The sequence below is a fragment of the Dromiciops gliroides genome, chromosome 2, assembly GCF_019393635.1.
Source record: "Dromiciops gliroides isolate mDroGli1 chromosome 2, mDroGli1.pri, whole genome shotgun sequence".
NCBI classification, from domain to species: Eukaryota; Metazoa; Chordata; class Mammalia; order Microbiotheria; family Microbiotheriidae; genus Dromiciops; species Dromiciops gliroides.
The window spans coordinates 684,751,386-684,895,564 of NC_057862.1; positions in this window are offsets into that span (position 1 = coordinate 684,751,386).

Here is a 144,179-nt window from a genome sequence, read left to right on the forward strand (position 1 = left end):
ATTGGCACCCAGGGAATTTCAGGAGAGTATTGGCAGGTCCCCACTATTTTGTGTCAACCTCCTGGGGTAAATTCATAGGATGACTTGAGCGAGAGTCATACAAAATGGCTAGACATATATGGGCTGTGATCTCCAGTGTTAGATCATTGAGATAATAGATCACTTGGGATATTGGAGTAATGGTAAAGTATTCTCACTTCAGATGAACCAAAATAGAAAAAATAAAAAGGTAATAAGGAACAGGAACTAGAGACATAGATCAGAATAATAAAAAGAGATCATGCTCAATGCAGAACTACAAGAATGAAAATACAAGAGGAAATGGATTATATTTATAAGTAGGTACAACTTTAAAGGCCAAATAATCCAACTCCATTGGATGAAAGATGAGAAAATTGAGACTCAGAGAAGTTAAATTATTTGGCCAGGGTCACAAGGGTAGCTAAGTGTTGGAGCTTGGATTCAAGACCAGGTCATATGATTCAAAATCTGGTCTTTTTTCCACATACCCTCCTTCTTCCCACTAGCACATATAGAGTAAATCAATCACTAAATGAACATTATTAAGCCCCTACTGTGTATTAGACACTATGGGAAATTAGGGACAGAGGTGATAGAAGAAATGGGTTGGGAATGAAAGATTGCAGTGGTGGTGGCATCCCACATTCAATGCCCAATTTTATGGGTGCATATTTGTCATTTGTCTTGGCACTTACTTGCAAAATAATGCCCTTATCAGAAAGTTACTAACTTGATACAGTCATATAACCAATAACAAAATTGCCCCTAAAAAGAAATATATGGTTTTGTTATGACCTAACCATTCTTGGGAATTTAATTCTTGCACTATCATTCCAAACTCATGGAAGATAATGATGGCAGGGTTTAATTTTTGAGATAGTTGGGAAGGAAGTATTTAATCTGCCCACTACTCATTCCCTGTATGCAACAAAATAAATATTTCCTCTCTATTTCATGACATTAAGATCAGGATCCCTAAATAAACATTTCAGAAAGCACCATTATGCTTTCTCCAATTGAAAAACAGGTCATATTCTCCTATTCCATGGCAGTTTTTTGTTCCTCCTATATCCTTTCCTTCTCTCCTATCATTGCAACACTCAAAATGTTATTAATATAGGAGTACAATGCTGGTTGTGAAAAGGTTCAATAGTGGGCTACTAGGTGGCACAGTGGATAAAACACCAGCCCTGGATTCAGGAGGACCCAAGTTAAAAGCCAGCCTCAGACACTTGACACTTACTAGCTGTGTGACCCTGGGCAAGTCACTTAAACTTTTGCCCCAGCAAAATATATGTGTGTGTGTGTGTGTGTGTGTGTGTGTATGTATGTAAAGTACAATAGATTTTCAACCAAGTATTGAATAAACGTGGTATAAAGTATATATCTTCAAATGCATCATGGAAAAAACAAACACACACCAAGAGATCTGACCACCTACTAAAGAAAAGCCAATGGAACTTTCCCATTTTCTGTTGTTATCTTCTCATTGCCAACAGCTACAGAAGAAGAAAAAAAAAACATTGTGTTGGGTTTACCCCACTGAAGGTTTCAGGGAAAGGCATTTATGAATGTCAATCAGGTAGAGAAGGTATGGTGAGTTTCATAATGTTGTAGGGGGTGCTCATGTAGATAAGACCTCAGATCTGTCAGAGTATACCAAGTCAAGAGAGGCAGTGTGGCACAGTGGCTAGAGCACTGGATTGGGGTTTAGAAAAATGTGTTAGAATAAGTTCTCAGGAATTTCCTAGCTTTATGAACTTGGACACTTCCTTTAAACTCTCTATGTTTCAGTTTAGTCCTTTGTCAAATAATAATGACCTTTAAGTTCACCTCGACTTTGAAAAGGATGCTTCTGTGTTGATGTTGAGGCACTTGAACCCTTGTTAAAAATTAAGACAAGCAAAGAGAAACAGACTGGCCAACCTTTGCCCTTTGGAGTATGCTTTCTTTTACTAGGATTAAAATGCTTCCATAGAGTGCTTTAGATTTCAATAATCTGGCCTGCTATTCTTGAACTGTTTTTAAATGGAACCATTATCCATACAATCTTAGAGGAAATTATGATTGAATTGAAATTCATAATTTTAGCAATGGTGAAGATGAGGGCATGGGAATTTCTTTGGAAAGTATTTTTCAATTCAGCTGAAAGGGACCTGTGGTATGGGAATGACTTGTCTGTTTCTGGCTGTAGTAACCAGTGAATTAGTGGCAATGCCTGGATGAAGTGCGCTGTCCTATCTGGAGACAGAACATGATAATCACTGCCAGGTAGGAAGCTGTCCTTTATACTTGCTCTGTCTCCCTACTCACCTTATTGTTATCTGTACTTATTCACAAATACCTGCCTAATGCTTCTTAATAAACAAAACAGTTAATCTTCTTACTCCCATTGTTTATAGAAAACAATAGGGGGCAGCTAGGTGGCAGTGGATAAAGCACTGGCCTTGGATTCAGGAGGAACTGAGTTAAAATCCAGCCTCAGACACTTGACATTTAACTAGCTGTGTGACCCTGGGCAAGTCACTTAACCCTCATTGCCCTGCAAAAAAAAAAAAATTAATAAAAAATAAAAAGAAAACAACGATGCTACATTTGATGTTAGGGATGGAGATCAAACAGTTCTTGGTCTCCAATTAGTTCCCACAACATCAGGTGATTGAAGAGAAGAGGTATTAGGACCAAATTTGTATCTTTATCAGAAGTCCAAAATACTTTAAGGAGCTGATCTTGTCTCATTACAGAGATCAAAGAATAAAATCATACTGCATGACATTCAGAGAGACTTATGGAAGGCAAGGCAAACATAGTTTAATGAAGGCCCAGGACAGCCTCTCTAGCCCAGCATCAATACTCTTTTCCTTCTTGAATTATCTGGAGATGATTACATCTGAAGATTTAGCAACTGTACAGACTGGTGATTGAGATCCAGCTGTCTGCCCCCCAGTGACCTAGTTGTATAGTCACTCACTGCTTCTGCTGACTGAAATTGAATGACATTCGTTACATACCATGTCTTCCCCTGTTTCTATTCCTTCATTCTCTTGCCACTGGATGTCTCATTTTTAGGCCAGATGGTTCTTTTGTGTGAATTAAAACATACCATAATAACTTGCTATTGCTTTATGCATAACTGGACTGTTTTGTTGTTGTTGTTTGTTTTTTGTAAAACCCTCTTAGCCCTTAAGAAAACTAGGACATTGCATTAGAAACCTTGGTTACTACCTCTTAATGTAATTTTCAAGCCACCATAGCACACTGCTTCAAATTAAAGAGACTCTGTGCTCTTACTATCACCTTTTCTATGGGAAGCTTTAATTCTATTTTAACAGTGCTCTACCCTTTCTAATTTTGAGATCCTTCATTCTGTGTAATGGCCTGCTGAGAAACACTAGGAAAGTCCTTTCCCTGAGGGCATTTCCAATTCAATCAAGGGGAACATGATTAGATATGTGTTGGGCTGGGAAGTGGCCTTGTGAGATCACACTGTATTTTCCTCACTTCCAGGTCATTCCCATTAGGAAGGTAGATGCTCAAGTAGGGACATCATTTTTTTTTCTTCTGTCACAGGTTACTGATTACAGCATACATCTCAAGAGATATAAGGAGGGAATAATTTTGAGAGCACAAAATAAGTGACTGACATAGCTGTAACCAGAAACCAGCTGCCATGTCAATGCATCCTCCCCAAACTCCATATGGTTTTGCTAACTGAATTCTATTGTTGCTTTTGAAGTGAGGTAACTAATATATTCTGAACATATAGGCTAGCATTCTGAATCAAATCAGTCTGAGAAACTTATGAAGCATATATGTAAAGGTACCATAGTCTTAGAAGCTACTACTTGAACTCCTACTATTACTGTGGAGGTGGGTTTCAGAACTTGGCCACAAGGTCTCATAAGAACTATAGGGTTAACTCAGAGAAGTAGGGGTGGTATTTGAATGTAATATAACTTACAAACCTCCCCCCTGTGTTACTCCTTCCATGAGTTGATGTAAATCAGAAGGTCAAAAATTTGCATTTGCAAAGGGGCATTTATGAAGGTGATTTAGTCAGACAATTGTTACAAAATACCTCACTTCCTCAAGTCTGTAATATTCCTACAAGTACACACTGAATTCAAGGACAGTAGGATGACTCTTAGAGCACACATGGCAAAGGCAATAACTCACACATCCTGAGAGTCCATTTGATGGATTCCTCATGATGTTCCCCTTGGGTAGGGTTTAACTTTCCTTAGGTGGGTCTCTTTTTAATGATTTTATCCAGAGCCCAGAGGGAATGGCAAAGTCCCTCACTAAATCTGAATAGATTTCTTATCATTCCAGAGGGGAATCCATGGCTTAGTCAGATCTAGGATAATATTTCCTTAAATTTGTCAGGGTATAGCATCTTATCACTTATATTAGTTGGTGGTGGAGGTGGTGTGTTTGATTTATTCAGTTGATTACCATCTTTTTACATAAGGCATCTATTGTTTTTGTATATCATCATGCTTCCCTAAGTTGATTTGCATTTATTTTGTATTGAGTGGACTCAAGTCTAGCCTCTGACACAAACTTGCTGTGACTGTGGATAAGTCACTTAACCTCTCAGTAACTTAAGTGGCTCTCTAAAACTATAAGTAGTAAAAACATATGCCATCTGAATTCCTAGAGGGAACTTTCTCACCAGGAGTCTCCTTTACTCATGAAGACATAGGTCTGCCTTACTAACCCTCCAAAGTGTGTGTGTGTGTGTGTGTGTGTGTGTGTGTGTGTGTGTGTGTGTGTGAAGAGGTTATTCCAAAAGTCTTAGCTCAGTTTTAAGGTATTATGATTTAAAAGTGCACTAACATTTTTGGAACAACTAATATGTTTATGTGTATATAAATATACCTAATTATATAAATATACCACCTAAACATGGTAAAATCATCTCAATAGTTGAGATTAAAAGCAACAGATTGAGGGTAACCAAGATGGGCAATATCTACCCTACTCATGTCAAGGATTCCTACAGTGGAATGGGTGGATGAGAACTATTTGTTCCAAAGTCCATAGTCAACTGAAGCAGGTTCTATGGATCAATTAGACCTTGGTTAGATGTCAAAGATGCCAAGATCATCCACGGCATCCCAGGTCCTTGCTGGTCATTCTGACTTTTCTGTTGCCACTGAACTTTGAGGACTCTAGGAGAAAGAGGAAGACTTGAATTTGTGCAACTCTGCCTCACTTAAATCCAATTTACACTGAATGTCATTGGTCCTCTTCAAAATGAAGGTCAAATTATGATAAAATATAACACATTACAATATAATAGTGTTGAAATAACTTTCTGAATGCAACTTTGCATTCATATATAAATATGTTAAAAATGTGTATGCACATATATAATGCACAATACATTAGATGTACAAACTCACATGGATATGCAGTGAGTGCATTCATATGTGTGCATATGTGTACATACCTATGTACACATATATGTATGCATATAAATATGTATATATGCATATAGGAATGAATTTAATTTTTTTAAGGTAGAAGGTATCACACTTGCTTGTATCTATATTCTTAATACAACAGTGTCTGGCACACAGCAGGTGCCTAAAAAATGCTTTTTCTCTCATTCATCTAAACAAATCTCCTTATTTTTAAAGCAGAAACTGAAGTCCAGAACTTTGCAGAAACAATCAATCTAAAGCATGTAGTGGATGCAAATAAAACTCTACCATTGGGCCCACAGATCCTTTCCCCTGTGGCTACATTCTGATTCTTTCTTCTGCCACCACAGTGTTTGAACTGCCATTCTTTCTCTCTTGCCGGCTGATCTTGCTGTCAGCCAAACCCAGGAAAGAGGGGCCGGCAACTATAATCTGATCAGACAGAAACGGGGGAGGAGAAGCCAGACAGCCAACAGAGTGGAGTGCAGGGAGGGGAAAACCAGGACATGAGGACTTCAGCACATTTTTTTCCTCCAAGACACGGGAATAGTCTATTATCAGGACTTCTGGTGATGTTATTCATCTGGCACTGGATGTGTCTGATTTAGAGAGAAAAGACAATAGGAGGGAAGAAAAAAAAATACAGAGCACTAACTCTTACTAACAGGTAATCAATAATTCAAGGAGTACAGGAGAGATGTGAGCTGGGAAAGGTTATATAAAACATCTATGAGGTGCATTCATGGAGACACTATGTGTGGGGGAGGGGGAGGTGGGGTGAGTATGGCTGTTTTTAAACATATGGACTCCTTCCTAGAGACCAAGCATATCTTGGTACTTAATAACTGTTTATGTTTATGTGTGTTTGTGTGTGCATGGGTCTGAAAGAGACAGACACAGACACAGACACAGAAAGACAGAGTCACAGATATACAAGGAGAGACAGAGAAACAGAGACAAACATACAGAGACAGAAACAAAACAGAGAGAGAGAACTAGACATAGAGGCAGAGGCACACACAGAGACAGAGATAGAGAGAGACAGAGACTATGACAGAGAGACAGAAACACAGAAATAGAGAAAAAGACAGACAGAGGACAGATAGACTGAGGCAGATACATATATATCTGTATGTATGTATGTGTGTACATACATATACGTATACATGCATACATATATACATACATGTATGTGTGTATATACATATACACACACACACACACAGAGAAAGAGAGAGAAATGAGAAGACTCGCTTGTCCATCTCAATCAAACCAACATTATTTAAGCTTCTATGAGGCCTATTATTAGAACTTTGGGCATGACATTCAATTCCTCTTTTCCTCTCAATCCTTATAGGTAAACTGAAGGGTTTGTCCTAGGTGACATCTGAGCTGTTTTCTAGCTCAAAATTCATTTCCACATACTTAGGTTGTGTCTTCTCAACAAGATTATAACACCTGATGGAGACAGGATAGTCCCTTGAACAGAGCAGATGCTTTGGAGCCAGAACTTCTAGGTTCAAGGACTAATTCTGCTTTTTTTTTTTTTTTTAGTGAGGCAATTGGGGTTAAGTGACTTGCCCAGGGTCACACAGCTAGTAAGTGTTAAGTGTCTGAGGTCGGCTTTGAACTCAGGTACTCCTGACTTCAGGGCCGGTGCTCTATCCACTGAGCCACCTAGCTGCCCCTAATTCTGCTTTTTAAATCAAATGACTAAGGAGAAGTCACCTACTGTCCTTTGACCTCAGTTGTTGCTGTGGTTGTTGTTGTTGTTGTTTTAATCTAAAAAAATAATTAAGCTGAGGAGTATATACCAAATCATTTTCAGCTTTACATACATGACCTTGATCAAGATGCTTGATGTCCCTGGGTTTCAGTTTTTTCATATGTAAAATGATGGGGTTGGCTGATGTGGCTTCTGAACTTGCTTTTTTCTTATAGAGCTTTATACCTATCAGAATAAAGGTACTATGTTACCTTTATAATATTTTCATCAAGCTATCAGTGTGGGTCAGGCCAGTTTACCTTCACCTTTGTCCTAAATGGCCCTTTTTTTCTTCCATTTCCTCCATCTAAAGTTGTATTAACTTAGATTCTGAAATTTGCCATTACTCATAGAATGTTATAGAAATAATGGTCCTAGTGATAATCAAATGGTCAATTCAATCCTCTTATTTTGTAGAGATGGTAACAGGCTGAAAAAAGTTAGAGAACTTGTCTAAAATCACACAGGTAAAAAAAAATGGCAGGGATGAGAATGAAACTGAGTTTTCTGAGTCATGTCACAAGCTCTCTGCAGTAGGTAGGCCATACCCGGAGATCATATTTACTGTATTGCAAAGATAAAGCCAAATGTGGTCACAAGCATTTGAAATGGCAAATCACTCCAGTATCTTTGCCAGGAAACCCACAAAGGGGTCCTGAAAGGTTGGAAAATACTGAAACAACTCAACAACAACAGCAGCAGCAGCAGCACTTAATAATGTTAAATACATTTTATTAAGTCCTTTAAATTAAAACTGAAGTAAAGGAGTAGCAGGCAAGGTGGCATAAGGGAAACTCTTTAATTTTTCTGGGTTCTTGTTTTTGCTCAGCCATGAACTGGTCATGTCAGCTTTGGCAATCAATTCACCACAGGTTTCAGTTTTCCTTATTTGTAAAGAGAAAGGATTAGCCTAGAAGGTCCTTGTCACTACATCTTGTTCAATCAAATGAACATGAGGGTAAATCTAAACAACAGGATCAGAATAGGGTTTCCAAAATAACCATTTGAAAGCATATGTTTGTCCTTTGGTTTCAAGCAGTGAATGCAAGGGTTTTCTAAAGTGATTCTTAACTTGCCTTGGTGTGTGTCGGGGGAAGGGGGAGCAGTGTTCTCATCCATCTTTTCCTTGAATGTTCTCCTTTCCTTTATGTACATCTTGTCTTTGAGACTGTCAAATTGAGTTGGCCAGTAATAATTCAGTTTGCTACTTATAAAGGAGTGTTCTGCCCACTTCTCACCAGGTGCTTACCATCTCAAATGGGAGACTAGGTAGATAGAGGCAATAAGATGAATGTGTAACAATAAAAATATGAATCAAAAATAGGCACATTCATCAACAATCTTTCTGAAAATCTCTGCCAAAAATGCCATCAGATTTCTTTGGATAGAGATATGGTCTGGGAGAGAAGATACTTGGATTCAAGTCTTGTTACTTACCCATGTTCCTTTTGTAACCTTGAAAAAGATACAACCATTCTGTTTCACAGCTTCCTAAGACATATTCTTTGCTGTATTAATTCGAATGATTTCCTTCCATTGATTATTTCTTATCCTCAACATACATTGTTTATACATTTTGTTGCATATTGTCCCCACCACTAGATAGTTAGATTCTCAAGGGCAGATTGCCTTTCATTATTTCCCTAGAGATTAGCATTCTGCCTGGTACATAATAAGTGGGTACTTAAAAATGCTTATTGACTAAGTGACTATTGACTAAGGACAGAATAAATATGAAGGTGCCTTTCAGCTCCTAAACTTGAGATCCTGTGATAGTAGGACAAATAATCTCAGGGTTCATAGACAGCACTAGACAGGAAATGGATGACCCTTTTCTCTTCCTTCTACCAATTCTGCATGTAATGAAGCAGCATGACATAGTAATTCTCAAGGTTAGAAAGACCAGAATTCAAATATCATCTGTGGCACAAATTGTCTGTGTGACCTTTGGCAAATCTTATTTATTTATTTGTTTGTTTGTTTATTTGTTTATTTATTCATTCATTCTTTCATTCATTCATTTGTTTGTTTATTTATTTGTTCATTTATTTATCTATTTATTTATTTATTTAATCCTTTCTTTCTTTCTTTCTTTCTGTCAGGGCAGTGAGGTTTAAATGACTTCCCCAGGATCACACAGCTAGTTAGTGTCAAGTGTCTGAGGCTGGATTTGAGTTCAGTCCTTCCTGAATCCACTTGTACTTTATCCACTGTACTATCTTTATCCACTGTACTATCTGCCCCAAAATCATTTAATTTTTAAGAGTTTTAGGAACATATCTCAGAATATAACTGTAAGAGAAGGTGTTGAATTGGAAAAATGTTCCTTCATCTAGGAGTTCACTATACTGATAAAATCACAGATCCAGGCCATATTTCATTTTTATGTTTACCTTTATATGCACTTGTTATTTCACTGATTCACTGGAAGCACCTTCAGGGCAGGGACTACTTTTGTGTTTTGTTTTTGCACCCCTATTTATTATCATTATTATTGTTAATTCTAATGTTGTTATTATGAATTCCTGTTCCTAGCACAATATCTGGCACATAATTATTGCTTCATGTATCATTTTTTATTGTTTGTATATTGAAGAATATTTGCAGATTTTCACTGGGAGAGATACTTTTCTCATTAGGAGGTCTCCATACCTGTAAAGTCTTTGATTCCGTTCAAATAACAATAGAAAAAAAAAAGAACATATGATCAAGTCTAGGGAAGACACAGTAATACATAACATGGTTTTGTGTCCCAAGGGGCTTATGGTCTAGAAAGCAGAAATGACATGCACAAATCTATCATGTAATGTAGAAAATTAGTAGAGAGCCCAATTCTGTGATCTTAATAGTGTAGCGAACTATGTCCATCAACAAACATTACCAACTCTTCCATGATATAGGCTTAGAAAATCACATAGGAAGGACACTGGGAGGTTAAGTAATATAGTTTAGGTTACCCAAATGGTAGTGCCTTTATCAGAATTTTCCTGACTTTTTATTCAGCTCTTTATCCATAACCATAACTCTGATTTTCTTTGCTAAACAAGTAATAATTATATATTTATTAGACTAATACTTATATATGCCTATTCTATAAATAACACAATGCTTTATAGTGGAGACAGTTGAAAAATGATACTATTCTTCTCTTTAGGGAGCCTTGGCTCTAACAAGAAAGTGATTACAGATAAAAGGTGTAATATAATAAATGCAAGAATAAGCCACAACAGGGTGCCTAGAAAAATGTGAGAAGAGTTAGGTGATTTTCAGTTGGGAAAATCAGGGAAACCTTCATGGAAGTTTTCCCTTGGGAGGGAAACTGAAATGCATGGGGTGTAACAAGCATGAATGAAGATGGAGTATATATCAGGACAGAATAACCAACCCAACAAATGAATAAATGAATGCAAATGCTTAATAGTGGCAGGTAATATAAATTAGTGTCTTTTCATTAGACATGATATTTATGAATATAAAAAAAAGAATATAAAATTGGATCAGTACAGTGGAGACAGATCCTTCATGAATTTATTTTGGGGTGGGGCATGGTAGTGACATGGTGATGCCTCTCCATTAAATAAAACAAGGCCTTGAATTTAAGACAAAACAGAGTTAGTAAGAACCTGAAAAAGTAGTAAATTTAGAGAAGGAAAATTAAAGAGAGAAGGGGCTTGAGTCTATATCATATGAGGATTGATTGAATGAACTGGGGCTGTTTTGTCTGGAAAAGAAAAGACTTGGGAAGGGGAGCATGATAGCTATCTTCAACTACTTGGGGGTCATCATGTGGAGAAGGGATTAGACATTCCTTTTGGCATCAAAGGACAGAACAAGGATCAATGTGTATAAGTGACAAAGGGTTAGCAAAGGGTGAAATAGACATTTAGGCTTAATGTAATAAAAAAATAAGAAGGATTGAAAGACTTTTCTTCATGGTAGAACAATTACTTAGATAAAGTTTCAGAAGAAAGAAAACAGAGTCTGAGAACAAAATGGAAGGAGACCAGAGAGGTTCTAAGAAAAAAAAAAAACATTGATGAAAAATGAGAAAAAAATTTACATTTTTTATTGTGATCCAATGCACTTAGAAGGCTTGGCCTGGACTCTGACCACACCCATACTCCAAAGTAACTGAGATCCTTTTTTAGCAAGGAGGATTGTAGTCCATCTGTGACTGTGCATCTTCTGAGACTCTGCCCCATAACCTCCCCTAAGTATTTAAATTATTATTTTTGGGGGGCTGGGGCAATGAGGGTTAAATGACTTGCCCAGGGTCACACAGCTTGTGTCAAGTTTCTGAGGCTGGATTTTAACTCAGGTCCTCCTGAATACAGGACCAGTGCTTTATCCACTGCGACACCTAGTTGCCTCTACCCTAAGTTTTTAAGACGTTTCCACACAATGTACACCAGTGGAACAGAGAAGCTGTTTATTGGCTATCCATTAGCACCTCATCTTCTTTTTCCCGTCAGGAATATCTTTCAATAAAATTGGCCAAAAAATTGGCCAAAAAATTTGCAAACATTTATTAAGGCCCTACCATGTGCCAGGAATTAGGCATACAAAACCAAAACTTAAACAGTCAATGAACTCAAAGAGTTTATGTTTATTTCATTAGAAATATGTATCTATCTATATACACACATATAAATGATTGGAAATATACATCTACATGCATATGTATGTATATACATGAGTCACTGTAAGTAGATATATAGATATTTTATGTGTATGTATATGTATAAAATTCTATATTTGATGGGTGATTTCCTTTATTGCAGTCATTCAGATTTCAAATTGCTTTACTGAAGCCTTCTCAAATGAACCCTATGTACATCCCCATTGCTCTCCAAGTGATACTCAAATTTACTTCTCTGGGAACTATAGGGTCCCATGATGCCCACACATATAACATCTCATAGAATATCAACATTAAAGAGATGGGTCTCTAGTGAATGGAAAAGTTTTGGGGTCACTAAAATAGTTTTGATATTCATCAAAGAACATCCAGCCTATTCTACTTTGGTGTAGTTCTGGTCCCGGCAAGTTGTCCATTTGTGATTTCTCTCCAAGTTTAATATGGAACAGGACCTGCTACTTACAAACCTAAAAATAATTAACTGCAGCCACCCCCAAAGTTCTTTCTGATCACCTTTGCTGTTCCCAGACTCTGCTTCCACTGTCCAGACAGCACATTTATGAAATTAGCAAACAAATTGGGAAAGCTTTTGTTTTTGACAAGAAACATTTAATTAGCACTAGCCAGATCTCATGTCTCTGGGACTCCTCAGCCTAATCTTCACTTTTGATGGAAATTTGGTGCTGATTTCACGGTGACTGCCTGGAAAAAGTTGACATGTTTTGTGGGCATTTCATGGATTAGAGAAAAGTGCAGAGAACAATGATTTAATTATCATTTCATAATAAAATCTCCATTTGCAAAAGGCAGCCTCTGTGTGTCAGGGCTGAAAGGTGGCCCCATTTGTTACTCTGTTGTAATTGCTCTTTTCCTGCAAACATTTCTCAATAGAACAGATAGGCCTAATGGATCCTTCCAAGACACAATGTGGAAACCATACAAGGAATAGCTCATGATAGCTCCCACTTAGAACCCTTGGAAACAAATCAGTTACTTAAATCTTTATTATCTCATCTAAAAAATGAAGGTATTTGGATTATTAATTTCTATGCTTCCTTTTAGCTGTGGCATTGAGATCTCATGAGATTGAAACACTTCATCTCTAATGTAAGGAGTCAATGCTAAAATGTTGGGAAGAGACGTACTTAGTGATTGATACACTGTAGTATCTCCTGTGGGAGGTGACTAAAATAAGGATGAATTCAAAATTAAGCAACATGGGGCAGAGGACCTGCTTCATTGTGGTTTGGGCCAAGCCACTTAGCCACTCTGCTTCTCAGTATTCACATCTGTAAAGTGAATGGCTTGGACTAGATGACCTCTAACTTTCAGCTCTACAATAATCCTGGCTGAAGGAACTGGGCAAATTTAGATGAGAAAAGAGAAGCTTTAGGTGAAGATATGATCTCTTTCTTCATTTGAAGGACTTTTAAAGAAAAGGGATTGACTCAGGGCATATCTTGGAACAATGAGGTAACATTGCAAGGTGTTTAAGTTTCATGTCCACAAACAAATAAACAACAAAAACATTTTAACCATTAGAAGTCTAAAAGTTTAGTGAGCTGTCTTAAGAGTTATTGGGGGGCAGCTAGGTGGCACAGTGGATAAAGCACCGGCCCTGGATTCAGAAGGACCTGAGTTCAAATCCGGCCTCAGACACTTGACACTTACTAGCTGTGTAACCCTGTGCAAGTCACTTAATCCTCATTGCCTCGCAAAAAAACAAAAACAAAAAACAAAAAGAGTTATTGGGGCCTTCATCAACTGAGATATTCAAGAGTAAATTGGATAACTGATTTTCATTTATAAAGTAAATGCCATTCTTGTTGACGTATAAGTTGCACTCAATGGCATCACACACCTCTTTCAACAGTGAAAACTAATTTTGCAGATAGACAATGTGAGTTCATATCCCAGTTTGATCACTAGAGTGTAATATGTCAAGGAAACTACTTAAACCCTAAAACTTTCAGCTTTCTCATCAGTAACATGGCAATACCTATATTTGCATTCTCTATTCACTTACCCATTAGCACTTCTGTGAGGAACACAGACTGCAATCCTCTGGAGAATAGTTTGATCATAGCAAAAGCTATTTACAGGTACTTCACATCTCTGTTTTCCATAACCCTCCCAAGCAAGATCTGTACTTAAACAAAAAACAAACAAAATGTGGTTGCCAGTATTATCCATCCAGTAAAAGTAGAATATCCCCTACTTGAGTGGTGTGTCCAGTGCTTTGGACTTAGCTCTCTACCCACTCCATTGTCAGAAACTTCTTAGGTCTGTCTTTTTTGAAAGAAACCAGTAAACCTGAAAGTCCATCCCTTCCTAGTAATTTCCACTGAAATCACTAAGTATAATTGGGACTTTTAAGCCTTCTTTCTAAGACTCTTTAAGATTTTCTTCTCTTTAATTCCTTCTCAAACCCTTAGGCTGATGAAATTTAAAGGCAAAAGACTTGAATTTGAATGTCAGCATGTAATAATGTGACCTTGTGTAAATCACTTAACCTTTAACCTCACCAGGCCTGAGTTTCCTCATATATAGAATAAGAGTTTTGGACTCACTTCAAGATGCCTTCGATCTCTACATATGGAATTATATGATCCAATGTGTTCTATCTCTGGATATTATTTCCTTCATATACAAATGCCAGAGGTTAGATAAAAATCTTTCTAAGGGCTCTTTGAGCTCCAAACCCTGCAATCTTCTAACTCTTCATGAACCTCATGAAGGGAGTTGGTATCAGGGTATTGGGGGCCAGGAGTTGGGATGGCCTGACACGAAAACTGGTTTTAAACACCAGATTTGTGACCCTGGGTAAGTCACCTAATCTGTTTGCTTCAGTTACTTCAACTGTCAAACAGGTTTTAAAAATTCAAAAAGGTTGCTGTTAGGAACAAAAGAGATAATATTTGTAAAAGAAGTAGTTAGCATTGGGGCAACTAGATGGTGCAATGGATAAAAGCACCAGCCCTGGATTCAGGAGGACCCGAGTTCAAATCCGACCTCAGACACTTGACACCTACTAGCTGTGTGACCCTTGGCAAGTCACTTAACTGTCATTGCTATGCTGAAAAAAAAAAAAGAACATAGTAGGCATCATATAAATGTTTTTCCTTCTGATTTCCAAGTGAATAGAAACAAAAATCCTGAGTCTTGAACCAGAGATTTGCTACAGTCAACTCCCAATATTTTCTTTTCTGTTCTTACCTTAAACATCTCCTGAATTTTAAGATCAATTTGGATTTAGTCAATAGAGACTATTTTCATTCTCCAAACATCCATTTAATTTTCCTATATTTTGCTTCTGTACCATCATGTAACCCTCCCCCACCATTATTTCAATTCCTACCTAGCAGAATACATCCTATTTTTCAAGGCTCAGCTGAACTGCTATCCCTTGTATGATCTCTTCCTTTGTCATTTGTATGAATCTTGGCCTGAGGATGTATATTGCTGAGCCCAACCTTGAACTTTATTAATTAGCACACATTTTGATAGCCTTGGAGCATCCTCTTCAGGTGGCTTTGCTTTTTAATATTTTCTTATGTTTTAGGCTCACATACTATACTTCAGCTCCTAAAGTATGTCCAGGGGTAAGATCCATAATTGACTATGTTTATAAATCGTATGTATAGAACTTGTACACCTTTTCTCATTGAAGCAATAGTGTGTGTGTGTGTGTGTGTGTTTGCCAATAGTGTGGTTTTTTAAAAATTATTGGTGCTAGACTAAGTTATAAGCGGTGTGACTAATGGCAAGTCATAAACCAAACATCAATTCCCTTATATGTAAAATAGGTATAATGATTTAGGTAGTATTTGTTTCATTGCAATATGTGGAGATTAAAGGATATGATGTATATAAAGCACTTGAAAAGCCCTAAAGCACTGTATACATGATAGGTGATATTTTACCCACATCCTACCTAGCATGTCAAGGTCTGAGTGAATTATGATAATCTTATCCAGTCTATTCCAACCAGGATTTGTTAAACTACCCATTTATGCAAGACTCTAGAGGTACAAAGGTCAAGAAGAAAGTCAGTCAAGAAGCATTCATTAAGTATTTACTAAGTTCCAGGCACTGCTCTGGAAGAGTTTACATTGTACTTGGAGATATAATGAGTATATATATATTAGGTATACTTCATAGGTAGACAGAGACAATTAGTACAGCAACTAGAGTGTCAATCCCGGAGTCAGGAAGTTTTATCTTCATGAGTTCAAATCTGGCCTCAGGTACTTACTAACTCTGTGACCCTGGGCAAGTCATTTAACCCTATTTGCCTTAGTTCCTCACTGGTAAAATGATATGGAGAAGGAAATGGCAAACCACTTCAGTATCTTTGACAAGAAAATCCCAAATAGAGTCACAAAGTATCCAACGCAAACTGAAATGACTGAACAACAACAACCATGAGAGACAAACAAGGCAGACATGATAATATGAAAGAGAAAAAAAAGATAATATAGAAACGTAAAGGGATGCAGACAGTTTCCCCATAAAAGATGGCACCCAAGTGAAACTTGTGGAAAAAAAAAAAGTTACGTATTCTAAGAGGCCAAGGGAGCACATTCCAGCTGGATGAGATAGCCTGAGCAATTCTTTCTAACTGTATCACCAACAAATTTGATTAACTTGCCATTGAGTCTTCTATTCAAGTCCTTAAAAATTGGGGAGCCATTAGAATAGTAAACTGCAAGTTATCCCACTATCTTTGGCAAGAAAACCCCAAATGGGGTTGTGAAGAATCAGGCATGATGGAAAGGGTTGAACAACAGCTCTCTTTATGAACTACAACCTTGGCATGTGTCTTTCAAGTAATAGTTATTTTTAAAATTATAGGATGAAAAACACCACAAAAGAGAATGCTGAAATGTTTGTAATGTATGGCATCTGGCAGTCAGTTTAAAAGAGGACTAAAATAAGGTCAGAAAACCAGCTTAATCCTGTCTCTCTGGTCAAGGTTGGACATTATGAGTCATCACTGAGCCTGCAGAGGTATACATGTAAGGACAATTGTCTCAACATGAAATCATTTCAAAATGATGCTTATTCAAAATTTTTCTCACACAACTAAAATCTTCCAATCCTATGAACATCTCAGAGCATCAGTTTCCTTATCTACAAAATGCAAATTATTGATTAGAAACCTAATACTACATACCTCAAAGAACTGTGAGAAAAGAATTTGGCAGACATTAAAGGGCTATTGAAAGAGGAACTGCAATTTTTATAGCTGGCAGGCAAATGTCACTCGAGCTCTGTGGCTTTCCCAAAGCTTCAACAGATGTCTCCGTTATAATGGTCTTCAGCCCTTTGTACTCTCATTGCCAAATAATTATGAGATTTAAAATAAACAGTGCATAGGGCCCAATGAAAGCTGATGGAATGACAGCTTACAAAAGGACTGGGGCCATGTGAGTGTTTGCCTCCACCCCCAACCTCCAAGTGCCTCTGACAGGGCTAAGGCTTTTCTGACATGAACAATACTAACAAGAACAATACTTACATGAACAATAATATGGCTTACGAGTTTTATTTACAAATGAGAACAACTAATTCTGAGCTCACTATTTAGTGGCCACATTCTACCTCTGTATGAAGTATTCTGGGTCCTCTCTAAACCTCTTTTACATAATATTTTCAAACCATACCATACTGAGAATGCAGGCCTTCCCCTTACCATCTTCCTTTGCTAGCTTCAACTCATGTGTTTTCTTCCAGCATGCTAATGTAAGGTCCTTGGCATCAGGGGCCATCTTGTATTCTCACATCTCTATCCCCAGTGCTTAGTACCTTGTGAGACATATAGATTGGTTCATAAATGTTTCATTCATTCATTCACTCTAAGTGAATGTTACCATTGGTGTCACACAATGGAAATGATGCTTGTCTGAAGTAATTCTCCAACCACGATAAATCTGTGACACGGAGTGTCCCACAGTTTCTGATTTCTTATCTAAAAATAGTACTATGAATTCACTGACTTCAACAATATATAAGATGACAAAGTTAGAGTAGAAAAGGATCACATAAGTTATTGAGTTCAAGATCCTCATTTTACAAATGGGGAAACTGAGGTCCAGATATATGAAATGACTTGACTGGGGTCCCATGGGAAGCAAGTAGTATGGTTGGTGTTTGAGATAAGGTCCTCTGCCTGGGAATCCAGGTAAATGTACCTAGAGATGAATGATGTTTCCTTTTCATTTCTTATTCATGCTATTTTTAATTTTTTCTTCTAAATATGGTCTCCTCTGAACGAGTTGCTGTTGTTGCTCTCCCAGAGGACTAGTGAGATCAAGAGGGTGATGTCTTGAATTGCAAGTGAATTGATTTTAAGTGAGGCAGGGCTGTGCAAAGTCATCAGCCTCACTCTTTCTTCCTGAGTCATAGGAGTTCAGTGGCAAGACTTAAGTCAGGAAGACTGCCTATGGCCTCCATATGCAGTGGGAAACCTTGGCCTTTCTAAATTAAGGTATTTCCCAGGTATCAGTTTGTCTAAGGGAATACCCATTCAGTAATTAGAGGTTACATAAGAATATAATCTCCTTAAGGGAAGAACCTCTTCCCTTTTTGTCTTTATATTTCCAATTTCTATCACACTCCTTGATTCATAGGACATTTAATAGGTGCTTGTAGATTGATTGATGTTTTGAGCATCAAATATGACAACACATGTAAAATTCCTTGGTGGATTGTACATCAGTATGAATATGTGACATATAATAAAGGCAATGAACTAAAGTACAGGCATTTACTAGCTCTTTAACTTTGGCAAGTCACTTAAACTGTGTCCCAGTTTCCTCATCTACATGGTGGGGGCAGGGCTAGAGATTGTACTGAATAGTCTTTGAATTTCAGTTCTAAATATTTCATCATAATATTCTATGAGTATGAGACCAATGATTAACTCCATAAAAGGAACAACCTAGATCCCTTTGGATATTCTCTAAATAAAAAAGTTGGTAACTGGGTGATGAAATCTTTAGCGAAAGAGACACACAGAGACACACATATACACACCCAATCAAATAGGGTGTAACATAGCTGTCTTCTGGATTAGGGAGATGTAGCATGAATTAAAAGGTATATCCCAGAAATAGAGAAGAATGATAAGTAAGGTGGATTCTTTCTGAGGAAAATTAATATTAACCTATATTTGTGATCCATTCTTTTTCCTTATATTTTTATGATGACCCCACTCCCAAAGGAAAAGAAGTCTCTATGATCACTTGCAACCCCTAAGGCATATGCTCCTTAAACAGTTTGGATTATTCACCACCAAAATAGAACTGTGGCTTTTGTTTACCCTATAAACAGAAGGCTGCCAGAGTTTGGTTTTTCATAAGGAAAATGACCCTTTGTCCTTGCTTTTGCCCTCATCAAAGTTGGAGGTGACCTGGTCTATAGAGGAGAGGCTAAGCCAGAGAGATCCTTATTAGGTTGATGAAATAATAAAGAGAAATTGAAAACACTTGGGCCCCTCCCCACCCCAGCCTTTTCATTATCCCTAAATGTCCATCAATTGGAATTTCTTTGCCTTTGTCAAGGGAGGTCTGAATGATACACTGTCTGACCAATCAGAAGGAAGAATCACCTGGACTGAAAGGGCACTGTAATCTTCATTTGGGATATTTGGTAACCAATAGAGAAGGATGTTCTCAATTTCTTAGAAATTGCTCGCCTAATACATTGATTAATCATGCTTCTATTGATAACATTATCCTTTAAGGAATGACTAAATACATTGTATTCATGCTATAACAAAAAATGTACATCAACAAGTTATCAATCATCTCTCAATGACCACATCTAATGGACTTTTCTCAATTCTCATCATTCTTTTTTTGTTTGTTTTTTGTTTTTTTTGGTGAGGCAATTGGGGTTAAGTGACTTGCCCAGGGTCACACAGCTGGTAAGTGTTAAGTGTCTGAGGCCAGATTTGAACTCAGGTACTCCTGAATCCAGGGCTGGTGCTCTATCCACTTCACCATCTAGCTGCCCCTCTCATCATTCTTGAACTCTATGAAGACTTTGATATTGTCAAACACCATGTTCTCCTATGCACTCTCCCCTGTCTTTTTTTTTTTTTAGCACTTACACCTCCTGGCTCAATTCCATCTCTGATCTTTTTTTTCTTTTTATTCTTTTTCTCGATTTTCTTTGCTAGATCTTTATCCAAGTCATTCTCAGTACCCATGGGTGCCCCCCAAATATCTGTTGTGCACCTATTTTTTTTTACTCCATATGCTCTTAGATGATGATTTGAAAAGCACACAGGGATTCAATTATTTCCATGCAGATGATTCCCAGTTTTATACATCCCTAATTTCCTTCCTCATCTCTGAACTCACTTCTCTAACTATTTCCTCAATATCTTGATTTGAGTATCCTATTGGTATCCTGAACACAGAACTCATTATCCTCCGAAACACCACTTGCTTACAAACTTCCCTATTACTGTTGAGGACATTGCCACCCTCACACTCACCCAGGCTACCAATCTCAGTGTCATCTTGTGCTTCTGACTTAGAGTCATCCCCCATGCTCAATCTGTTTTCAAATATTGCCATAAATGTACCTTCCTAATATGTCTCCAATACATGATTGCTTTTTCTCCATTCACACAGATGCAGCCCTAGTTTAATTCTTCATCACTTCAAACCTGGCCTATTATAATAGTCTCGTTTTGGACTCCCTGTCTTCAGTTGCTTCCCATTATCTCTTCTGCTTATTTGCCAAATTATTTTCTAACATTCATGACTTGTCCATGTCTCCCCCTATTATTGAAAAAGCTTTAGTGGTTCCCTGTTAGATCCACGATCATATAGAAAACTTTTTTCATTTTTAAAATCATTCATGCCATAGATATTTCCTACTTTTCTAGCCTTTTATTTTAATCTCCTCCATATATTCTTTAATATAACTACATTGGCTTCCCTGTTGTCTCTCACACAACACACTCTATCTCCTGACTACAGGCATTTTCACTGACTATGCCCCTTGTCTGGAATGATCTTTATCTTTATTTCTGCCTTCTGTATTTTCTCATTTCCTTTAATGCACAACTTGCATTTCTCCTTTTACAGGATTTATTTGTTTGTTTGTTTTTTGATCTCCTTATATTTCCCCATTTCTGTGCATTTAGGTCTGAGAGTACCCTTTTGTGTGTAGATATCTACAGTTGTATCATCTATATCTCTAGCTACTTCTCTATTTATCTATATCATATTAGAATGTGATCTCTTTGAGGGAGGGGGCTAAACATTTCCCTCCTTTTATTTTTATCCCAAACTCTTAGTCAAGTATTTGGCACATAGTAAGTTCTTAATAAACACTTCTGAACTGGCATGGAATTGAAATAACTTTTCACTGACAAAATCATTCAACTAGAATATTAGGATGATGGAAAAGAAGAGGAAGAGGAGGAGGAGGGAGAGACAGACAGAGAGACAGAGAAACAGAGACAGAGAGAGAGGCAGAGAGACAGAGACAAAAACAGAGACACAGAGAGACTTCCTGGGAATTGTAAACCATTTCTAATTGCATTGTACTTTCTCTCTTAGCAATTTTGTACCATTCGGTTTGGCTCAGTGAGTTTTTCAAGTGATACCAGACTGATTATATTAGAGAATACTACAAATTGGATAACCAAAAATCTCCTAGAGAGGACTCATAAAATGACATGGTTGGATGGAAACCTGAACAGATGGGCTAACTCTACCAAGTGTTATATTAACCCTGCTGTTCTCAGACTCATGGCCAATAACACACTAAAAAAAGTACAAATCTAAAAATAAGACTCTGAAATGTAAGATGTTCATGCCTTTTAATATATGATGAGGGATTTAGTGGACAAAAACTTGTTGACATGCTGTGTTCTTATTAAGACACAATTTTCCATGAATATTATAGTGCTTTCTCTTCTCCAGTGTTCTGGACAGATAAACTATAATGGAGGGTGGGCAGAATGGTGGGAGAGAACAGAGAGGGCTCTCAGCATGTTACAAAGCATATTGACAATCACTACATCCCCGAATTGAATGTACAATCTGTACAATGAATGTACTACCTAATGGCTGCCATATAACTTATATGATAATGATAAGCAACATGAACACTAGAGGGAAATTTACCACATTTAAAAAAAAATAAACACACAATTTTACAAAATCTCAAAGGCTTTGACTGATAAAAAATTTGAAAATAAATCTTATTATTAAATATTGATACAAACATTGTCCTTATGAAAGTAATAATTGTCCTCATGGAGAAGTTAAAAATGAAAGTGGCTTATATTTCAAATTCTCAAATGGAGAGAGAGAGGAAGGGAGGGGGAGAGGGAAAGAGAGGAGGAGAAGAAGAAGGAGGGAAAGGAGGATGAGCAGGAGGAGGAATAGGAGAGGAGGAGGAGGAGGAGAAGAAAGGAAAGTGAAGACAGGATAGGGAACTGCATAGATATTAACCCTAGTTGGTAATGGTAAAGAGAAGACACTCAGCATACACAGTATGAAACACTCAGATTGAAAAACAGGAAAGAATATCATTCATTGGGGAGTTAAGTTTAGGCATAAAGGTATGTCACTATCATCAGAAGATTTTGGTATCCTTTTGATATTTTAAGAATGAGGTAGGTCTTATGTGTATATGTTTTGTAGGGATGTGTCCCCATTGTTCATCATGCAAAGGAGCCACCCTTCCCAATTATGGTATATACATTTTTTTTACAAAGTATCATCCATTTTATTTAATTATTGTTATTTTTTCTTTTTATGCTTTTTCAGTAAATGATTTTATTTTTTAACTAATTGTGACTTCTCTATGAATAATAAAAATAGCTATAACAATGCAAAATCATGAGGTATGGTTTGAAGTGAATATCTAGACTCAAAATCTTTTGTGCTTGTGCTGGCTTTTCTGGGAGCTCCACATGTGCTTAGGCAAGGAGGCGGTACATGAAGTGTTACAGTTTCCAAATTCAATAATTCTGTCTGAGCTTCAACCATATACTGAAGAGCTTGGACTACCTGGTCCCTGACATTTACACATTTCTATAATAAACAGATTGTTTACAAAGGGCTTATTTCTAATGGAAAGTGTTTTGAAAGGGCATCCTATGAGAAAAGCTCAAAATAGCATTGTGTTTTACTGCTCCTGATCTGAGCAGCAGTATATGTCTTGATAAAATGTCCACTGTCCTGTCTCAATACTCAGAGCATGATTGAAATTGTGGCAAGGGTTATGAGAAGTCAACTTAAACAGTTTCTTTCTACAAATAAGATTAAGCCCTCATTTTGTCTCATTGACTTGGGGAAGTGATCGTCTTGATATACTCAGCCCTGGAGAGACCACTTTTGTATTATCTTATGGAAGAGATATTGGTGAAGAGGAGAATATCCAGAGAAGGCCAGCCAGAAAGGTGAAAGAATTAATTTATCTCCTATGAAGATATGATAAAAGATATGGGTATGTTTAGCATGGCTGTAGGGGGGGCTTTTTTCTGTCTTCAAATTTTTAAGGGTGGTCGCTCCAAAGAAAGAATGGTTTATACTGCTTAGCCTCAGAAGTCAGTACTAGGAACATGAATGGAAATTTCACTTAGACTTGATTTCTTGAAAACAAAACAAATAAATTTACAACAGCAACAAATAAAAAGGGGGGAGAAACTTTGTTACAGAGCTACTCCAAAGTGGAATATCTGGAGATTTCAGGGTTTTTTTTCCCCTCTTTGGAGAACCTCAAGGAAAAATCTGGATGGTCACACCTCAGGGATGCTGCACAGGTGATTTTTATTAAAGTAGGGAGTGGACTAGGTAACATCTGTTGTTGTTCCCTCATATCTGACCCCTTGTGACCCCATTGGTCATATTGTCCATGAGGTTTTCTTGGCAAAGTTACTGGAATAGATTGCCATTTCCTCCTCCAGTGGATAAAGTTAAACAGAGGTTAAGTGACTTGCCCAAGATTACATAGCTAGTAATTTCTGAGGCCACATTTCATCTCAGTCCAAGACTTTATCACGGAGCCATCCAGCTGCCCCAGGTGACATTTAAGATTTCTAATTGAGATCATGTGTAAACTGACCCAAAGGCAGGTAGGTATTTCAGTTTCAAATGCATACTTAAGTCTATATACTATGTATACGCCTATACTTATGCCTATGCCTATGCCTATGCCTAGCTGGAGATCCATACATAATATAGATATAGGGAGAGAGAGACCGAGACAGACAGAGGCAAAGAAAAATTTGAAGTTCAGGCTCCAGGATGGTAGTTGGGAAAGCACTTTGGCACTCAACTCAAATCTGATCGCTCTTCCCCAAAATAAGTTTCTACAAAAGAAAGCAAAAACAAACAAACAAACTTGGATGAGTATTGTCTTCAAAGAAACACTTTTGAATCCCTCTCAGTTTTCATGATAATTCATGAGTAAATTATTAGATTGGTTTAGGGAAAAAATTTACACATGATATGAAAATACCAATCAAGCATGTCTGTGGTCCACAAGGAGGACCCTGTGATGTCTCAGTTGTTCTGAGTCCATAATCAGTAACTTAAATTTATTTTGTTTCACCAAAAAAAAAAGGTCTTAAACTCTCCTGTTGAGAAATCTTCTGGGGAGATGAAGCCCCAGAAATTTCTTTTCCTTGGAGGTCTTAGGTCAGCCTTTGATAATCATTGAATAAGGTGATTTTCCCCAAGGAATCAAATGTACATCCTACACACATCAAGGTTTTTTACATAAAGGGGTGAGAGAGTGTGCTGTGCAATATAAAATACCCAATTTTTCATCCCAGTTCTGACTTTTTGGAGCAATATAATGCTACATATGTCCCTTCCTCTTTCCAAATCCATGGTTCCACATCCATTTAATAGGAATAATAAGACTTGTGTCATCTCACTTACAAGATATTGGTGAGAAAATGGATTTACATTATATAATGCTTTAATAAATGCAAATAATTATTGTATAAGAAGATATATATATGTATTTATACATACACATATACAGAAAGAAAGAGAAAAAGATACAAGGTTATTTTGTTGGATGAAAGGCATTAATTTTTGTAAGGTGTTTTTATATCTTTAATGTGTTATATATGTGTCAGTCATTACTAACACAATATCTAAATTCCTGTCTTCAATCTGTCATTATTTGTTCTCCTATTCAGGTGCTCTTAACATTGATGAAAACTGATGAGAGAACTTCCTCATGCTGTTTAAAGCAGTACCTGTTCATTCCCCCTTCTACTTGTTCTCTGTCTCTGTCTCTCTGTCTCTGTCTCTGTCTCTCTGTATCTGTCTGTGTGTGTGTGTGTGTTTGTGTGTGTGTGTGTGTGTGTGTGTATGTGTAGCAAGGCCTGTATCCAGGATATGGTGAAGCATTCAAGTTGCCTTGATCCTAGAATGTGTAGAAGAGCACATGATAGATCACAAATGAAAAGTTAGTGAAGCTAGCTGGCGAATGTTTTAAATGACTGACTAAACAATAAGAAATTTGTTAACAATACCTGGCATTGGCAGGATTGGAGAGCTGGCACAGACTGTGACATTAAGCCTTCCCTCTCCTCCCAGTTTTTCACTCCCAAATTATCTTGTATCAAAGTCTTTCACAGTTATTTTATTAGTTTTCTTTCAGTACATCCTCTGTCAACTATAATGAAGGAGATGCAGAGCAAAATATAGATTGATGAAAATTTCCCTCTGCATGATGATGCTTTCTAGGATCTCCTATTTGCAGATGATGTTGTGCTCATTGAATCAAGCTTCAGTATTTCTGAGTCTCCTGGGAAATACTATCAAGTGAAAGAATTTGGCCTGTCTCCCCACAAGTAAAGACTAAATGGATTAAGAATGTATATTGAACAGATGTCAACAGCCATCTAAACTGACACTCTATAGCATTTGTCAAACATTATGATAATCTGGGATAGACAAAAACAGGCAGTGATCTGGGTGCAGAATTGAAAAGGAAAGAGTTGATATGGGCTGGTTTTAGGAAATTTCAAATCATTTTATTGACCCCAAGCATTGCATAATGAGAAAGGTCTATCTTTCAATACAATGATATCATAGTTGTCTAGAAGCAGTGTTTCTAATATCAATCAGTCTCTTTTAAAAAGATAACCATCGGGGCAGCTAGGTGGTGCAGTGGATAAAGCACCGGCCCTGGATTCAGGAGTACCTGAGTTCAAATCCGGCCTCAGACACTTGACACTTACTAGCTGTGTGACCCTGGGCAAGTCACTTAACCCCCATTGCCCAGCAAAAACAAACAAACAAACAAAAAGATAACGATCACATATAACGTAATAGAAAGGTGCCTTTTGGGTGGGAGGAGGTTGTATCATATAAACAATGAAAATTTCTAAAGAGAAATGGAAGCAAAGAATGTCATTGATGAGTTGCATGATAGAAAGAGATAGACAGGTCATATGACAAGAGTGAGGGATGAGAAGTGTCCAGCCATAGTGTTCCATTGGTATCCTTAAAATGTTGGAAGAAAATCTCACCAATTTTGGTAGACTCCCTGTGGGAAATAATGGGAGAATGTGGGTGAGATTATGCAGGGTGAGATAGACATATATTTGTTGCCATCTGTCTCATTAGAGGTGCCTCACAACCCAATGAGCTTATACATTCATTGGAATGTTTTACTATATTTGTATATGTATTTGTCATATATCAGGTCAGAATATAAATTCCATGGAATAGGGATTGCTTAACTATTTATTTGTTTGCTCTTTAATGCCTGTGACTAGCAAAAGTAGGTGCCTAAAATTCTTCTTGGTTTATGTTTGAACCTATGCACACTTCATCTACATTTTAAGGGTCCCTTATTTTATGAGCTTGAAGACTACCTGAAAGAAAAACAAACAAACAAAAAGGTGAAGTGCTGATGGATTCATACATACATAGATGTATACACAAACCCATAAGCTCCCAGGTATACAGCATACCTCCACCATATTCCAATATTGCTTTTGAAAATGATGTGGCTAAAATAATAAATCACCTTCTATTTAGCCATCACATAACTAGTCTTTCGGAACTTGCCGTGGTGAAGACTTAGTTGCTAGATGTCTAGCATGATATATAAATTTGATAGAACCTGCAAAAACATTTTAAATTGTCCATTGTCTAGTGGTTGCAACAAAACATCTAGAAGTTTGGTCAGGTGCTTATATGAATGATGGTTTAGAAAAGGCCCACAACAGAGCCTAAAAGAGCAGGGTTTTCCTTGATAAATGTTACTGGTATCTATGGAGTTGCAGGGTAGGTGAAATAATTAAAAAAAAAGATTTTTAGGAAGTAGAAATGTCTTGGTTTATCAACATATTGGTTATAGGAAGTGAGGGAAATAGAAAAATAGCAAATAGCTGGCTGTTTTTTTCTTCAATATAACAACTATTTACCTCTTGTCTTCCTCCTTCTAACAATATCTAATGGAAATCTGTTTATTACTCTTGCTTTGGATTTTGGTAAATCAATCTCTATTTCCTTGTTGAAGGTATTTTCAAGTACTGTAGGGTAGTGGCTCAACGGAGGTGATGGAAGTCTTTTAGGTTCTACTTCAAGGGAAGTTAAGGGAAATATAACTGTTTCTGACAAGACAATTTCTTTGCTGGATGCTGGTCCCTTAACAATGAAATCAAGGCCAAAACTATCCACATTTTAATAACATTTGATTTTTTCCAATTGCATGTAAGATAGCATTCATTTTTTTCAATTGAATTCCAAATTTTCTCCCTTCCTCCCTGTACTTCCACTTCAGAGATTTAATATAGGTTATGGATGGGAAATCATGTAAAACATATTTTCATATTAGTCATTTTGTAGAAGAAAATTCAAACAAAATAGTGAAAATAGTATGCTTCATTCTGCCTGCAGATTCCATCAGTTCATTCTCTGGAGGTTGTTAGCATTTTTTATTAAGAGTACTTTGGGCACTAAGAGTATTAAGAGTACTAGGGGCAGCTAGCTGGCGCAGTGGATAGAGCACTGGCCCTGGATTCAGGACTATCTGAGTTCAAATCCAGCCTCAGACACTTAACACTTCCTAGCTGTGTGATACTGGGCAGGTCACAACCCCAATTGCCTCACTAAAAAAAAAAAAAAAAGTACTTTGGAATTATCATTGATCATACTATTGCTGAGAATAGCTGAGACAGTCACCGTTCATCTATTCCACTGGTCTACCACTCTATTTCTTAGCCACTACCAGATTGTATTTTTTTTAAATGATTGTCACTTTATAATACAGTTCTTGCGATCAGTACAGCTAGGACACCTTCCTTCACATTTTTTTTTCATTAATTGCCTTGATATTCTTGACCTTTTGTTCTTCCAGATGAATTGTTTTATAACTTTTTCTACCTCTATTCTTTTGGTATTTTCATTGGTATGGCATTGAGTAAGTAAATTAATTTAGGTAGAAGTATATTTTTTTATATTGGGGTGATCACTCAGGAGCAATTCATATTATTTTTCAATTGTTTAGATGACTGTGCAAAACTATTCACATTTTAAGTAAAAATTGCTAACTTTCTTCCAAATTTCTTTCCACTAAGACTTAAATTCTTATAACTTTCAAATCCCTGGTTAAAAAAAAAACAAATAAAAACACTAGGATAATCCATATAAAAATGAAAGAAAGAAAACAAAGTTACTGAAGCAATTAAATGGATCAACTTATAAAGTCATAAGCTTTCTGAGTTCAAAGGGACCTCACTCTAGTCTAACCCATACAGAAATACCAAAAAAAAAAGGATCACTGTTTCAATATAATGTGCTTAACCAACAGTCTTTGCTTGAATAATTCCAGTGAAGCTGGAACCCATTACCACCAGATATAGCTCATTCCTCTATGGAAAAGTTCTCATTATTAGGAAGACCTTGGGTTTTCTTGTCATCATTTTATTGTGTTTACTTTTAAGCAATGGAATCAAGCCTATTGTTACTGCCTTTTTTGCTACTCCTAGCCAAGGCCCATTATTGTGTCCTCTGAGGCAAAACAATCCCTGGTCCCTTTCCAGGAGAGCCCCAAATCTTAAAGGCAGCTGCCATATAGCTATTGAGTTTTTTTTTTTAATTTTCAAGGCTAAATTTATTCTCCCACTCATATATTCTTCTAAATAATAGATACTTCACTCTGCTTCCAAATTGAGTGATTACCTTTAAGTCAGAGAATATTAAGCATTTAAGCAAATTTCAGAATCATGGGATTTCCAGGTTTTTAGGGATCACTATGCTATTTATTATTGGAAATTATGGAGATATGTTGTTGAATCCTTCCCCCCCCAACCCTCTCACCTCTCCACTTCTGTCCCATCTAGTTACTTTATTTAAACTCAATTGCTTCCATCCATGTAATCACCATTATATCTTTTCTTGATTTTTCCTCCTGGAATTCCCAGGTGGTGCATATTAGCATCCTAGTAAACGCGTATCAAAAGAATGAATGAATGCATTGCAGTGTCTTGTTGAGACTTTGCAAGAACCAGGACAGACCCACATGACAATGGAGAGAAAGTCAGCATTAAATGATTGAAGGGAATTTTCCACATCTCTGGGGGGGGGGGTGTCCTTCATATAGAGATATAAGGAATGGGTGAATGAATGAAAAATAATTTGCTAAGCACCTGCAAAGTACTATCAATACAAATAGAAATAGTGAGAAAAAATCTGATCTCAAAGAACTCTTATTATGATTAGGGAAACAATATATGAAAGTAATTTTACCTGTAGAACATCTATAAAAGTCCTTAAGTGCTGAGGAAATAGTTTTCAAATTTCTGCCAAGGTCTAAAGGCTCTCAGATTACATCAGTAGTTGAAATGAGTGACAATTTTCTATAGGGCATAGAGAAAAGACATATAGTAAGGTCTGGGGGAATTTAAAATTCAAATTGCAGGGAAGATAATAAATCCTAGTTGTCCTCCATTCCCCTCGAAGTAATAGAACTGTTTTTTTGTTTGTTTGTTTGTTTTTAAATTTCAATCAGTCCATATGATTGATTGTCAAACTGGTTGAATTGGTTGTTCTGGACATCTCCAGATAGGGCACCAGGAAATGGGAAAGGTAAGGAGGAAGTGTGTTATAGGTGAGGACAGGTCTTTCCATCACCTTAAGTGGTGGACTTCTGGAACTCATAAATTAACTTTTCACTTAGACTTTCCTTGTGTATCCTTGCATTAATGAGAACCTGGATATTGTGAGATTTAAAATTGAATTGGTGTGACCTCTGACTAAACAGTAGCCTCCCTATTATTTCTGATTCCTTCTATGTAACAGTGAAGGGGTGGCCCAAATATATTCTGAATCTTCTAGATTTTGACTTTTCATCTTGGTATCTTATGAATAGATATCTGGGTGTACCTGTCGGCTAGTCAAGAAGCAATTTTTTAAACACTTACTATGTGCCAGGTTCTATGCTAAGCAATTTCTAGGCAGATTTGGACCTGTGGTGTTTGGTGCCATTTTGGGAGTGCCTCCAGTCTTATGCACTGCCCTGCCTGACCATGGCCAGCCCAGTCTGCTTGCATTGGCTCAGCATCATGCCCCATTATGTGCTACACTGCACTTTATTTTCTCTATTTGGCATTCTCGGTGATAATTCCTCCAAACAGACCCAGGGAGCCCTACTTGGTCTTCTTTACGGGGGGATGGATAGATGGGCTAATTGTTTCAAATGACTGTTTCCAATGTCTCCAATGAGATACATGGCAGGATGCTGGAATCAATCTTCTAATTACCTATTTGCCATTCAGCGAAAGACAGGCATTGGGGGAGAAGGGGATGGAATTCAACATTGATAACTATTTAGGAAATGAAAAGAGTTGTCATCTTAAATCAAGGTAAAATATCACAATCCCATTTAGTGCTTATTTCAGCAAAATGCAACAGCTTGCTAAATGCTGGGGATTTGGATGCTTATTTATTATTCTAATCGAGTGCTGGCACCTCCTGTGTATGCTACCACTAAAGAGTTAGGGGAGAATTGAATTCTGTTTTGTAATGGCTTCATTTGTGAGGATCTGGATGGTGTCTGTCTTCTTGCTTGGGGTACAGTGGTTATAGAGAGTCGAGCCTTGGACAAGTAGTTCCTGCATGAAATACATAACTCTCTAGGTAAAATAATTCTGGATCCATGGAAATCTAAAAAGGATGTATGACTAGGTTGTGTCATGGGACATGAAGCAGGATACAAGTTGTAGTTCTAAAACTAGAAGTGCAGCAGTCCCATTCACCAAAATGCATACCTTTAAATTCACAGACCAATCACAAGGACAAGGAATGTCCATATAATGGTTTTACGAATACTTTTTCATTCTGATTAAAAATAGGCATTAGATAAATAGTTGACATATCAGTAACCCTTTTAAATTTGCAAAGCTAGCATAGATTGTCTTATTCAATTCTGATATGAGCTAGCTATGTAGGGCAAATACAGTTAACTGCATCCCCATGTTAGAGAAACAGTTCAATTGAATAAGCACCTGATATGTTTGAAGGGATACGAGAAAATATTTAATAAGTTGTTCAAAGGAGTCAAGCACTTTGCTAAGTCCTGGAAATGAAAATCCAGAAGTGAAGATATTCTCAGCCTTCAAGGGGAATTCATATGAATTGGAGGCATATTTGAGAGAGTCAAGGAAGGGGGCACTTCAGATTGAATGTTAAAAGCAATAATGAATGGGTTCAAAGGTTAGGAGATTGATTGACATGTGTCAGAGGTTGATTATAGGACAACTTTTATGGTAGGCACTGTAGATACAAAGAAAAATAATGAAACCTCAGTTTGCCCTCAAGAGGCTTCTGTTCTTCTGGAGGAAAATGTTATAGATATAATTAGTCAATTAAAAATCATTAATTATTTGTGTACTGAATTGAGGGAATTTAATTAAGGGTGATATGAGGACAAAAAGGAAACAGTTATTATCTGTAAGAAATTTATATTTGGTAGCAAGAAATCAGATGAAATATTTTTCTATATATGCTGTGTCATTTGAAAATATATTGGGAGTAGGGGCAGCTAGGTAGTGCAGTGGAAAGAGCACTGGCCCTGGATTCAGGAGGATCTGAGTTCAAATCTGACCTCGGACACTTGAAACTTACTGGCTATGTGACCTAAGCAAGTCACTTAACCCCAATCACCTTACCAAAAAACAAAAAATACACACATACACACACACACACATCTATATATACATCTATACATACATATATAAATATATATAAACATGTATGTATTGTGAGATTTAAAATTGGATATAAGAGCATTAAACTCCCCTTTAACTCTTCCCTTATATATATATCTCCCAGACCAGTAAGAGAAAGAAACCTCTGAGCTTTAGTTAGAAAAGGATTACCTAGCTTTTATTGTTTGGGAATTAATTAGCCAACAAACAAGGTGATGCTGATTAGAAAATAGGAAAGTAGAAATACAAATAAATAGTCTTAGATCTAAGCTTAGTCTATATTCCATATAGAACTCACCAAATCCCAAGGCCACCTCTGAGGCTGAGAACCACGTCAAGCACGTGCTATTACAGAGGACCAAGCTGCTCACCAAGGACCACACGTCAAAGCTGAGTCAGTGTGTGTGTGCAGAGAGAGATGTGCAGAGCAAGCGAGAGAGAAAAAGGCCCCACTTCCATTCTCTCCTTGCCTTTAAGCTCGTACCCGGAAGTGGAATGCTTGGTATCAGCAGGCACACGGCTGTTCCTCACGGTCTCCTCCCCGAATGGGAGGTCCTTCAAAAACTGGCATCCTTCAGTTGTAGCTAACCTACTCTTAGATCTTAGTTAAAAGCTTTCACTTTTTACCACAGTATATATGTATATATCTGTGCATATGTGTGTGTATCTATGTGTATACACACACACACTGACACACGCATATATATATATAGGGGGTGCCTATCCCTGTCCTATGATATTGGAAAATTTGCCTGGGGATTCCTAACATAGTGCCACTTATAAATTAGAGACTACTGTACCAGTTTGGGGCATTAAGAATTTATTAAATCACATTAAATGTTAGTATATAGAGAGAGCACATTGCTCAGAATTAGAATCCCTATATACCTAGTTAGAGAAAGAAGAGAGAGGGCCCACATGGCTTCCCCCCTCGAACATTCCAGCCAAGAGAGCACCTCAGAGAGCCTACGCTTCCTGAAGTCCAGACTAGAGACAGCTGTTATATACTGCTCAAAGCTAATTGGCTAGCATCATTTAAATCTATAGATTTATTGGACTTGACAGTGGTCCATATTAAAATGAGCAGTATGTGCTGAGGTCAGAGTCTGGAGGGCAGACCCTCTAGAGGGATGGCTTTTAGGTAGGTGTGGTTTTAATCTCTATTGTCTCTACATGGTTAATCTTATTTACATTTCTAAGGACTCTGGGCTGGCCTTAACAGAGGTCAGGCAAAGCTCTCTTGATGTGGGGCTCTTGAGTGGGGGGCCTCTGGTTCCCCCAAAAACTCATTATTTTTCTCACTATATATATATATATATATACACACACACACACACACACACACACACACACACACACACACACACAGAGTGTAGAGTGTATATATAGAGAGAATATATGAATACAGAAGTATAAATAAAAATAAAACAATTATATATGTATATATAATATATCTGTATATTTTATATATGATGCAATATAGAATAAATACAATATATCATATATAGTCTAGTATCTATAGCAAGTAAAAATTTTTATAAAATACAATAAATGTGCATATATGGTAAATACAAAATTATAAAGTTTGTGGTTGTAGGTATTGTCTTTTCTTGTGTTTCATTTTCAAAATGCACAAAACCTACAGCTGTAGGTGGTCAGGAAATGCCTCTTGTAAGACAGAGCATGTGCACTATACCTTAAAGGGATCTGGGGATCTAAAACATGAAAGTAATGTGGGAGAACATTTTGTGCATAAGATATGGCCAGAAAAGTAAGATTCTAGAAAAGAGAATGTTGTGGGGAGGAAATTGGGCCTTAACAAAGGTGAATGACTTGCCCATTGTCACTCAGCTAGTATTAATGATGATATTTGGACAAATGTCTTTCCTGACTCCCAGTCCAGAACTCAGCACTCAACCAAAACATGTGAACGTAAGAGCCAAATTTAAGAGAGCAGTTTATTTCTGAATGATGTCTAAAGGTTCCTGGCAGATGTGGAGAATCTGACATGGTATAATGCAGACAAAGCAGCTGTTGTTACAGTCCTGCTGGGAAATAATCACTAGTCCTGCACAATCTGATTTTATAATAGCCTGAGAAAAGGAAACATTGATGGGCAGGGATATTCTCAAGACAGGGAAACAGTATTTATGTAGCCATGTCTTTGGAAGGCAAAAGGTACTCATCAGGATACTTCACAAACTTTTAATGTGATTCATAAAAAAAGTGGTAAAATCTCTTTTCTTATCTGAGATGGTGGGCCTTTTCAGGAAAATGATTAGTAGCAATTTGACAGATATGTCAGACACAAAAAGAGTTGAGAGTAGGCCCTTCCTTATCACATACATTCAAAGTATGTTGAGATCAATTACACCCTAAACACTGTACCATATGACTATACATCTATAATGATGACAATTCTTTCTGAAATTACTTGTGGCATTAATAGGCAAGTGTGTAGTAGAATTCTCATCAATGATATTCTGCAGTTTCAAGGAATACATCTCATGCTGAGAAAATTAAGAGAATAGCTCCAATAAGCAATTCTATTTAGAAAATATTTTTAATGTCATTCAGATTTAATGGTAAAATTATATGAACAGGCAGTTTCCAGATGAAGAAATTGAAGCAATCTATAATAATATGAAAAATGCTTTAAATCACTATTGATTAGAGAAATGCAAATTAAAACTAATATGTCTCAAATTGGCTTATGTGACAAAAAGGAAAATGATAAATGTTGGAAAAGATGTGGGAAAATTCTAACACTAATATATTGTTGGTGGAGTTAGGAACTGATCCAACCCTTCAGGAGAGCAATTTGGAACTATGCCCTAAGGGCTACAAAACTGTGTATACTCTTTGACCCAGAAATTCCACTACTAGGTCTATATCCCAAAAAGGGATAAGGACCCACATGTTCAAAAATATTTATACCAGTTCTTTTTGTGGTGGCAAAGAATTGAAATTGAGGGAATGACATCAATTGGGGAATGACTGAAGAATTTGTGGCATATGGTTGTGAGGAATATCATTGTGCTATATAAGATATGATGAGTAGGCAGATTTCAGAACAACCTGGATTTATATGAAGTGATGCTGAGTGAAGTGAGCAGGACCAGGAGAATTTTGTACACAGTAACAGCATCATTGTGTGATGATCAACTGAGAAAGACTTAGCTCTTTTCAGCAATACAATAATTCCAGATAATTCTAAAAGACTTAGGATGAAAAATGCTCTGTACATCCAGAAAAAGAACTATGGTGTCTGATTTCACTTTATTATTTGTTGTTATATTTTTTCTTTCTTGTGGTTTTCCCCTTTTGTTCTTATTTTTCTTCTACAACATGACAAAAATGGAAATGTGAATAACATGATTATATGTATATAATCTATATCGGCTTCCTTTCTTGGGGAGGGAAAGGAGGAAAAGAGAAACATTTGGAACTCAAAATCTTACAAAAATGAATGTTGAAAACAATCTTTCCATGTAATTAGAAAATATATTTTTTTAAAAGGTTAGACCAGTAAAAAATAAATAAATAATTTTGGAAGTGGTTTCTGAAGTCTCAAAATCTTTCTGTTATTATGAAAACATAGCATTCTAGAAAAAAAAAAGTCAATGAGACACACTGGAAATATCACTGGTTTTCAAGTCACAAAATGCCATAGAACTTATGAGTTTGGAGGGAACTCAATGGCTATAAAATCCAACTCATATGTAACAAAGCATTCCTTTTAGTACAATAGATTTAGAAATAAAGGGGCTCCCAAGGTTATGCAGTTGAACCCCTTAATTTTATATTCGAGGAAGCCATGGCCCAGAGCAATTGAAGTTGCTTACACAACATCAAGGAAATAGTAAATGGCAAACCAAGGTCTTCTGACTCGAAATTCAGTGCTCTTTTTCCTGTACCATTTGGCCATTCCAATATGTCCTTGACATAATCCAATGGAGGAGACTACCCCATCTCCCATGGCTACTCATTCCATTTTGTTATTACTCACTGAAACTGTTCAAGTTTTTCCTGACTTTAAAGTGAAGTCTTTTGGGAAATTCTATCTATTGCTCCTGTGTCTGTCCTGTGTGGCCAAATAGAACTAGCCTCGCCCCTTTTCCAATTAGTGGACCTTCATATGCCTGAAAAGTTATCATGTTCTCATTTCTCTTCTCAAGTTTAAACATCTCAAATTCTTTTAGCCATTTTTAACACACAATAGTCCATTACCCATCACTCCACTTTTGCAAGGCTGTCCTATATATGAGGAATGCATCCACTCCTCACATCTGCCACTCAGAATCCCTAATTTCTGTCTAGGATCTGCTCGTGTCAACTTCTATATGAGATCTTTTCCTCTTCTACCCAGATGCAAATGCTAGCCCAACCTAGTCTTATGTAGATATTATATATTCATATCGTATATATGTATATATATACACATACATACATATATACATACCCAAACATATTAATATACATTGTCTTATACACATATTATCTTACACACAGACACATACATACACATATGTGCGTTTATACTCAGAGACTTATATGTTTGTTGTCTTTCCACATTACATAAATTAGTTGATATAAAAAAAGTACTTCTTGTTTGTCTATGTATCTTGAATTTCTAGCCCAGCACATAGTAGGAGGATTAACAAATATTTCTTGATAGAATGATAATATGTCATGATCTCCAAATCCTTCCCATCTTGGATGCTTTACTCAGGGTACCCTCCAGATGATCGACTGTAGTGCCTTAGCCTTTTACAAAGTAATTTAGATGTGGTCTTATGAGGTAAGAAGGGAGTAGCTTCCATTTTCATAGTTTCTTATTCCATTCATTCCTCTCTGCCTGGTTCCTTTCCTCTCTCCCACTCAAAGCTGATTTGACATTTCATCAGGGTGGGCAGTTTCTGGTGAAAAGCTTTTTTCTATTTAAGAAGATTAAAATAAGCTTTGGAATGCAGAGTCCTGAGGAGTTGCCTGGAGGCTATGCAAATTGTGACTTGCCCCAGATTATATATTCAGAATGTATCCTAAGTAAGACTTGAACTCAGGTCTTCCTGACTTTGAAGCCACTTTTGTATGTACTATACACACTTCCCTCATATAAATGATAGTAGGTGGTGGTGGTGTTTTGAGTAGTAGTAGTAGTAGTAGTAGTAGTAGTAGTAGTAGTAGTAGTAGTAGTAGTAGTAGTAGTGGTGGTGGTGGTGGTGATGGTGGTGGTGGTAGTGGTGGTGATGTTTTCACTAATGGGACATAATGACAGTGCCTAATGCCCTGGGTTCAAATTCTAGCTTAATAATGTACTCCCATGTGATTTTTAGGCACATTACAAACTTTTTTGCTAACTTGCTAATTCATCCTGAAGTATGATTCCAAATGGAAAGAAAGCAAAGGGGAATTGGGAATCATGCCATAGAGTTGCCTAGAAAGGATGATTTATATTCTACACATACACATACTAATTGTGCCTCAATTTTCTCTCCTATAAAATAAGCTTAAATCATTGAGACCTCTTTAATACCTCTCTCAATAATAAATTTGGAATTAAACCTTTCTGAAAGAAACTAAGAACAGTGACTATACACACCTCAAAACTCTGGTTACATTTTGAATGAATATTTTTTCTATTGTTATGAGTTGATTGTTTTTTTTTTAAATTATTCATAAAACATACTAATTTTCACTATTACTGCCCTAATTGCAGTGTGATTGAGATTTTTCTTCCCAGAATACGAGCTATGTCAATAACTTGAGAGACAATGAATGATTGAATCTTCTTGATAGAGCAGATCATTTCCAGTATTTTATAATTAATGATATATGTATATATATATATATAATATATATAATATATGCACATATATGTATTATATATGTGTATATGGAGAGAGATGTACAGATTTATACATTACAAAGCAGTAATTCAAGAGATATTCTAGGCATTACAGGTTGGCAACTCAATGAGACAATGTACCCAACAAGTTCATTGCAACTGGAAAATGTCATTGAGAAAGGGGCAGCTAGGTGGTGCAGTGGATAGAGCACCGGCCCTGGAGTCAGGAGTACCTGAGTTCAAATCCGGCCTCAGACACTTAACACTTACTAGCTGTGTGACCCTGGGCAAGTCACTTAACCCCAATTGCCTCACTAAAAAAAAAAAAAAATGTCATTGAGTGAGAGACAAAGACAGATAGGAAGAGAGAGAAAGAAGGGCATATATAGACATGAATAGGTAGATAGAGACAGAGACAAGGATCATGGATTGAATTGGCTTTGGCTTAGGAAGGAGGAAACTGTGGACCCTGCAGTATATACTGGATTTAAAGAAATGAAGATAATAAATAGACTTTGCAAGTGTGTGGCCCCAGGTTTTCAATGATTCTCCATTATGATCATCAGAATTTAGATTTCCTAGCCTCTTTCAAGACTCAGGTCAGGTGATTTCACCTCTGCTTGAAGCCTTCTTTCATCTTGCATCATAGAGCTCTGTTTCCTGAAATTTTCTTGTATTGACTTATCTGTTCATTTTGTTGTATCTTTCTGTAGAAGGTAAGCTCCTTGAAGGCAGGGACTCTTTTTTTCTCATTATTTTCTTTGAATTAACAACCTGAAAACAATCCACTGCATGTAGTATGTACTTATGAATTTTTTTTTGAATTGCACTAAAGTGAGCACTGACAGAATTAGTCTATAAGTTGGAAGGGACTTCAGTTCAGAAAATGGAAGTAATGTGTCCATGGTGATAATATTAATAGATGGAAGACAGAATTAAGACCTCTACTGCTTTGCTCTTACCTGACTCCATGTGGCCATTCTCGAAACAGAGAGATTAAATTCCAAACTTTCTGGGCTTTAATAATTAAATATTTAATCCATTAACTATTTTCCCCTCTCTAGTCCTTGTTTATCAGAGTTTCATTGTTTTAGGCTAGAAAGGATCTAAAAATTGTTGGTGTTCATCTGTGCCCTACTCTTTATAACTCCATTTGTTGTTTTCTTGCCAAAGACACTGGAGTGATTTGTCATTTCCTTCTCCAGCTCATTTTACAAGTGAGGAAGTGAGGTAAACAGGATTAAGTGACTTGCACAGGGTCACTTAGGTAGTAAGTTGAGTCCAAATTTGAACTTATGAACATAAGTCTTTCTGACTCCAGGCTCAGAACTCTTTCCACTGTATCACCTAACTGCCCAAGAGACTCACAACTCTGTAGACACCCAATAGTAGATATCTAATAGAAAATGTCTCTCTCATTATATTGATTACGAAACTGAGACCAAGAGTTTGAAACTAGGAAATGATAAAACCAGCATTATAAATTAGTTCCCCTGACTCTGAAAGAAGTACTTGATATATACTCACCTCCTTTCCCCTTTGTAACACTTTGGGATTTGAAAAGAATTGACTCTCAATTTGGACTGTTCCAGTTCAAAAGCAAGGCAAATGATTCATTAATAAAATGTCTTGATTAAAAATGACCCACTTCTCACTTGTGTGAATGTCCCACAAAGGTGAAACATCTCTTTTCAATATAAAGTTGGCAATGTGCTTTGACCATTGACTTTTTTTTGTATTTCTCATTCCCTAAGAGTAGAAGTGTTCCTCATTGACTGGGCAGCACAGTGGAAAATTGCCTTCATCTCTATGCATGTATTATGCACATTACAATGATGAACTATTCAGTATTTGTCCAAACCTCCCCATCTGAGACTATCATCAGCACATGCAGGTGCCTTCCAATTACCGACAGTGTTTCCATTTTAGTATGATTCTTATACTATGTCACAGATGGCTACAGGTTTTAGATGACCAGTGACAGGTGGGTACGTGTTGGATAATATTTCACCCCTCTTTTCTTTTCTCATTTTACCCTCACAATTATTATGTCTCACCAGAACAAATTATGATATTCTGAGCTTGGAAAATTTTAAGAACCATAATAAAAATCCCTTCACAACCTTAAACTGAAATGTCGATATTCTCAACCATAGATCTGACCATGTCACTTACATGACCAAAAAGCTCCAATGACTCCCTATTACCTAGGGATACAATAAAAATGCCTCTCTTCATTCCTCAAAGCCATTACTAATCTACCTCCAGCTGATCTTTTCAGATTAATTGTCTATTATTGCTGCCCATTTACTCCACATTCCAGCCACAGTGTCCTATTTATTTTATATTCTATGTACCTTTACATACTCTGTTCCCATGCCTGCAAACATTTTCTTACATTCCTTCTAAACATAGCTCAAATGCTACCTTCTGCCCTCTTCCTAATCTCCTCAGAGTCTAGAAATTACAATTCATTCCAAATTATTTTAGCTCTTTTCTCCATATATTCTGTATATACTTGTATATGTATATATTATAGAACGTAAGCCCCTTGAAGGAAGGTACTGGATTTTTTTTGCCTTTTTATCTCTGTGACAGTATGCCTGATCACATAGTGGGAGCTCTGTAAATGATTGTCCAATGGTGAATAGAAAGGGGAAGCTTTGTGTAACATTTGCATTCAAGTACATTTTCCTGTACATAATATCTCATTTTCAACCTCCCTGCCATTTCTTTGGACATCATCCATGTCTAGAATGCTTTCTTTCCTTAGCTCTACATCCTAAAACCCATAGAATCTTTTGACATACAACTTAGGTGTCAAATTCTACAAGAAATTTTTCATGATTTCCCACAATTATTTATGTTCAGTCTGCCTTGAAAATACTGTGTACTTCTTTGTATTTAATTACTTGTAGACATTCTGTGTATCCCCTTAGGATTTACAGTATTGTGTGGATTTCATGGGACAGACAATAATTGTGATGTGGCTATATTTTGAAGAGTCAGTGCTCACGAATATGAGCATTAACTGGCACTCAGATGACTAAGAACACCTGACCTTTTCTAGATAAAACTAGATTGAGCTGTTTGCCTACCTTTAGTTATTTTTCTCTCCATTAACTGCAGGATTTCCTGCAATCTGAATGTTTTTCTTTGTTCTTTTGTTTTTGTACATTTCTCCAAGGAAACTCTGAAAAGTTGTGGCTCTTGAAGAATACAGTTCAGAGACAGTTAGGGATATGGTAATGACTGTTGGTATATGGAAGGCAAAAGTTCCAAAGACACCTCAAGCCTGCCATGAAACAAGATCAGTTATTCTAAAGGACAAAATAAATTTTGGTCAAATTTGAATCACGCTTATAGGCAAGAAGATGTGGGTTCAAATATTGACTCTGATACATACTTACTATTATGGTACCTGGGGCACAATACTGTAACCTGTCAGTGTCCCCAGGAAACTCCCTGAGACAATAACTTGCACCATGTTTACATCACTTGAAAGACATCCCACTGTAGGATTTACCTACAACTTAGAAAATTAGAGGTTTAGACACATATATCAGGTATAGACACATATAACTAGGTAGCACAATGGATAGATTATTGCGCCTGGACTCATGAAGACCTGAGTACAAATCTGGCCTCAAAAAGTTAATAGCTATATGACCCTGGGCAAGTTACTTAACCCTGTTTGCCTCAGTTTCTTCACCTGTAAAATGATCTTAAAAAGGAAATAGAAAACCACTCCATTATCTTTGTCAAAAAAAAACCAAATGGAGCCATAAAGAGTCAGACATGACTGAACAACAGCACAGCAAACACACATAAGATTTAGAATGGAGATTCTTAACTTTGGGTCTAAGAAATTTAAATATACCCACATGAATATATGTCTACATATACATGTATGTTTCTATTACCATATTTCAGTGTTTTGTTTCTTTTGCAATCCTATGTATATTAAATTATGTTTTTAAAAGCATGATTCAGATGAAAGGGGTGTATAGGATTCACCAGGTAGACACAGAGATCGAAATCACAAAGTATGTTAAGAACAGTTGTGTTTAAAGGTTTACTTACACTTCATTAGGAATTAGCACCCAGACATACAGTCCCCATAATCACCTTCTCTAGACTCTCTGGTAATCAAATAAAAGGAGAAAACTTTCTAACTCCTACCTCTCTTGGTCTTACCCATATCATTTTCTTTTCCTCTGATTCACAGAATAAGCCTACCTAATCATGATTACCATGCATACATTTTCTAATTGTCTGGTAATTTTCAAATAACATATTGATTTTCCATTCAATACATTAAAATCCTATAGCCAGGGAAAGGTGAAAATGCTACCTGGAGTGGTATACCTTCTCTCAGCAACATTACTGTCACTGATTACGGTACTCGAGATCCATTAAGGTAAATAGCTTTCAGCTACTTGAGTTGGGGTGAATGAGAATTTAAAAAAAAAAGTCTTTCTTCACTTTATCTGCTTCTTAATAATTAACTTGAACAACTGTTAGAGGCCAATAAATGTATAGCCATTTTGCCCTTCCAATAAACCTCCTGACATGGGTTTTTTGTTTTCATTTTGGAGAAATCAGTTGAGCTGGGGTGATGTTGAAGAGGAGAAGTGAATAGTTAGAGAGTGGCTGAAAAATTCATTAAGCAAAGAGTCATAATTATGCCTTTGTCAGAGTTAATTCTAGGGGAAAATAAATGCTATCAGGATTGTCAGGATAATCAATATTTTCCCTGGACTTGAGATCAATAAAAAAGTGAAAAGAATAGGGGAAAAACAGATAGCCATGGAATGTGGTCTGAAACTTCTCCATCTTCCTATTATTTTATCCTCAGATATTGAATGGACTTTATTATCCCAACACCAAGGAAGATACTAAGCCAGATAAAGCATCCAACCGTTCTTATTCTTTTACTGATGCTACCACTCTTCAACTAAAGATTTCATCAAGACCATCACAAAATGATGTTGATCAAGGACTGTTCCATATTAAAATGGGCACCTTCATAGACAAATCATTTGGAATGTCTCTCTTTGCTCCCAATTCTGTCCTATAATGTCCATTCTATAAATACTCATTGTGGACCCAACTTCATGTGAAATGTAGCTCTGAGGTCTGTTTCATACTTCCCTTTAAAAGGAAATGGTGGGGCAGCTAGATGGCACAGTGGATAGAGCACTGGTCTTGGAGTCAGGAGCACCAGAGTTCAAATCCGACCTCAGACACTTAACACTTACTAGCTGTGTGACCCTGGGCAAGTCACTTAACCCTAATTGCCTCACTAAAAAAAAAAAAAAAAGGAAATGGCAATTCATAATTACAATTCACACTTTTACTTCTTCCTCATATTTTCTTATAATATCATGAAGGAAACATATTCTTAGAGTTCATTGAGGTAAGGTTGAAAGGTATATAGTTGCCCCTTCCTTGAACGTGGGCCAGTTCCATTTTTTCCAGGGTGGTGCACATGTTTACCACATTTATGTAGTCACATATCACTTGTGGAGAGAATGGATGGGAAATTTTCTTTTGTTCTTAAAGTAGGCAATGACTTTCTTTCTACATATCTCATTTGCTCTACCCTCAGTCAGGTTATGTCCACTAACATTGGGTATTCACCAAGGCTCTTTCTTTGGCTCTTTTTTCTTCTCTCTATATACTGTTTTCACTTGATGATCATATCAACATCTATACATTCAATTATTATCATTATTCAAATATCGAATAAAGGGGACTTTATCTGTAGTGAACTCTGGATCCACTTTGTCCAGTACTACCCTCTTTCCTGACCTCCAATCTCACATTTCCAACTTCCTATTGGACATCTTGATCTGAATGTCTCATAGACATCTTAAATTCAATGTTACAGATAAACTATTTTCTCCCTCTACTCCCCCCCAAAAAAAACTTTCCCGTCTTCTTAACTTTCCTATTACTACAAAGGGTACCATTATAATCCCAGACACTCAACCTCATAAATTAGGTAGTGACTTTGATTCCCCACTGTCTCTCATCCTCCCCAATATCAAGGATATTGTCAAGTTTTCATTACTGTACCTTTGAAATATTTATTGTACGTTCTTCCTCATCTCCATTGACATTGCTACCACTCAGGTGCAGGTATTCATTACCCCATGGCTAGAAAACTGCAATAATCAAGTAGTTTGTGTTCTTGAATCAAGTCAATCTCCACTCCAGTCTTCCCTCCACTAAGCTGTCAAATTAATCTTTCTGAAGTGCAAGGCCACTTAAATCTCTCACACACACACACACACACACACACCTCCATTCAGGCAATTCTAATTGGTTCCCATCAAGTCAATGATGAAATAGAATATATTTGGTCATTCAAAGGCCCTCACAAGTTCCCAAACCCATTTCTAAGTCTTTCTACACCTTGCTCCTTTCTATCTAATGTGAGCTCCATTAACACAGGCAGCTTTGTTACTCAAAAATACACTCCATACTCTGGTACTGGGCATTTCCATTGTCTTTTCTCCACCATTCCTGGAACTCAATCCTTTCTCATCTTTATCTCTTGCCTTCTAGTCTCCAGTAAAGTCCTACCTTCCTCCGAAAGAGGTCTTTCCTCACTCACTTTAACATTTCCTCAGAGATTATCATGAATATCATCTGTTCATATCTTTCTTGTCCATTATTATTTAAATTTTTGCCACTCCCTTTAGATAGGGAATCCATAAAATTAGCAACTGTTTTTATTTGTTTGTTATTGCTTCTACTTTATCTTGAGTTCTCAATGTAGACCCTGCCACATATTAGTTTCTGTAAAAAATTCCCTTAGCCCAGTCAGTGCAATACTCTTTCCAAAAAAAAAAAAAAAAAAAGACACATGCTAGGCTTGGCAGAAGCTTCTCTAGTTCTTCTCTGTTATGCTTTGGGATTCTGCTCTACACCTCAAACATAGTGAGAATTGTAAGAAGTATTTATTATTTTCCACCTCTTCAGCAACAGGCTTTCATCTTCTGCTCCACCTTCTTGGCAAAAGGTGAGTACCAACAAAGATAGAACCCTTCTTTTGACAATCTTTCTTGGAAATAGATGATAGTACAGAAAACTCTAGGCTTGCCTTCACACATATGTTCTTTTCTTTGAACAGAGGGCAAAAAAGCTGTAGATTTGAGGTTTATCCTTCTGACATTTTTGTTCTGCTTGATTCAAGCATGGTTCCTTGCCTTGAAAAATATTAATCTAGCTTGTGATGAGTAATGAATATCTTATATATGTCCAGTAAAGGGCATAATCAGGCAATATACATTTATCCAATATTCCTAAAATAGCACTAGGCAGCAAAGATCCCCAAATATTAAAACCAAAGTTCTTGTATCAATGATAACACAAATGAACAACTTAGAAAACTGAAAACTGAAACTGACATTTTACTGGGTAAATAAATTACTTCTGTTGTTGTCATAAACAGCAATAACAATTCACTATGTCTCTAGTTGTACCAATAGTTTTAAATCTCACTATAGACCATTACAGAAGAAGATTCTGTGAAACAATGTATTCTTGGTTAAACTGTGCTCTTATTTCCTGATCACTGAATCCTTTTTAAAATCTTCACAATCTCTCAAATTTGAAAAAAAAAATAATTCTCACATTTTACCAGGAATAGAAATCAAGCTGAGGGCCTGAATGGCTAAAGGAAAACAGTTGTGAATAAAGGGCTAATATTAAATTGTATAGGCAAGAAGGAGGTACTGGAATTCTTATTTTTACATTAAATCATTTCAGGAGTCTCAAATACATGATTGCAATGCATGCATTTTGAGATATGCAAATTGTTCCTGTTCCCAAGCATTTCCAGTGTTGACTTGGTAATGCAAAATGGCACTTAGGTTTTCATTCCCTAAGCAAAATAATGTGCAGACTAATTGTTGTATTTGAAGCCTATAACCTATCAAGATAATGCTGAGCATTGCAAATAGCATGGGATTAAGAAACATTCCCTTTTCTTTTATCTTACCTTTGAATTTTAGAAAAAGTGGACAGAAACAAAGAGAAAACATTGAAATACATCCTGAGCAAAGTAATTAGCAATGAGTAATAGAATGATATGTAATCATACAAGAAATATATGTGGTAATTAAAAGGAAAGAGTGTTAAGGAGGAAAGAATAAAATACATTGAGGATAAGACATTATGGTCATCTTTAAAATACACAGCTTTCATTTTCAACATCTGTATAATTGCTAGTGTATATACCAAATACACAACTGTATGTGTATTTGTGCATACACAAATGCTAAAGAGGCTGCTTTTACTGGATTGTGCACGTATAATTTTGTTAACAGCCACATTGTCTTTCTTTCCCACCATATATTTCTCTCTTCACTGTCACTAAGCACATTTGGCTAAACCTCTTTGTGAATGAAATAAATGAACCATTTTATTGAGGCTATAGTTCTTAAATATCACATTGGTATCATCAAAGAATGGGCAGAATGTAAGAACCAAGACACAAATTACTGACTTTTATTTTACCAGATAATGGGAGCAGTTGTAGGCTGTTGAGCCAAGTAGAAACTGATGCAAAGGCTCAGCAATGAACCTTATTAGTATCATCACTTCTTCATCCTTATTTATTCCATGCCTGCAACACTTTCTTCAATGCCCCTTGTATTCCTTTATTTCTAACTAAAAACAAATTTCTTACTGGAAATATTCCATAATACCTCTAAATTCCAGTGACCTATCTCTCAATTATTTCTTCCTCATCCTGTTTATATCTTTTTGTGGATATCTGTCTGTTGTCTCTCCCAATAGATTGTGATTTCTTTGAGGGAAGAGACTGTCTCTTCCTTTTTTATGTTCACAGGTGAATAATAAATGTTCATTGTTTTAGTTATATCACTAAGAGATATGGAAAATCCATTATCCAAAGTGATTCCCAATTACTTTTTAAAAGAAAGGAATAAAGACAAAGGTAAGCAATTCTATATTTACTGGAATGGTAACTCCTTGAAGGCAGACTTCTTTTTTTTTTCTTTTGTATATTTCATTCCCTGGCAATAATCCCTCATCATTCAAAAACTCTTAATAAAATGTTACTGAACTGTATGGAATAAAATTCAAGGAGAAGTTAGATATGGTTGAAGGATTAATTGTCAGATAAGTTAAATATAAACATTCAATATAATCCACAATCAAAGTACAAGTTCCTCCCTTAAAACCTATTTTGATAGCATGAGGATTAATTTCTAAAGGCTATGAAGATTTTTAATTGATATTTATATAGTATAATAGGATTTTTAATTTTCTCTACATACATGTTTACATTTGAGTCTTTAATGCCCCCATTTTGCAGATTAAGACAGTAAAGCTCAGAAAGCTTAAGTAACTTGCTTTAGTGTCCATAGATCAAAGCTTCTTTAACTGTGGGTAGTGACCCCATATAGGGTTGTGTAACTGAATGTGGGGGTCAAGAAACATTTGACAATAAATGTTCCATTTTTATACCTATTTTATGTACCTATATAGTAGGGGCAACATAAAAATTTCTCAGACAAAAAGGGGTTGTGAGTGGAAAAAGTCTATGAAGCCCTGACACAGATAGTAAAAGTTTAGAGCTAGGATTTGGATGTAAACCTTCCTGATTCCAAGCCAGCACTGTAGTCACTATGGCACACAATCTCTCAGGCAATGTCAGGGATAATCAATATCCCGCAGGTCCCTCAACACACACACACAAACACACACATACACAGTGCAATGGAAAGCCATCAAGATTTTATACAGAAATGAATTACATAGCAGTTGTGTCAAGGTCAGTAAAGTTTAAGTATGGTGGGACTTGTTGCCAGATGGTTCATGAACAGTCTCTGAGTTTCCCAACCATGGAGTCTTCCTATTTTTTTTTCTCTTTTTTAAAAACATATATTTTTAATTTATGGAACAAAACAAGTATTTACATAACATATTATAATAAAAAAGATGATTGCACATGAACTACAAATTACCATGGACAACTTGTTATTCCTTTCAAATATACAACATAATTATCTGGCAAATTTCCTTTTCCCACTTTTTCTCCTTCCCAAAACTGCCCCCCACACCCTAGAGATGTGTACCATTATCCACAAATAGGTACAAAACATATATTTAAAATTATTTTATACATACTTCTATCCATCAGTTCTTTCTCTGGATGCAGATAGCATCTTTCCTCATATGTTCTTTATAGTTTGTTCACGTATTTATAATAGTCAAAATAACTTATTGACTCAAATTCTTTTGTGTTTTTTTGTTTGTTTTTTAGTGGTGTATGATTTATTTTTTTAATTAATAAAAGTATTTTGTTATTTTCCAGTGACATATAAGGATAGTTTTAAACATTTGTTTTCATAGGATTTTTAGTTCCAAATTTTTCTCCCACTCTCCTTTCCCTCCCTCCTCCCCAAGACAAAAAGCAATTTGCTACATGTTATACATGGGCCATCACATTAAACATATTTCTGCATTAGTCATATTGTGAAAGATTCAGAGCACAAGGAGAAAAACCTCAAAAAGAGAAGGAAAAAAAAAACATCCCAAAAGCAGAAAGAGTATGGTTCAAACTGTATTCATAATTCTATTCTTTTTTCTGGATGTTGAGAATATTTTCTATCATGAAGGTCTTTGAAATTGTTATGGATCATTGCATTGCTAAAAAGAATCAAGTCTATCACCATTGTTCATCACACAATGTTGCTATTACTGTGTACAATATTCTCCTGGTTTTCTCAGTCAGCATCAGTTCATATAAGTCCTTCCAGGTTTCTCTGAACTTCTCCTGCTTATAATTCATTTTCACATTGATTTTTTAAAAGTTTTTGTTTTAAAGTTTCTTTCTCCCTCCCTCCTTCCCCCTCCCTATGAAATCAAACAATTCAATATAAGTCATACATGTGCAGTTATGCAAAACATCTTCACATAAGTCAGGTTGTGAAAGAAAATAGACAAAATAGATTTAGAAAGACAAGCTAACAAATAAAATTACACTTCAATCTGTATTCAGATACCATCAGTTCTTTCTCTGTTGATGGTTTGCATTTTTCATACATCCTTCTGATATCCTGCTCATCATTTCTTTCACAGTTACTATTGCTAACTGTATTACCCTCCATCTTATACCCTCCCCTTGATATTTACTCTATTTTCTATCTTCCTTCACCCTATTCCTCCTTCAAGGTATTTTGCTTTTTACTGCCAACATCCCCAATCAGCTCTTCCTTCCTCCCCACCCCCCCCCCCCCGCCATCTCCTTCCCCTCCCACTTTCCCCCAGGGCAAAATATATTACTACACCCACTTGAGTGTGTATATTTTTCCCTCTTTGAGATAATTCTTATGAGAGTAAGGTTACTTTACTTCCCCACTCCTTCCCTATCTTCCTCTCCACTCCATAAGATTTTTCTTGTTTCTTTTATGTGAGCTATTTTTCCCCAGTACACCTCTCTCTCTCCCTTTCCCTTTCTGCCAGTGTATTCCTCTTACCCCCTAACTTTATTTTAAAGATGTCATCATGGGTTAGCTAGTTGACACAATGGAAAAACACCAGCCTTGGACCCAGAAGGCCACAAGCCTAAATTTGGCCCCAGACATAAGCCACCCAACCCTGTCTGCTCCACAAAAATCAAGGATAAACAAAAAATAAATGCTTTACAAATATCATCCCTTCATTATTCAATTCAAATCTGTGCCCTCTGTCTAAGTATATTCCTTTCAGTTGCCCTAATACTGAGAAAGTTCTTATGAGTTAGAAGTATTAGCTTCCCATGTAGGAATGTAAACAGTTTAATCTTTTTAATATCCCTCATGATTTATTTTTCATGTTTACCTTTTTTATGCTTCTCTAGGGTCTTGTATTTGAAAGTCAAATTTTCTATTCAGTTCAGGTCTTTTCATCACAAATGTCTGAAAGTCCTCTTTTTCTTTGAAGTCCCATTTTTCCCCTGAAAGATTATACTCAGTTTTGCTGGGTAGGTGATTTTTGGCTATAGTCCCAATTCCTTTGCCCTCTGGAATATCATATTCCATTCCCTCTGGTCCTCCAATGTAGATGCTGCTAGATCTTTTTTTATCCTTACTGTAGCTACACAGTATTTGAATTCCTTTTTTTTTTTCCTAGATGCTTGCAATATTTTTTCCTTGACCTGTGATCTCTTGGATTTGGCTATAACTTTCCTGGAGATTTTCATTTTGGAATCTCTTTCAGGAGGTAATTGGCGGATTATTTCAATTTCTATTTTACCTCCTGCTTCTAGAATAGCAGGGCAATTTTCTCTGACAATTTATTGAAAGATGGTGTCTAACTTCTTATGTTGGTCATGGTTTTCAGGTAATCATGGAGTCTTCCTTAAGCATGATTTGTAAAGATTTGTTGAATCCACATGGAAAATAGTTTATCTCATTCATCATTTTTGCTGTACTCATAACAATAATGTGGATTATCAACAGATAACTGATGAAAGGCTATTTTAATTCAGGTATGCTATATTAGCTTTTATGTTGTAATCAGCAGAACAAAGTAGGATTTCAGATAAACCTTTATATAATATAATATGAAATACTTTTATTTCAGAAAAATCAAATCCAAATAGCAACAAAATTCCATGATATCTCAACCACATAACAAAACAAAACAAGAATTGAAGGATTAAGAATATAGTATGTTTCAGAGAACCTCAGAGGTATGAGGGCCTTTACTGTCAGCAACTCTAACCTACATCTGAGAAACCATCCCAAAACCCAGCCTTTTATACCTTGCTCAAACAGTGGTAAGACAATGACGACTACTACTTCTACTACTACTACTTATATAGTATTTATTATCTGTCAGGCACAGTGTTAAGTGACTTACAATGATGTGCTAATAATGATAATAATAATATTTTATAGGTGTGGAAACTAAGGTAATCAGAATTTAAATTATGTATCCAGGGTCAAATAGGTAGTAAATTATAAAAACAGATTTGAACCCAGGTCTTCCTTACCCCAGACCAAATATTTTAACAATTGTGCTCCATAGATGCCCTTTTGCCTTGAAGACCTATAATCATGGTGAATCAAATATATTAGAGGTAACCTGTTCAATTTAGGGTATTGATCATCAAGCATCTATTTGCCCAACTATTTTGCCAAGCTTGGCTATCAGTTGCCAAAAACAATGTTCTGTTCTTCCATTTTCTACCTTTTTGACATTGGCAAGTCATTGAATGTGACTCTGGGTGTCCTGTTTTGTCCCCTGGAAATGAGAGGTATTGGAATAGGTGACCAATAAAGTTGTTTCCAGTTTTAAATCCACAGTTCAATAAATCTGTTTTATGAGTGCTTGCCGGAATTAATTATTTTGGGGAACCCCAGAAATTCTACTCTCTTTACTTCCATCTTATAGATGACAGTCTGATCTAAACTCCACATCAGCAGCCTTGCCCAATCATGGCATCTTCTCCTCCTTTTTTAGGTCCCTTCTTTGTCATTGTTTTCTTTTTCATTCAGAACATAAACGCCCTGAGAGTAGTGATTGTCTTGTTTTTGTTTGTATGGTTTGATTTTGGTATCCTACAACTAAACACTTATCAAAAGCTGTATCTATTATCGATCAATCTATTATATAACTCTCTATATATGAGATTATTTTATATTAGTTATACATATATTTGCATAAAGGTTGTTATTGTTCAGTCATCTAAGTCATGTCCAACTCCTCATTAAAGCATTTGGCATATTCTTGGACAAGAAACAAGAATGGTTTGCCATTTCTTTTGTTAGCTCAATTTACAAATGAGTAAACTAAGGCAAAGTGACTTGCCCAGAGTCATGCAGATAGTTAAGAGTCTGAGCCCAGATTTGATCTTAAGAAGATGAGACTTCCTGATTTCAGGTCCAGTGTTCTATGTACTGTGCCCCTGGCTGCCCCATGTTATATTATAATCTAATTCTATGTAAGGGATAAATTTAATAATGGAAAGAGTTAATTGGGTGGCTTGCCTTGATATTGGGTAAGAAAAGACACAGCCTTCCTTCCCTGTTTCCCTCAGAACACTCTCTAACTGCCTTTTAATTTTATCTCACTCCCCTAACCAAATCTCAAATGTATTTCTAACTGACTTTTCCACAGTAAAGGGAGGGGTGGTTCTTAGCTGTGCTGAGTATCTGATTGGCTCAACACACCCACATGGGCTGTTCCCATTATAATCTAGCCAGACACACATGGGCATGGGAAGGCTAAAAGAAGAGGCATAGTTACTTAGTGTCAATAAATGTTTCCTGTGGTCAGAGTTCCTCTTGTTTGTTCAATTATTTCTCAAAGTACACACCCATCCTCTCTTAGGCTTTTAAGCTTCCATTTTTTTGGTCTGATCATAATAAAGCAAAGATAGGTTTATGAAAACCCCAAATCACAATTAATTCCTTATATCTATCAGTGAGATTTATATATGTGTGTGTTTATCAAATCATCTTCATATTTATATGTGTATATACATACATTTATATATTTATGTATGTGTGTATTAATATAATCTGTCAAGTGAAGTCTTAACTGATTTACAATGAAGTACCAATAATGATAATAATAATTACATTTTACAAGTAAGGAAATTGGGGGCATCTAGGTAGTGCAGTGGATAGAGCACTGGCCCTGGAGTCAAGAGTACCTGAGTTCAAATCCAGCCTCAGACACTTAACACTTACTAGCTGTGTGACCCTGGGCAAGTCACTTAACCCCAATTGCCTCACAAAAACAAAACAAACAAAAAAAACAACAAATAAGGAAATTGAGGCAATAAATATCTATGCACACACACAGATGCACTATATATATAATGAATATATACACATAAACTACCCCATATACACATATCTGTTATATACATATCTATGTTTATATACATATATTAATAAATATATTACATATATCTAGAGATATAGACATATATAGGGAAAATACTTTCTAAGAATCAGATGACTTGAGTTCAGATCATACTTCTGATGCTTACTTCCTGTGTTATCTAGAGTAAGTAACTTCCCTGAGCCTTAGTTTCCCTACTGCAAAAGGAGAAATTTAGACCATTTGGATTTTGGGGAGTCTTCCAGCTCTAAAGTCTATTTTCTATGATTCTATCATATCCTTCTTACATCTTTTTTTTTTTTTGGGAGGCAATTGGGGTTAAGTGACTTGCCCAGGGTCACATAGCTAGTAAGTGTCAAGGGTCTGACGCCAGATTTTGAACTCAGGTCCTCGTGAATCCAGGGTCAGTGCTTTATCCACTGTGCCACCTAGCTGCCCCTAAGTCTTTTTTGAAAGATAAATTTATCTTTATAAATTTACTGGGGTGGCTATGTAATGCAGGGGATAAAGCACTGGCCCTGGATTCAGGAGGACCTAAGTTCAAATCTGGCCTCAGGCACTTACCATTTACTAGCTGTGTACCCCTGGGCAAGTCTCTTAACCCTCACTGCCCCATGAAATAAATAAATAAATTACTTTTCCCAAATTATGACTAATTATTTTAAGTAAATATTTCTCTGATAACAGTTCATTAGATTCTACTTCCATTGAACGTCTTCATTTAGACCTCAATTATGATTTTCTTCTGGTTTAAGTGTGCCAGCATTTTCTCTGAACCCTAGTATTTAACACAATATTGGGCATATAGTAAGTACTTAATAAATACTTTGATCAATTGATTGATTAATTGTATGATAATATACATATATTACAAAATGCCATCAGGGAGTGAAGCCAGCCCAAATTTGCACAATAATGGGCTTTGTGAATCAGTCTCAAGGAATATTGATCAATACCACTCTGATTTCCCACTTAAAGAACAGTACAAAACAACTAGGATACAAACAAAATCCATCCATCAATCAAGAAGTATTTCTTAAGTGCCTACAATGTGTCATTTCTATGATAAAGAAAAAAAATGACAGTGTGTACCTTCAAAGATTTTACTTTTTAATTGGAGAGATGACCATGTACATATATAAACCTAGAGAGAATAAATATTAAAATAAAATCCAAATGGTTGGGAAGGGGAATGAGCAGAAGAGAAGATCAGGGAGAGCTTCACATAGAAGGTAGAACCTGAGCTGAGCCTGGAAGGAAAACTAAAGAAATATGCTTCCTATAGATGAACATCATTTTTCCAACTGGGGACTGACAACCTGGTGACAGCACACAGTTGAAACATCGCTCATTCCATAGCCCACCTTCTGCTCCCCCGCACCTGTGCACCTTGTAAGTGTCACCATATGCCAAATCCAAAGAAATCTAATTACCTTAATTTACTCCATCCCAAAGTAGAGGAGTAAAGTATATGTTTAATTATAAACTTTCCACTTTGGGCAGATATAATTAATGACTCCAGGAATTGTGTGTTAAGCCTCAAGCAACCTTTTATTACTCCTGAGGTAGCAAAACAACACCCGCATTTCAGAACCAGTCAAGTTCCATTAGTATTAGAATCAGAAGTGCCTACCTGAGGCATTAATCATGGAGGACTCTGCCACTAAGAGACTTTTAATTACAAATGGTACATGCCATTCACATGGAGTGCTTGTACTTTGGCTTGGTGATAAACATCCCTTTCTAAGTGATTACAGGATTCTCTGTGTGTGTGTGTGTGTGTGTTTGTGTGTTGTGTGTGTGACTTTCATTCTGTCTCTCAGATTACATTTGGATTTCACATTCACATTACTGAAACCGCATAATCCCCCATTCTTTGGATAATTTTTATCATCCAAAATTAGTGATCCTTCTCATATAATTATATGGACCTGTTATCACAAGTTAGTTTATGAAAATGTGACTGCCCCAACTGTCCACATGTCTTTAGATACAAGTTTCTAAACTGTGGTCAAAATATATTTATCCCATGGTGTAGGTACTATTTTCTAACAGAGAAATCAAGAGAATTTATTAAACCCCTACTCTATGCAAATTACCAATATAAATACTTCATATACAAATAAAATGAACAACTTTTCTTCAAAAAGCCTTTACATCCTAATGGGGAAGAGCACACTGAAAATGAAGGCCTAAGCGGTTGTTGCTTATCCTGGGCCATACATCTGCTAAGCCAAAGGTAGACACTTACTCCGTGTCACATACTGTGCTAAAGGTTTTGCAGGTATTATCTCATTTTATCCTCACAACAGCCCTATAAGAAAGGGTTATTATTAGCTACATTTTACAGTTGAGGAAACTGAAGCAAAGTGATGTTAGATGATCTGCCTTGAGTCACACAGTTAGTAAGTATTTCAGGCTAGATTCAAATCCCTGAGTCTAGGCACAGCACTGTATGTATTCTCACCTAACTCTCTCTAGCAGAGGATATGGCATTTCCATCCAGGTTTTTTGGCATTTAGTTTAACACATTGTGTAACGAATGATACCCTCTCTGCCTGAGCTGTATCACTCTATTGAAAGAAAAAGATATGTATGTGTGTGTGTATATCAATATCTGAATATCTATATATCCATATATTTATATCCATCCATCCATATACACACATATATCTTCATTTATATATATATGTGAGTGTGTGTGTGTGTGTGTGTGTGCATCTATATCTATATACATGGATACATATATACACACATACATACACAAATGGGTGTATAATCGTTAATCATAAGATTCACCCAGAGGACCTGAATTCTAACCTTACCTCTGCCATTTAGTGTATGAGTGATTTTGGTAGAGTTGCTTAACTTCTGTCTTACCTTAACTATAGAATGAAAGTGTTAAAATAGTTGGCCTCAGATGTGCTTTTATTTCTAAATCTATAACCCTATGCCCTCACAAAGTGAGAGCAAGGGACAACATATAGTCAGAATGAGGGATGACATAGTACTCACAAGGTATGTATTTTTAAATGGCCTCAGAGGTTCCCAACTTTTTGGTTGCCACATACCTCTCTGTCAATATGAAGAATTCTAAATATCCTGTCTCAGAATAATGCTTTTAAATGACTTGAAATAAAATACATATTATTGCAAAGGAAGCAAATTATATTGAAATGTTTTTTTCAATTAAAATATTAGTTTTATAGAGTTCATACTGAGAACTACACCAGAGGAAGGCCCTCAGAACATGCATTGGGAAAAGGATGAGTGGAGAAACATTGGAAGATCATAAACAAGAATGTGGAAGCTTGTTGATGAATAAAAGGCTCATAATCTTTAATGATCTCAGGATAGCCACATCAACGGCATTATGCACCCATTGATGTATTTGTGTGTGTACATATATGTTCACTCATTTTGTTGATGGCATTGTTGTGATATGCATTATTTATTAAAGACTTGTTTTGACGCATACTTGTCATAGAGCTGAGGTGTTTTTTGCTTTTCAAATGACCATTCTAGTAGACATAAAGTTTTTGGTTGTTCTTGAAGAACTAGAAATTATTTTCCTATGGGCCTCCTCAAAGATAGTACATATGTCTGATTACACAGTTAATGGGAGAGGATATTCTAATACTCTCTTTGGCTTTAGTTGACCAGACCTTGCTTCTGGGGTGCCAGCTTCTTTACTAACTGGCTCTGTTTTTCTTAGCTGGTCAGGGTGTGATATATTCTCTTCAAATAATCACAAATCTTGCCTGTGTCATCATTAGTTTTCAGCCAATCATCAAAGCACTTAAATGCTTCTCAATTTGTACATAACTTGTTTTCACTGAATGTACAATGTTTGCTAGATTGATTTAATTCATTTGAATGGACCTTCTATGATAACATTAGTTGGGGTGAGCTTGAATCATCTCCCTTAAATTGGCCACACCCAGAGAAGATTAAACCAGGGGTGTTTTTTGTCTCCTTGATTCCTCTTCCCCCAAGTCTATCTAACCCGTTTCTCTGAGTATGTGAAGTTTTTGTTCAAACCTATAGTTGGAATTTTTTCCATATAGCCTGCAATTTCTTTAACACAATAATAGTGACCATTGTTGGGCCATCTGGGTAACAAGAATGCCCTCTTCTCCCTTCCTCACCCCTGTTGTCTTCTATTTTGTTACATATTCATTGTTAATCTCACCAGATACTACCAGTCATACTAAACACCTATGCCAACTTCTATCTGTCCTCAAATGCATGTTTCAGATATGGAAAGATTTGAGTCAATGAAGCAAATAATAGTGATAATGGTATATATAATGTCAACAACAACAACAACTCCTTTGGTAAGATATCTGTAAACTTCTGAAACTCTTATCTGAAATAACTTTATTTTTTTTTCCCCATAAAACCTTCCCCCCTTCCAAATTTGCCTGTTACTGTTAAGAACACTGCCATTATCCAAGTCTCCCGGACTTACAACCTAGGGTCATACTTGACTTATCACTGTTTTTGAATGCCCATACTTGTTCTGTTGCCAAGGCTTATAGATTTCACCTTTCTAACATCTCTTGAATACATCTCCTGCTCTCCTCTGTTCCACCACCTTGGCACAGAACCTAATATACTTAGTCCTATTTTCTTTTATAGAATAGTCTGCTATTTGGTCTGCCTGCCTTGTATATCTTCACTCCAGTATATTCTATACTTAACTATCAAAATGATCCTCCCAAAGGCATATCTGACCATGTAAACCCTATTCTCAAAAAAATAAAAATCCACTAGTTTCCTGTCACCTCCAGGATCAAATATAAAATTCTATTTGGTATTCAAAGTCCCTCATAATTTTATATACACAAACATTTCATATCATCTAACAACTTACACCCCCACTACCCATATACTGTTTTGTTTTTGCAGGGCAATGAAGGTTAAGTGACTTGCCCAGGCTCACACAGCTAGTAAGTATCAATAATCTGAGGCAGGATTTGCACTCAGATCCTCCTGAATCCAGGGGCTAGTGCTTTATCTACTGTGCCACCTAGCTGCCCTCTCAAAGTCCTTAGCTTTTGAAAACAATACCCTATTGAGGGCCAGCCAGGTGTGGTTTCAATTTAATTAAATCTAAGTGGTTTAATCAGCAAAGTCAATCACTCGCAGTTAGTCTCACTTAATTCAATCAATCTAGATCAATCTCCTCTGGTTGGGGCCTTTGGGTGTTGACAAAAGTCCATTATTTCTTACATTCGACTACTTGCATCTCCTTGAACAAGGCACTCTGTCTTCTAATTTCAGACATTTTACTTCATTGCTTGAAATTATCTTCGTCCTCTTCTCTGTCTCTTAGCTTTTGAGCTTCTTTTCAGTCCCAGATAAAATCCCACATTCAATAAGTAGCCTTTCCATGACTCTTCTTTTTCTTTGGGTGGGAGCATGGGGGCTAAGTGACTTGCCCAAGGTCACACACCTATTAAGTGTCAAGTGTCTGAGGTCAGATTTGAACTCAGGTCCTCCTTAATCCAGGGCCCATGCTTTATCCACTGTGACCCCTAGGTGCCCCCCCCCATCTCTTCTACATCTTTCTTCTCCCTGCTGTGGATCATTTCCAATGTGTTATGGAAATACCTTGTTTGTACATAATTGTTTTCATGTTCTCTCTTCCAATGGATTATGTGCTCCTTGAGAGCAGGAATGGTGTTTTGTATTTCTTTGCATCTGCAACTCTTAGCAGAGCTCCTGGCCTATATAAGCTATTTAATAAATGTTTATTAACTGACTTTATTAAACATAATCAAAACTTTAATAAAGATGTACATGATAGGCTTAGATCTCTAGATCACCCCAATCCTAGGGGCAACTGGAGTGAAGCAGTACAGCTGGAAAGGTAATAAACAGTTTCTCTGAGCTTCATTCCCTTATCCACACTGATTTATATTGATTTGCCCCTAAAATATGCCTTAGTGAATTGAGCCTCTCCCTGCCTCTGTTCTCCATGGCTAAGGGCTAAGCATGTACTTTAAATCATTAACACCACAGAACTGCCTAATCAGCCCCTTTGAGCCCAAAGCTCAGGCAGAATTAGTAATGACTGAGACTACAACACTTTGAGAGGGAGGGCTTCTTGGGAAATGTAAGGAATACAAAACAACAACAACAACAATAGAAATAAAAATCATTATACTTTAAAAGAATCTATTTAGTAAGGTATGAAAGAAATTATATTTATTAAAACAGAAGGTATCAAGATATATGACATTATAGATTTTGAAAATATTAAGTATAAATTCAGACAAGCATATATTGTTGTAGTTTTGGTCCTGATTCTTCAAGACCCTCTTGCCTATTCTCTCAGCAAAGATTCTGGAAATTTTGAAAAGATTTTCCTCCGTACATATGTGTGCTATTTTTGTCAAACTACACACCAGAGAACAAATTGTCTTTTGAACTATACATACATACATATACACAATACACACACACATATGTGTGTGTGCATGCATGGTTGTATTGTGCATGTGTGTGTTTATGTATATATACATATGTGTATGTATATGTACATATATCGCTTATTGTATACACATATAGAAATAGAGGTAGACATGATAGAGAGAGATACACATACATACACACACATACATGTCCCTTGGACTCCCTTCATATATACATGCATACATCTATGTGTACGCACATATGTGTGTAGTTTCACAAAAATCTTACTTCAATTTTAAGCTTTAATTAGAGGTAGCCAGTTGGCACTGGGACTAGATTCAGGAAGACTTGGATTCAAATCCAACTTCAGAAACTTGGTAGCTATTTGACCATGGGAAAGGCACTTAATGTCTGTTTCCCTAAACTTCTGCAACTGTAAAATAAATATTAAAGCCATCACCTACCTTTCACAGTTGTAGTGAGTATCAAATGATACTAATATTTGTAAAAACACTTAGCACAGTGTGTGGCACATTGGTGGAAGTATATAAGTGCTCATTCCCTTCCCTTATCTAAACTTAAAACTTTTGAGACACTTTTTAGATATACCTAGAGCTTTTTTTCTGACAGTAGCCTGAATATCTACACATATATTAAGGGCTAAAAAAATCAAGCTACCAGCCTACGGTCAATTATTTGGCACTGAAAGCAGTACCTGACACTTGGGACTCAAGATGCTTTCGGGCCACTTTAACCAAGCCATTTATCTTCACGGTCTCTTGAGCTACACCTGGACATTGATGATAATCATATCTATGCCTAAGAGGGCTTTAAATCCTATCCAATAATTCTGAGGTCACATTGTACAGATCATTTTGTTCTAACTGAAAACAAGTTAGAAATAGAATATGATTTTTCCCCCTGATGTTCAATGAAAACACAATGTCATGTCTATTAAAATGATCATTTTTAATATATTAGCTTTTGACCTTTTATCTTCAATAATTCCATCTATCCCCTTCACAGGCACATTTTGTGAGGGTGGGGTGGGAATAACATGTTTATAAGTTGAGAAATTTTCTTGCAGTTGCTTTAAAAACTTTCTGGTCAATATTAAGAGGGATGTAAAAGGCTGGTCTCTTATGAATCCTTCAATCCAGAAGCTCCACAAAGTCAAATAAGGTGTCATTAGATGTAGTCAAGACAAAATAACATCTGAAAAAAATAGGAATGGGAATTGGAGAAAAGGTCAACTCTGGTATCTATCCAAAGATAAAAGTCTGTATGATCAATAACTGGGATTCAACTGGCCCCTAGGCTGAGAACCTAAAGTTTCTGGAAGTCAGTCTTAAATACATCTAATGTCTCAATATGAACATTTGAAGAAATAAGTGGGTAGGAAAAGATGTACTATAAAAAGCAGTCTATGCTTTTATTTTCAATTCTCATAGAAGTTTTTTTTAAAAATCTCCTTTCGAAGTGTCAGATTGTTTATTCACTGTTCAGAATCCCACAGAAGAGTAACTTATTTTGTAGGACACATGCCAAAAGCTAAGGAGAATTTGAAAACCTTCCTTGATCACCACAGAAAATGTCTGGTGCAAGAATTTATTGCACACAAGAAACACATCTAAAATGGAAAATCTGCTAAAGACTGGAAATGAAAAGTGGAGAATGAAAATGTACTAAGCAACAGTTGAAAGAAAAAAAAATGGAGGGGTGAGAAAGAGAAAGAAATAAAGAAAAGCAGGCATCATAATAATGCTGTCATAAATGATTTTTTAAAACCATAGGATAAAGAGGGAAGCTGTATTAATATCAAAAGAACCATAAATGACAAGCCAATATCAATACTAACCACATGTGTCAACTGCCATAGCATCTAACTTCATAAAGGAAAATTTTCATTGAATTACAGAAAGACATAGGAACATAGTAATAATAGACATTAATATTTTATTTTTCTTTCTTTGAGAGCTGGAAAAATGTAACAAAGATAAAATATCAAATAAAATGAAGTTTTGGACAGTTTACAAACTTAAATATTATGAAATTCTATTAATGGGGATATGAAGTGATAGGTTTTTTTTTTCATAACTCAACATGATAACTTCGTGAAAAACAGCAGCTTTAGGGCACTAAGAAAAAAATATGTAACTGTAGACAAAAGTGGCCATCATTGACAAATCCATTACAATCCCAATGCAATACAAACAGTAAATATAAGGAAAAAAACAAAATTTATTTATCTAAATGGATACAATATGAGATCCTAAAAATGATAAATGTTATAGAAATAATTAATAACTATGCTGCAAAATGATATACCAAAATTTCTGGCATACAGTCCTTAGAGAAAGCATCATATCTATGACCAGATTAATACAGTAGGAAATTAGAGGATTCAGTAAATGAAGAAGTAAATGTTTAAAATCTCATTAAAAACAATAAATAAACCAAACCCAGAATAAAGAACAAAATAAAGGAGAAATAGATAAGTTCAAAACCATAAAATTCACACACTGATAAACAGAATTTAGAGCTGTTTCTTTGAAAAGACTACTTCATAAAGTACACCCCAATTGATAAATAGTCAAGGTATATGAAGAAGTTTACTGGTGAAGATATCAAAACAATTAATTTGTTAAAATGATATGAGGAAAGCAAAAAAATGTTGGAAGAGATGTAGAAAAACACTAATTCACAGTTGGAACAATTGTGAAATAATCCAACCATTTTGGAGAGTAATCTGGAATTATGACCAAGATATTACTAATCTGCCTATATTCTTTTACCCAACAATACATCTACTCAGCCTGTTTCCCAAGATGATTAAGGGAAAAGGAAAATAACCTATATGTTCTAAAATATTTATAGCATTTCTCTTTGTGATGGCAAATAACTGGATAATGTAGTGAAAGGGGCTAAAATTCTAGTTAGACTGTTTAAAAATCTGAGTGGTCACCAATAAATTAGAAGCTTTAGCAAGAGTTTAGCCTTTTAAGCATTTATTAAGGAGCATAAGAATTTGGTGAGGAGAGTGAACGAGGCCTAGATGCCTACATCTATCTATCTCAGGGAGCCAGCATTTTTGCTCCACTCCCTTTGAGGTCCCAGTGAAAAAAAGAGAGAGCCTCCCCCTTTCTTTGTCCCACAAGCCTCCTGTCTAAACTGGAAACATCAAATGTCACTTCCTGATCCTAAAGAACTGACCTTCCAAGCCACATGGCTTGTGCTCAGATGCCTTCTCCTCATGGCAGAACTTTCCTACAGTATCTCTCCAGCAGGGGGCATCGCTCCAATTGTCACAGTCCCCCCTGTGCTTCAAGTGAGGAAACATGGTTTCCTCACATGAAGCAATAACATTACAAATGCTTATGACTAAGTAAAGGGAATGAAAAGAGAGAGAAAGAAATTGAGTGATACATTAACAAAGGCTAAAGGAAACACTCCCCTATTAGCAGGTGCACATCACAAACAGAAAAGAACAAAACCCTAAAGTGGACACTCCACTTTAGTAAGTGGACATTATAAATAATGTATACAATGTGGAAAAAGGAAAACAGGGAAATGCCATTTAAGTCTTTGGAGGTCTTTTCTCAGATTATTCTTGGGATGTCCTCTAGGTATAGTCATGGAATGGAAGTCTTTTCAGATATTTGGATGCTGGTAATCAGTCAGGAAAATTTCCTACAAAATTGAGCTTAACACAACTTTAAAATAGCTTTGTCCATAATCAAATCAAACAATGAGAGTTCTCAAAAACATATGTAAGGGAATTCAGAATCTTAGGTGTTACACATGAAACATAATAAAAACAAAAATTGGAACATTCTCTAAAACTTAATATTGCTAAACTCCTCTAAAACTTAATATTACTACAGTCCCCTAAAATATAATATTACTACAGTAGGGATGCCCATCAATTGGGGAGTGACTGAATAAATTATAGTATATGATCATTATGGAAATACTATTTTTCTATAAATAATGATGAGTTTAATAATCTTAGAAAATATGGATATACTTGCATGAAATAATGAAGAGCAAAATGAGCAGAATGAAAAAAATGCTGTATACAATGAAAACAATATTGTTTTAAGAACAGCTTTGAGAGACTAAGTAATTTGACTATTTATAAACACCCACATTAATTACAAAGAACCTATAAAGGAAGATACTATCTGCATCCAGAAAAAGAAATGATAAATAGAAGTATGTATAGAATGGTTTAACATTTATATATGTATATAAAAGTGTATGTATGCACACATGTTTACATAAGTATACATACATGCATACATACATATGTACATAATTTACTGTATACAATTCTATGCTAGCCAAATTGAACATTTATGAGAAATGTAGGAATAGTTACAAAAATGATCTAATACTTCATGAGAAAAAAATCTTAATCACATTTCATAATATAAGTATACTAAATGTAAGGAGTATCAAAAACTGTATTCTTTGGGCAATGAGGGTGTTAGTTGGATTAGTAGGTAAATTCCATAAGACTTTAAAAGAACAATCAATACTTATGTTATGTGAATAATTTTTAATATTTTAAAAGAAGATAATATATCAAACTAGTTGAGATGGATATAGTCCTGTTAATTAAGCCAGGCAAGGGAAAAGCAAAGAAAGAGGATTAAAAATCAATACAATGTATGAATATTGGTTTGATATTTATTGAAATTATGACAAATAATAAGCATGAATGTGCATATATGTATTTGGTATATTGTATATGTGTATGTGTGAGAAAATAATGGGATTTGGCAGATATTCAAAGGCCCACCTGGAGGTTAATCTAAACTGATTGAATTAAGTGAGAGTGATTGACTCTGCTGATTAGCCTACTTCAAGTTAATTAAATTGTAACCTAGCTGGCCCTTAAGGAGGTATTGTTCTCAAAAGCTAAGGATGTTGAACTCAACTCAAGACCACCTTCAAGTCCAGTGAACCAATGGATTTGGATAATGCCTACCAGTGAGCATGAAGCAGTGTATAAGGACCACCTCTGCTCCAGACATATAAAAAGCTTCCACACTCAGTTTGAGGACAGTTTGTGGTTGAAGCAGACTCATGGTGAAGGACTTGAGGAAGAACCAGATCAGGCTGGAACTCTAAGCTAGATTTGCTTTTCTTAACTCCATGTGTTCTTTTTATTTTTTTTAATACTTAGTATGCTTTAATAAATGCTTAATGCCCAAAGACTAGTGCTAAAGCTTCTAATTTAATGTGACCACACATTTAGATTTTAAATATCACATATGTATATGTATACATATATGTGTGTGTGTGTTGATGAAGAAATCAGAAGTTTTTTATAATACAGAAGTAAATTCAATGTATACATCTTTACTTGCTGTTACATAACAGAGTTTTGGGAATGATAGAGAAAACAATAAAAATGAAATAATAAGGACATAGTATAAAAAAAATTAAAAACTTTTACAATTTGCTAGCAAAATAATGGTATTCATAGAAAATTCTAAAGGAACAAGAAAAAAGAGACATCTTCAGTAAATTAGCAGGTTCCAAAAATAAACCCACAACAAAAGATAACATTTATATATATGTATATAGCAAAAAATAGGAAGAAACAATAGAAATTATGTTTTCAGTAGCATTCATTATAGAAATTAATAAATAAAATGACCAAGAGCTAGTCTCTCAAAAGAACATTTAAAACTTGTATTTACAATTACAAAATGATCTGTAAAGTATTATTAAGTTAAATAACTGGAAAATATTCTGTTCCCATGAATATAGACACACAAATAATCATGAGGGTGGCATTGATGTATTGCTAGTAGTGGTGGTGGTGGTAGTAGTGGTGGTGGTGGTGATGACAATGATGACAATCATAATAAACATAGCATTTATGTAGAACTTTAAGATGTGCAAAGAAATTTTACCAATACAATCTTATTTTATCTTAACAACAAGCCCTGGACATTGTTGTTATAATTATCCCCATTTTTTATTTGAAGAAACTGAAGTTAAGTCACTAACTCAACTATTATAATGTGTATATATAGAGACAGAGGAGTTAGTATGAGTTGAATATGATGGGAGATATCTAACAAAAAAAAGTAAGTGGTAAGAAAGAGGAATACAGGGAGAAGTGGTTAATTTATTTCATATAAAAGAGATATAAAAGAGCTTTTCTCATGAAGGGAAAGGTGGGAAAAATAGTGGGAGATCATTGTATTCCTGAGAATAGCTAAGTTTTTCATAGTTCATCATTGTACAATATTGCTGTTACTGTGTATCATGTTCTGGTTCTGCTTATTTCCCTTTGTATCAGTTCATGTAAGTCTAACTTAGCTATTCTCAGGAATATAATGATCCAAGACAATACCAAAGGGATTATGATAAAAATGCTATCTATAGCCCCCCAAAAGGGCTAATATGATCCTGAATCTAAATTGGATGATATTTTTTCTTAAAATACATTTTTTTGTTTGTTTTGGGGGGTGTGCTCTGTTTTCCTTCATTGCATGGCCAATATGAAGATAATTTTGCATGACTGCAAATTTATAATCTAGATAAAATTGCTTGACTTCTCAATGGGGGGTAGGGAGGAGAGTGATAGAGAGAGATAATTTAGAACTTTCTCTTAATATAAACATGATGCATATATGTACACATACACAATTGTACATTCATGTACATACTGTGTATATATACATATATGTGTATGTGTTTACATACAAAGAGACATGTGTGTAAAATTTGGTTTTATAAGTTATTTGGGCAAAATATGTGTTTATGCAAGCACATGTGTGTAAAGTCACTATTCCATGTTCATACAACAAGTGTGGGGAGATAATTGAACTTAAGTCTTTCTGACTCCAACTCTAGTCCATCCACATAATCACCTAAGTAACTCAAATAAAAATATAGTAAAACAAGAGACAAATGAAGTTAGCAACCCAGTGTTTGATAACCAAGAATGGAGCATCTGTGGGGAATGAACTCCATAAGTAATAAAAATTCCTAGGAAAATGAGAGGTTTGAGAGAAATTTAGTTGAACAATTTATATCATTTAACACCATAAGACATTATCATCATATGATACCACCATCAGAAAACACAATAAGGTGTTATAAGATGTAAGGTTGCCATATACCCTTCATATAAATGTTACTTGATAAAATATACATTTAGTAAAATTGCACATAAATGCAAATATGTATATACATACATGGTATGTACATATATATAAAGTACATACACATAGAGTATATATTTGTATGTGTACACATACACCAACACATAATACATGCGGGGAGAATTATGTGTATGTGTTTGTGTGTGTGTGTGTATTTTGAGAGAGAGAGGAGAAGAAGAAGAAGAAGAAGAAGAAGAAGAAGAAGAAGAAGAAGAAGAAGAAGAAGAAGAAGAAGAAGAAGAAGAAGAAGAAGAAGAAGAAGAAGATATTCATATATATATATATGGGAATATATTTATATATATATATATATATATGGGAAAGGGGGAAACAGAGATAGAATTTAGAACTCAAAACTTTAAATAAAAATTAAAGTTTTGAGTTCTAAATTCTATTGCTGTTTTCCTCCCTCCCCCGCCCCCTCCCTGAGGCAGTAAGCAATCAGATATAGGTTGTACATGTGCAATTATGTAACATACTACCTTGCTCTGGAAGAAGAAAAATGAATGAGACGCAGGAACCTATGGGCAACAGAGAGCACAGTTTTCCGATGTCCTCATTGCGGCAGGAGCTGAAGCTCCCGTATCAGACTCCACAGCCACACTGTATCCTGTGGCTCTTCAAGGCGCTGATCCATGGACATCTGGGCTGGCAGAAGCCTACTACATATAACAAAAAGAAAAAAAAATGAAAGAAAAAGTGTAAAATGCCATGCTTCAAGCTGTGTTCAATCAAAATCAGTTCTTTCTTTGGAGTTGGATAGTATGCTTCATTATTAGTCCTTTGTTATTGTCTTACATCGTGGCAGTGTTGAGAGGAGTTGTCATTTATAATTCTTCATCAAACAATTTTGCTGTCACTATGCACAACATTCTCCTGGTTCTGTCCACTCCAATAAACATTAGTTCATATAAGTTTTTCTTGGACTTTCCAATATCATCCTGCTTGTCATTTTGTATAGCACAATAACATTCCATTACAATCATGTACCACAGCTTGCATAGCCATTCCCAAAGTTGATGGGCATTCCTTTGATTTCCAATTCTTAATCACCACAGAAAGAGCTGCTATAAATATTTTTGTACAAATAGCTCTTTTTTTTCTTTTTCTTTTTTTGGTGTTATCTTTGGGATATCAACCTAGCAGTGGCGTTACTGGGTTATGCACAGATTTTTTGTCCTTTGGGTATAATTCCAAATTGCTTTCAAGAATGGTTAGATAAGTCCACAACTTCACCAGCAGTGGCTTAGTTTCCTAGTTTTTTCACATTCCCTCCAACATTCAACAATTTTCTTTTTTGTTATATTTGCCATTCCAATAGATATAAGGTGGTATCTCAAACTGATTTAATTTGCATTTCTCTGATGAATAGTCATTTCAAACATTTTTTTCATATGATTATGGATAGCTTTGATTTCTTTGTCTGAAAACTGCCTTGTGACTTTTCCCTCAGGATAGTACATCCCTATTTTACGGTAACATCTGGGCATGCTCATCCTTACCAAGCCTTTTTTGGAATCCCGTAGTCTTATGATGCTTCTGTATTCCATCCTTACTTGGTATAACTGAAATTGTTAAACTCCTTTTTGCCTCTGGGTTGATTTCTGTATCACACTATTGAAACTGACAACACCCTGTAATCAGTGGACTAAAACCATATATATCCTCAGAAATGGGGATTCCCCCGAGCTTCAATCTTAGAAGAGGAGTCTCCACATGATCACGTTGTGTTTCTTCTGGGGATAAAATATTAAATTGATATTAGGTTGGGTTTTTTTTCTGTCTGTCTCTGATCTGTTTCATGGGAGGACAGGTATGGATGTCATTTTCTCTGATCTAGTTATAAAGATGTATTATAAGCTATAATTTCTCTGGTCTATTTTATTAATTTTGTAGAAGAGATTAAATATTATTTCTCTGATCTGTTTGTAGGAAACAAGCAGGTACCAAAACTATATTTTAATATTTGACAACATATATACACACATATATACATATACACATGAACACACATATCTATATATCTATGTATCTATCTTCTTTCTATGTATGTATGTATGTATCTATCTATGTATCTATCTATCAAGTCTTAGGAGAGAGGGAAGGGATAGGTTAGGTAGCAAGGGCTGATTATGATAGCCTAGTGGCCCTTAGCAATTTGGGGCAAGGAAAGCCACATCATTCTGGCATGTTGAACTTTTGTGTCATTAACTCCAATGGAAGGGAGCAATAACATTAGAAGTTGAGATCCAGCTCACACATGGATGGGTGTATAAAGTCAAAAATAGAAACTTGCCTCATAAAAACAGAAACAGAATGAAGTATAGTTTTAAAGATTGTCTCAGCAAGGCAGTCAATCACACATTTGCATGGGAACCTCTCAAAAGAGGGATTCAATCCAAACTTTGGGGAGGAGAGTATTCATTTGAACCACATAATTGTTTGGGGGGAGCGGGGTTCTACAGCCTCTGAACATTTAATGACATTGATATTTCAGTTAGGTCCAGATTGATTAACTCCTTTCTTTCTGGTTTGTAACCAGATGCCCTTAATTCTATTTTCACAATACAAATCAACCTGATAGCTCACTGCTTGAGCCCAAGGAATCAGATAGAGAATATGAAGCAGGAAGTCTTTTGCAGATGATGACATCACTGGAAGGACAATAAATTCCCAAATATCTCAGGAGAAGCCAGCTTGGTTTGTGCTTTTATTGTCTTCTGACTATTTGCATATCTATCCACGTAGATAAATGTCACAATAAAAGGTCTGTTGATGTGTTAGGCCAGGTTTTCATAAAGTTCCTTTGGAAAATAAGGGATTCTAATAAATTCTCTACTATATATACATACATCTATACATCTATATCTATATTTATATATACATATCTATGTGCAAAACCATCTATCTATATAGATAGATATTGTGAGATATAAATTGGATATTAGATCATAAATCTACCCTACTTAACTTTTCCCTTAATTTTTCTCCCAGACTTGTAAATGGAAGAAGCTTCTGGTTTTCTAGATAGACCTTTTATTGTATGGTAGTCACAAGGTGATGTTGATTAGAAGGATAGGAAAGTAGAAATACAATACAAATCGTCTTAAGTCTAGGCTTAGTCTATATTCTGTATAAAACTCACCCAAACCCATGGCCACCTTTGGGGAGAGAGACTGAGTCAAGCGCTTGCTGTTAACCAAGAGCCGAGCCGAGTCAAACTCCAATCAGCGTCTGTCTGTGCAGCGCAGCCAGGAGACCAGAGGAGCAGGAAAAAAGGCCCCACTTCCGTCCTCTCCTTGCCTTTTAAGCTCGCACCCCGGAAGTCAAGTGCTCAGCAGGTAATGTGGCATGCGTCGCAGGTGGACTGGTGTGCGTAGCTCATGCTGTTGGTCTCCTCCCCAAAAGGGTGGTCCTAAAAAAAAAAAAACTGGCATCTCTCCATTATCTAACTGACTGTTAAAACTTTTTACCATAATATACATATACATATATACACATATGTACATATATATCGCATATTACATAAATATTATTCATATATACATACATATTATATCTATATCTCTCAATCTATCATTTTCTATCTATCTTTCTATCTATCTATCTATCTATCTATCTATCTATCTATCTATCTATCTATCTATCTATCTACCTATCTATAAACTACAAAGAACATATAAAGTAAGACTCTCTCTGCATCCAGACAATAAAATATTCTCTCTCTGGATTCAGAAAGAGTATTCCTTCATATGTCCTTTTAGTTAACTTGGGTATTTATAATAGCCAAAATGACATTCACTCAAAAAATTTAGATAGAAAAAAATCACAAATAATTAAAGTCAAAACAAATTCAATTTAAACCTTTTTGTACATATAAAATAATATATGGTAAAAAAAAATCTGTCCATGAGGGTGAAAATATTTAAGTATCAAAATTCTGACCAGTGTGAAATATAAAAAATGTATAATCAGTTAACACAAACATATTAGACTGAGAACTGTGATGGGTAAAATTTGAAATAACTGAGGAAACAAAGATTCAAGTTTACAAGAATATTGATTTATTAAGCAATATATGTCAATTGCATAACAAATTGGGGCCAGACCTCCCCACCTTGGCACTTTACCCTTAAAGGGAAGACAGATTTTTATAAATCCCAATAAAACAATTAACAAAATATAAAGCAGGGTACAAGGTTATGTGATCTGATTTCTAATTGGAGGAAAGATATAGTGCTTTCTTGGTTGGATGATAGATAAATGAGTTTTGAGAATTGAAATGGGGAGAGTGAACAGTTACAATGCCCTGAAATCATAAAAAGAGTTTTCCCACTCTGCCAAGGTTAAATATTCAATTAAAAGTTCATGAAAACAGTAACTTATTGACCACTATGGGGCCTGTTTTCAGAAAAGACATATGGGTTGCTTGAGATGTATAACTCTGAGGGAACTCCTTGCATCCATCTTCAGTTCTGACTCAGTTACTGATCAGTGTAACTGAGGTTCTCAGTTAAGGACCTCTAATCAAAAGGTAGTTATGGCCCAGATTCCTAGCTATACAGGGCTAGATTCAAATAATGCAATAAAATGGTCTCACAATTCTCAAACGTAAATAATGTTGTTGTTGTTGTTGTTGTTTTCACAAGATTGATATTGGATGAGACTCATAATTAAATAAAAAGGAAACAGAGCTAGCTCCAGAATAAAATTGCAAGATGAAGTAATTGTGCTTCACTCCATTTCCTTAGAATTCTTCAATGATAAATGGTTCATGATGACAACATAGGGAACTTCAATAGTTTAAAATGCACTAAGTCTTTTTAGCCACCTTGGATACGCAGAATTCTTAAAAAAAAAAAAAAAAAAGAAACGATAACAATAGTAAGCCAACAATAACTATATGAAAAATCAAAATAAGTCACTAATGATCAAACAAATGAAAATTAAAACAACATCTAATACCCAAGAGCAGGCAAATATAATAACTGATGGGTTCATCATTGTTGAAGGGCCTATGGAAAGACAAGCACACTAATACAATCTTGGTGGAGCTGTGACTCAGTGAATAAATTATCCATGTCCTTTGTCTTAGAGATTCTACTGTTGGAAACATACCCTCAGATGGCCAAAGACAGGAAGAAAGGGAGAATTTATAGAAATGCATTCAATGTTTAAACTATAAAAAAATATAGTAGTTGAGATACTCCCCCACCCCCACCCCGAAATGTGAAGAGGGTGTAACAAATGCTCTCTAAAGTACTTTCCAACATTTCACATGTAAAATATTTTTAGCAATATGATATCTTAGATATTTCTGACATTTTACCTAATGCTTTCATTGCTTACTTCACAGAATTGTTAACACTATGTAAAATATGAAGTTTCATGTCAATAAATGTGGGATTATGTTGTCATCTTTGATTTGCCAATCAATCATCTAAGAACTTACTATGTTCCATGAACTGTAATAAGTACTCATAGCACAAAGGAAACCCCAAACAAGTCATTCCTTCAAGGAGTTTGTATTCTAAAGGGGAGACAAACAAAATTAGTTAGCACATATATGGTACATAAAATTTAGATATAAGGTAATTTCATAGGGAAAAGTGCCAGTTGCTTGAAGAAATGAAAAGCCTATAGGAGGAAATGTAATGACATTATTAAGTTTAAACTGCTTTCTGAAGTAGTTTAGAAGGGATGTTGAAGATTGGTATTGGATAATAGTGAAGATATGATGAAATGAGATCTTTTTTTAATGGGGAGATATGTATTAGTGTGCAGGCATCTTGAAAACAGCCAGTAGATAGAAAGATAAACTATAGTTTGGCCAATATTCTGGGATAGAGGCAAGGGAATGAGAACAAGGAGACAAGTAAAGGAGTTGGTCACTAAAATGAGTAGAGCCATCTTTCATATAGTATTAAAGGGATGGTTGAAAAAGATAACTAAATCAATTGATATGAGAAGGAAGTGAGAAAGATGTATAAACAGATAGACTTTTGAAAAGAAAGTAATGGGCAAGGTCATCAGCATATAGATCAGAGAGAACAGAGAGAGGGGGCACCATAGTAGACTTAAAGACATATAAGAACTTCTAGAGCTGATGCTGGACAAAGTGAGATACTTAACCAGTTAGGACATAGTAGAATAGTATCCTTTGTGTAATGAGGAGCACATTAAGGTTAGCTACCAGAAACTTGCAGTGGATCACGTACAGAAGGATACAAAATTTCTTCCAGTTATATTTAAAAACATGTAAATAGTAGTGAAGACAGCAGATGGTGAGAATAATCCATTGTTAAGCTTTGGCAAGGTTTCCTCAGTGATTGGGCAAAGGGGAAAGGGGTTGAGAATAGTGTTCAATTGAACTTATTCACGAAAGGGATAAGATAGGGAAGGAAGCATAATTAAAAATGGATATATGGGAGGTGGGCAGAGGCAAGATGGTGGAGAAACAGCTCTAACTTTTGGAATTCCCCATGATCCATCCACATACCTGCAAATAATGCCATAAGACAAATCTTGGAGCAGCTGAACCAATGAAAAACAGAGTGAGATCATTTTCCAACCAAATACAGTTTAAAAGGGTGGCAGGGGAGGTCTGTTGTACTGGGGTAAGATGGGAGAGCGGATGCACCACACAGATCCAGCCCGAGGTAAGCCACACCTTGAGAGCCTCAGAATCATCAGCATCAGCTGCTACTTCTGGAACTCAGCTCATGGACTGGTGAGGGGGTCCAGCAGTTGGCCGGGGGGGAGATAGCAGGGGTCCCTGCTGGAGCTGAGGTAGAGACCTGTTGTGATGCCCAGGAAGCAGACTTGAAGGGCAATGGTCCAGTTGGGAAGGGGCACAGGCACACCAAACTTGCAGTCACAGAGAATCAGATTTCTACTTTTGGGTTAAAGAGTAAGCAAGCCCATGGTTACTTACCAGAGCATAAGCCAGATGAAATGAGATTGAGCCTCTCCTAAAATCATACCACCTGGAACCCCGTGAATCTTGGAATAGTGTGCCCTGGAAGCAGTGCCCCACTTTAAGGAGGACTTAAAAGGCAAGAAATAGGTTAGGGTAATGGGCAGGCAGAAAAAAAGATGTGGACCATCGAAAATTTGTTTGGTGACAAGGTAGATCAAAATACACCCTCAGAAGAAGATAACAAAGTCAAAGATCCTACATTCAAAGTTTCCAAGAACAATATGAATTAGTGTCAGGCCATAGAAGTGCTCAAAATGTACTTTGAAGATAAACAGAGGTAGAGGGAAAAGTAAGAGAGGTAGAAGAAAATGGAAAGAGAAATGAGTGATGCAGGATACCACTTTTGGGTCTTTTTCCCAAAGAGATCATGGAAGGGGGAAAGGGACCCACATGTACAAAAATATTTATAGCTGCTCTTTATGTGGTGGCAAAGAATTAGAAGTTGAGGGGGTGCCCATCAATTGGGGGATGGCTGGACAAGTTGTGGTATATGAATACAATGGAATACTATTGTGCTATAAGAAATGATGAGCAGGAGAAGTTCAGAGAAACCTGGAGGGTCTTGTGTGGGCTGATGATGAGTGAGATGAGCAGAACTAGAAGAACATTGTACACAGTAACATCAACATTGAGTGTTGATCTACTGTGATGGACTATATTCTTCTCACCAATGCAATGGCACAGAAGAGTTCCAGGGAACTCATGATGGAAGAGGATCTCCAAATCCAGGAAAAAAAAAAAAGAACTGCGGAGTATAGATGCTAAATGAACCATACTATTTCTTTTGTTTTTGATGCTGTTGTTTTTTTTTTCCTATTTTGAGGTTTTCCATCATTGCTCTGATTTTTTTCTCTTATAACATGACTAATGCAGAAATAGGATTAATGTTATTATGTGTCTATATCAGATTACCTGCTGTCTAGGGGAGGGGGGAGGGAGGGAGAAAAATCTGAAATTGTAAAGCTTGTATAAACAAAGGTTGAGAACTATTTTTACATGTAATGGAAAAAAATATTTTATTAATTAAAAAAAAAAAGAGTGATGCAGGAGGGTCATGAAAAAAAGTTAACAGCTTGAAAGCCAAATTGGCCAAATGGAAAAGGAAATACAAAAGCTCTCTGAAGAAAATCATTGCTTAAGAATTAGGATTGAGCTAATAGAAGCAAATGACTTTATAAGAAATCAAAACACAACAAAACAAATCCAAATGAATGAAAAAATAGAGGGCAATGTAAAATATCTCCTTGGAAAAGCAGCTGACATGGAAAATAGGTCCAGGAAAGATAATTTAAAAAATATGGGAGTACCTGAAAACCATGATCAAAAAAGGAGCTTAGATATTGTCTTCCAAGAAATTGTCAGGGAAAATTGCCTTTATATTCTAGAAGCAGAAGGTAAAATAGAAATTGAAATAATTCACTGATCACCTTCTGAAAGAGATCCCAAAATGAAAACTTACAGGAATATTATATCCAAATCCAGAGCTCCCAGATAAAGGAGAAAATATTACAAGCAGCTAAAAAGAAATAATTCAAGTAATGTGAAGCCACAGTCAGGATATCACAAGATCTAACACCTTCTACACTAAAGGACATGAGGGTATGGAATATGTTATTCTGGATGGCAAAGGAACTTGGATTATAACCAAGAATCACCTACCCAGCAAAACTGAGTATAGTCTTTCAGTGGGGAAAATGCGACTTCAATGAAAAAGAGAACTTTCAGGCATTTGTAATGAAAAGACATCAACTGAATAGAAAATTTGACTTTCAAATACAAAACCATAGAGAACCATAAAAAGGCAAACAGGAAAAAGAAATCATCAGGGATGTTAAAAGGTTGATGCTTCTAACTCATAAGAACTTTTTCAGTATTAGGACAGCTGAAAGGAATATACTTAGATGGAGGGCAGAGGTGTGAATTGAATATGAAGAGTTGATATTTGTAAAGCATTTATTTTTTTGTTTATCCTTTTTCTTTGTGGGGCAGTCAGGTTGGGGTAACTTATGTCTAGGGCAAGATTTGGATCAGGGCCTCCAGGGTACAAGGATGGTGCTTTGTCCCCTTTGTCACCTATCTGCCCCATGATAACATTTTTAAAATAAAATTAAGGGATGAGAGGGATGTGCTGGGAGAAAGGGAAAGGGAAAGATGGAATGGGTTAAAGTAGCTCATGTAAAAAAAAAAAAGCTTATGGAGTGGAGGGGAAGATGGGGAAGGAGCAGGGGAGAGAGTGAGTTTTGCTCTCATTAGAATTGGCTCAAAGAGCGAATAACATACACACTCAAGTGGGTATAGTAATACATCTTGCCCTGTGGGAAAGTGGGAGGGGAATGGGATAAGGGAGGAGAGGTCAAGTATTGGAGGGCAGATGAAGGGAGCGGGCAGTAAAAAGGGAAACATGTTTGAGGATTCATAGGGTGAATGAAGATAGAAAATAGCGTAAATATCAAGGGGAGGGAATAGGATGGAGGGTAATACAGTTAGCAATAGTAATTGTGAAATAAATGATTAACAGGATGCTATCAGAAGGAATTATGAAAAATGCAGTTCAACAACAGAGAAAGAACTGATGGTATCTGAATAGAGATTGAATTGTATATATTTTTGTTACTTCCTCTTTCTAAAGTTATTTTGTCTGTTTTCTTTCACAACCTGACCATTGTGGCAATGTTTTGCATGACTGCACATGTATAACTTATATTGAATTGTTTCAGTTCTTAGGAAGGAGTGGGGAGAGAGGGAGGAAGATAATTTGTAACACAAAGTTTTTTTCTTTTAAATCAATGTGAAAATGTGCTTTTACATGTAACTTGGAGAAAATTCTAAATAAATAAATTTATAATTATTAAAAATTGAACTATAAAAATTATGATGATATAATGACATTTCACATGTATGCATGTTGAATACTTCTGGGTAATTCAACATCAAGGCAATGGCAATATACATGTCCTTTCACTGAAATTGGGCTTCTTCAATGAAATATATATGTATATATATATATATATATATGAGAAAAGCCTGGATCTTAATTTAACAAATGGTTATTAATATAATAGTAAAATCATAATTTCTTTCAGATTTCTCTGGGGGCAAGCAAAATGTCTGCCTCATTAAAAAAAAAAAAAAAAAAACTTTGAGAGAGAGAGAGAGAGAGAGAATATTCCTCTACATTTTCTCTGCTCTAAACTTCCTCCATGTGATAAACACATACGGTACTCAGTATGCTTCAGCAATTTTCCCAAGGTCTCCAGGAATCCAGAGAAGTATTTGAATGTGTGCTTCCTTTAAAACTCTTCTCAATTAGCTCAACATCAAAGATTTATTTTAATTCATTTAGTTTCTTTGCTGTGATAATTTAATAGGGCTCCAAGACAACTCTGACAGCCAAAAAATTAAGTCCTCTATCCTTAGATGAGTCAAGAGCCTTTGATGAGTATACCTACTGGAAATGATGTTGTCCAATGTCATCATTCTTATGTTTCCTGCTACTTAACATTAATAAAACTTGCACATTTTGCCAAGGAATGGACAGAAGGTGTGTTTGGGGTACCTCAGGAAAAAAATAATAAGCCAAATGGGATATTGGAGAGATTTCAAAAGTTTGGAGTTGGTGAGATGTTGAACCTCAGGAAGGTTATGTCTAATTGAATTCACTTAATCTTTTCAAGCGTCTTTCTGCTTTGATGAGATCAGGTTTATGCTGCAGTAAGATAAAGGCCATTATTAAAATCTATTGACATAATGCATGAAGGACAGAAGAGGTGAAAGCCTACTTAGTTTTCAGGAATTTTGTTAGTACTCAAGTTTCACAGGCTACTACTTAATGTAAATTAAATGCTCTCCACAAGGTTCCCTTTTACCATTCCTCCCTACTTCTTTTCTCCATTCATCTCCTAGATTATATTTTGGCTTCCTCTTCCTCTTCCTCTTCCTCTCCTCTCCTCTCCTTTCCTCTCCCCTCCCCTCCCCTCCCCTCCCCTCCCCTCTCCCCTTCTCTCTCTTCTCCTCTCCTCTCCTCTCCTCTCCTCTCCTCTCCTCTCCTCTCTCCTCTCCTTCCATCATTTTCCTTATTCCATCCCTTCTAACATTATCTTCCTTTCTTTTTTCTATTCCTTCATTTTCCTCTAATCTCTAAGCAACCTATCCTTTCCAAAGTTATCAATGATGTCTTCACTGCCAAACATCATGCCCTTTTTGCATTCCTAAAGCTTCTTGACCTCTCTGAAGTATTTATATTCTTTAGCATCCTCAAAGCCCAGATTATTCCTCCTCTATGAGTTTTCATGACACTGGTCTTTTGCTTCTCTTCTTAAATCATTGACTACTTTTATTCAAGTCTCTTTTGTTTGTTCATCATACATACCACTGTCCCTAACTGTGGTTATACCTCCCACTACTCTCCTAGGTCCTTCTGCTCTTATCTCTCCATATTTTTGGAGTATTCATTACTGCTATGGGCTCAATTATTTTTATGCAAATGCCTTAATATCTGGATAAAACTTTAGCTTGTCTGCAGAGACCCTGCCCCATATTACAAATTTAATATGCAACATGTTGAAGTGAATCCTTTAGGCACCACAAACTAAATATGCCCCAATGTAAATTCATCTTTCCTCCCAAACCCACTCTTTTTTTCCTATTTTTTTCTATTTATATAACATGTATTACCATCTGCCCAGCTACCCAGGCTCACAACCACAGTATCACCATTATGTCCTCCTGCTCACTCATCCCATATTTGAAATCTTTTCTCACATATTGTCATTTCTACCTTTGCATGCAATATTTATTCACTCCCACATTAACTTTGTTTTTTTTTGCAGGGCAATAATGAGGGTTAAGTGGCTTGCCCAGTGTCACACAGCTAGTAAGTGTCAAGTGCCTGAGGCCAAATTTGAACTCAGGTCCTCCTGGGCTAGTGCTTTATCCACTCTGCCACCTAGCTGCCCACACAGTCACAACTTTTAAATTAAGGTATAAACCTTAATCATATCTCTGCTGCTTTCTCAATTATCTCCCTATTCAAATCTATCTTTCAGTCACCAACAAAAGTAATTGTCCTAAAGGGCAGGTCTGACCATGTTACCCAACTACTCAATAGACTCAAGTAGATTTCTATGAATTCTATGGTCAATTATAAAATACTCTGGCATGTCAAGCCATTCACAACCTCATCATTCCCAATTTTTCCAGTCTTCATACACTGTTTTCCTTTGTGTTCCAAGATCCAGATAAATTATTTTATTTGCTATTATTTACATAGAACCTTTCATTCCAAATATCCAGGCATTTGGACTGTCTTTCCACAAAGCTTGGATTGCACTCCTTCTTCATCTCCATTTCTTTAATTTCTAGGTTTCCTTGAAGATTTAGTTCTGCTTTGAAACTGTGTTCCTTATATATTAATTAATAGAGACTCTCATTTTGGGTTTTATATTCCCAATGCTTAGCACTGTGCATAGGACATGAATAGGTAAGTACTTAATAAATGTAACTTGATTGGTTCCTTTACGTACGATGACCCTCTTTTTTCTGTTTCTGTTTCTTTGTCTTTGTCTTTGCCTATCTCTATTTGTCATAATGTTTCTGTTTCTTGGTCTCTACATCTCTCTGTGTGTTTCTATTTTTGTTTCTTTTTCTGTCTTTCTGTGTGCTTGACTCTCTGTCTCTTTCTTTCTGTCTCTGTTTTTCTCTATCTCTGTCTCTCTCTCTCCTCTGTACACTGACCATTACCAAAATAAATGATGTTTAAAGGAGGCAGAACATCATAATGGTTAGTGCCAGATGCAGCATCAAGAAGATGTAGTTTGTATTTCTTGCTTTGACACTTACTATACACGTGGCCTTAGATGGAACTCATTCTTTCTGGGCCTCGATTTTCTAACCTCATTTTCTCAGAGCATTGGCTCTGAAATCACAAGTCCTGGGCTGAAATCTTACTTTTGAGTGCTATTAAATGAATGACCTTTGGTATCACTCCAATGCCCTGTCTCAGGTCACTGATCTATAAAATGAAGTGATCGGATTATTTGGCCTCTGAGGTCCCTTGCCTCTCAAGATCTATGATTTTATTTACTCCCTTTCCTACCTAATCTCTTTTGGCTAGAAAATACCTCAATAGACCATGAATGTGCCTGAGTTGTAGTCTTCTCTCCACTTCCAAGGACACCTGTGCTAAATGTTAAAGGACTTTGTTAAACGACAACAATCTGTTGGTCCCCTTGATGGGAAAATGGTAATAGAGCTTCATAAAATTGGTCAGCCACTAACATAGATAGAACTATTACTGCTACTACCACTACTACTACTACTACTACTACTACTACTACTACTACTACTACTACTATGATCTTAAAGGAAGTGATTCTACATTTGATACTCCATCTCCTCTTCTTTATGGTATGTTTAGATAATCCATAGATGCTTGTACCTTACAGGAGGAAAGTCATAGTCACCTTTGGAACCTGTGGTTGTGACTTTCACATGGCTAAAGTAATATATATTACATGTCCAGGAACATTGCATAGTTAAGTCAGAGCCTGATCTTTGGCCCACTAGCTGTCTATTTTGCTTTGTATTTTTTTTTGTCCTAAAGATAAATGATTGAATAATGATACTGAAATTTCCACTTCAAGATATATAGGTAATCTAAGAGTATACTTGTCATAATTTTGGGGGCTCCTCATTTGGAGCTGAATTACAGAGGAAGGTTTGGAGCAGAAGATAAACACTTCCAGGAGGATAAGTTCAAACTGTTGCCCAGCAGGACATAAGAGAGAGACCTGGATGGAATTGCTCACAAAACACAGAAGTAAAGAGAAGGTGACATCCATATCCTTCAGTACATTCTCACTATGTATAGGCTTCTTAGCCATTTGTGTGGCATGGATTTAATTAGACCTCTGCTGAAATCTATGAACTCCTCAGCATAATCTTTTAATTTCATGAAATAAAATATATAGGAGTATAAATGAAATCAAATATATTAAAACACATTTATTAAAAAAGCTATTTTTAAAAAGCATATTCATGGACTGCAGATTAAGAACTCCTGCTCTATGGGTTATGTGTTTTAATATATAGAGTATCAACTTCTAGGAAAACTGTGTTAGGAATTGTAGGTTTCTGTGTCATGCCTTGGGTCTTATTCAGTACTATTCTTGGTTCCCTGTATTCAATCTGCCTTATATATTGGATACCATCTTGGTGCCTTTTGGGGAAACCATAAGCATGGATCTTACCTAAGTTGTAAGTAAATTTCCCTGTGACTGCCATGTGGCCAAAAAATAAAAGTCTAATCAATATTTTAGAAACTACCATCCCCCTCTCCCTCACTAAGAATGAACCAAGCCTCCATGTTAGCCCACATCTAGGGCCTTTTGTGGAAGAGGATATACCAGTAACTCCTGGGAGACATCAGATTGTAGTTACGCTAACATTCTGTGAATTCAAAAGATAGGAAGGTATGGGACTGTGTTTTTGCCACAGAGCACAAATACTCAGAGAATTAAAAAGCACAAGGTATATTCTAGAATTTTAGAATCAATCAGATAGATAGAAATAATATGAGAAAAAAACATTTGAAAGATAACTGGTTCTATAGTGTAGAGTTCTTGATTACTTGAAAAAAAATGAACATCACTGGTAGGTAATCAGGAGATACTGAATGGTTTCTGTTGTGTTTGTTTTTGTTGCTGGTTTTTGGTTTTTTTTGGTTTTTTTTTACATTTTCTTTTGGGAATGCAAGAGAATGAAGGGTGACTTCATAGAAGAGGTAGAATTTAAGCTGTGTTAACAGTTCTAGGCTACCAACAGGTGGGGATGGAAGCAATGAGAAGTGAAGAGCCATCGCTGAGCCCTTTCAATATGTAAAAACCAACATGATGTTGAGTTATCAACAGAGAGACCACATTAATCAAAATAGTAAAAAATTTAAAACCTTCAAAGGTAGAATGAAAGGAAGTCTCAAGGAATCAAAGAAGCATGGCAGAAAGGCATCAATCCTGCTTAATGAATGTAAATATCAAGGGGGAAGTCAAGATAATACAGCATGTCTTGCACATACAATGTAGGAACAAATTCAAAGCTCCCGCAGTGGGAGGAAAAAAAATAACAGACTCCATCATTGATCAGCAGGCATCTGTCTGCTCATTGTCTCCAAATGATATCTCAGATGCATCAAAGAAAATTAATTATTATGTTGAATTAATAATCAATGGAAACCTGAAAAGAGAAGTCACCTCAAGAATCAGTAATGACAAGCTGCCTATTTCTCAGAATTATCCCTAGGAATATGGATTGGCTCATGCACAGCTCTGCTTCTCAAGTGCAGAGCAAAGCTATTCCCATATTTCTTTGCAACAATGAACTTCACATATGTTCAGTAGATTGCAAAGTATAACCCAGACATTCTGAGGCTAGAATGTTCATAATGTATTATATATGTGTATGTGTATATACATACACATATATAAATAAAATGCATGTACACATACATATACACACATATACACATGCATATGTGTATATTCTGGTCTTCTAAAAATTTGCCTAATGTTTACCCCACTGGAAAATTAGATCCTTGAGGACAGAGATGCATGTCTTTTTCTTTTTTTGGTATTCATAGAGCTTAGCTTGTGATCTGGCACATATGAATGCTTGTTGACTGACAGAATGAATAACAGTTGAGTCAAGACCAAAGGATGTCCCATATATCACAAGTGGCTGTTGATGATGATTGCGGTCCCTGCCCCCCTACTTCTGACACAAACCAGCAAAGGGATATTGCCATGTTTTCCATTAGGAATGAATACCATAGTCCTGAGTAAATGTATGCCAGGTATTATTCTAAGTGCATTTATTGCCAATATTATCTCATTTGATCCTTATAACAACCCTGAGATTAGGTAATGGTTTTATCCCCATTTTATAGGTGATAAAACTGAAGCAGAGAAAAAAAAAATAAGTGACTTGTCCAGGGATACACATACAGGAAGTGTGTTAGCCAGAATTTGAACTCAGGTTGTCCAGATTGAAGGCCCAACTCTATCTACTGTGCCACCTCCTCTAGGTAAGATCTCTCTCAGGATTTTTTCAATCTTTCACTTTTAAGTCCAATCTTGTGATTGCTTTCTCTATCCCCCAATTTTTTCCTCTTAGACACTCTCTGTCATAATCCCCTCTACCAATTCAATCTTATTACCAGCCAGGAATATAAAAACAAAAAATAAATAAATAGAAGTAAAGATAAGACAATGTTCCTGCCCTAATAAAGACAATATGTCAATAGTAGGATAAAATGCAGTCACAATTAACTATATCAACACTCACCCAGGGTCTGAGAGCTCAGGGCACTACCTTTTAGTCTCCAGTCTGATCCAGTGAAAAGTGGGTCTTCTTTCCCTTTCCCCCACCAAAGGACACAGCGATTCTGACACCAGACTTCTTGCCAATTTCCTCTTCCCTTTTTTCCCCTTCTGTTCAGACACTGAACTCTTCCCAAGTATAAGGTAGACCAGGATATCCTGTTTTCAGACATTTAGGTCAATTACCCATTCTCCACTATGGCATGATGTTCCCTCTAGGCTATCCACCCTTTGGGACAGGCACCTTTGTGTTTCAACGACTTAGAGGCCTCGTACTACCTGCCTTGTAGCTGTGCTCTCCTATGAGGATTGATTCATAAAATGAAAGCTGTAGCTTTTTGAGTGCAAGGACTTTCTGGTCTAGCTTCCAAAATGCTTTCTAGTTATGTTCACGGTATACTGCCCCCATTCTAGCCATCATCATTTCATCTCTACCGACTCACACAATCCTTGACTATGCCTCTATGATGCCAGTATCTAACAGTTCAACTTTCACACCTTCTTGTCCAGAGCCAGGACTCACTACCTAACTTCCTGCCACCTTCATAACATGTCACTATTTGTGACCCTCCCTTTTCAGGTCCCCTTTTTGTCTTTTCTACACCCATAGAATGGGAGCTCTTTTGAGACCAATCACTGAATCTCCAGTGCTGGAAAAGTAACTGGTGAATGGAGCCAATGGCTACATGAACAAGGAAATGAAAATCCCACAGGTAAACTCTGTTAGATCTCATCTAGAGCATTGTGTTTAGTATGGGGAATCCCAGGTTAGGCACACTAAGAATTCTGCCTTGGAGTATACAAAAGAGTATACAAAACAAGGGTGGTGAAGAGCCTAGAGTTCATATCAAATGGTAACACTTTGAAAGAGATAAAGATGTTTATTTTTCAGAGAAAATTGAGAGAAAGGAGAGTGGGGTTCTTACCTGTCATTAAGTATTTGAATATCCATCGTTTGAAGAAAGAAATACATTGTTGCAATTGGCTCCAGAGGGCAGAACTAGAAACAAAGAAGTGGAAGTTAGAAATGGTTGAATATAAAGGGTAAGTCAAGAAGAAAAAATAAGCAAACCAAACAGTTTCCCTACAATTACAGATATTCCAAAAAGAATAGGCTACTTATTCCTTCTTGTAGATTACAAAATCACTTGTAATGGTCATATATAATATAGAGGAAATCACTTTGTAGTATTAATTGGACACTAGAGGGCTACTGAGGCTCATTTTAACTCATAATCTGTGATCATATCTTTTAGAAAAACAGGAAAAAAATCTGCTGCAGAAGTATATGGAAGGTGGAGCCAAGATGGCGGAGAGGAAGCAGCAAGCTGCCTGAGCTCTCCTTCTGTTCCCTCAAATAGAACATTAAATCAAGCCTCCGGATGGATTCTGAAACTACAGAACCTGCAAAGAGACAGAGAGACACAGTCTTCCAAACAGAGATAATTTACAAGACTTCAGGAAAAGGTTGGTCTGACTCAGGCAAAAGGGAGACCCAGCTCAGGGCAGCAGCCCAGCGCTGTGGGGGTCAGGGCAAGTCAGCAGGAGCTGCAGGCCATAGCCAAACAACTGATGTCCCTGGAACCTGGCTCAAAAATCTGGTGGCCAAGAAGGACTGTGGAAAAACCTACCTGCACCACCTAAGAGGGCAAGTTGCCAGCTGTAGGGCCACGAAGAGGACAGGAGAGATCAGGCACCTGACTGAGGGCACTCAGACAGGAAGAGCAGGAGGGTTAACTGCACACACTATAAAGGCCTCAAAGTAAAAAGCCAGTCACACGGCACCTATACCCCTGCACAGGAAGCCCAAAACAGGGACCCTGGTGCCCCCAGAGTAGGCCTAAACTTAAAAAAATAAATAAATAAGTTGCAATAATGAGTAAGAAGCAAATGAGAGCCCTCTCCATTGAGAGCTTCTGTATCAATAGGGAAGAGGTCAACACAAACTCAGATGAGGACAATACCCTCAAATTGCCTACATGTGAAGTCTCACGAGGGAAGGTGAATTGGTTTCAAGAACAAAAAGCCTTCCTGGAAGAGCTCAAAAATGATTTTAAAAATCAATTGAGAGAGGTAGAAGAAAAAATGGGGAGAGAAATGAAAGCAAAACAAGAAAACTATGAAAAAAGAATCATCAGCTTGGAAAAGAAAGCACAAAGATTGACTGGCCAAATGGAGAAAAAAAGTGCATAATTTCACTGAAGAAAACAATGCCTTAAAAAATTCATTTGGCCAAATGGAAAAAAAAAAGTTGCATAATGTCATTGAAGAAAACACTGCTTTAAAAAATTCATCTGGACAAATGGAAAAAAAAAGTGCATAATCTCACTGAAGAAAACAATGCCTTAAAAATTAAAATTGGACAGTTGGAAGATAAGGAATCCATGAGACACCAGGAATCAGTCAAGCAGAATCAGAAGAATGAAAAAATAGAAGAAAATGTGAAATACCTCATTGTAAAGACAACTGATCTGGAAAACAGATCAAGGAGAGACAATTTGAGAATCATTGGGCTGCCTGAAAGCCATGACCAGAAAAAGAATCTAGACACCATATTCCAGGAAATTATTAAGGAGAACTGCCCTGATATCATAGAATCAGAGGATAAAATCATCATTGAAAGAATCCACCGATCACTTCCTGAAAGAGACCCCAAAAGGAAAATTCCAAGGAATATTGTAGCCAAATTCCAGAATTATCAGGTGAAGGAGAAAATACTCCAAGCAGCCAGAAAGAAGCAATTTAAATATCATGGAGCCACAGTCAGGATTGCTCAGGACCTGGCAGCTTCAACAATAAAGGAACACAAGGCTTGGAATATGATATTCTGGAAGGCAAAGGAGCTTGGATTGCAGCCAAGAATCTATTACCCAGCAAAAATGAGCATTCTCTTTCAGGGGAAAAGATGGACATTTAATGACATTGGGGACTTTCAATCTTTCCTGCTGAAAAGACAAGACCAGAACTGAATAGAAAATTTGATCTCAACATACAAGACTCAAGAGAAGTTTAAAAAGGTAAAGAGAGGGAAAAAAAAAAGATGACTTGATTAGGTTAAACTGTTTATATCCCTACACAGGAAGATAATATTCATAACTCTTAAGAACTGTAAATGTATTTGGGCAGAGAGAAGGACTTTACACAGAGGGTTTAAATATAAATTGTCGTTGATGTGATGATACAAAAAAAATTTAAGTGGTTAAAAAGGGAGTCTATGGGGAGGAGAGGAAAGGGGAGGTGGAATGGGGTGAATTATATGATATGAAGAGGTGAAAAAAAACTATTACAATAGAGGGAAAGAAAGGAGGGGTGAACATTGTTTCAACCCTACTCTCATTAGATTTGATTCAAAGAGGGAATAACTTATACGTTCATTGGGATAAAGAAACTTAGCTCATTCTTTAGGGAAGCAAAAGGGGAAGGGAAAGGGGGGACTGATAGAAGGGAGGACAAAAGCAAGGGAGAAAAGGGTAAAGAAAAGAGAGGGGGGGTGATAAAAAGGGAGGGCAGATTGGGGGAGGCAGGGGTAAGAAGTAAAACATCAGTGAGTAGGAATAGGGTGAAAGAAGGGGGGAAAAGTACAAAGGGGGTAAATAGAATGGAAGGGAATAGACAGTCAGTAATAATAACTGTGAATGTGAATCAGATGAACTCTGCTATAAAACGGAAGTCAACTGCAGAGTGGATTAAGAAACAGAATCCTACAATATGCTTTTTACAAGAAACACATTTGAAGCAGAGAGATACCCACAGAGTAAAGGTAAAAGGCTGGAGCAGAATATATTATGCCTCAGCTAAAGTAAAAAATAAGCAGGGGTAGCAATCCTTATCTCAGACAAAGCACAGGCAAAAATAGATCTCATTAAAAGAGATAAGGAAGAAAATTACATCTTGCTAAAAAGTACTATAGATAATGAAGTAATATCAATATTAAATATGTATGTGCCAAGTGGTATAGCATCCAAGTTCTTAGAGGAGAAGTTAAATGAGTTACAAGAGGAATTAGACAGTAACACTATACTAGTGGGGGATCTGAATCTCCCCCTCTCAGAATTAGATAAATCTAGCAAAAAAAAAAAAAAAAGAAAGAAGTGAAAGAGATTACTAGAAAAGTTAGACATGATAGATGTCTTAAATCTTAAATAAGATATTAGCAAGGAGATTACAGTAAGTGATCACCAGGATAATACACTATGGCCAGGTGGGATTTATACCAGGAATGCAGGGCTGGTTCAACATTAGGAAAACTATTAACATAATCAACCACATCAATAAGAAAACCAACCAAAATCATGTGATTATCTCAATAGATGCAGAGAAAGCTTTTGACAAAATACAGCACCCATTCCTAATAAAAACACTAGAGAGTTTAGGAATAGGTGGAGCTTTCCTTAAAATAATAAACAGTATCTACCTAAAGCTATCAGCAAGTATTATATGCAATGGAGATAAATTGGAGGCCTTCCCAATAAGATCAGGGGTGAAACAGGGATGTCCATTATCACCCCTATTATTTAATATTGTACTAGAATTGTTAGCTTTATCAATCAGAGAAGAAAAAGGAATTAAAGGAATTAAAATAGGCAAGGAGGAAATAAAACTATCACTCTTTGCAGATGATATGATGGTATACTTGAAGAATCCTAGAGAATCAACTCAAAAATTACTTGGAACAATGAACAACTTTAGCAAAATAGCAGGATATAAAATAAATCCACATAAATCATCAGCATTTCTATACATGACCAAAAGATTCCAGCAGCAAGAGATAGAGCAATTCCATTTAAAGTAACAGTAGATAATATAAAATACTTGGGAGTCTACTTGCCAAGACAAACCCAGGAACTCTATGAACACAACTACCAAACACTCTTCACACAAATCAAATCAGATCTAAATAATTGTTAAGATATCAATTGCTCATGAATGTGCAGAGCTAATATAGTAAAAATAACAACCTAAATTAATTTACTTATTCAATGCCATACCAATCAGACTACCTAAAAATTATTTTATAGAGCTAGAAAAAATAATAACAAAATTCATCTGGAAAAACAAAAAATCAAGAATATCCAGGGAAATAATTTTAAAAAAAAGTCACAGGAAGGTAGGTTAGCAGTACCAAACCTGGAGCTTTACTATAAAACGGCAGTCATCAAAACTATCTGTTACTGGCTAAGAAATAGAGTGGAGGATCAATGGAATAGGCTAGGCACAGGAAATGAAGTAGTAAATGACACTAGTAATGTAGTGTTTGATAAACCCAAAGACTCCAGCTTCTGGGATAGGAACTCAGTATTTTATAAAAACTGCTGGGAAAACTGGAAGATAGTATGGCAAAAATTAGGCTTTGACACACATAGTATATATGTGTGTATGTATATATGTGTGAATATATGTATACATATGTATATGTATGTATGCACATATACATGTATAGGTGTATGTGAATATGTAAATGTATAAACCATATGGATGGAGAGGGAACGGAATAAAACATTAATAATTTGAGAAATAATACTACTAAAGAAACTTTGAGTTTTCACATTTTATGTATTAGCTTTTAAAAGATGACAAAATGGAATATTACACATATTAGAAGTATTACAGAGAAGCCATTGTAAGTATATTCTTGGTGGATCTCTGAATTTATCCAGACATTTAGGAAAATAATTTGGTAATTATGCCTCCAAATTTACTAAAATTTTAATAGTCTTTGACCCAATACTACTACTACTAGAATTGTATAGAAAGGAAATCAAAGAAAGAATAAAATACCCCAATTTATGCTAAATACGTAAGCAAAAATAAATACATAAATGAATAACAGAAAATATAAATATATACATTAATGAATAAATAAATAAACATATAAATAAATGAGTAGACAAATAAGTGAATACATAAGTAAATGCTTATAGAAGTTCTTTTCACAGTAGTAAAAAGGGAAACTAAGGGGGTTCCCCACTTTTGGAACTGTTCTAAAATGATGATATATGAATGTAATAGAATTTTATTACTACATGTATCAGAAATTTAAAAAAATATATTATCAATTGACAAGTTGACTATATTGATAGTTTTACAAAGAAATGAAAAGATGCCTTTGAACCGTTATAGAGTGTACTAGGTAGGACACAGAAAAAAATTGCATACAATGACAACCACATTTGAAAATAAAACATTTTTAAATATCACTGAACTAAAATCTATGCAACGACAAATCATTATTCCAGAGGAACGAAGATGAAAATTGCTACATATCACACTGAAATGTAATATTGTTTCTTTTTTTTTTTTTTTCCCAATGAGATAGACATTGTTGACCAAGCTAACATGGAAATTTGTATTTTCTTTTTTAAGAAGTAGTAGTGGGGGCAGCTAGGTGGCACAGTGGATAAAGCACCGTCCCTGGATACAGGAGTACCTGAGTTCAAATCTGGCCTCAGACACTTGATACTTACTAGCTGTGTGAACCTGGGCAAGTCATTTAACCCCCATTGCCCTGCCCAAAAGAAGAAGAAGAAGAAGAAGAAGAAGAAGAAGAAGAAGAAGAAGAAGAAGAAGAAGAAGCAGTAGTGGTGGTGTGTTTTGTTGCACTAGGGAGAGAGGAAAAGTGCAAGAAAATGCTTGTTGTTTGTTTGTTTTTATTGAAAAAAAAATAGAAAATCCAATTTGGCTAGATACTTTATTGCCTATGATGTCAGAGTAGGAAAGCAGATAAGATACATCTGCCTGAAACACTATGTCTTTCTCTATCATAGAGCATATTCTCCTCTTCTTATATTCTTGAAATGCCCAATGCATGGAGGGACCACATACCCAAGACTTGGTCCCATGAATCTTAAAAGAGATGGGATCAATGTTCCACCAAGTCCCGTAAGAAGTCACATGAAGAATTGTCATGTACTTCATCTTCTCCTGATGCAGCCGGAGCATCATTTCCTGCTCAGATCCCTTCATCTCCTTTTCTAGCCATCACAGTTTGAGTGTATTGGATAACTTCCCTGATGGCATTTGGGGTTTGCTGTTTTTTGGGGTTTTTTTAGGTTATACATTACAATCATGTTAAACATATTTCCACATTACTCAGAACAAAAAAAAAAAAATCAAGAAAAAATTTAAAAACAGCAATACCAAAAAAGCAACAACAAAATTTAAAATAGTATGCTTTGGTCTGCATTCAGACTCCATAGTTCTTTTTCTGAATGCAGAGAGTATCTTCCACCATAAGTCTTTTCACATTGTCTTGAATCATTGCATTTCTGAGAAGAGTCAAATCTGTCACAGTTGATCATCACAAAATGCTGTTGATACTGTGTACAATGTTCTCTTGGTTCTTCTCTTCACTCAGCATCAATTCATATAAGTCTTTCCAGGTTTTTCTGAAATTCATCTGCTTATTGTTTCTTACAGTGCAATAATGTTCTATTAAATTCATATACTACAAATTGTTCAGTCAATCTGTTACTGATGATAATCCCCTCAATTTCCAATTCTTTGCTACCATAAAAAGAGCAGCTATAAATATTTTTAGTACATATGGAAGCTTTTCCTTTTTCCATGATCTCTTTGAGATATAGATTTATATTGCTATGTCAGAGTATGCATCATTTTAAAGTCTTTTGAATATGGTTCCAATTTGCACTCCTGAATGGTTGGATCAGTTCATAGATCCACCAACATTGCATTAGTGTTCCAATTTTCTCTTATCTTCTCCAATGTTTGTCATTGTCATTTTTTGTCATATTAGCCAATTGGATAGGTGTGAGGTAGTAGATCAGAGTAGTTTTAATTTGTATTTCTCTAATCAGTAGTGATTGAAAACATTTTTTTTCATATTGCTATAGGTTAGTTTTAATTTCATCATCTGAAAACTGCCTGTTCATATCCTTTAACCATTTCTCTATTGGGGAATGACATATTCTAATATATTTGATTCAGTTCTCTATAGATTTTGGATATGAGGCCTTTATCTGAAACACTGTCTGTAGTTTTCTGTACTTTTGCCAATGACAGAATCATAGTTCTTGAGCAAAAAGGGAACTCTGATATAATTTGGTCCAAACCCCTTGTTTTACAAGTAAGAAAAGTTAGGCCCTGATTTGTCTAAGGTCATACAAGTAATAAGTAACATCTGTAAAGAATTAATTGTTATTTATGGTTTTTATGACCCCATCTTTTGGCTAGAATTTAAAAAAAAAACCTCGGTGTGCACTGGCCTGGGGCTCTGCAAACCACATGGTGCTCTACCCACTGGTTGTAGCCATTGCTATGGCCCTGGCACCTCACATCATCACCACTTGCTGACACCTACATGGGCCTGGCAAAATTATAATGATTGGCATCCCAGTGAGGGCAGTCATGTGACTGTCAGAGCAGTCAGCCAACTGGCTGGGGGCTGTGTGGGGTATGCTGTGAGGAAGGAAGCTTTTTTCCAGCATTCTAGCTGGAAGCTGGAAGGAGAGAGGAGTGTTGCTGTGTATTCTCAGCTGATTCCTGGGCGATGGTATTTTTTCAGGTTGTATAATTTCCTTTTCCCCATTTTATTTCCTTTCCTTTGATCCTACTGATCCTGTTTGTGTTATTTTTTAAAGTTCTAGCCAAAAGATGGGGTCATAAAAACCTCAAATAACAATTAATTCTTTACACATCTGATCCTTGGTCCCCTAATTTATTCAGACATAAACAGCAAGAGGCTATCTATGGCATTTTTGTGTCTTTCCTTTGTAATGCCATGCCTTATGTTGCAAAGTGTATCAAAATGACATTAACAAAGTAGGCATTTTTAGTATGCACCTGACCTATGTTTCCCTGTACACCAGAAAATATCTAAGCCCAAAACCACTGAAGATCTTCAGAAAAAGATGGGAATGGATAGAATTTTGAATGAAGACTGAAATTCTGTCAATTCTTATATAAAATCAAAAAGTTTATTAAACTCACAAACTATATAGCTATAGAAATCATTAGAAGAAAGAGTAAAAACTGAAGTTCAAATGAATTTTAAAAAATGAATTTTGACATTTGTGTTGTTTAGTGTTTTTTTTTAGTCATGTACCATGCTTTGTGACCCCTTTTAGAGTTTTTTTAGCAAAGGTTCTAGAATGATTTGCTATTCCCTTCTCCCTCTTATTTTACAGTTGGGGGACTGAGGCAAACAGGGTTAGGTGACTAGCCCAGGGTCACATAGCAAGTAAATGTCCAAGGCCAGATTTGAACTTAGGAAAAAGAGTCTTCTTGACTCCAGGCTCAGCATTCTATGCATTTTCCCACCTAGCTGCCCCAAATTTTAAAATACTAAACTGATTTTATCAGAGTCTTCAATATGGTGTGTCCCCATTAATATGTCCCAAAGGTTATACCTACAGTATATGAATGACCACATGAATATTTTGTTTTTAAAGAGAAAAAAAGAAAAAAAATATTTCCCTCATGTTTCAGCTACTGAAAAGTACACAGTTTGGGGCAGGAGCAGTATGTCTCAATGCATTTCTATTATCTCTCTCTTGTTGCCCCTGCCTTTCTCTCCATGCATCATAGCCCATAGTCTTTCTACTTAGTCAGCATCACTTTTCCTAAACATACCAATTAAAGGTGCTATTGCTAAAAGCCAAATAAAACCAAACAAGGTGGGAAAATTTTAAAAATAAAATTTAAAAATAAAAATTTTAAAAAGGTGCTATTGCTGCTATATACACTGCCTTAGGACTCAAAATGGAACTTCAATTCCTCAAAGCAGACCATTTCTCATGAGCAATATGCATGCAGAAAATTATGTTGAAGGTGTTATAACAGAAGAGTTGCAATGGGGAGAAAGAAATAGACAGAATAAAAGGATTTGCAATGGTATTTCACAAGTTGACATTCCCTCTGCCTCCAACCTTTGATTTATAGAAAGGTTGATTTTGGGATCGCTTCTAAAGATAATGTCCTGATATCTGATGATGGACTAGAGTGTCCCAGAAGAGTAGCAGATCTCACTTGAAGCCTAGCCTTTGACAACTGAAAGAATAAATCCTGAAACTAGCCTCAAGGGTTTCCAATAGGCCAATCCAATGGTATAGCCCATCAAGCAAGTTCTATCACCAGCATTAGCCTAAGTATTATAGAATAAAATAATAAGTGGATAAGACATAGTGTGCTTATTGTTACATGGAAAAAGTAACTTTTTGGTTGGCTAAGTAAGTATAATAAGTGTAGTTTGCTCTAAAAAGGCCCCTACTATGATTTCTCTTTTTGTTGTTGTTATTGTTCTGCTATATTATTTCACCTACTTTTCAGTCTTATTTCAAATTCCTGCCCACCATCTAACACTCTGTTGTAGTCAAACTGGTGTTTGAGCTGCTCTCTCTCTCTCTCTCTGTATTTCTCTTTCTCTTTCTCTTCCCCTTCTCTCCATCTATATCTTCATACATATAAAAATGTGCATAGGTATATACACATATATGTATCTATATGAATGTATTTCTATATGTGTATAAGTAAGTCATGCAATGAATAGACCACTGGGCATAGAATCAGGAAGATCCGAGTCCAATCCAGCCTCAGTTACTTACTAGCTGTGTGATTGTGGGTAAATCACTTAACTCTGTTTGCCTCAATTTCCTCATCTGAAAAATGATCTGGAGAAGAAAATGGCAAACCACTCCATTATCTGCCATGAATACTCTGAATAGAATCATGAAGAATCATTTTGATTCTTCACATGAGTGTATCACCGGGTTCTCATTTTATATGTCTCCATTTGACAAACCCCAGGGAAAAAACCTCTTTATACTCAATGCTTTTATTTTTTTTTCTCTTCTTAATAACTTCTCAACCAATTGCAGTTTGCCTGATGACTTGATCATGCCCTTTGTATTACTTTATCTAAATTACTTTATCTAAATTACTTCCACATTGCCAAATGCAATGATCTTTTCTCAGTTCTTACTTGTCTTACTATCTATGCTGAATTTTGTATTGTTGTGTAATGATTAGAATGATGACACCTGCTGGAGATTTACTGTAGGAAAGCTCCACCATGAGGAGAAGGCTTTTGAGGGCAAGGCCATGCGGCTTTTCTTTGGTGTCAGGAAGTGACATTTCTTGTGGGAGGAAGAGGGGGCGAAGCTGGTTCTCTCAGTCTCTTTTGCCAGGACTCTCATGGAGAGTGGAGCAGAACTGTAGCTCCCGAGATAGATAGATGAATCTAGGCCTTTCTCTTTCTCTACCAAATTCTTATCCTCCTTAATAAATGGTTAAAAGTCTAAACTATTGCTAAAGCTTATAATTTATTGGTGACCACTCATTATGTTTTAGATAGTATAGCTAGAATTTTAGCCCCATTACAGATGGCTGACCATGAAGAGGAAAGCTGAATCTCCATCTTCTGATCTTCTGGTTGGGTAAGAAATTTCCCCTACCCTGTCCCTTTATATCCGAAGTACTGCTAGGTATTGGCTGTTTCCCTAAGTACCCTGTTCCTGATTTTAGTCTGTTTAACCAGACAAATGGAGAATAAGATCATGTTAATGCTTTGTTTTTATGGATTTTCTATTTTTCTTTTTATTTTTGTTAGAAGAGAAAGCAAGGTGCTCAAACAAGAGAATACAAATATCTCCCCCTCTCTCAGCCATGCTTTTTCAGAGAAACCTCTGACTCCTACATTTTTTTTTCAAATTCTAATGCTAAGAGGTTCTCTAATTTTGTATGCCTGGAGGCAACAACCCAGCCTCTAGAAGCTTTTAATCCCCTAGCAGTGGCTGAAGGAGAATCAGTCCTGAGTTCAAAACCAAGTCTGATTCAAATTGCCCTGGTCCCTCCCCTCCTCTCCTGACCCCACCCTTTCTCCCTCCTCTAAGGCCACTTCCTACCACTGCCTTGGCCAAGCCCCTTAATCCTCCTGCCAAGGAAGTCCAGAGATCCAATGCGAATGTGCAGCTTTCTCTACTTACATTTGCAGCTTCTACTCAGCAGAGAAGTGAGGCCCAGCCCTTCCCCAGCCTAGCTGTGATTCTGATTTGACCTGCTGTGGTTCTCCCCAAAAATCCTTAGAAAACCCTTTAAATCCCAGATATGCTTGTTTTTTTCATAATTTTGCTAATCTGCTTTTGTCTTTTATTAGTAACCTTATAAAGCATTTGTATTATGAAAGGACTGACAGATAATATAAAGGGGTAAAAAAACAAGAGACAGTAAAGCTGAATACAGATGTACAAGACAAGCCTCATCATCATAGTTCAAGACTCCACTTCTTTTGCCATGGAAGGGTACATATTTTACAGAAATGCAGAAGTAAACAGCAAGGTATTGATATGAGTATTGGAGATTTTAGATATTGAAACCAAAAATTTTCTAAATTCACTCAGAGTAATAATGTCAGTTCAGAGGGTACATAGGATTTCTATGCTATTACATCTACATTTTGAAATTAACAGTATGGGTTTATTTTCATAGAGATTTTCATGCTTTTGAGATTGTGTTTTATACTTAGCTTTTTTTTTTTAAAGGGGAATATTTGCAAAAGCTTTTTATACTCATGTGATTAAGTTTATATTTTGTAATACTCTTATTAATGTTAATTTCATATTCATTTAGATTTCCCTAGTTTGAATTTCATTGTCTTTTATTCTTCCATGTGTATTTTCTTCTATTCATTCATCTATCTAATTTGGAAACAATGCAAGACGGTTTTGATTTCATAATACAATGTTAATTCTGGGAGTACTGTGCTCCCATATTCTGAGTTGTTTGTTTTTGTTATTTTTTTTTCTCTCTCTCAACTGTTTATTTGATCAAACTCTATAAAGCATTTCACTAGAAAATTGGTTGCTATGGAAAATGTAAATTGATTACAGAAATATTTTTGATAAGCATATAAATAAAAGAGTGGAATATTTGTAAAATTTTTCTTTTAAAAAAATGTTTTCTTTAAGATTGTGTTGTGTTTTAACTTGTATTTAAATATATTCCAATTTTTCACAAAAACAATTGTATACTTAGTAAAAAAAAGTATTATTTGAAATTATTGAATATATTATATAGTATATTATATTCTGAGTCAAGGTACATTCACATTTTTTGAGATCATTTATTATCCTCAATTTTTAAATCCATATGACTTGGATTATGGGAACTTATCATTTAAGACATTAATTACCTTCATTCTGAGTTATCATATGCCAGTTGACCACGATGCCATCCAAACACAAGAGGAATACATACAAGAGCAGACATTGAACTGTCAAATGAGGGGAGACACGCATGAAATCAAGGTATGGCTGAAGGAATGGCTTTTAACAAATGTTGATGTTGGTTTCTATTTGTTTAAGTTTTTTCCCCACAATATTGTACAGATGGCTGGAAGTTTTCATCCCACCCATCTCATTCTACACCTTGCTTCTATGCCCCCACCTATATGCCTGATGTCATGGACATCTCAATCCCATGCATCTGATTAAGTCTGAGTCAATTTCCTCCAATATGTTCGGTGGCATGGATTTATATCTCATCCACCTATTTTAAGCCTGGCACACTGCATGAGGAGTATATATTGCTTAAGTGTGGGAATGCTCATATCCCATCATTTCTCTGTTCTTTTATGGTAACCCCCATAATTATCTCAGGTGTCATGATAAATATAGTGTTGAATTTGACCTTGACATCTATTACCAATTATATTAGATTTTTTATCTTCTAGTAATGGCATGAGGATAATTAGGCAGATGATGGAAAAAGTGATGAAACAAAGATAAAAAATATTTTGTAAAATTAATGTCACAGCAATTGTCTTCTCAATTTATTTACCCTTCACAAGGGGGGACTATAGTAATATTAAGTTTTAGAGAATGTTTCCATTTTTGTTTTATTACATGTTTCATGTATAACAACTAAGATTCTGAATACCCTTAGATATGTTTTTGAGAACTCTCATTGTTTGATTTGATTATTGACAAAGCTATTTTAAAGTTTTGTTAAGCTCAATTTTGTAGGAAAGTTTCCTGGCTTATTACCAGCATCCACACAACAACCCCTGAAAAGACTTCCATTGCACAACTACACCCAGAGGAAACCCGAAGAATTATCTGAGAAAAGACTTTCAAAGACTTTGAATGAACAGTTTTGTTTTGTTGTTTTTCTTTTTTTCCTTCTGTTATTATATACACCATCTGTAACATGTATTCTCTGCAGAGTCCCTCCCTGTGCAAGGCTAGTGACAAAGCATCAAATTCATGAGGGACTGCCCATCTGGACAAAACTTTCCTCTCTCCCTTTTCTATATTGTTATTAACATATTGTTAGTTAGCATAGGGCATTATATTATGTTATTTTTGACTGTTTCATCAAGGAAACACCCTGTTTCTTGAAGAAACTAAGGGGGGGCTGTAACAATTGGAATGATGACACCTGCTGGAGACTTACTGTAGGAAAGCTCCACCATAAGGAGAAGGCCTCTGAGGGCAAGGACATGCAGCTTTTCTTTGGCATCAGGAAGTGACATTTGCTTGTGGGAGGAAGAGGGGGTGAATCTGGCTCTCTCATTCTCTTTCGCCAGGACTCTCATGGAGAGTGGAGCAGAACTGTAGTTCCCAAGATAGATAGATGAATCTAGGCCTTTCTCTCTCTACCAAATTCTTATTCTCCTTAATAAATGGTTAAAAGTCTAACTCTTGCTAAAGCTTATAATTTATTGGCAACCACTCATTGTATTTTAGATAGTATAGCTAGAATTTTAGCTCCCTTACAGTTGATCAACCTCTTCTGGATACTTTCTCTTCTCTGGGCATTTGTGACACTATTTTCCCTTGCTTCTCCTTTTTCTTTTTCCATCACTCCCCATTCTTTTTTGTTGAATAATCAAACACAATACACTATCTAACTGTCATGATCCCATAGGCTATTCCTTTCTCTTCCTTTGTTTCTCTATATTTTAAATTTTGGTGATCTAATCATCTTGCAATAATTCAATTATTTCTGCAAAGACACCTCTAAGATCTCTATTTCTAAGATTTCTATTCCCATGTCATTAATTGCTTATTGGGCATTTCTCACACAATTTTAAGTACTTATCTCAAACAAAACATGTCCCTAATAGAATTAATTTATCCCTCCCACAATTCAACCCTGTTTTGAATGCCTCCATTTATGTTGGGGCCACAACCATTTTCCTATTAATCTAAGTTATCAGCCTTAGATTTACCTTCTTCTCCGTATTCTTTTTAAATCCACAGGAAATAATAATTGTAAAATATTTTGTTCACCAAAAATCACAAAATAAAATTAAGGTGTAACAATAAATATCTTCATTGTCATCATCATCATCATCATCATCATCATCTCCAACATATTAAAGTAGTTGCTACCTCACATTGGTTGTAATTTGACTTCTCCATGTGTCATTCAATATTCTTCATAACCCGGTTCTAGTCTCTCTTACTTGGTTTCTTATAAATTAGCCCCCTTTCTGTATTTTATGGTCAAAGCAACTGACAATGTCTCCCATATGACATTCATCTCCCATCTCAATGCCTTTGTATAGATTGTCACCCTTGAACATTCTTCCTCTTCATTCCCATTACATAGAATCTGGAGCTTTCTTTAAAGCAAAATTTATTTTTTTAAAGCAAAACCAAAGTAATTTATTACCCTTCCCTGAATGTTATTGTGCTTATTTGCAGTGAGTCATTCAGATACCTTTAAATGTTTTTTTTTAATTATTCTCACAGATATCCTCCCAGTTTTGCCCTTCTCCTATTCCACTTTGCTTTAATACCTACATTCCCAAAAAAAAAGATCCTACTTCAGAGGTTGACAAGAAGGGTAAAAAATATGAGTTGATGTTAATTGACATGTGTGTGCTACCACTTTGCCTCCTGTCTGTCTGTAAATATGAATTGGCATACCTTTCAATAAACATCTTCTGTTAAGCAAGTAACCTTTATCCCAACCATATAAAATGAGAACTTTGTACACCCCCTTTAAATAGCTACCAACTCATTCTAATCTAGGCAAAAGAGTAAGATTTAGTCTGAGATTTAGCCTTGTTCCAAAGTGTTCATGACCTCTTCCTCAGATTCCCCACCATGTTTCTCTCCCTTCCAAACTCAAGGTCACTCCAGTTTACCTTGATCTTGATTCGTTTTACTTGAAAAGCACAATATCTGTTTCTCCTCAGACAAAAAGCTTTTCCTTATTTTCTCAGTTGTTGGCACTCTCCTCTTCTTAAATTTGCATTATATACATTACATATTTACCATCTCTGTGTATATGTTGTATCCTTCAAAAAAAAAAGTTAGCTTATTAAAAGTAGGACAACTCTATAGTTATTGTCATGTTGAACATTATTCGTGCTTAAGAAATGTTTATTGCATTGGGCTGAGTCTGAGAAGTGGTACAGAGTAGGAGGAATGCATTGATTTCAAACCTTCATATTGCCACTAGGTCAATGATTGATCTTAGACAGATGTCTTCTTTCATCTATTCCTAAGTTTCTTAGTGTATGAAATTATGTGTTTTCATTTGATAATGTCTACAGTTTCTTCCAACATTAAAGCAGACCTTACCATCAGATTGCATGTCAATATCAGGGATAAACTATAATGCAACATAGCTGCATAGAGAGTACCTAGTGGGTGACTAGAATGATAGGTTTAGACCATATTGTCAAGGGCTTTGAACACTAGGCTGAGGTATTTGGATTTTATTCAATAGGCAATGCGGAATTATGGAAGGTTTTTGAATAGGAACGTGAAATTACAAGCTCTATGCTTTAGGATCATTATTCTTGCAGAATTTAATTGAATGCATTTGAATGTAGAGAAACTGGATGTAAAAGGATGGAATAGAAGGTTGTTGTAATTATTAGAGTGGCAGACAATGAAGACTTAATCTGGAGTACTGGTTATGGGAATAAAGAGTAGGATACATGTGAGAAAATATATAGATAGATTTGATTGAATCTGATTGGATGATGGGGTTCCTGTGAAGACAACTCTAGATGAAGCTGAATACTTATTCATAGAAGTCTATGCCTTGTTTTGAGCTATAAGGGAATGAGAGACAGATGGTCTTTTTTGCTATTTAGTGTATGATGAAGAGATAGTGGCTAGATGAGAGTAGTTAGGTATAATTGGAAATACTTTAATGACAGAACTGAAATGGTGTCATTATCAGATCAACAATGACTTCTAGGCTTGTCTCCAAAAGAATGACTCAGGTCTCTGTATCTGGATTTTTGTTATTCGATATATTTATACATAATTTCATTGTCTTTTCCTACTTAATTATTTCAAAGTCTGGTTCATGTTGACCTATTAGGATAGATAGATAGATAGATAGATAGATAGATAGATAGATAGATAGATAGATAGATAGATAGATAAGACAGACAAACAGATAGATCTACCCCCAATAATTTCAATGGTCTCTGATTCCATTCTTTCATATCCAGGTTCTCTCCATCTATCTAGATCTATCTATTTATCTAAATATCTATCTTTCTATCAATGATCCATCATCTATCTATCAACTATTTATCTATCATCTATCTATATATCTCTCTATCTATCTATCTATCATTTCTACTAAGTGCCTACTGTGTACCATATGTTATTCTAGGTTTCTGGATTATGAATATAAGAATAAAAATTCCCTGCTCCAAAGGGGTTTATATTCTAATACTGGGAGTTAAAACATAGGAATTGATGGCCTGGGGAGAAGAATCTTGATCCTGGGATAGTAGTTGAATCTATATTGCAATTAATAGTTATGCTCTTTTCCCAGAAAGAATGGGACAATTTTATTTGTTACTTTCCCAAGAACAAAACATTGAAAGAATAAGGGGGAACATGGGATAGAGAGAAATTATGTATGATAATTAATGTACATTACAATGCAAGGTGTTCAGAGTCAAGATATGAGGAGCATGAACTAAAGCTACATTAGATATAGGGGGTTAAAAAAAAGATATAGTGGGTTAAGTGAGTGCTGCAGGCACTCATTTTCTAGTAAGCACAGCTCATCCTCAGTACATACAGATCCAAGTTTAGTAGATTAACTCTCAGGTAGTGAGTGACTCAGGGAATCCTCTCTGCAAGTTTCTTTTCTAGATGACAAATGGGTTTGGTAACAGTGTAAATAGTGAGATGTCTAGAGTAGCTATCCATTCTAGAATACCTGTGGACATAATTTCTCTTCCCTGAACAACCTAAGTTTCATCCCCTACTTTCATGGGACTCATGTTTTCACCTTGTACTATCATTATATGCATTCACACATGTATATGTATATTTTTGTATTATTATAGCATGTATATAGTTGATTGTCCCTTTACTTACCACCTCTGTGATTTGGGGAAAGTGATTTAGCTATTCTGAGTCACCATTATCATGTGTGCAAAATGGTGTAACTTCTGTTTAAATGACATCCTTCATTGTATTCAGATATTGTTCCTTTAAGTTTGATAGAGGGAAACCCAGAACATTTAGGACTGGCAAATAACTATCATCATTATTAGAAATTATTTAGTCACTAAGAGAAAACTAAGAGAACTTAATTCCATAAGAGATTTAGACATGTAACTCATAGCAGGAGGAAACACTGAGGGATTGACATGTAACTGCCATTGGAGTTTGTGAAGTACTCAGAGAGTTAACTATTATCTTTGAGAGTCTGCAAGGATACTGTGAGGAGATTAAGGTTAAATGACATTCTGGAGGGAAATAAAGTATTTTTAAATTCTCTTTATTTCTAATGAAGATGGAATAGAGTTAAATTTTATTTTTCATTCTCCACTAGCTGTTTTCCTCTGGAGTTTTCTATCATGCCCAGGCACTTCTTCATCTTGCAATATCACTGCCTTGGAAGCCACATTTGGTCAATACCCTCAACTCACTGGAGCCCCCTCTTTCTCTCTGAATAGAAGCTGGAGGACAGGGAATTTCTTTCGACAACTCCATTCAAGAATGGCACTAGGCTGAACCAGCTCTTCATTTCCTATTGGGTTGCACTCCCCTGTACTTTACCAAATATGCTTCCACATTTCAGATTCTGTTTGTGTGTTGTCTTTCCATGAGATTGTAGGCTACTTGAGGGTAGGGACTCACATGATCATTTGCCTTTTTTGTATCCCCAGTGAATATCTCACTGCCTCTCATAAAGTAGGTGCTTAATACATGTTTATTGAATGACGCATTCTGAGGAACATTTCTGAGGGGACATCAAATATAATAAGAAGAATACAGAGGTGAACTCAACTAGTATATTTAGAAGAACAATGAGGCAAATTGTATAAAATGTAAAGATGAAAGGATAATAGATGAAAAACTAGACAGCATCTTAATGACCAGCAAGTCCAACTTCCTCATTTTAAAGATGAGGAAAATGAGGCTGTTGAATGTTGAGTATCTTGTCCAGTAATAAGCACAGAGTTGGGAAATTCCTAAGGGAGTATTTTAATTCAGGTCTTCCTAACTTTAATACTAGGACTCTAGGCATAGTGTCATTCATCTACTTCAAATGAATTATGTCCTGAAACCAACTTAATTATTAAGCTCAATGAAATATTTGGCAATCCATGATGGGTGAGAGGAATTTGAGTCACCAATTTATTTTTGCTTATTTTCCAGAGCACAGAAATGATGCTGATAGGAACTATCATAGTTGATATGTTGGTTAAATATCGATGTCTTTGTATTTTTGCTGATGCCATTAGATGGAATGGCCAATGGTATCTATGTTTGTTGAAACTTAGAAACTTAAGTTTATAAGAGGGAGAAAGAAAAAAAAATAGTTTGTGGGCAGCTAGGTGGCACAGTGAATAAAGCACCAGCTCTGGATTCAGGAGGACCTGAGTTCAAATCCAGCCTCACACACTTGACCCTGGACAAGTCACTTAACCCTCATTGCACCACAAAAAATAAAAAAAAAATGATAGTTTGGATAGAGTAAAAACACTTTTGCATTTAAAAATAAATTGAATGGGTTCAGAGTTAATGAATTCACTATTAAGAAATATTTCTCATTATAAATTATTTCTGAGAATATCCCAGGTCATATACACTGGACTGTCTTCGAATCTTGTGAGGAAAGAAAAAAATATACAATGTATGTGTATGTATATGTATACATGCATATATATATAATATATGAGTATATACAAATATGCTTATATACATACACACACATATATATATGTATGCCATACAGTACAAAGAAGAAAATCTCTCTTATTTTGTCATTTGGATAGGTAAGTATTGATACTGATAGAGAGGATTGCACTAAAACTAAGGAGTAGATGGTGACAGAGTAGTGACTTGTGTCCACCAGTGTGATGCAAAACCAAGAACTGAATTGGACTAAAGTGATCTTAAATTTCATCAAAATGAAAAAGATTTTTACGAGTTGCTATAAAAAAGGCTACCTTGGGGGGAGGACATCCTCAGATGTTCAAATTAGTAATTGGTAAAATAAAATCCAATTTTGACTAACTCGAACATCCATTGGAATGAGGGCCAAAGGAATGTCACAAGAAAACTAAACTGTCAACAGTCATGTGATCCAATTCAAAGACATGTTTCTATGAAAGCTCTTTGCAGTTCCTTTAATATTGTGGGAATATGAGTGGTTGTTATATTAGGGCCACTATAAATATTAGTGTATCTTTGAATCCTCCATAACCCTTCACAAGATGTTCAGTATTTATCTGCTGAATTGAATGGAAAAAGGCAAGACAGACAGGTAGTGACATTCTGGAACTCGGGTTTTCTTGTCTTGAAAGAATACTAGGGTTCCACATAAAGCAACCTTCAAACCTGACCAAGAGTTATTGATGTATCTCAGAGAAATAAGAAATCACCATCATGAAGAGATGTGTCATTAAGTAAATAACCAAAGGGTATTATACCTAAAGTATCATAATATAGCATTCCAAAACAGTCTTCCTTTCATATAGGCCAGTCCGCTGTAAAGGACCATTGATAACAGGGAAAAGAACTGAGAGCAAGGATATTGGTGGGGGGAGAGGTTCATTTTAGCAGATATCAAGCATTTGGCAATGCAATGTTCTTTACACTGATAAATTTGTAGTCTGTTTATCTGACTGTGTAACTGACTGACTGTCTGTGTCTCTATATCACTCTATTCCTCTCCCGTTTGCTTTATTCCCCATCCATCCACTAAGTTTGAGCTTAGGAAAACAACAACAACAATACAATTTGGAAATCAGGTGCATATCTGCAACCTATTTTTTTTTTTCTGTATAAGCCAAATACCACAAACCATACCCAGAGTATCTCCACTTTACAATCTGGTAGCTTTCAATTTTAACTCTCTATTCATACTAACCCTGATGATTAGCTTTCTTATTGCTATGCTGTTGAAAGACTCCAAGTGTTATTAGCACTTTCTAAACTCAGTGCCCTCTATATTGGGGGAACTCAAAATTGAGCACCTTCAGACAAGTGTTCAGTTGCTCTACCCTAGTTATAGTTTTGCCTAACAGCATGCCTGCTGTTTACATAGAACAGAACCCTGTGAGAATAAACCTTCTTGCATCTGATGGTTTCATATGCTTGCTTTCTGATATGAGTCCTAAGAGACAATTCTAAGTCATAAATGTACGGCTCAGCTAAATAAGGCTCTTTTAACCTTAGATGACACAATTTATTTCTCTAATAATCTGTGGCAACTACATATTCCTCATTATGGAGCTTGGGAGAAGGATTGGGCTCTGGATGTATGACTCCATTAGAAATAGTATCTTTTTTCTCCTGTTGTTTATTGTCCTAATTTACAGCATTTTGCTGGGAAGAAGATGTACTGTGTTTGGGTTCAGAGACTTGCACTTTCTACCTTGCAAATGCACAGTCCATTAAAAATAATCATCTCTTACATTTTGTACAATACTTTATACTAATAAAGCCATGGAAATATTTATGGAGAACAGGGCAGGAAATGTAACTGCTTTAGGAGCTGGATACTTAAAACTGGGACCCAGGCATTCTCAAATGAGACAATAGCAACAACACTCTGCATTATGTAGTGGATAGAAAACCAATGTCAGAGTCAAAATGACCCAGATCCACAATCCCATCCTAATTGTATGACCATGGTTAAGGCATTCTTGTTTCCTCTGGGACACTCTCTGGGACTACACACCACAGATGACTTTAGTAGAGGGTGTTTCCTGTGCCAGTAGAATCACAGCTTTTCCCCTTCCAAGTGTGAGATTTAAAATTGGATATAAGAGCATTAAACTCCCCTTTAACCTTTCCCTTTTATATCTCCCAGACCAGTAAGAGAAAGAAACCTCTGAGCTTTAGTTAGAAATGGATTATTTAGCTTTTATTGTTTGGGAATTAATTAGCCAACAAACAAGGTGATGCTGATTAGAGAAATAGGAAAGTAGAAATACAAATAAATAGTCTTAGATCTAAGCTTAGTCTATATTCTGTATAGAACTCACCAAATCCCAAAGCCACCTCTGAGGCTGAGAACCATGTCAAGCACGTGCTATTACAGAGGACCAGGCCAATCACCAAGGACCACGCCGTCAAACCTGAGTCAGCATGTGTGTGCAGAGCGAGCGAGAGATCACTTCCATTCTCTCCTTGTTTGTAAGCTTGTACCCCGGAAATGGAGTGCTTAGCAGACACATGGCTGTTCATCATGGTCTTCCCCCCAAAAGTGCGGTCCTTTGAAAATTGGCGTCCTTCAGTTATTGCTAACCAACTCTTAAATCTTAGTAAAAAAGCTTTCACTTTTCACCACACAAGCCAATAAAAATGAGACAAGATTTCAGGCAGCTGATTCAGAGTATAGAATATGGGACTTGGAGTCAGAAAGGCCTGAGTTTAAATCCTGCATCAGAAACTTCATAACTGGGTCCTCCTTCAAGTCATTCAGCTCTTGCGCTCCTCAGTTTTCTCATCTGTTACAGGTGTGAATAATAGCACTATTTATCTCACAAGGTTATTGTGATGATCCTGTAATTTAACTTGCTTTTCAAACTTTAAATAAAACAAAATCATAGAATTTAAGGCCTGGAAGGGGCTTCTAGTTTAACACATTATATATATATATATATATATATATATATATATATATATATATATATATATATATATATATATATATATATATATATATATGTATAATATGCATATGAATATGTGTTATATTTATATATGTATGTATGGAATATGTTAAACTAGAATACTTGAATTATTATAATATAAGTATAATATTAAGTATTATAAGTAAAGTTTTATGGTATAGTCATACCATAATATTTTATCACATATCATCACATATATTGGAGATGAGAAGTATCTCAGTGACCATAAAAACCAATCCCTCATTTAACAGGTGAAAAAACAAATCAAAACAACCTAAGGTTCATAGAATTGATGACTTGCCCAAAGCTTTATAGCTAGTCAGTATAAGAAGCTACTCTTGAATGCATGATGTCTGATCCCAGTACCTTTGACCCCAGTTCTTATGGTCTTTCAGGTAGAGTCTACTGTCTCACCAATGGCAAATTGCATATCTGTAATGCATTAATATTTAAATAGATGAAATGCCCAGATTGAAACCAGAGAACCAGAGAGAAGCAGTTTTTCTTTGGGAAATTATGAATCTCCTTTACTAAGTTAGAACTTTCCCCTAAATCAGAAGAGGCCTATCTTTTATACATGAATATTTGTATGTATGTATGTATATATATATGGATATACATTTCTGTATAGTGTATATACACTTAAATAGAAGTCTATATGTGTGTATGTATAGATAGATATATAGATCTATCTAATATTCTATTGCTGCTATTTCACATCTGCATTAATTTAACATTTGAGTGTCCAATGAATTAAATATAATTGTGCATAAGTATTTTTTCAGATAACAATGTAAATGTGTTCAGTTTGTAACACATAAGATAAAGAACTCTGATTAAACAAGAAGGAACAAAGCATATCATTACACAATGACTATTTAAAGAAGAGAATGTGTAAACTGAGAGAAAAATAGAAGTTTTGGAAAAGTCTTATGCTTGCCTGGAATCTGGGGAGGTTAAGATAATATAAACCCAATTATTTAAGTTAAATCTAGATTTCCATCCTCTCTATCATGGACAATGTCCATTAATAATCTGAATTCTTGTCTCTTGATTGCATTTTTCCCTATCTACTGTCATATTTCTTGATTTACAACTTCATATCCCTCAAAAAAAAATTGTGCTGAGGCTTTCTGCCTCTTTTAACTGTAATACACTTTTTTCTGTAAAACCACAGTGACAGAATGCCATATTGGACCATCACACTATTCCTATTTCTGCCTGTGTTAAGTACATTTGTTCCACAGAATCCAGAAATATCTGCTGGTTTCCATCTTCATGTTCAGCAAATACTGTAGATTAGGCACAGTAAAGAATCTGAAGAAGAGTAAGACATAGCCCTTAAATTCAACAAACTCATCCACCACTTAGGATGGCTAAGATTAGGGCAGAAGCCTTTCATGAGTTGGTAGCAGTAATAGTTGAATTATCCATATTGTTTCTATATTGTTATATGGTATAGAAAGTGCTTCGGAGGCAGGGTATCACCCAATAAATTCATTTCTACTCAACTAACATTTATGAAGGGCCTACAATGTGCAAGGCCAGCATGGCTCATAGGTCTTATATTATTTCATGGATCACAGAACACCACAGTGTCTTTCCAATTTCTTTGATAAGAGTCATCAGAAAAGTGACCATTTTCTTTTTCCAATCATACATGCCCTTCATGATATAGAATACAATACTTTTCATGCCCAAATAATTGCTGACCATAGACTTCAGATTAGTTAAATGTTTTTAGACATCTCTTCAGAAATTGTGGTGTTCCATGACTTACATTTTTATATCAGTGGGATAATTGACTCAATTTTTGTTATCAGGTAGCAGGTAGGGATCATTAAAAATTTTTCCAATGGACAAAATACGATCCAAATTATTCTATTTAATTCTGGGTGAAGCTCATTGTTTAACTTTAGTGTCTGTCTAATGTTATAGATGATGATGAATAAACACAATAGACAGAACACTGCACTTGAAATCAGGAAGATCAGAGTGAAAATTTTGTCACGAACACTTAGTAGCTAGGTGACTGAAGAAGCTTCTTAATATCAATTGTCTGTGAAATGAAATTTGAATGCTCATAGCACATAGGCTACAAAAGTTCCTCAGTCACTCTCCACTGCTAGAGTTATCCATCTGTCTGTCTGTCTGCCTCTAATTCCAAGCAGAAAGAGAAGGAAGCTCAAAATGGCAGTAAACCCATGGGTTTAGGAAAAACTTTGATAAGAAAGATGATCACAAAGGTACCCCCTACTGAAGGGGTCAAGAAATATCACTGATACATTCCTAGTCCTGTGGCTTTCCATGAAATCAGGTTTTTATTTTTTATTTTTCCTGCTGCTTTTCCTGTTCAGCTGTTGAGATCTATAGTTCTTCCTCTCTGTCTGTATGTAAGACTGTATGTGTCTGTAAACTCCCCAAAATAATTTCATTACACCTATTGCAACAATAAAAATATCCTAACTTATTTTCTGGGCTGAGCAGGAAAGATGTTCACTTTTGACACATTCTAAGGTGCTAGTCACTTGTGAATCCCATTAAAACTGCAGTCAGTCATTGACACAAGATCTTGTTTCAATCTAAGTAGATGTTAAAGACTGAAGGCATAGGAAAATAAAACTAGAGAATGAACCAGAATATGACAAAACCCATATGTAATCTAGATAGGAAGTGATATAGGACTTTGGAATAAGGATAATTTATTATGAGTAATCAAACAGTGATTGCAAGGGAAGGCTTCTTTTTTTTTTCTTTTTTCTTTTTTCTTTTCTTTTTTTTTTTTTTGGTGAGGCAATTGAGGTTAAGTGACTTGCCCAGGGTCACACAGCTAGTAAGTGTCAAGGGTCTGAAACTGGATTTGAACTCAGGTCCTACTGAATCCAGGACTGGTGCTCTATCCACTGGGCCACCTAGCTACCCCAAGGGAAGGCTTCTTAGCTTATTTTATAATGGCAATTTTCACATCAAACAGTCCCACTTATTGTCTCATATGTATAGCTTTCAATCTGTCATTTGCTTGCTTTCACTTCATGCATGCAATGACCATCCTTTCTTACCTGTACATCTTAGAATTTCTGTCTTCCTTCTAAATGTCATTCAAGTGTCATTCCCTACAGATGGTTTTCTCTAACTTACCCAATCGCTCGTGCCAATACTTCAACATTACCATTATTTCATATTTACTTTGCATATATTTTATATTTATTTTATCTGTATGCCAATCCCCCCAAAATTTGATATAAGGTCCTTGAGGTCAGCAATTATCAATTTAAAAACTCTGTTTTGTAGCACAGTGTCATACATATGGTAGGTGTTTCATAAATGTATGTATTTTGTTGTTGCTTGGTTGTTTGTCCTTTGTTCTTGAAAAGGACCATGATATCAGGAAGTAATTTCATGACTTGCAATAAATTGGATTTAAGTGAGGGTGGCCTGTGCAATGTCACCATCCTCTTTATCTCCTCTAAAACCATCTGTGGTTCTAGTGGCAAGATATACATCAGGAAGACTGGAGATGGCCCTAGATGTTTGAAGTAATCAGGATTAAGTGACTTGCCCAGGGTCACACAGCTAGTAATAGTCAAATGCCTGAGGCTGGATTTGAACTCCCATGCTCCTGACTCCAGGACCAATGTTGTATTCACTGTACCACCTAGCTACCCTATGCATGACAAATTCATTGATGGACTGAGATTTTAGCTGAGTGTGTAAGACTCAATAAAATTTTGAAAACAGAAGTTAAGCGGGAAATGTTATTTAATTGAGTTCCATGTGGGGCACATAGTCCTTTCATTATTATCTAAAAATTGCTTCCTTGGATACCTGTTTAGGCATTTCCAACTGTATAAAAATCTATCATAGATGCATTTTTCATGGTCTATAAACTCGTCTCAGTTGAATAAATACATTTAACCTAAGAATCTGCATCATGAGTAGGGAGCTTGCTGACAAATTGCACAGGCAACAACTGCCTCTATGCAAATATCCCTACAGTGCTTTGCTTTTCTAGTTTGCAAAAGGAAGATAAGTTTATGAGCTTTATTATCTGTTCTCCCCAGAGACACAGCCAGGCAATAGAGTTAATCAAATGGCCTGATGTGATTTAGAGAAAAGTTGCTTCATTACATCAGATGATTGAATAAATCCATCCATCAATCATTGAATTCATATTGGACATGTTTAAGTACCCTGTCTAACATAGTTCCAGGTCCTGATGTGTATGCTTACGGTCTGACACCCTGCTTATCTAAGTTAAGGGAGGTTCATCACCAGGTTGCCTGTAAAGTGATATTATTTTTTCTTATGATAATTCTTAAATACAAGCTCTTCAATTTTAGAACCATTGCGATCTGTGACATTAGAGGAAATAAGTGAAAAAAACACAGTATATAATGGATATAGAGATGAACTTGGCATCAGGCGCATATTGGTTCAAAATTTGTCCTTGACATTCCCTAATTGGGTGACTGTGAACAAGCCTCAACTTCCATGATTCACTTCCTCCATATGAAAAACAGAAAGAGTAACAGTTTCTACCATCAGTGAGCTTCAAGTGACATAATTAATGTAAAGCATTTTTTTTAATTTCAAAACTTCTTATAATTGTTTAGTTGTTATGATTGATAATTTTCACATATATAGTATTGATCAAAGAATACTTTGCAAAGAATACTTTGGAGATCTCAGATCTCTGTGGATTGTGAAAAGATGAATTAAATTACTATTCTTTGTGGGTGAACATGAGTGAATGAAGAATGCAAGCTCAAGTCTTGAGGTTTCACTTGAAAGCATGTTTTATACAAATCTGAAAGCAGCACCTCATACTGTTCCAAAAGGATTTTTTTGTTTCAACCGTCAGGTCTATGCATGGGAAAAAAAAAATGTTCCATATAGCTTAGAGTTTATGAGTGTTGGAGATGGTGACATCTATAAAAAAATAAGGTTATTTTTATGGATCAATGCTATGCCTGCATTTTTATGGTAAAAGTTAGTTCAATTATTATAGTTGTGTTCAAATACATTTTATTGACTGAAATCTCAAGGATATTTTGAGGTCAGCGTTTGTAGTATGAGGATTTGTTATCTGTCATTCCATAGAAGAAAGGAAACTTCTGATGTATAATTCTAGCCACCAGGTCATTTTTGTAGGGTATTTAGTAGGTGCTAAATTGTTATAGTCTTAAGTTATGGGTTGCACTTTGTCGTATGTTTCCTTGCATAATCTAAATCCCTTACTGTATAAATATAGAAATAGATGTAGATGGACATGCATAAACATGTACATATCTATATAGCCACACATATATATATATATATATATACTATATACATGCATAACATTGCATGTGTATACATTTATTGCATATAATATGTGTATATACACATACATATATGTAGTAGATTTTTGACATCTTTATCAAGTACTCTTAGCATCTCTAACAATCCTCTTCATCTTTGCAGGTATAGAAGTATTAATCAGTCTACAGTTGACTGAGGGTAATAGGTTTTATATTTTGTAAATATTTTATAGATTTTTGCCTCCTGGGGGCACTTGCCCTATATGTTATGATCTATTTTACAGTTCTGAAAAATATGCATTCATTGGAATGGCAGTGGCATTAATTAATATACATTTTTCCTATTTAGCATTGATTTTAGAATCAGTAAGCAACTGAGCAATATGAAATCACAATATTCTCCATGACATTTTTATGAGCAATGTGTTTTTCCTGGAGGAGCTAATATATTTGTAATAATGCCTTTAATTGAATGATTCAATGTGGCCTTAGATTCTGAAATGGAGACTTTAATTTCTATTTTTCCTAAGTGTACATTAAGCTTTTTACACCTAAAAAATTCAGTTGATATTTTGATATGACCGTTGAAAAATTATCTAACATGAATAAAATGCTTAATTTCTTTTAAATGGATCCATATATTATATGTACTCCATATTCTTTGTGTTTTAATACACTTTTTCTTTGACTTTTTTTTAATTTTAGAAGGTATACTTTGATCAAGAAAATGATAATGGATTTAAGTCTACAAAAAAAATAAGAGATATAAACTCTTTCTTTTAAAAAGTGCCATATTTTATATGAAACATTATTTTCATTATGTGTTAGATGACATGTTTCATAGTGATAAGTTTTTAAAGTAAAAGAGAAATACTCTAGTATTCTCAATATATTTTGATCCTCTTCTTATTTTTGCCCTGTGAGTAAGCCATTAGTACATAACTGTAAAAGGTTTTGCGATAATTAAAATGACAACATTTTTATATGTTTTTATAAATTTATAGACATACATACACATATTTGCAAGACATACACACATGTAGCGATAGATACACCCTAACATGTCTCTATATACACATATATGTATATATTAAGATACTTGTGCACATTCTCAATAACTACAAAATCCATAATAAATCAGTATTTATAATATCAGGATGTTTTAGCTTAGTTTTTTTGCTCAGCAGTAATGGGATCATCTCTTGTAATTGTTATGAATTTTACTTTCCTGGTACAAGCCACTTAGGTGTCACAGTATATAAATCATTGGCTCTGGAGTCCAGAAGACTAGAGTTCAAATTCAGCCTTAATCTCTTACTAACTGTGTGACCCTGGGCAATTCACTTAACCTATACTTTAATTCCCTTATCTGTAAAAGAGGGATAATAATAGCACCTGCCTCTCAGGGTTGTTGTAAGGATCAAATGAGATAATAGTTGAAAGGCACCTGACACATAGTATGGGCTATATAAATGTTATTGTTGTTTTGCATAAATACTGTAAGAAACTGATAAACTGAGACTGAACCCCCAGTCTGATGCAAAGCAGGAAGGCCATTTATTCTTGACCTTGCAAGGACTGGCAAGTACCTCCTTTTAGGTACAGAGGATTTTTTACAATGAAATTCCCCTTTTATCCTAAATCTAATGCAAGGTGCCTCCCCCATCTGGGTTCACATTCTTTACTGACACCTCTAAATATATAGACCACCCTCCTTTCCCCTCACCCCCCCAGGTATGGAGCCACAGTGGCTGCCCCTACCTCTGGGACAACCAGACACTGAAAATTTATGAATCTTTGTTATCTAACTTTAGAAAATCTCTGTTGATTCAGCAGGGAAAAGGAAGGGAAATTTTGGGGAGTGGGAATAAGCTTTTAGGGCTTGAATTATGTAGTTTGTTCTTATCTGAGAGGAATATCCTGTACAACTTAATTGTTATCTCAGCAGTAAAAAGGAAGGAATGGTGGAGAAAGGGGAGAAGGGCCCAGGACTTGAATAACGTATCCTGCCAATTGAGGCATTTCTATCAAACACATAATTGACTAACATTTGGAGTGATAACTTGTATCTCAAGTGCTAGTCATGACTATGTCCTGTGTCCTGTATATGTTTTCTAAGGTAAGTTATTTTACCACTCTAGAATCAGAAGATTTTATTTTATTTTATTTTTCTTTTCACCACAACTTTATTTTTTTTAAATTACATATAAAAATAATTTTCAACATTCACTTTTGTAAGATTTTGAGTTCCAATTTTCCCCCCACCTTCCCTTCCCTCCCCCCTTCTGAGGCCAGCTAGCCATTTGATGTAAGTTAGACATTACAATCATGTTAAACATATTTCCACATTAGTCACATTGTAAGAGAAGAGTCAGAACAAAAGAAAAAAAACAACAACGACGAAAGTGTCATGGGGTGAGCACCCCAGAAGTTCTCTGGGGCACATCAAGGAATCTTCTCCTTGAAGAAACTAAACCAGAGGACAGATAAGCCTAGAGAGATAAGCAGAACCAGTTTGGACTGAGCTAGCTTTTGGACCTCCACCCTTCATTCTGGTCTCCCTTAACCCTGGGGAGATAAATTTGGGTGTGGCTGCAGCCTTTGTGTCCTGAAGAGGGATCAGTAGCCACCCTTCACCCAATTCCTCTGGTCAGTGCCAGTGGGCATGGTCCTCCCTCACTAAAGGAACTTTCCACAGGCAGATGCTCCACCCCCATCAGTCCTCGATAAAAGTACCTACCGGTCTCCAGTTCGAGGAGATTGGCACCTCTGAGCCATGTGTTTTGTGCCTATGTCCCCATGAGAAGTCGAAGGATTTCTTTCATGGTTTCCCTCCCCCCACCCTTCCCTTCCCTTGCCCCTAAATAAACTACCACCTTATTTTAACTACTTTTGTGTGCAAGAGGGTGTAATTCTTTAAAGAGGAATTCCTAAGAACCCCAACGCCTAACCCTAACCCAACCCATTTCCCCCACTACAAAAGTTAAAATAGTATGCTTCAATCTTCATTTGGACTCCATAGTTTTGTTTGTTTGTTTCTGTATGAGGGGAGCATTTTCCTTCATGAGTCCTTTGGCATTGTCTTGGATCATTGTATTGCTGAGAACCACTAAGTTGATAGTTGATCATCACACAATGTTTTTGATACTGTGTACAATGATTTTAAAGATCTTAGCCTGCTGTATTATTCTATGATTCTAACAATTCATTCAGTGAAAGGACACAAGTCTTTGTTTCATTCCTAATGATTACATAATCATAGATGAAATCTTGAATGATCTTGAAGACATATCATCTTGTCCAGTAGCCACATTTTTCAAATGAGGAAAATGACCTGCCAGAGATAAAGCAACTTGTATAAGGGAGTTTGGCATAGAATCAAGATTTAAACTTAGGCCCTTTGACTTTTGATAACTACAAAATTTACTGAGAACTGACTGATTCCCCACCCAGTCTCCCTACCCAGGTAGATGAATTGCTTCGGGCTGACTGTCTTTGTTATTTCCAGATTCTTGTAGGACTTGTGGACCTCTGCCACCTCCCCCCAAGCAATTTATCCCCTCCCAAGGTTTCTCCACCTTGATCCCTGGACTTTAAGTTAAAGGATCCACCTACAGTAAGTAGTTTCTATTTAGAATTAGTAGCTTCTATAATTAACTCAGGAACAATTCTAGTGTTTCTTTTGTTAAAGGTTCCTTTATATTAAGTAGTTGTACCTGCCTGGAGCTATCTTTTGGTTCCCTTCTGTTCTATTACCCATAGAAACCAGGTCCTCAGTTCCCATCTTTGGGTATTCCTAGCTTCTGAGCTTTGAGATACCATGAATTATAGTTCCTCTGCCTGATTAAAGACCTTATTACTCCTATATTGATTGTTTCCTTAATTTCCAGGTTAGCCCTTTAATATGGTATGCTTTTCAGTGTTTCAGTACTTTTCCTTCCTCCCTCCCCCTTCAGACATTTGTGATTCAATTCCTGGCTACTTAGCTTCCATCCCCTACTCTCTATTGATTCTGCTCCCTTGATAACCTCTCAGGGCCTTTATGTGCAAAGTTCCATGGTCTTTTGCAGTTGTCTTCTACATAGACCATCCCATAGTCTTTGTTATAGTTGAACACCCTTTCCTCCAATCCCTCCCTTTTGTGTTTTATATTTCTGCTTATTCTGATCTGTCTTTCCCTGCTACTTATCTTTCTACTTTGTGGCTTCAAACCTGACCCTGTGCTAAGTGCTTTTACCAATGTGAGAAAATAATTATTAATAATGGATTTCTTGAGGGGACCCATTTTTGGTTGACTTTCTACCTTCCCCCCCATTTCAGAGAGGTCAAATTTTTAGGAGGAAGTTTTAATGCTGTGCAGGGCATACAATAGAAATAGAGATAGATTCTTTGTGTCTTGTTCAGTAAATTGAGGGGATTAAGCAGCACCTATCTGGACTTTGACTTTTGCCCTCAGTAATTCTGTCCCCCATTAGACCCTAATGTCATCATGTTAGAACTGATTTTATTATGGACCACCCTCAAGTCCTGTCAAGAAATGGAGTTGAATGATGCTAACTGTGAGAAAATGGGTAGTTGTCTCCTATCAATGTGGATATAACAGTCAGTCATACTCCTCCTGACCTGTTTGTAGGACAAAGGTCTCAGATCCCCTCCTCCCCCTCAGGTTAATAAAATTACATGGTTCAAGGAGCCCTGGTCTCAATAAAGTCCGCTCCAGAGTTGTGTCCATATTAGGAAGTATAAGGTCCACTCCTGAGTTATGCCCATATAAGGAAGAGGGGTGGGAATACTGTGTTCAGATTAGCTAGTTTTTGCATGTAACCCTTGAGTAATCAGACCAGTGATGAAAAAGGGGAGGGTCCATTCACGTTAGGGACTAGGGTATAAAACAGGGCCTGTGAGCCCCATTTTGGGCACCCACTAGCTGCACACTAGGGTGCCTCCTTCTCATGAGAAGAAAATAAAGAGCCTTTGTCTCCTCCCTGCTGAATTCGTGAGAATGATTGAGAAGAGGATGGATTTTTCCCTCAAACTAACCAATTAGCTTTCATCAGTGTGTAACAAAATGCCTCTATCAAAAGATGATAAAAGGAAGGAAGACACTAGGTTCCTGGCCCTTGTCATCTTGGATTATTATCTGCATCTGGACCCACTGTCAATTGGTGAGCACTCCCCTCTGAGGACAGGGTAAGCTATTAGGACATTTGCTCTCTCTCTCAGAAATATAGCGCTGGGGGGAGGGGCCCGTGTTAAATGCCATGCAGCCAATAATCTTCTAATATTTAATATGCTTTACTAATAGCTGATTAGTGCCTAAAGGGGTGCAATAGCCATTAATTTATAAATAGCAATATTTTAGGTAATTCAACCCAGCCCCCCAATAATTTAGGTAGAAATATTTGTTGACCAATTAAAAAACAAAACAAAACAAAACAAAACAACAATATTAGTTCTTTTGATTTTCACAATTTTCTGACCTAGATGCTATTATTTTCCCCATTTTACAGTTGAAGAAACTGAAGCAAATAGAGGTTAAGGAATTTGTCATGGTTCACACAGCTAAGTGCAAGAGGCTTAATTTGACCTCAGGTCTTTCTGACTCCTTGATTGGTGTTCATTCTACTACCAGCTGCAATCAATGTCAGCTATTTCTTTTTTTGCTATTAAAATGATCAAACTCTTTTGCTCGTCTTTTGTCACAGAGTATCAAATTCACAAAGTGGGAAAAGTGTGGGGGGTTATTACAAAGAATGAGAGAAGAACAATCAATGGAGGAATAAAAGAAAGAATGAATAAGTAGGGCAGGCAATATACTCTTGGTATTGTCTTATCCCATAATGATGGAGGTGGAGGTGGGAATGAGCAGGCAGAAAAGGATTCTTCCACTCTAAAGTACTTGGTAAGCCCTTAGAAGGGGGAGAAACATAGAGATAAAGAGACAGAGACAGAAACAGAGACAGAGACAGAGACAGAGACAGAGAATACGGTCATGTGGGGTGCCCGTAAAGTTTGTAAAGTTTGATGAAAACTTAAATCAGCAAATCTATTAGTCTACTTCACCAAAAGGATGAATTTTAAGGTGACTTGAGGTTGCTTTTAAAGTTGCAGTTGGAATTTTAAGAACTGTTTTATTAATCATGAAATCTGTTCAAGAGAGATTTTGTAAAATTCAGAGAAGTGTTAAGATAAAAAAGAATTTAGGAAAATACTACAGGAGAAATTGGAGTACAAATCCTGTGAGTTTAAATAATTCCACAACTAAGAACTTGAAAAAATGTGTTTGCTTTTTAACATTAAAGTAACATGTTGGAGGATAAAAGAGTGTGATCAGATCTTTAAGAGCAAGAGCAGTCACTTCCACTTTTTGATTAGCAGAATCCTTCCAAAGCAGTTTCATTTTGTCAGTGTCCAAGTCTGATGCTTTCTCAGGGACACTCTGTGGAAATTGTTTTAACTTTAATGTAAGTTATTATTTATTTGAAAGGTATATTCAAAAATTGCATTTGAGGGGAATAACACATTTATTGCAGGATAAAAATGTTTGTATTTTTTTTAGAAGTAGAAAAGAAAAGAAAATTGACCTTCTCCAATTTTCTTTCCAAAAGAATAAAAGCATTGCAGCAAGGTGGTATAGAGGATAGAGCTCCGGATAGAGGGAGAAAAAACATATCTTCCTGAGTTCAAATCTGGGCCCAGATACTTTCTAGCTGTGTGACCATGAACAAGTCATTTAACCCTGTTTGTTTCAGTTTCCTTATCTATGTAAAAGGAGCTAGAGAAGGAAATGAGAAGCCACTGCCCAATGTTTATCAAGAAAACCCCAAGTGGAGTCAGAAAGAGGTAGACGCAACTGAAAAATAACTAAATACACACACACACACACACACACACACACACACACACACACACACATACTGGACTTTATTTACCCTTCTGTTGTTCAGTGCTTTTAAACAGCCAACGTGAAGATACTAAGCAAGCCCTGTTATTGGTTCCCTACATTGTGACTTTCAGAATGAAGGTGAATCCTGAAGTATTACTACAGAGAGAAAAGTTCATTTTAATATCAAGAAGCAACTGAAAAATAAATAAAATATAATGTTTGTTTCTTTGTTTCCCTGTGCAGGCTATGAGCAGTTATGGTAAGATTTACTAAAGAGAAAATTTAAGAAGTACGTAGATGATAGGTTAGGTTAAGAAAGCAGATGAAATGTATTTAACCATTAAATAATTTAAAAGGAAATAAAGAAAAAAGTCAAATCCTCGGCTCTTCATAAAGTTACAGTCTCCATTAGACTGTTTTAGTAGTATAATTCCTATTTACTCTAATAATATATGAAAAATTTAATAAAAAGCAGATGCTTTAAATCAAGAAATTATTACACCACAAATCAAAGAATGTTTCTAATGAAAATCATGGTTGACGATTTTATAATGAAGCAGATCTTATTGTAGATCATGGAGTTCTGTGGTTTGCTTTAATGTGAAGAAATTAGTGGAAGTCATATAATGTCATTAGGAAAGGCTACCTCATTCTCTTTATTTTTATTTATTTTTTTTTTGTGAGGCAATTGGGGTTAAGTGACTTACCCAGGGTCACACAGCTAGTAAGTGTCAAGTGTCTGAGGCTGGATTTGAACTCAGGTCCTCCTGAATCCAGGGCCAGTGCTCTATCCACTGTGCCACCTAGCTGCCCCCACAGTCTCTTTAAATGGCAAAGAGTTGATATTAGAGCACTGTCAAAAGTCACTGTTGTTTAATAGTAATTAATTGGTACTTAATTGGTACCAGCACCAACATGAAAATTGTTTTCACTCAATAAAATTTAAGTTGAGAAAGGAAAAGAGTCAAAATGTGATGAAGAAAACTGTTCAGCATTTGATATATATCACATAATAAAATAAATAGTAATAAAGTTTGCTATTATAAGGGGAGTAGCAGAGCTCCTTTAAGTTTTCAATATCTATGACATTTCTGTGCCATAATTGGGCTCTGGCCAATCCTCCTGATCATTGCCAAATAAACTCCTTTGTGAAGCAGGTAGATGTTTCCCTAACATAAAAGAAGTGAACTTTGAAAAGGGGATAGAGAGTTTCTCCTCTAAAGTCATGCTGCTTAATGAAATCTATGCCATTCCATAATGAGGAACTAGGAGGGACCTTAAAATGTGCAGTTGTGTTGAGTGAGTTGTATTTGGGTTAATTTGACTGTCACTTATTTAAAACAAACAAAACAAAAACCCCACAAAACTATGAAACTGTAACCAATTCTAATTGTCCAAAATGACTCAACAAATAGACTATGCTATGCATTTGTAAGCGTTTAAGACTCCCTCCCCCCTCAAAAAAATGACAGCATTGCAATTAATTGGTTTGGTTTAATAAAAGCTTGGCCTAAATGTATAAAGAAAAATTGACTAGAATGAAGATTATTTATAGAAAGTCTTGGATATGATTGGGATATATAAACTAGAGGAATTAAGCAATTTGAGGAAAGTAAGAGGGTTTTGATCCCACTGAAATAATGTTTTGAGAATTTTTTTAGAGAAATGCCCCTTTGACATATACTGCTTGTCTCCTTTCCCCATTCAATATAAAGTTATGGAACAATTTTCTTGAGACTTTGAAAGTTAAGTAGAAGTTTAGCAAATATGTATTAACTAAATGATTGATAGAGAAAATATTATTTCTTTGGTCTGGTTTAAATCATTATGAACTATTTGCACCTACCTTCTAAGGTTGTTGGGAGAAGCATATAATTATAAGGTGCTTAATACAGCACCTTCTACACAGTGAGTTGTGCAAAGAATGAGCACTGTAATATTCAGACCTTATAAGACAAAATTCAGATGGACAAAAGACTCTGAGCCTGGTGGAAAAAAAGTGTTTTTTTTAAATAGGCACTGAAAGATAAATAAATTTACTGAAATTTTCATAAATTCAACTTACAACTAGAAAAAAAAACAACTCTAATCATTTTAAAGTACCACAGAAGACATAGGTCTGAAATTCTTTCAATTAAACTTTACAAACCTAGAAGAAGCCTGGTACATGGTAAGCCCTATACAAACTACTGTTGAGTGTGATTACTCCATATTGAATTAAGATGTGACTAATATAAAAATGTCATTTATTTAAAACTTGATGTTTTAAAAAAATCAGGTTCCTGTTAATACTTGAACTCTTGAAAAATGTGACACAATCATTTAAAAAAAAACTTTTAAATATTTAATTGCTTGTAATTGTCTTTAAATTAGTAAATAATGATATTGATTCACAATTGGGGGAAAGAAAGAGTAGCAAAATCCTCTTAGGAGATCCTTGTCTACTGGGTTCCTTGGGGCTTCAGGAAGGTTCATAAGATAGTATGAACCCTTCTGGCAGTATCTTGTAAATCTCTTCAGTTATGTAGCTTGAGGAACTGGAACCTCTCCCTATCAAAGTAGAAACATTTACAAATGAACTTTAAATAAAAAGTGATTTAGGATCATTTGGAAAAATCATAAAATTGTATTTTTTATTAATTAGTAAGTACTGAAATTACATTTTTGAACCTAGTATTAATGCTTTTTGATTTTTTTTTTCCCTTGGGATTCTAAGCTCCTTCTATTCTAAGTATTGACTGAGATAACATCATTTTTATTTCATAGTGGTGACATTTTGGTCCTTGTTGAGCATGAATGACAACAATTAACCAGTTTTGATTTCAGGAATGAGTGACTGCCCTCTCATAAGGGCACTAGTCCAGCACTCAAGGGAGATAGCATATTTTCCTGCATTCTGAAGACCACTACAGTTGAATGTGTGTCTGTGGGCAGATGCGGGGATGACCTTGAAAAGGTGAAGGTAGGATTCTCTTAACTTAGTTTCCCATACTTTTTTTCCACCTAGGTATATTTGGGCTTGGCTGCAGTACACTGTGGCTCCTGACACATCTTTCTGTTTGATTGGCTATTGACTGTGTTTAATAACTGAAATCAAACAGGACTAAGGAAGAGTATTGATACTGTAATGTGTCTCCCTTCTTCTTTACACAGCAAACTCCAATGAGCAAGTATATAGCTATAGCTGTATCTCTTTTTTTTTTTTCCCATTGGAATAAACAGAAGAGATAAATACTATTGGTGACTTTTGACTAAAAAACAAGTGCTAGTGTAGGAATACTGTATTGAAGAATCATTTCAAGTTGCCATTTCAATTGCAAATAATAGAGACCATGAGATTTTAAAATTAGTATGACATTTAGTTTATAGGATATAGATTCTACAACATCCTCTCCTTGTGGTAATATGACAACAATATTCTCATGAATTTGGAAAAAAAAATTGGAATAAGATTTAGATAAAGATAAACTGAGGTAAATGTCATTTAAAAAAAAAATAACTGAGCATGCAATATAGAGGAACAATGAGAGATAGTGTGTGTACACCATCGGCTCTCAAATACAAATGGCTTTCATGGAATATACATTGTTCTACTGACCACTATTATTGGAAGCAGCTAGCCTCACTAACACATGGATTATGCCTAAAACTTTATGTCTCAGATTCTCTTCTAAGATTTTTATCAAGACATCCCATAGGAGGTATACCCTAGGAGATGAGCAGGACCATTGTGGTATACTAGGTAATAGAACAAGCCTTGGAAAGGGTGCACATAAGCCTGTCTGAAGACTAGGAGGCAGTACAGGTGAAAAAGCAGAGGCTGAGGGGCTCGGCACTGGGACTTTTGTCCTAGGCAGCCCTTTGGAGATGAAAAAGGTAGGGAGAAGAGGGTCAGAGAGGTGCCCATGTTGATCTCTCAATGTTACCATCAATGTACCCTTTTACCATCAGCCAGCAACTGGTGGAGAAAAAAGGGATTGAGTCCTGTTTTGAACTCCTAAGGTGACGGCAGCAGGCAGTCTGTGGACTCATAGTTGGGGAAGGGACATAGACTTCTGACTAGAAAATAGGTGTGAAAGGCTCAGTTGCAATTGCAAAGGACAGTTTTTAGAAGACAACAAAGGTTGAGTTGAGACTAACATTTTAGAGTGCAGGAACAATCAGTCAAAGGATCAAATGTTCTTGACCCTAGTGATAGAAATCTGGTTCTAGGAGATCAGTGAGATGTTCTTTGTACCTCTTTAGGCAGGCTTAACATGGGGTTAATTAAAGTCACCCAGAATTATTAGCTTGTCCTCTATTGGCATATTGATGATGAGTGTCCCCAGGTCTTCATCAAGTTTTGCTTTGACCACATGAGGGTTCATTATAGTAGGAGCATTCAGCCTGTTAAGGAGAGAGCCTATGCAGCTTCAGAAAGAAGTGAGGAATGGTTACATTACCTTTCATATTTCAGTTCACAAAAGGTTTAATAAATTCATAACACATTGAGAGCACTGCAGTAGTCACTGAGGGTAGAAATACCAAAATAAACCCATATTTGAAATAAAGTCATATTCTGTTTTTTTTAATTGCTAGACATAAGACTAGTTAAGAACATCTGAGTATTTCATTGATTAAAGTGACTTTGCAATATCTTTAAAAAATTCTTTGACATCCTTACTAGCAAGCAATGTCATGCATCATTGGATTTAAATGTTAAATATTTAATTATAATTTATAATATATAAATTATATTTCTACGGTGTCATTATTTTTCCAGTTCTTTTAACTTCATTCAAAGATTAATTGCCTTTTTGCTATTCACACAATGGTGACCTGTAATAAATGGTGAATGATATTCATATTTATTGAGAGAAATGATTGCGTTCATCATTGCCCCTACAGCAATAATTCTCATTTTTCTCTATGGATTCACCAAGATAGTTCACAGTAAATCCTGGGAGATCCTGTCAGGTAACATTTATTGTGTGTCACTTCAGTACTGTAAATAAGAGTAATATCCTGAACTACCTTAAAATACGCTTCCATTTGAGGGAGATGGGAGGGGAATAGTTATCTATTTGGGTATAGCTAGGCTAATTCAAAATTATGGAATTTCAAAATCATGTTATACCCTTAAACACAGAACTCTTATTATCTCATAGCTAAGAATATTCTAGCATAGGTAATGAAAAACCTCTGAATATTATCCCCACAAGAAGAATTGCAGATTGAGTCAGATGGGATTTTAGAAAACCTTCACAATTCAGATGATGAAAATGAGGCCCAGAGAAGTGACAGAATCGAAATTCAAATGCAAGACATTGCTTTTCATATCTTCTGTTCTTTCCACTGCATACATTGGTACGCTAAAATTTTGTCCAATTGGAATATCAAAATGTGCAAATCAGTTGAAAGTAGATGCTTTGGTATTGTGAACCCTTTCAAAGGCTTGGCTAGCTCAGGGTGTGTGATTCAACTTGTGTTACAGAAATAGCAGCTTGTGTGCTTGTCTTGAACGTTATGTATAGATAGAACTCTTTCCAGGGGGTGTGACAACCCACCCCCTATGGTTCGCAAGAGCCAGAACTTGCTGCCACTTCTGCACCCATGAGAGAAAATACAGAAATATTTTCCATATTGATTCAATTGTCATAGAATCATAGCCAACAAACTCCTCTTCATCTTAAATATTTTCCTCTTTCACTCTTTCTATTTACTGTGCCCTACGGAAGTTTAGCTCCCCCGATAAAACAGCCTCCTTTGCCACTCTTTTGAAGACTAGCCGTGCCTTCACTCTTTCTCCTTTTTCCAATGGTCAAGGCAAGAGAGTTGGAATATTCCTTTTTCACTATTGCTAATTCCATGTTCTCTCCCTTCCTCAATCACTCAGTTGCCTCTTTTCCTGGTTAATTTTAATTATATCAACCATCCATTAAAAATCTCGGTAGCTGGGGGCAGCTAGGTAGCATTGTGAATAGAGCACCAGCCCTGGATTCAGGAGGACCTGAGTTCAAATCCAGCCTCAGACACTTAACACTAGCTGTGTGACCCTGGGCAAGTCACTTAACCCCAATTACCTCATACACACACACACACAAAAAAAAAAAAAAAAAAAAAAAAAAAAACCAAAGGAAAAAATCCTGGTACCTCAATGAGTTTTATACCTAGCTTACAATTATTCTGATCCTCCCCAACTCCTGCCTTCATATTAGAGAAAATCAACATACTTACTGATTCTTCTTCAAACATCCTAGGTACTCAGTTGCTCAACTTACACCTATGTTACTCCTCCATTCAACTTCAGTAACACACAAAGATGGTAATGTCTCTGATCTTGCCATGAAATAGAAATGTACCATTTCTATGTTTAAAAATTCTGAAAAACCTTTATCCAAATAAAATTACTAAAATAAAATCCTTCTGTTTTCCCTTACAAAATCCTACTTTTCATCCACAAAAGGATGTTCAAACTCTTGACCCTTCAATTCTCTTTTAGAATATTTTCCCAGCACTATCAAATTTCTCTTTTCCCCATCTTGATGCCTTGAGAAATCAATTGAACTCTACACTGTCCTCCTCTTCTGAATGCCTAATCTCTTTATCATATCACTGATTATGCCCAGATGAGCCTTAGCCTTATATCACTCCAACAACTCATCACCTCCATTCCTGGATATGAGCTCCTGAATGAAGGTGAAGAAAATCCCCCAAATGTGCAAACCAGTTGAACATGTCTAAATGTAAAAATCATTGTAGATTTGTACAGTGTACATTGGTATTAATCAATATAACTATTCTGAGTGGTTTCCCTATAAATTTATAACCTCAACTTATTGCTACTAGGCAGCCCTATGCTAACTTCCATTGTGACCTCCAAATGTTTTCATCTCTCCTCTAACCTTCTGTGGATTCCCTTCCTTCCACTCTCTCAATTGAAAACCTTGATTCATATTTCACAGAAAAACTTAAGGCCATTCCTGTGAATTCCCTCTCCTCCCCACTTCTTTGTCTCCTATCACTCAATAGCTTTCTGCCACTTTCTTCTTCCTCAAAAAAGGTCATCTAAGATAGGCTCCTTCACTTTTTTCTAGTTATACTGCCTTTCTCCCAGATCATGTCCTCTAACCATGGTTGCCCCTCAAGGTGATGTCCTATTTTTTCTCATCTCGCTATACTATTTCACTTTCTGATCTCATTAGCTAAAATGGATTTAATTACCATTTCTATGCTGATGATTCTCAAATCTACCATTCCTGTCCCATTTTCTCTTCTGACTTCCAATCTCACTTCTCCAAATGGCTTTCTGACATCTTGAAATGGATATCTAATAGACATCATAAGCTTAATATTTCAAAAGGAGAACTTATCATACTTCCTCCTAAACCTTCAGCTATTCTAACTTTAGTATTTTTTTTAAGTGAGGCAATTGGGGTTAAGTGACTTGCCCAAGGTCAAACAGCTAGTAAGTGTTAAGTGTCTGAGGCCAGATTTAAACTCAGTTACTCCTGACTCCAGGGCCAATGCTCTATCCACTGCGCCATCTAGCTGCCCTCTAACTTTAGTATTATTATTAAGAATTAAAAAAAAAATCATCTTCCTAGTCCCTCAGGCTTACAACTTACGAATCATCCTGGAATTCTCAAACTCTCTCATTCCCCTTATTCAATATTTTGCTAAAGCCTACTGATTTTTCCTTTGCAAATATCTCTTGAATACACCTCTTTTTTTCCTCTGACACTGCCACCACTCTAATACAGGCCCTCATCATCTCACACCTGGTTTATAGCAATAGCCTGCTGATGGGTCTGCCTGTCTCAAGTCTTTCCCCACTCCAATCCACCCTCTTTTCAGTCACTAAAATGATTTTCCTAGAGTACAGGTCAAATCATATCACATACTCCTGCAATCAGTAAATTTAAAGGATATCAGATTACCTTCAGGATCAAATGCAAAATGCTCTTTTTGTCACACAAAGCCCTTCACAATCTATCCAACTCCTGCCTTTCCAGTCATTTTACACTCTCTGAAAGATACACTGCAGTCTAGTGACACTAGCCTGCTAACTGATACATACAAATGATACCCTATTTATTGGTTCTGGTATATTATCTGGCCATTCCCCATGTCTGGAATATTCTTCCTCCTGTGCTCTGACTACTGACTTCTTGGCTTCCTTTAAGTCTCTCTGTGATTTTTTATTTTACTTTTTTATCTAATTTTATTTATTTATTTAATTTTACTTTACTTTATTTTTTTTTTGATGGGGAAATGAGGGTTAAGTGACTTGCCCAGGTTCACACAGCTATTAAGTGTCAATTGTCTGACACTGGATTTGAACTTAGGTCCTTCTGACTCAAGGGCTGGTATTATATCCACTATGCCACCTATGTACCCCAAACATTAATTTTTAATCCTTCTGCAGTGCAATTCATCAAATACTTGAAGAAAATATTCTGTACTCCTTTCCACTTTGTCCTACCAAGTGTTTTCTTTTCTAGGTTGAGCAGTTCCCTTTCCCTCAACTAATCCTTAACTGACATGGTCCTAAAGCCCATTATGATCCTGGTTTCCTCTTTCTCTACACCCTCAAGATCATAAATGTTTTTTTAAAGTTATTGTCCCCAGAACTGAACATATCACTCTAGGTGAAGTCTTAGAGGGGTAGAGTATCATGGGACCACAACTTTCCTATTACTAGAAGCTATATTCTCTTTCAATGTTGCTACCATAAAATATCACTGAATAGTATTATTCTTATTATACATTAAAAGCTTCCAATATATATTTTATATGTTTTTATAATAGTTACTCTTTAGCTATTCCTCCTTCAACTGAAACTTCTGAAGTTGATTTTTTAGCCAGCTACAAAATTTGACATTTATCTCTAATGACATTTTGAAAGGTTCGAACCAGAGCTTTAGGTAGTAAGATACTTTTGGATTCTAACTCTTTCATTCAGTGTCTTAAGTTCTCCCTCATGACTTTGTATATTTGGATAATTTGCTGGAAAAAATATGTATATGTGTGTACACACATGCACACAAACACATATATATGTATAAAATCCATTTACATAAATTTAAATAGCAAAGGATCAAGCAAAACTCCCTGGGGTACTACATTTTGCTTCCAACCACGTGAATCTTGGACCACTAACAGATATACTCTGAGTCAAGTCTTCGAATTAACATTGAATCCATATGATTATATTATTATCTACTTGAAAAATATTACCCTGTTCACCAAAATATTGTGAATTTATCAAAAATTTATTAAAATGGAGGTAAACTATAATCATATCATTCCTTTTCTCGAATCCATTAATGTGGTGGAAGGAAGAAATCAAACCAAATTGAATGAAAGGAAACTGCTTCTGAAGCAGCTAGCTGGCACAGTAGATAGAGTACTGAGCCAAGTGACAGGAATACCTGGGTTCATGTCTGGCTTCAGACATTTACTAGTTGTGTGACCCTGAGCAAGTTACTTAATCCTGTTTGCCTCAGTTTCCTTGTCTGTAAAATAAGCTGGAGAAGTAAATGGTAAAACACAATATCTTTGCCAAGAAAACCCCAAATGGGGTCACAAAGAATCAGATGTGACTGAACAAGCAACAGCAAATCACTTCCTAAAAATGAAACCTACTAATAAGGGGGATGAACTGCCACAGAACGTTTGGTACTCCTATTTGAGGTCTTCAGGCTGTAAAAATTATTTTAACTTAACTAACTGGTGGACCTAATGTGTGAACTTCTGCCTGGCTATCTGACTGCTTTTAGCTGGTAAGGCTATAGCTTGCTATTAGCTGCTTAAGCCAGTCTGCAATGGCCATTTGAAAATTCCTCCACTGCTCCTCCATTAGACCGCAAGAAACAGCCTCTTTCAATTAAAGTCAAAAGGATTTATTTATGAGAATAAATGTAAGAGATAATGGTAAAGAAATGCAAAGTATACAATCTGAAACCTTTTAAAACTTTCTCTCCTGCAGCCTCAAATCGTTCGCCTGAGGGTATGCTGGCTGCTGCTGCAGCTGCCTGTGCTCCCCTTTCTCAGACTCTTTTGTCTCAGTCAGTCCCCCTTCACTTTCACTGCTCTCCTCCTCTCTCTGTCTGGAGCTTGTAGTTTCCTCTAACTGCAAGCCCCTCTTGTGTCTCTGTGCATTTCTTTTCATTAACCTCCTCTCAGGTCAAACTCAGGCTGGCTGCCCCAGGGCTGTGACAGAGCTCCGTGCTGGGCTGTATAATGGTAGTCATAAGAGCATCTACTAGACAAAGTTATTGTGAAGATCAAATTTGAGATCAAGTGATGGATATCAAATGTATTGATATATAAATTCTAGTTTCCCTTATCATCACCATCTTCTTTATTGTTATTCACTCATTTAAGTCATGTCCAACTCCCTGTGACTCCATTTGGTATTTTCTGGGCAAAGATGCTGGAATTGTTCGTCATTTTCTTTTCTAACTTATTTTACATATAGGGAAACTGAGACAAACAGGATTAAGTTACTTGTTGAGAATCACAGAACTAATAAGTATCATAGGCTAGATTTGAACTCAGGTCTTCCTGATTTCAATCCTAGTATGCTATCCACTGTGCCACATAGTTGCCCCATCATCTTAAATATTATTATGATTATCCAATCCAATTCAGACTTTCACCTTTCCACATTTGCCTAATCAAGATAGAGTTGGATGGAACAAAACTCATTATGTGACAAAAACTATTGGGAAAACTGGAAAAAAGTATGGCTGAAACTATGTATAGGTCAACCTTTCACACTGTATACCAAAATAAGGTCAAAATAGGCATATGATTTACACATAAAGGATGTTACCATAAGCAAATTAAAAGAGTATGGAGTCATGTATCTGTCATATTTACCAAAGAAGAAATAGAATGGAATAAAATGTAAAACACGTTATTTTAATTATATAAAATTATACAATGTTTTTTTTTTTTTTTTTGCTTTTCTGTTTTTTGCACAAAACTAATATAACCAAGATTACAAGGGAAGCCGAAAACTGGGAAAGATTTTTTTAAACAAATATCTCTGATAAAGGCTTCATCTCTCTATTATATAGTGAGTCAAATTTATAAAAATTGTGTTTTGATTGATAAATGGTCAAAAATATGAACAGCTATCTATACTCATATGAAAAACTGCTTTAGATCACTATTGATCAGAGAAATGCAAGTTAAAACAACCTCACACCTAGCAGACTGGCAAATATACTAAAAGGAAAAAATATTGGATGTTAGAGGAGATGTGGGAAAACTGGGATGCTAATCCACTGTTGATAGAATTGCAAAAAGATCCAACCCTTCTGGAGAGCAATTTGGTACTATGCCCAAAGGCTATAGAACTGTGCATACCATTTGATCCAGCAATATCACTGCTGGGTTTATATCCAAAAGACATACCCAAAAAGATAAAAATGCCTATTTGTACAAAAATATTTATAACAGCTCTTTTTATACTGGCTAAGAATTGGAAGTCAATGGAACGCCCATCAATTGGGGAATGGCTAAAGAAGCTGTGGCTTATGATGGTGATGGAATATTATTGTGCTATAAGAAATGCCAAGCAGGATCATTTCAGAAAGACCTAGAAAGACATCTATGAACTTATGTATAGAGAAGTGAGCAGAACCAATAAAACATTTTGTAGAGAGACAGCGATATTGTTTGTTGAATAACTGTGAATGACTTAACTTTTTTCAACAATACAATGTTCCAAGACAATCCCAAAGGACTATTGATGAATCATACTATCCCTCTCCAAAGAAAGAACTGATATCAATGGAACACAGACTGAAACATGCTATTTTTCACTTTTTTTCATTTTTCTTTTATTCAAGTTTTCTTGTACAAAATGACTAATATGATAATGTTTTATGTAATCATACTTGTATAATGCATATCTATTTGCTTGCCACTTCAGGGGGGTGGGGAGGGAGGGAAAGAGTGACAAAATTTTGAAACCCAGGGGCAGTAGGTGGTTGCAGTGGATAGAGCACCAGCCCTGGATTCAGAAGGAACTGAGTTCAAATCTGGACTCAGACATTTGACACTTAACTAGCTGTGTGACCCTGGGCAAGTCATTTAAACCCAATTGCCTCACCAAAAAAAAAAAAGAAAAAGAAAGAAAGAAAATTATTTCTACATGCAACTGGAAAATAATAAAATAATTTAAAAAAATTTGAAACCCAAACTATAAATAAAGTATAAATGAAAACCTAGAAATAAGAATGTTTATAACTTTGAAAAAGATGGAGTTGGAAAGAACCTCAGAGGCAGCCTAGTCAACTGGATCCATATCAAAATAATAATGTCACACAACACACCTGACAAATGGCCTTGTGAGCTAAGTATTCCAGTGAGCAAGCACTTTCTCCTTCCATGGTCCTCAACAGTAAAATGGAAACAATATCATCAATGTTACAAGGTTGTCATATTTCATAATCTATGGAGCATGGAATAAACATTATTATCAATGTTGACATTATTATTAATATGTATTTCTGGGGAAAATATTCAAAAACAATGAATGAATAAGGGATAATGTTAGGACCTAGGCACTAATAAGTCAACACTGAAAATGTTCCTGGATCAGAAATTATCCACAAATAAACAAGAACTGAAAAAGGAAAATGTCAGCACTTATGCTACCTATGAATAACACATAAACTAGAACTTGAAAAATGATTAACATGAGACAATTACTACTGCTGCCACTGCTACTACTACTACTACCACTCCCACCACCACTACTATGACTACTAGCTTATATTTCTTTAGCATTTGGTATTCTCCAGGCACTATGCTAAGCACTTTAAATTATCTCATTTGAACCTCACAACAATTTGGAGAGGTGGGTGTGATGTTTAAAATCTTAATTGTGGTCACCAAAATTAAAAGGCTTCAGTACCAGTCTTTGGGCATTAAACATTTATTAGAATGTACAGATATTAAAGCATAGAGATATTTACAAAGAGTTCAGAAGGTTATGAAAAAGAAGTCCTACATAGCCTAGAGTTCCAGCTTGGTTGGGTTCTTCCTGAAGTCCTCCTCCTCAAGCCTGCTTTAATCAGGAACTCCTCAATAAGCCTGTCTTAATCAGGAACTCCTTCACAAGCTGTTTGTGGAAGCTTATTTATAGATCTGGAACAGAGGCGGTCCTTACACTCTGCTTCAAGGTGATTGGTTGGAGTCATCCAAATCCACTGTCTTTGAAGGTGGTCTCAAGTTGAGTTCACAGTCTAGTTTCTGAGAGCAATACCTTCTTAAGGGATAGCCAGGTGTGATTACAATCCAATTAACTTGAAATAGGCTTAATCAGCAGTCAATTACTCTCACTTGATTCAATCAGTCTTGATTAATCTCCAGGTGGGTCTTTGAGTATCTGCTAAATCCCATTATTTCATCACATTCCCCCCTTTGTTTCTTCTAGGAACAGGTGTTCCTTGATGAAACAGTAAAAAAATAATTAAGTCTTTGTAAGTCTTTTCTCAGTTCTCTTGTCTTCTTGGAGTGGTAAGATGTCATCAGGAGGAAGCTGGATTCTGGTCTGGAAAGCTGGATTCTTCTTCTTTAACTGTTTGAATTGCTCAATTTTTTACTAAACCTTAGCATAGCATTGTCACTGATCAAATTTAATACATTCCATTACATTCCCTCCTTTATATAATAGAGGGTTGAGGTAGTTATGCAATCTATAACACTTCTTACCACCATGTGTCTGGATCAAAGCCAAATTTAGTAATGTATTCATGACACCTGAAAATGTTATGGAAATGTTACCATACCACATCTCATGGTTTCAAGACATCCAGTAATTGTGCAAGGCCACAGGTGGATGGATTCTGACCATGCCATCAGACTTAGTGAAAGAAAAAAGAAAACTTTTAGAAGGGAGAGAGGAAGAAATTGGACTGTGTCCAGCAATTGTGGTCTATATAGTTGCCATCATAAGCAAACCATAGACTTACATGTACCTGTCTCTCCTCCTGTTGTACATATATTCTCTATAGGGCCTATATCAAACTCACTGTAAGAGTAGTTAGTCTCTGAGATGATAAGTTTCCATAATTCATAAATCTCATATTAATTTCACCAAAGACAGTATGATGGTAAAAATGCATGTTATGCTGCATAACTGATGATGTAATATATATAATAATTCCAAACCGCTGTATACATAGTCACAATGACATGTATTAAGGGATAGCCAGGTGTGATTTCAATCCAATTAACTTGAAGTAGGCTTAATCAGCCGTCAATTACTCTCACTTGATTCAATCAGTCTTGATTAATCTCCAGGTGGGTCTTTGAGTATCTGCTAAATCCCATTATTTCATCACATGGGTTTATTATTATCCCCATTTTGCAGATGAGATAGCTGAGGCAGACAGGATTTGAATGGCATGTCCAGCATCACACAACTAGTCAGTGTCTTTGGCCAGATTTTGACTCAGGTGTTCTTTATTCCTTTCCCCAAACTCTGTCCATGGTAGCCCTACCAGACCAGTCTTAATACCAAAGAAAAGAGTATGGATAATGAAGTACATTCCTCTATTATACATAGAATGCTAGCTGTGGTGTGTGTTTTTGTGTGCACACACACATTTGCACATGTCTGTATGTGTTTGCAGTGGGGTGTAGAGGTATGAAATATTTTTTGGATAGAATTTTGGATAGAATTATCTTATTTTATTAAAAAGGAAGGAGGAAGTACTGAGAAATCATATGAAATAGAAAAACAAAAGCAAAAGAAAGCAATGAAATGTTAAAATGTAATCCCAGAACACCCGAGTTAAATTTCTGAGTGTAAATTACTCAAGTCTGCTCCCTTTTGAAACTACAAGCAATTTCCCTTGCTTCAATGCTGGGTCATTTGAAAGTCTAGTATAGATAAGACTTATACCTCCTTGGGTAATAAATGTCCTCTGGATTTATCTTCCTCAAATATGTATATCTGAAATATTGCCATGTCTTGTAGAGTTCATCCTTGGAGTATTATGAAGCTGAAAAAAGTCTATATCAAAACTTATCTTTTTTTTTTCTTTTTAACAGTGAAGCTGCCATTTAGACTGGTTAAAATTCAATTGCATTAAGTATTAAGCCCAAACTATTTCAGACCACTATTTTAAAAACTGGGGGATACACTGTTTAAGTAAATCAGTCTCCTAATGGTCACGGAGCTAACAGTATAGAAGAATGATATCAAATGTTGAGAGATAATTATGATGCAAGATATTATGAGGGTAAGGTTTAAATTACTTGGAATAAGCAATGATATTTATATGCTTTCATGTTTTGCTATGCATGGTCTTGTATGTTTGCTTCAATTGACTCTAGGCTTATTTAGAATAACTTTACCATCTTGACTTGACTCCTGACACTGTCTCTCTCAGCTCATGTTTATGCGGATTAATCCCAAATCTATTTCTCCAGGCCTGTCCTGTCCTTTGAGGTGTAGCACCTCATAAGATACATACATTAAGTTGTCTTTTTAGTACTTCAAAATCAACTTGTCACAAAATATAGTAATTCTAAACCTCATGTAGACAGCTAATTGGCATAGACAGATACAACTCAGAACTCCCTCACTTGAGAGTTCTGCCAGCTCTATCCTCCTTGGCAATAAGGATTACAAGTGTGTATCACTATATTTCTGTGTGTGTGTGTGTGTGTGATTTTTAAATTTTTCAACCACATTTTTATCTACACTTCTATGTGCCTTAATGCTTCATTATGGGCTTGAACAATTTCCCCATAACAACACTCCAATATCTCAAACAGTCTTTGAGTTATGCTCTTTAAAATCTAGAATTTTAACTTTTCTTGGATCATAACTATTCATAGAAACAGAATTAAAACACAACAACATAAATCAATGAAACACATGTATGGTAAAAAAAATTGAACACTTAATAGAAACATAATCAAAGTAGGAAAACCATCTCAATGCAATTTCATCTAGTTATAATCACTAAAGTTGTGTTTGAAGTACTGCTGAGATAACCAAACCTTAATGCCCTGTTTTGTACTGTAGCTCAGAAGAGAAATAAGACATATAGAAATTGACTTCAGATGTATCCACATAAAGATAAGCTATGGGAAACAATGCAGACTGAAAGGAAAAGAGAACAAAGATAGAATCTTGTGAAGCCCAGATCATAAGGGAGAAGAAATTGAATCTAAAATCACTACATATGGTAGAAAAGGAGTCAGTTTAAGTTGGAAGAAAATTGGGATGTGTGTATGAGGTGCATGCATCTGAATTTAAGAAGAGATTGCACATAGATAATAAATAGGTAGTATGAGAAAGTCAAGTACTGGGCTTAGAGGCCCTGGGTTAAAACATGAAAACAGACACTAACTAGTTTTGTGTCACTTGTGCATGCTGCTGAACCTTTTCAAGTCTACCTTTTTTTTTTCATATCAATGATAAACCCCTGAGGGCAAAACCTTCTATATTTCTTTCCTTGTTACCTTAGTATCTAGAGTAAAACCTTGTGTATATTAGCCTGAATAAATATGTGTTTTTTTTTTATTTTAATTGACTTTGTTTATACAGTGTATGGAGAAGGAAAAAAAAACATTTCTGACTGGATTTGTTGCTCAACGTTTCATGGGAATAACAAAACTAAAGAAAACAGTTGATTTGAGTCCTTAATGAAGCTAAGGCTAGATAACTGAAAAAAAAAAAAAAAAACAACACAATGATTTGCCAAAACCTTTTGAAAAGTGGAATATCAATTACTTATAATAACAATATAACATTTCAATAAATCTTTAAAGTTTATAAAGCACTTTTCTTATAATACTCATTTATGTATGAATTTGCTTATTGAAAATGAGGAAAAGAAGGCCCAGAGAAATGAAATTATATCGCCAATATGGAAAAAAAAAAACCTCATAATGATTTTGCACTTTATTAACAACCCCACATCTTTTTAGGCAAACTATAAAAGTCAAGAGCACTATAAAGATTACTATATTCTAGGATTGGCGGTAAGCCCTAGAAAGGGAGTGTGAGAAAATAATTGTTAATAATGGGTTTTGGGGGAGACCTAATGACCCTACCCCAACTCAGGAACTTTGGCTGGTTCTCAGAGCCAGTCCGAAAGGTACATTAGAGATCAGATTAACTCAGTAAACAATAGAAACCACATCTACCTGAAAGTCTTTGTCCTCAAAGGGTTTGTCTTTCATTAGACCTTGAGCTCAACACAGTACAACTCATTTTGATATGGACCACCCTCAGATCTCATCAACCAATAGAATTGAATGATACTAGCCAATTAGCTTTGAGTATTGTGTAAGAGCCACCTCTATTGGCAGAGGAAAAGAGACAGGTGTCACAAGTTGAACACTATGCTGGGGTAGACCAGACCACAGGAAACTTTCTCCCTCTGTCTCTCTCTATCTCTCTCTCCATCTCCATCTCTGTCTCTGTCTCTGTCTCTGTCTCTGTCTCTCTGTCTCTCTCTTAACCTGGAATGTTGAATGCTGAAAGAGGTAGCCCCACATCCCCCCTCTCTTCTCTCTCTAGCTCTAGAAAATGGAGAGCTTCTGAACTCTACTTTGGAGCCAAATGCTCATGTTCACTCTCTATGGTGCTGGGGGCTTTCAGCTTGCCTTAAATCAGTTAACTTTTTACTAACTTTTAATATGATTTAATAATAAATGCTTGCTGCCAAAATTGGTGCAATAACCTCTAATTTATTAGTAACAATATATTAGAAACCCCAGATAAGTTCCCCAATAACTTAGAACAGAGACAGGCTTCCCCCCAATATTTCAATTGACACAAAAGAAAGATCTCTTCAGTCTATTCACATCCTAATGAGAGAGACAATTTGTAAATACTACATGTATGATGGAAGGAACTCTCAGGGGATAAAGAATTAGCACTAAGATCAAGCATTCAATCTATAAATGTTCATTAAGTATCTACTATGATCCAGGCACCATGCTAAGTGTTGGGGATATAAAACAGGGCAAAAGACAGTTCCTAACAATTGTATGGGAGAAGATAACACACAAATAGAGAGAGAAAGAAAAACAAATAGTTAGATAGATGGATACAGTTATATATAAGAAAAAAATAGGAAATAACAAGTTCCTTAGAGGAACCCCAAAAAAATACCCAGAAAAAATGAGTTAGATTTTTGTCTTGAAGAAAATCAGGGAAATAAAGAAGGTAATTTGAGTAGGCAGAGACTTCCAGTCATGGGATGTTCCCATGGCGAAGAAATGGAGATGAGAGATTAAGAGGAATGGACAGTAGCACAATAGTGTTGGAACATCAAATGCATGAAGGAGAGAAAGGCATAAAATAATGGTAAGGAAGTGAAGAAAAGGGTAAAGTATCACCTGAGTTCAATTCCAGGCTCAGACACTTGACACTTACTAGCTGTGTGACCCTGGGCAAATCACTTAACCCCAATTGCCAAGAAAGAAAGAAAGAAAGAAAGAAAGAAAGAAAGAAAGAAAGAAAGAAAGAAAGAAAGAAAGAAAGAAGGAAGGAAGGAAGGAAGGAAGGAAGGAAGGAAGGAAGGAAGGAAGGAAGGAAGGAAGGAAGGAAGGAAGGAAGGAAGGAAGGAAGGAAGGAAGAAAGAAAGAAAGAAAGAAAGAAAGAAAGAAAGAAAGAAAGAAGGAAGTAAAGTATGAGGAGCTTTAAATGCCAAATAAATTTTATATTTGATACTCTAGGTCAAGGCTTCTTAAACTTTTTCTACTCCTGTCCCCTTTTCACCTGATAAGTTTTGACATGACTCCAGATATATAGATTTATAAAATAGGTTTAGAAATCAAACATTCACTGACAAATCGTTTGTGACCCATCATTTAGTGACATGACCCCATATGGGCTCATGACTCTCAGTTTAAGAAGTTTTCTTCTAGGTGATAGTGCTTTTCTTCTATGACAATCTCCATTTTACCCAGGATATCTTGTTTTTGTGTAGCTCTTTGCATGTTTCTCTTCTATTAGAGTGTGAGCTCCTTGAGGGAAAGAACTGCTTTAAAACACAAACAAACAACAACTTTTTTGGTATCTCCAGAACTTCTCATACTGCCTAGCATATAGTAAGTACTTAATAAAGGCTTATTGACTGAGTGATAGGAAGACACAAGATATTTTTTTTAAGTGTAGGGGGAGGAAGTGGAGAATATGACACACTCAAGTCTCTGCTTAGAAATATCATCCTGACAGCTCAGTGAAAGTTGGATTCCACTGGAGCTAGACTTGAGACAGGGAGACCCATCAGTAGTCTATTGCACTCATCCAGGCAAGAAGTACTAAGGACTCACCTTAGGGCTATGATTATGGGTGTAGAGAGGAGAGACCAAATATAAAAGATATTATGAAACTAGAAGCAATTTGGCAAGCAATTGCATATGACTAGTAGGCTGAGAGCCCAAGATGACCCTGAGGTTTTTATAAAACCAGGGCTCCCAGCAGGATGAAGATGCTCTCAAAGTAACAAGAAAGTTGGGAAGAAGAGAACATTTTGTAGGAGCAAGCAAGATGGAGAGGGAGGAAATAATAAGGTATTTTGTTGTTTTTGTCGTTATATTTCATATGAAGACTAATAAGCATGCCAGTTTGGCTTCAACCCAGAGTTCATTAAAGGGAATAATGTCCAATGAGCCTCAAAAAGGCTGTCCAGAGCCAAATTTCTAAGGGCTTTAAATACTGAACAGCAGAGTTCATATTTTATCACGGAGACTAGAGGGAAACACTGGAGCCATTTAACAAAGGTATCCCCCTCCAACCCCACCTCCTACAATTGATTATGCCATGTTGTTTTAATTGCATTGGGCTGGGGAACATGATGGTCATATTTTAAAATGTGCTATTGCAGTTGACATATTTGCCAACACACAAAGAAAATCAATGGTGCATTAGAACTAGCCAGGGACAAGCATCTATATCCACACATGGGTACATCAACCGTGGGCCCCTAAAGTCTAAGTCATGAAAAATCAATAATGAATTAAAGTAAGCCACTAGGGCAGCTTTGCAAGTGGATCGAGGGTGAACGGAACAACATGACCTACAGTAAGATCAGAAGAAAATGTAAAAATGCTCCTGCTTGCCACATCTCTGTATGCAATGGATATAAGGCACAGCTCAGAATTTTGTAATGTGAGAATGAAACTTCCCTTTCTTCTGTGCTTTGTGTTGCATATTTCATACCCACTTACCCTTACAGATATCATTCCAGAACAATTTTCTCCATGATGCCTTTCCCAACTTAGATGCTGGATTCTACAGTGAATCAAAGACTCAGTCTATAAAAAGTGCTTGGTAATGACTAGGGATACTGAAAATACAAAGATAGGTGAGGGATCATTCCTACTCTCAAGGTGCTTACAATCTAATGGGTTGAATAGCTGTGTACAATGAAGATGGATGGATGGCTAGATAGATAGATAGATAGATAGAAGGGTGGGTGGATGGGTGGATGGAAGAATGGGTAGATGGATATATGGTATGTGTGTGATATCAGAAATGATTCATAGAGAAAAGATATTAGAATTCAGAGGGATTGCAAATTCCTGTAGAACAGGAATTCTTTGTTTTTTCCATTCACAATCCTTTTTTCCCCAAGGAATTTTTATGTGACCCCAGGCATATTGGTATTTAAAATAGGTGTACATAACCTTTTACTGTTGACATTTTTTCTTGACCCCCACATTTAGTTATATAACCCCATATGGGGTGGTGACCCATAGTTTAAAAAGTTTTGCTGTAGAAGATGGAATTTTAGCTGGGATTAACTTGAAGGAAGTCAATGAAGCCAACAGGATGAGATGAAGAGAGAGAACATTCCAGGCATGGAGGATACCCAACAAAAATGACTAAAGTTGGGAGGAGTGTCTACTGAAAGGAGCTGCAATCAGGCCAGTGTCACTGGATCATAGAGTACATGGAGATGAGTAAGGTATAAAACAGAAAAAGGGAGTAATTTATGAAAAGCTTTAAACATCAAATAAGGAGTGTTTATTTTATCCTGGAGGCAAAAGGAAGTACCTAGAATTTTAGAGTAGGGTAGAGGAATAATTTATTAAAAATAGCAATTTAGGAAAATCATTCCAATGGCTTTAACAGTATAGATTTGCTAGTTGATATAGAGGACAGAAAACTGGATCTAGAGTCAGGAAGATCTGAATTAAAATTCTTCATTTTATGCCTAGAACCTTTGTACCCTTGGGCAAGTGAATTCATCTCTGTTTGCCTCAGTTTATTCATCTCTAAAATGGGAATACAAATAGCACCTACTTCCCTAAGCTTTTGTGAGGATCAAATGAGATATTTTGAAAGCACTTTGAAACACTTAGCATAATGTTTGAACCCACATAAATCATTATTCTTAATTTGTGGTTGCAAAGAGCTAAAAGTAAAATGGCCTCCAATCAGTAGTTAAAGATAAAACAAAACAAATCAATAGAATTAAGAATTCAGAAGAAAAATGAGGGGGAGGTTTGTATGAGTGAAAGTATAATAGAAAAAGGAGAACCAGATGGGAAAATTGACAATGATCATAGTCGTCTAAATTAAAAGATCCCTAAAAGGAGGCTGAATTGTGAGTAATGAGGAAATTAATAGAGGTCCTAGAAAAGAAAATAAATGAAGTTTAGTGTATGTGTCATGGAAGACACATAGGGAACTCCTACAAAGGAATATGTCATGCTTTGGCATTCATAGTCTCTGGATCAGTTGTTTTTGCTTAATTAGTCTTTCTTTGTCACAAGATCCAGCCCAGACTGAAAGACTGAAAATTGCTCTTGCAAAGACACAGAGTAACAATAAATCATAGTTTAAAAAGAATTGACATTAAAACTGCAAACGTGTATGACCAGAAATGTCAGTGGACTTGTTCCCTGGTAAGAAGGAAGTGTAAGAGTGGTAGAGACCCAGTGCCACATTGCAATAGATTAAATACCAAAAGTATTGGAGAAAAAATAAGAGAGTAGAAACATGATGGTTTTAAATAAAAAAAAACAATACACACACACAAGAACTGTGGAGTATGGTAAAGTGTGAGAGGTGTATGATATGTATGCTTTTAAGACTACTCATACCTGTAAGATCGTGGATCCATTCAAAGAATATTTTGTAGTTGTATGTATGTATGTATGTGGATGCATATGTGTGTTGTTTTCTTTGGTGTAACCTCTTATTAACTCTAAACCACAATGGGATGTATACAGACAAATATCCATGTTTAACCTATTGAAATTTAGGCTACCCATTTGACTGTGTCCATTGTTCTCTTTATTTATCTCTAATTCTAACTGAATCTGTCCTTTTCTTCCTTGTTCCCCCCATTGTCTTCTTCAGCTGCCATTTCCTCTTTATCAGTAAAGATGAGGTGCAGAAGAGAGTGCCTTAATGATGTAATGCAAATCTTCTGGAAGATCAGACTGTTAGTGAGTTAGGGTAACAGTCTGCCAAATGTTTTACTGTTAACCAGGGAGACTTTCAGGTGTAGAATGGCTGAAATGCATTAAAGAGCTTTGGAGCCTGTCAAGAGAGGGCCCTGAAGTTCACTGCTTTCTACTATGTCAATCATATTTACAGTCAAGAATAGATGAAGACTTCCTGCCTGAGGCTGATTCATGACTGTAGAATCATATCAAAGATCCCCAAAGCATCATCTATAGCACAAAGCATTATTAGAGTCACAGGAATTCCTTTCATTGCATTATATTGAGATGTAGCTTAATACAATGGATTAAAACTGACTTCAGTATAAGAAAGAGTTGAGTTCAAGTCCTTCCACTGACTAATAGTGGCTGTCTGACTTTTGTAGCAAGTTTTTGACCTGTCAATTTCTTAAAGATAATAAGTTCCAGCATGCTATGGTTGTTGTTTTTGGTTATGTAGCCATGTCCAACCATTTTATGACTCCATGAAAACTAGGCTCTTCTATCCCCGACTATCTCCCATAATCTATCCAAGTTCATTTTCATTGGTTCTGTGATACTACCCATACCTTTCATTCTCTGTAATCCCCTTTTCTTTTGCTTTTAATTTTCTCAACATTGGGGTCTTTTCAAATGAATCACATTTTTTTTTCATTATGTTAACAAAATATTAAAATGCCAGATTCAGTATTTGTCCTTCCAGTAAATAGTCTGAATTAATGTATTTAAATATTGATTGATTTGATCTTCTTGCTATCCATAGTTCTCAAAAAATCTTCTCCAGCATCACAATTTGAAAGTGATGAATCTTTGGCATTCAATTTTCCTTGTAATACAACTCTCACAGCCATGCATTGCTATTGGAAAAACCATACCTTTGAGTATATAGACTTTTGTCAGCAAAAGGATGTCTGCTTTTTTAGTATGCTGTCCAGATTTGCCATAGCTTTTCTTCAAAGGAGCAATCATCTTTTAATTTCATGGATGCAGTTGATGTCTTCAGTGATCTTTGAGCCCAGGAATATAAAATCTGACATTGCTTCCATTGCTTCTCCCTCTATTTGCCAGGAAATGATGGGACCAGTTGCCAAGATCTTAGTTATTTGTGATGTTAAGCTTCAAGCCAGTTTTTACACTCTCCTCTTTCACCTTTATTAAGAAGTTTCTTATTCTTCTTTACATTTTGCCAGCAAAGTAGTATTGTCTGTATATCTGAAATTGTGCATGTTTTTCCTGGCATTCTTAATTCTTCCTTTTTATTTGTCCAGCCTGATATTTCACATTATATACTTTATATATAAGTTTAAATGTATGGTCTTGTCATACTCCTTTCCCAGTCTTAAAACAATCAATTCTTTCCTGTTTAGTTCTAATTGTTGCTTCTTGTCCCACATAAAGGTTCATAAGGTGATAATTGATATTCCCATCTCTTTTATGACTTGTCACATTTTGTTGTGATTCACACAGTTAAAGGCTTTAGTGTCCTCAGTGAAGTAGAAGTTTATTCATTTATTTATGTATTTATTTATTTTTGTTTTGCTTTCTGAAACTCCTTTGCCTTCTCCATGATCCAGTGAATGTTTGCAATTTGGTTGCAGTTACTCTACCTCTTCAAAAACAAGCCTATTCTTCTGGTAATTCTTAATTCAAATGAACCTGAAGTCTAGTTTGCATAATCTGAAACAGAAGCTTACTGGCATGTGAAATAAGCACAATTGTTGGGTAATGTCATTCATTGGCATTGTCTTTCTTTAGGACTGGGATATAAATTGTTTTTTTTTTTCTTTTCTTTCATTACAATGGCCATTGTTGAGTTTTCCATGCTTGCTAGGATATTGGGTGCATAAACATAACAGCATCATCTTTTAGAATTTTAAATAGCTCAAATGAAATTCTGTTACTAGTAACTTTGTCGTTAGTAATTTTTCATAAAAATTACTTGACTTTATCCTCCAGGATGTCTGGTTTTAGAACAGTACCCACACCATCATCATCATTGACATTAAGATCTTATTTCTACATAGTTCTGTGCATTATTGCCTCCTCATCTCAATCTCTTCTACTTCTGTAAAGTCCTTACCATTTTTTATCTTTTTCCAGGCCCATTTATGCATAAAACGTTTTTTTCTTGATAGCTCTAAATTTCTTGAAGAGTTCTCTTCTATTTACTACTCCATTATTTTCTTCTCTTTCTTTGCATTGATGGTTTAAGAAAACTTTATCTGTCCTTGCTATTCTCTGGAATTATGAATTACATTTGGTACATTGTTTCCTTTCTTCTTTTACTTTCACTTTCCTTATTTCCTCAGCTATTTGTAAAGCCTCATCAGATAATAATTTTTCTTTCTTGATCTTTTTCTTTGTATTATTTTTCATTGCTGACTCTTTTATGATGATGCACACCTCTGTTCATAGTTCTTCAGACACTCTACCAGATTTAATCCCTTATGTCCAATCATCACTTGTACTTCATATTCATGACAGGTTTTATTCAGGTCATAGTTATATCATAGGAATGTTTCCCCTACTTTCTTCAATTTAGGTCTGAATTTTGCAATGCAAAGCTCATAATGTGAGCCACAGTCAGGTCCCGTCTTGTTCTAACTGACTGTATAGAGCTTCCCTATCTTTAGATGTAAAGCATATAATCAACATGATTTTTATATTGACCACCTGGTAATGTGACTGTATAAATTCACCTTTGAGGTTGTTGAAAAAGAGTGTTATACTTGAATTGTCTTGACAAAACTCTATTAGTCTCTGCCCTGCTTCATTTTGTACTCCAAGGCTAACCTTGCCTGTTATTGCAATTACCTTTTGATTTCCTACTTGAGAATTTCAGTCTGTTATGATGAATGTGACATTTTTGGTGTTACTTCTAGAAGATGTAGGTCTTTATAGAACTGATCTACTTCAGCCTCTTTGGCATCAATGGTTGTAACATAGTTTTGTATTACTGTTATGGTGAATGGTTTGCCTTGGATCAAAAAGATAACTTTCTGTCATGTTTGAGATTATTTGCCAGTAGTAATTTTCTCACCCTTTTATTGACTGTGAGGGCTCCTCCATTTATTCTTAGGGATTCTTGCCCACAGTAGTATATATAGTGATAACCTGAATTATGTTCACCCATTCCCATCCATTTAAGTTCACTTGGGCAACTAGGTGGCACATAGAGCACTGGCCCTGAAGTTGGGAGGACCTGAATTAAATTCTCACTCAGACATTTACTAGCTTGGTGACCCTGGGTGATCCATATCTATTCATCCTGATGCATATCTTGCCACTGGACCCAGATGGCTCTTGAGGAGAGAGTGAGGTTGCTGACCTTGCACAGCTCTCCTTTACCTAAATCCAATTCACTGCAAGTCATAATATCACCCTGATGACATGGTCCTTTTCTTTTTTTTTTTTTTTTTTTAGTGAGGAAATTGGGGTTAAGTGACTTGCCCAGGGTCACACATCTAGTAAGTGTTAAGTGTCTGAGGCCAGATTTGAACTCAGGTACTCCTAACTCCAGGACCGGTGCTCTATCCACTGTGCCCCCTAGCTGCCCCAATATGGTCCTTTTCAAGAATGAAGGACAAACGATGACAATGACAGATTTACTGACACCCAAGATGCCAGTATTTAAGCTTTCCATCTTCCTTTTGACCACATCCAGCTTGCTTTAGTTAATGGAACTTACATTTCATTTTCCTAAGCAATATTGATCT